The sequence below is a fragment of the Gorilla gorilla genome, chromosome 13 (genome assembly GCF_029281585.2).
Source record: "Gorilla gorilla gorilla isolate KB3781 chromosome 13, NHGRI_mGorGor1-v2.1_pri, whole genome shotgun sequence".
Taxonomy (NCBI): domain Eukaryota; kingdom Metazoa; phylum Chordata; class Mammalia; order Primates; family Hominidae; genus Gorilla; species Gorilla gorilla.
The window spans coordinates 19,875,828-20,020,006 of NC_073237.2; positions in this window are offsets into that span (position 1 = coordinate 19,875,828).

Below are 144,179 nucleotides of genomic sequence, written 5' to 3' on the forward strand. Positions count from 1 at the left end.
AATCATCACAGTTATCCAAATATCCACTTACATATTCTACAAAAAGAGTGTTTCCAAACTGCTCTATCCAAAGAAAGGTTCAACTCTGTTAGTTGAGGACACACATCACAAAGAAGTTTCTGAGAATGCTTCTGTCTAGATTTTAAATGAAGATATTCCCATTTCCAATGAAATCCTCATAGCAAACCAATTATAAACTTACAGATTCTACAAAAAGAGTGATTCCAAATTGCTGTATCAAAAGAAAGGTTGAACTCTGTTAGTTCAGGACACACATCACAAAGAAGTTTCTGAGAATGCTTCTGTCTAGATTTTACATGAAGACATTCCCGTTTCCTACGAAATCTTCACAACTTTCCAAATATCCTCTTGCAGATTCTACAAAAAGAGTGTTTCCAAACTGCTGTATCAAAAGAAAGGTTCAGCTCTCTTAGTTGACGACACACATCCCAAATAAGATTCTGAGAAAGCCTCTGTCTCGTTTTTATGGGAAGATACTTCCTTTTTCACCTTAGGCCTGAAAGCGCTCGAAATGTCCACTTCCAGATACTGCAGAAAGAGTTATTCAAACCTGCTCTATGAAACGGAATGTTCAGCTCTGAGGCTTGAATGCAGATATCACAAAGTAGTTTCTGACAGTGCTTCTGTCTAGATTTTAGAAGAAGATATTCCCGTTTCCAATGAAATCGTTAGAACTATCTTGATATCCACATACAGATTCTACAAAAAGAGTTTTTCCAAACTGCTCTATAAAAAAAAAGGTTCAACTCTGTTAGTTGAGGACACTCATCACAAAGAAGTTTCTGAGAATGCTTCTGTCTAGATTTTATATGAAGATTTTCCCGTTTCCAATGAAATCTTCACAGTTATCCAAACATCGACTTGCAGATTCTACAAAAAGAGTGTTTCCAAACTGCTCTATCAAAAGAAAGTATCAACTCTGTTAGTTGAGGACACACATGCCAAATAAGTTTCGGAGAATGCTTCTGTGTAGATTTAATGGGGAGATATTTCGTTTTTCACCATAGGCCCGAATGCGCTCGAAATGTCCACTTCCAGACACTACAGAAAGAGGGTTTCCAACCTGCTCAATGAAAGGGAATGTTCAGCTCCGTGAGTTGAATGTAGATATCACAAAGTAGTTTCTGACAGTGCTTCTGTCTAGATTTCAGATGAAGATATTCCCGTTTCCAATGAAATCGTTAGAACTATCTAGATATCCACTTACAGATTCTACAAAAAGAGTGTTTCGAAAGTGCTCTGTCAAAAGAAAGGTTCAACTCTGTTAGTTGAGGACACTCATCACGAAGAAGTTTCTGAGAATGCTTTTGTCAAGATTTTATATGAAGGTATTCCCGTTTCCAACGAAATCTTCACAGTTATCCAAATATCCACTTGAAGATTCTACAAAAAGAGTGTTTCCAAACTGCTGTAGCAAAAGAAATGTTGAACTCTGTTAGTTGAGGACAAACATCACAAAGAGGTTTCTGAGAAAGCTTCTGTCAAGATTTTATATGAAGATATTACCGTTTCCAACGAAATCTTTACAGTTATCCAAATATCCACTTGCAGATTCTACAAAAAGAGTGTTTCCAAACTGCCATATCAAAAGAAATGATCAAGTCTGTTAGTGGAGTAAACTCATCCTAAATAAGTTTCTTAGAATGCTTTTGTCTAGATTTTATGGGATGATAATTCCTTTTTCACCATAGGCCTGAAAGCGCTCGAAATGTCCACTTCCAGATACTACAGAAAGACTGTTTCAAACCTACTCTATGAAAGGGAATGTTCAGCTCTGTGACTTGAATGCAGATATCACAAAGTAGTTTCTGACAGCCCTTCTGTCTAGATTTTAGATGAAGATATTCCCGTTTCCAACGAAATCATGACAGTTATCCAAATATCCACTTACAGATTCTACAAAAACAGTGTTTCCAAACTGCTGAATCCAAAGAAAGGTTCAACTCTGTTAGTTGAGGACACACATCACAAAGAAGTTTCTGAGAATGCTTCTGTCTAGATTTTATATGAAGATATTCCCGTTTCCAATGAAATCTTCACAGTTATGCAAATATCCACTTGAAGATTCTACAAAAAGAGTGTTTCCAAACTGCTGTAGCAAAAGAAATGTTGAACTCTGTTAGTTGAGGACAAACATCACAAAGAAGTTTCTGAGAATGCTTCTGTCTAGATTTTAGATGAAGATATTCCCGTTTCCAACAAAATCATCACAGTTAAACAAATATCCACTTACAGATTCTACAAAAAGAGTGTTTCCAAACTGCTCTATCCAAAGAAAGGTTCAACTCTGTTAGTTGAGGACACACATCAGAAAGAAGTTTCTGAGAATGCTTCTGTCTAGATTTTCCATGAAGATATTCCCGTTTCCAACGAAATCCTCAGAGCTCTCCCAATATCCACTTACAGATTCTACAAAAAGAGTGTTTCCAAACTGCTGTATCAAAAGAAAGGTTCAACTCTGTTAGTTGAGGACACACATCACAAAGAAGTTTCTGAGAATGCTTCTGTCTAGATTTTACATGAAGATATTCCCGTTTCCTATGAAATCTTCACATCTTTCCAAATATCCACTTGCAGATTCTACAAAAAGAGTGTTTCCAAACTGCTGTATCAAAAGAAAGGTTCAACTCTCTTAGTTGAGGACACACATCCCAAATAAGTTTCTGAGAAATCCTCTGTCTCGTTTTTATGGGAAGATACTTCCTTTTTCACCGTAGGCCTGAAAGCGCTCGAAATGTCCACTTGCAGATACTGCAGAAAGAGTGTTTCAAACCTGCTCTATGAAACGGAATGTTCAGCTCTGAGGCTTGAATGCAGATATCACAAAGTAGTTTCTGACAGTGCTTCTGTCTAGATTTTAGAAGATATTCAGGTTTCCAATGAAATCGTTAGAACTATCTTGATATCCACATACAGATTCTACAAAAAGAGTGTTTCCAAACTGCTCTATAAAAAGAAAGTTTCATCTCTATTAGTTGAGGACACTCATCACAAAGAAGTTTCTGAGAATGCTTCTGTCTAGATTTTATATGAAGATATTCCCGTTTCCAACGAAATCTTCACAGTTATCCAAATATCGACTTGCAGATTCTACAAAAAGAGTGTTTCCAAACTGCTCTATCAAAAGAAAGTTTCAACTCTGTTAGTTGAGGACACACATGACAAATAAGTTTCGGAGAATGCTTCTGTGTAGATTTAATGGGGAGATATTTCGTTTTTCACCATAGGCCCGAATGCGCTCGAAATGTCCACTTCCAGACACTACAGAAAGAGGGTTGCCAACCTGCTCTATGAAAGGGAATGTTCAGCTCCGTGAATTGAATGCAGATTTCACAAAGTAGTTTCTGACAGTGCTTCTGTCTAGATTTCAGATGAAGATATTCCCGTTTCCCATGAAATCGTTAGAACTATCTAGATATCCACTTACAGATTCTACAAAAAGAGTGTTTCGAAAGTGCTCTGTCAAAAGAAAGGTTCAACTCTGTTAGTTGAGGACACTCGTCACGAAGAAGTTTCTGAGAATCCTTTTGTCAAGATTTTATATGAAGATATTCCCGTTTCCTATGAAATCTTCACAGTTATCCAAATATCCACTTAAAGATTCTACAAAAAGAGTGTTTCCAAACTGCTGTAGCAAAAGAAATGTAGAACTCTGTTAGTTGAGGACAAACATCACAAAGAAGTTTCTGAGAATGCTTCTGTCAAGATTTTATATGAAGATATTACCGTTTCCAACGAAATCTTCACAGTTATCCAAATATCCACTTGCAGATTCTACAAAAAGAGTGTTTCCAAACTGCTATATCAAAAGAAATGATCAAGTCTGTTATTGGAGTAAACTCATCCTAAATAAGTTTCTTAGAATGCTTCTGTCTAGATTTTATGGGATGATACTTCCTTTTTCACCATAGGCCTGAAAGCGCTCGAAATGTCCACTTCCAGATACTACAGAAAGACTGTTTCAAACCTACTCTATGAAAGGGAATGTTCAGCTCTGTGACTTGAATGCAGATATCACAAAGTAGTTTCTGACAGCCCTTCTGTCTAGATTTTAGATGAAGATAATCCCGTTTCCAACGAAATCATCACAGTTATCCAAATATCCACTTACAGATTCTACAAAAACAGTTTCCAAACTGATGTATCCAAAGAAAGGTTCAACTCTGTTAGTTGAGGACACACATCACAAAGAAGTTTCTGAGACTGCTTCTGTCTAGATTTTATATGAAGATATTCCCGTTTCCAATGAAATCTTCACAGTTATGCAAATATCCACTTGAAGATTCTACAAAAAGAGTGTTTCCAAACTGCTGTAGCAAAAGAAATGTTGAACTCTGTTAGTTGAGGACAAACATCACAAAGAAGTTTCTGAGAATGCTTCTGTCTAGATTTTAGATGAAGATATTCCCGTTTCCAACGAAATCATCACAGTTAAACAAATATCCACTTGCAGATTCTACAAAAAGAGTGTTTCCAAACTGCTCTATCCAAAGAAAGGTTCAACTCTGTTAGTTGAGGACACACATCACAAAGAAGTTTCTGAGAATGCTTCCGTCTAGATTTTAAATGAAGATATTCCCGTTTCCAACGAAATCCTCAGAGCTCTCCCAATATCCACTTACAGATTCTACAAAAAGAGTGTTTCCAAACTGCTGTAGCAAAAGAAAGGTTCAACTCTGTTAGTTGAGGACACACATCACAAAGAAGTTTCTGAGAATGCTTCTGTCTAGATTTTACATGAAGATATTCCCGTTTCCTATGAAATCTTCACAGCTTTCCAAATATCCAATTGCAGATTCTACAAAAAGAGTGTTTCCAAACTGCTGTATCAAAAGAAAGGTTCAACTCTCTTAGTTGAGGACACACATCCCAAATAAGTTTCTGAGAAATCTTCTGTCTCGTTTTTATGGGAGGATACTTCCTTTTTCACCGTAGGCCTGAAAGCGCTCGAAATGTCCACTTGCAGATACTGCATAAAGAGTGTTTCAAACCTGCTCTATGAAACGGAATGTTCAGCTCTGAGGCTTGAATGCAGATATCACAAAGTAGTTTCTGACAGTGCTTCTGTCTAGATTTCAGAAGAAGATATTCCCGTTTCCAATGAAATCGTTAGAACTATCTTGATATCCACATACAGATTCTACAAAAAGAGTGTTTCCAAACTGCTCTAGAAAAAGAAAGGTTCAACTCTGTTAGTTGAGGACACTCATCACAAAGAAGTTTCTGAGAATGCTTCTGTCTAGATTTTATATGAAGATATTCCCGTTTCCAACGAAATCTTCACAGTTATCCAAACATCGACTTGCAGATTCTACAAAAAGAGTGTTTCCAAACTGCTCTATCAAAAGAAAGTTTCAACTCTGTTAGTTGAGGACACACATCCCAAATAAGTTTCTGAGAACGCTTCTGTGTAGATTTAAAGGGGAGATATTTCGTTTTTCACCATAGGCCCGAATGCGCTCGAAATGTCCACTTCCAGACACTACAGAAAGAGGGTTTCCAACCTGCTCTATGAAAGGGAATGTTCACCTCTGTGACTTGAATGCAGATATCACAAAGTAGTTTCTGACAGTGCTTCTGTCTAGAATTTAGATGAAGATATTCCCGTTTCCAACGAAATCCTTAGGACTATCTAGATATCCAATTACAGATTCCACAAAAAGAGTGTTTCCAAACTGCTCTATTCAAAGAAAGGTTCAACTCTGTAAGTTGAGGACACTCATCACAAAGAAGTTTCTGAGAATGCTTTTGTAAAGGTTTTATATGAAGATATTCCCGTTTCCTATGAAATCTTCACAGTTATCCAAATATCCACTTGAAGATTCTACCAAAAGACTGTTTCCAAACTGCTGTAGCAAAAGAAATGTTGAACTCTGTTAGTTGAGGACAAACATCACAAAGAAGTTTCTGAGAATGCTTCTGTCAAGATTTTATATGAAGATATTACCGTTTCCAACGAAATCTTTACAGTTATCCAAATATCCACTTGCAGATTCTACAAAAAGAGTGTTTCCAAACTGCTATATCAAAAGAAATGATCAAGTCTGTTAGTGGAGTAAACTCATCCCAAATATGTTTCTTAGAATGCTTTTGTCTAGATTTTATGGGATGATATTTCCTTTTTCACCATAGGCCTGAAAGCGCTCGAAAAGTCCACTTCCAGATACTACAAAAAGACTGTTTCAAACCTACTCTATGAAAGGGAATGTTCAGCTCTGTGACTTGAATGCAGATATCACAAAGTAGTTTCTGACAGCCCTTCTGTCTAGATTTTAGATGAAGATATTCCCGTTTCCAACGAAATCATCACAGTTATCCAAATATCCACTTATAGATTCTACAAAAACAGTGTTTCCACACTGCTGTATCCAAAGAAAGGTTCAACTCTGTTAGTTGAGGACACACATCACAAAGAAGTTTCTGAGAATGCTTCTGTCTAGATTTTATATGAAGATATTCCCGTTTCCAATGAAATCTTCACAGTTATGCAAATATCCACTTGAAGATTCTACAAAAAGAGTGTTTCCAAACTGCTGTAGCAAAAGAAATGTTGAACTCTGTTAGTTGAGGACAAACATCACAAAGAAGTTTCTGAGAATGCTTCTGTCTAGATTTTAGATGGAGATATTCCCGTTTCCAACGAAATCATCACAGTTAAACAAATATCCACTTGCAGATTCTACAAAAAGAGTGTTTCCAAACTGCTCTATCCAAAGAAAGGTTCAACTCTGTTAGTTGAGGACACACATCACAAAGAAGTTTCTGAGAATGCTTCTGTCTAGATTTTAAATGAAGATATTCCCATTTCCAATGAAATCCTCATAGCAAACCCATTATAAACTTACAGATTCTACAAAAAGAGTGATTCCAAATTGCTGTATCAAAAGAAAGGTTGAACTCTGTTAGTTCAGGACACACATCACAAAGAAGTTTCTGAGAATGCTTCTGTCTAGATTTTACATGAAGACATTCCCGTTTCCTACGAAATCTTCACAACTTTCCAAATATCCTCTTGCAGATTCTACAAAAAGAGTGTTTCCAAACTGCTGTATCAAAAGAAAGGTTCAGCTCTCTTAGTTGACGACACACATCCCAAATAAGATTCTGAGAAAGCCTCTGTCTCGTTTTTATGGGAAGATACTTCCTTTTTCACCGTAGGCCTGAAAGCGCTCGAAATGTCCACTTCCAGATACTGCAGAAAGAGTTTTTCAAACCTGCTCTATGAAACGGAATGTTCAGCTCTGAGGCTTGAATGCAGATATCACAAAGTAGTTTCTGACAGTGCTTCTGTCTAGATTTTAGAAGAAGATATTCCCGTTTCCAATGAAATCGTTAGAACTATCTTGATATCCACATACAGATTCTACAAAAAGAGTTTTTCCAAACTGCTCTATAAAAAAAAAGGTTCAACTCTGTTAGTTGAGGTCACTCATCACAAAGAAGTTTCTGAGAATGCTTCTGTCTAGATTTTATATGAAGATTTTCCCGTTTCCAATGAAATCTTCACAGTTATCCAAACATCGACTTGCAGATTCTACAAAAAGAGTGTTTCCAAACTGCTGTATCAAAAGAAAGTATCAACTCTGTTAGTTGAGGACACACATGCCAAATAAGTTTCGGAGAATGCTTCTGTGTAGATTTAATGGGGAGATATTTCGTTTTTCACCATAGGCCCGAATGCGCTCGAAATGTCCACTTCCAGACACTACAGAAAGAGGGTTTCCAACCTGCTCAATGAAAGGGAATGTTCAGCTCCGTGAGTTGAATGTAGATATCACAAAGTAGTTTCTGACAGTGCTTCTGTCTAGATTTCAGATGAAGATATTCCCGTTTCCAATGAAATCGTTAGAACTATCTAGATATCCACTTACAGATTCTACAAAAAGAGTGTTTCGAAAGTGCTCTGTCAAAAGAAAGGTTCAACTCTGTTAGTTGAGGACACTCATCATGAAGAAGTTTCTGAGAATGCTTTTGTCAAGATTTTATATGAAGGTATTCCCGTTTCCAACGAAATCTTCACAGTTATCCAAATATCCACTTGAAGATTCTACAAAAAGAGTGTTTCCAAACTGCTGTAGCAAAAGAAATGTTGAACTCTGTTAGTTGAGGACAAACATCACAAAGAGGTTTCTGAGAAAGCTTCTGTCAAGATTTTATATGAAGATATTACCGTTTCCAACGAAATCTTTACAGTTATCCAAATATCCACTTGCAGATTCTACAAAAAGAGTGTTTCCAAACTGCCATATCAAAAGAAATGATCAAGTCTGTTAGTGGAGTAAACTCATCCTAAATAAGTTTCTTAGAATGCTTTTGTCTAGATTTTATGGGATGATAATTCCTTTTTCACCATAGGCCTGAAAGCGCTCGAAATGTCCACTTCCAGATACTACAGAAAGACTGTTTCAAACCTACTCTATGAAAGGGAATGTTCAGCTCTGTGACTTGAATGCAGATATCACAAAGTAGTTTCTGACAGCCCTTCTGTCTAGATTTTAGATGAAGATATTCCCGTTTCCAACGAAATCATCACAGTTATCCAAATATCCACTTACAGATTCTACAAAAACAGTGTTTCCAAACTGCTGTATCCAAAGAAAGGTTCAACTCTGTTAGTTGAGGACACACATCACAAAGAAGTTTCTGAGAATGCTTCTGTCTAGATTTTATATGAAGATATTCCCGTTTCCAATGAAATCTTCACAGTTATGCAAATATCCACTTGAAGATTCTACAAAAAGAGTGTTTCCAAACTGCTGTAGCAAAAGAAATGTTGAACTCTGTTAGTTGAGGACAAACATCACAAAGAAGTTTCTGAGAATGCTTCTGTCTAGATTTTAGATGAAGATATTCCGGTTTCCAACAAAATCATCACAGTTAAACAAATATCCACTTACAGATTCTACAAAAAGAGTGTTTCCAAACTGCTCTATCCAAAGAAAGGTTCAACTCCGTTAGTTGAGGACACACATCAGAAAGAAGTTTCTGAGAATGCTTCTGTCTAGATTTTACATGAAGATATTCCCGTTTCCAACGAAATCCTCAGAGCTGTCCCAATATCCACTTACAGATTCTACAAAAAGAGTGTTTCCAAACTGCTGTAGCAAAAGAAAGGTTCAACTCTGTTAGTTGAGGACACACATCACAAAGAAGTTTCTGAGAATGCTTCTGTCTAGATTTTACATGAAGATATTCCCGTTTCCTATGAAATCTTCACATCTTTCCAAATATCCACTTGCAGATTCTACAAAAAGAGTGTTTCCAAACTGCTGTATCAAAAGAAAGGTTCAACTCTCTTAGTTGAGGACACACATCCCAAATAAGTTTCTGAGAAATCCTCTGTCTCGTTTTTATGGGAAGATACTTCCTTTTTCACCGTAGGCCTGAAAGCGCTCGAAATGTCCACTTGCAGATACTGCAGAAAGAGTGTTTCAAACCTGCTCTATGAAACGGAATGTTCAGCTCTGAGGCTTGAATGCAGATATCACAAAGTAGTTTCTGACAGTGCTTCTGTCTAGATTTTAGAAGATATTCAGGTTTCCAATGAAATCGTTAGAACTATCTTGATATCCACATACAGATTCTACAAAAAGAGTGTTTCCAAACTGCTCTATAAAAAGAAAGTTTCATCTCTATTAGTTGAGGACACTCATCACAAAGAAGTTTCTGAGAATGCTTCTGTCTAGATTTTATATGAAGATATTCCCGTTTCCAACTAAATCTTCACAGTTATCCAAATATCGACTTGCAGATTCTACAAAAAGAGTGTTTCCAAACTGCTCTATCAAAAGAAAGTTTCAACTCTGTTAGTTGAGGACACACATGACAAATAAGTTTCGGAGAATGCTTCTGTGTAGATTTAATGGGGAGATATTTCGTTTTTCACCATAGGCCCGAATGCGCTCGAAATGTCCACTTCCAGACACTACAGAAAGAGGGTTGACAACCTGCTCTATGAAAGGGAATGTTCAGCTCCGTGAATTGAATGCAGATTTCTCAAAGTAGTTTCTGACAGTGCTTCTGTCTAGATTTCAGATGAAGATATTCCCGTTTCCCATGAAATCGTTAGAACTATCTAGATATCCACTTACAGATTCTACAAAAAGAGTGTTTCGAAAGTGCTCTGTCAAAAGAAAGGTTCAACTCTGTTAGTTGAGGACACTCGTCACGAAGAAGTTTCTGAGAATGCTTTTGTCAAGATTTTATATGAAGATATTCCCGTTTCCTATGAAATCTTCACAGTTATCCAAATATCCACTTGAAGATTCTACAAAAAGAGTGTTTCCAAACTGCTGTAGCAAAAGAAATGTTGAACTCTGTTAGTTGAGGACAAACATCACAAAGAAGTTTCTGAGAATGCTTCTGTCAAGATTTTATATGAAGATATTACCGTTTCCAACGAAATCTTCACAGTTATCCAAATATCCACTTGCAGATTCTACAAAAAGAGTGTTTCCAAACTGCTATATCAAAAGAAATGATCAAGTCTGTTAGTGGAGTAAACTCATCCTAAATATGTTTCTTAGAATGCTTCTGTCTAGATTTTATGGGATGATACTTCCTTTTTCACCATAGGCCTGAAAGCGCTCGAAATGTCCACTTCCAGATACTACAGAAAGACTGTTTCAAACCTACTCTATGAAAGGGAATGTTCAGCTCTGTGACTTGAATGCAGATATCACAAAGTAGTTTCTGACAGCCCTTCTGTCTAGATTTTAGATGAAGATATTCCCGTTTCCAACGAAATCATCACAGTTATCCAAATATCCACTTACAGATTCTACAAAAACAGTTTCCAAACTGCTGTATCCAAAGAAAGGTTCAACTCTGTTAGTTGAGGAAACACATCAAAAAGAAGTTTCTGAGAATGCTTCTGTCTAGATTTTATATGAAGATATTCCCGTTTCCAATGAAATCTTCACAGTTAGGCAAATATCCACTTGAAGATTGTACAAAAAGAGTGTTTCCAAACTGCTGTAGCAAAAGAAATGTTGAACTCTGTTAGTTGAGGACAAACATCACAAAGAAGTTTCTGAGAATGCTTCTGTCTAGATTTTAGATGAAGATATTCCCGTTTCCAACGAAATCCTCAGAGCTCTCCCAATATCCACTTACAGATTCTACAAAAAGAGTGTTTCCAAACTGCTGTAGCAAAAGAAAGGTTCAACTCTGTTAGTTGAGGACACACATCACAAAGAAGTTTCTGAGAATGCTTCTGTCTAGATTTTACATGAAGATATTCCCGTTTCCTATGAAATCTTCACAGCTTTCCAAATATCCACTTGCAGATTCTACAAAAAGAGTGTTTCCAAACTGCTGTATCAAAAGAAAGGTTCAACTCTCTTAGTTGAGGACACACATCCCAAATAAGTTTCTGAGAAATCTTCTGTCTCGTTTTTATGGGAGGATACTTCCTTTTTCACCGTAGGCCTGAAAGCGCTCGAAATGTCCACTTGCAGATACTGCAGAAAGAGTGTTTCAAACCTGCTCTATGAAACGGAATGTTCAGCTCTGAGGCTTGAATGCAGATATCACAAAGTAGTTTCTGACAGTGCTTCTGTCTAGATTTCAGAAGAAGATATTCCCGTTTCCAATGAAATCGTTAGAACTATCTTGATATCCACATACAGATTCTACAAAAAGAGTGTTTCCAAACTGCTCTAGAAAAAGAAAGGTTCAACTCTGTTAGTTGAGGACACTCATCACAAAGAAGTTTCTGAGAATGCTTCTGTCTGGATTTTATATGAAGATATTCCCGTTTCCAACGAAATCTTCACAGTTATCCAAACATCGACTTGCAGATTCTACAAAAAGAGTGTTTCCAAACTGCTCTATCAAAAGAAAGTTTCAACTCTGTTAGTTGAGGACACACATCCCAAATAAGTTTCTGAGAACGCTTCTGTGTAGATTTAAAGGGGAGATATTTCGTTTTTCACCATAGGCCCGAATGCGCTCGAAATGTCCACTTCCAGACACTACAGAAAGAGGGTTTCCAACCTGCTCTATGAAAGGGAATGTTCACCTCTGTGACTTGAATGCAGATATCACAAAGTAGTTTCTGACAGTGCTTCTGTCTAGAATTTAGATGAAGATATTCCCGTTTCCAACGAAATCCTTAGGACTATCTAGATATCCAATTACAGATTCCACAAAAAGAGTGTTTCCAAACTGCTCTATTAAAAGAAAGGTTCAACTCTGTAAGTTGAGGACACTCATCACAAAGAAGTTTCTGAGAATGCTTTTGTAAAGGTTTTATATGAAGATATTCCCGTTTCCTATGAAATCTTCACAGTTATCCAAATATCCACTTGAAGATTCTACCAAAAGAGTGTTTCCAAACTGCTGTAGCAAAAGAAATGTTGAACTCTGTTAGTTGAGGACAAACATCACAAAGAAGTTTCTGAGAATGCTTCTGTCAAGATTTTATATGAAGATATTACCGTTTCCAACGAAATCTTTACAGTTATCCAAATATCCACTTGCAGATTCTACAAAAAGAGTGTTTCCAAACTGCTATATCAAAAGAAATGATCAAGTCTGTTAGTGGAGTAAACTCATCCCAAATATGTTTCTTAGAATGCTTTTGTCTAGATTTTATGGGATGATATTTCCTTTTTCACCATAGGCCTGAAAGCGCTCGAAAAGTCCACTTCCAGATACTACAAAAAGACTGTTTCAAACCTACTCTATGAAAGGGAATGTTCAGCTCTGTGACTTGAATGCAGATATCACAAAGTAGTTTCTGACAGCCCTTCTGTCTAGATTTTAGATGAAGATATTCCCGTTTCCAACGAAATCATCACAGTTATCCAAATATCCACTTATAGATTCTACAAAAACAGTGTTTCCACACTGCTGTATCCAAAGAAAGGTTCAACTCTGTTAGTTGAGGACACACATCACAAAGAAGTTTCTGAGAATGCTTCTGTCTAGATTTTATATGAAGATATTCCCGTTTCCAATGAAATCTTCACAGTTATGCAAATATCCACTTGAAGATTCTACAAAAAGAGTGTTTCCAAACTGCTGTAGCAAAAGAAATGTTGAACTCTGTTAGTTGAGGACAAACATCACAAAGAAGTTTCTGAGAATGCTTCTGTCTAGATTTTAGATGGAGATATTCCCGTTTCCAATGAAATCATCACAGTTAAACAAATATCCACTTGCAGATTCTACAAAAAGAGTGTTTCCAAACTGCTCTATCCAAAGAAAGGTTCAACTCTGTTAGTTGAGGACACACATCACAAAGAAGTTTCTGAGAATGCTTCTGTCTAGATTTTAAATGAAGATATTCCCATTTCCAACGAAATCCTCAGAGCTGTCCCAATATCCACTTACAGATTCTACAAAAAGAGTGTTTCCAAACTGCTGTATCAAAAGAAATGTTCAACTCTGTTTGTGGAGGACACACATCACAAAGAAGTTTCTGAGAATGCTTCTGTCTAGATTTTACATGAAGATATTCCCGTTTCCTATGAAATCTTCACAGCTTTCCAAATATCCACTTGCAGATTCTACAAAAAGAGTGTTTCCAAACTGCTGTATCCAAAGAAAGGTTCATCTCTGTTAGTTGAGGACACACATCACAAAGAAGTTTCTGAGAATGCTTCTGTCTAGATTTTAAACGAAGATATTGCCATTTCCAACGAAATCGTTAGGACTATCTAGATATCCAATTACACATTCCACAAAAAGAGTGTTTCCAAACTGCTCTATCAAAAGAAAGGTGCAACTCTGTTAGTTGAGGACACTCATCACAAAGACGTTTCTGAGAATGCTTCTGTCTAGATTTTATATGAAGATATTCCCGTTTCCAACGAAATCTTCATGGTTATCCAAACATCGACTTCCAGATTATACAAAAAGATTGTTTCCAAACTGCTCTATCAAAAGAAAGGTATAATTCTGTTAGTTGAGGACACACATCCCAAATAAGTTTCTGAGGATGCTTCTGTCTAGATTTTATGGGAAGATATTTCGTTTTTTACCATAGGCCCGAAAGCGCTCGAAATGTCCACTTCCAGACACTACAGAAAGAGGGTTTCAAACCTGCTATATGAAAGGGAATGTTCAGCTCTGTGACTTAAATGCAGATATCACAAAGTAGTTTCTGAAAGTGCTTCTGTCTAGATTTCAGATGAAGATATTCCCGTTTCCAATGAAATCATTAGAACTATCCAGATATCCACTTACAGATTCTACAAAAAGAGTGTTTCCAAAGTGCTCTGTCAAAAGAAAGGTTCAACTCTGTTAGTTGAGGACACTCCTCACAAAGAAGTTTCTGAGAATGCTTCTGTCTAGATTTTATATGAAGATATTCCCGTTTCCAACGAAATCTTCACAGTTATCCAAATATCCACTTGAAGATTCTACAAAAAGAGTGTTTCCAAACTGCTGTAGCAAGAGTAATTTTGCGCTCTGTTAGTTGAGGACACACATCACAAAGAAGTTTCTGAGAATGCTTCTGTCTAGGTTTTATATGAAGATATTACCGTTTCCAACGAAATCTTCACAGTTATCCAAATATCCACTTGCAGAATCTACAAAAAGAGTGTTTCCAAACTGCTATATCAAAAGAAAGGATCAACTCTGTTAGTTGAGGAAACACATCCCAAATAAGTTTCTGAGAATGCTTCTGTCTAGATTTTATGGGATGATATTTCCTTTTTCACCATAGGCCTGAAATCGCTCGAAATGTCCACTTCCAGATACTACAGAAAGACTGTTTCAAACCTACTCTATGAATGGAAATGTTCAGCTCTGTGACTTGAATGCAGATATCGCAAAGTAGTTTCAGACAGCCCTTCTGTCTAGATTTTAGATGAAGGTATTCCCGTTTCCAACGAAATCATCACAGTTATCCAAATATCCACTTACATATTCTACAAAAAGAGTGTTTCCAAACTGCTCTATCCAAAGAAAGGTTCAACTCTGTTAGTTGAGGACACACATCACAAAGAAGTTTCTGAGAATGCTTCTGTCTAGATTTTAAATGAAGATATTCCCATTTCCAATGAAATCCTCATAGCAAACCCATTATAAACTTACAGATTCTACAAAAAGAGTGATTCCAAATTGCTGTATCAAAAGAAAGGTTGAACTCTGTTAGTTCAGGACACACATCACAAAGAAGTTTCTGAGAATGCTTCTGTCTAGATTTTACATGAAGACATTCCCGTTTCCTACGAAATCTTCACAACTTTCCAAATATCCTCTTGCAGATTCTACAAAAAGAGTGTTTCCAAACTGCTGTATCAAAAGAAAGGTTCAGCTCTCTTAGTTGACGACACACATCCCAAATAAGATTCTGAGAAAGCCTCTGTCTCGTTTTTATGGGAAGATACTTCCTTTTTCACCGTAGGCCTGAAAGCGCTCGAAATGTCCACTTCCAGATACTGCAGAAAGAGTTTTTCAAACCTGCTCTATGAAACGGAATGTTCAGCTCTGAGGCTTGAATGCAGATATCACAAAGTAGTTTCTGACAGTGCTTCTGTCTAGATTTTAGAAGAAGATATTCCCGTTTCCAATGAAATCGTTAGAACTATCTTGATATCCACATACAGATTCTACAAAAAGAGTTTTTCCAAACTGCTCTATAAAAAAAAAGGTTCAACTCTGTTAGTTGAGGACACTCATCACAAAGAAGTTTCTGAGAATGCTTCTGTCTAGATTTTATATGAAGATTTTCCCGTTTCCAATGAAATCTTCACAGTTATCCAAACATCGACTTGCAGATTCTACAAAAAGAGTGTTTCCAAACTGCTCTATCAAAAGAAAGTATCAACTCTGTTAGTTGAGGACACACATGCCAAATAAGTTTCGGAGAATGCTTCTGTGTAGATTTAATGGGGAGATATTTCGTTTTTCACCATAGGCCCGAATGCGCTCGAAATGTCCACTTCCAGACACTACAGAAAGAGGGTTTCCAACCTGCTCAATGAAAGGGAATGTTCAGCTCCGTGAGTTGAATGTAGATATCACAAAGTAGTTTCTGACAGTGCTTCTGTCTAGATTTCAGATGAAGATATTCCCGTTTCCAATGAAATCGTTAGAACTATCTAGATATCCACTTACAGATTCTACAAAAAGAGTGTTTCGAAAGTGCTCTGTCAAAAGAAAGGTTCAACTCTGTTAGTTGAGGACACTCATCACGAAGAAGTTTCTGAGAATGCTTTTGTCAAGATTTTATATGAAGGTATTCCCGTTTCCAACGAAATCTTCACAGTTATCCAAATATCCACTTGAAGATTCTACAAAAAGAGTGTTTCCAAACTGCTGTAGCAAAAGAAATGTTGAACTCTGTTAGTTGAGGACAAACATCACAAAGAGGTTTCTGAGAAAGCTTCTGTCAAGATTTTATATGAAGATATTACCGTTTCCAACGAAATCTTTACAGTTATCCAAATATCCACTTGCAGATTCTACAAAAAGAGTGTTTCCAAACTGCCATATCAAAAGAAATGATCAAGTCTGTTAGTGGAGTAAACTCATCCTAAATAAGTTTCTTAGAATGCTTTTGTCTAGATTTTATGGGATGATAATTCCTTTTTCACCATAGGCCTGAAAGCGCTCGAAATGTCCACTTCCAGATACTACAGAAAGACTGTTTCAAACCTACTCTATGAAAGGGAATGTTCAGCTCTGTGACTTGAATGCAGATATCACAAAGTAGTTTCTGACAGCCCTTCTGTCTAGATTTTAGATGAAGATATTCCCGTTTCCAACGAAATCATCACAGTTATCCAAATATCCACTTACAGATTCTACAAAAACAGTGTTTCCAAACTGCTGTATCCAAAGAAAGGTTCAACTCTGTTAGTTGAGGACACACATCACAAAGAAGTTTCTGAGAATGCTTCTGTCTAGATTTTATATGAAGATATTCCCGTTTCCAATGAAATCTTCACAGTTATGCAAATATCCACTTGAAGATTCTACAAAAAGAGTGTTTCCAAACTGCTGTAGCAAAAGAAATGTTGAACTCTGTTAGTTGAGGACAAACATCACAAAGAAGTTTCTGAGAATGCTTCTGTCTAGATTTTAGATGAAGATATTCCCGTTTCCAACAAAATCATCACAGTTAAACAAATATCCACTTACAGATTCTACAAAAAGAGTGTTTCCAAACTGCTCTATCCAAAGAAAGGTTCAACTCTGTTAGTTGAGGACACACATCAGAAAGAAGTTTCTGAGAATGCTTCTGTCTAGATTTTAAATGAAGATATTCCCGTTTCCAACGAAATCCTCAGAGCTGTCCCAATATCCACTTACAGATTCTACAAAAAGAGTGTTTCCAAACTGCTGTATCAAAAGAAAGGTTCAACTCTGTTAGTTGAGGACACACATCACAAAGAAGTTTCTGAGAATGCTTCTGTCTAGATTTTACATGAAGATATTCCCGTTTCCTATGAAATCTTCACATCTTTCCAAATATCCACTTGCAGATTCTACAAAAAGAGTGTTTCCAAACTGCTGTATCAAAAGAAAGGTTCAACTCTCTTAGTTGAGGACACACATCCCAAATAAGTTTCTGAGAAATCCTCTGTCTCGTTTTTATGGGAAGATACTTCCTTTTTCACCGTAGGCCTGAAAGCGCTCGAAATGTCCACTTGCAGATACTGCAGAAAGAGTGTTTCAAACCTGCTCTATGAAACGGAATGTTCAGCTCTGAGGCTTGAATGCAGATATCACAAAGTAGTTTCTGACAGTGCTTCTGTCTAGATTTTAGAAGATATTCAGGTTTCCAATGAAATCGTTAGAACTATCTTGATATCCACATACAGATTCTACAAAAAGAGTGTTTCCAAACTGCTCTATAAAAAGAAAGTTTCATCTCTATTAGTTGAGGACACTCATCACAAAGAAGTTTCTGAGAATGCTTCTGTCTAGATTTTATATGAAGATATTCCCGTTTCCAACGAAATCTTCACAGTTATCCAAATATCGACTTGCAGATTCTACAAAAAGAGTGTTTCCAAACTGCTCTATCAAAAGAAAGTTTCAACTCTGTTAGTTGAGGACACACATGACAAATAAGTTTCGGAGAATGCTTCTGTGTAGATTTAATGGGGAGATATTTCGTTTTTCACCATAGGCCCGAATGCGCTCGAAATGTCCACTTCCAGACACTACAGAAAGAGGGTTGCCAACCTGCTCTATGAAAGGGAATGTTCAGCTCCGTGAATTGAATGCAGATTTCACAAAGTAGTTTCTGACAGTGCTTCTGTCTAGATTTCAGATGAAGGTATTCCCGTTTCCCATGAAATCGTTAGAACTATCTAGATATCCACTTACAGATTCTACAAAAACAGTGTTTCGAAAGTGCTCTGTCAAAAGAAAGGTTCAACTCTGTTAGTTGAGGACACTCGTCACGAAGAAGTTTCTGAGAATACTTTTGTCAAGATTTTATATGAAGATATTCCCGTTTCCTATGAAATCTTCACAGTTATCCAAATATCCACTTGAAGATTCTACAAAAAGAGTGTTTCCAAACTGCTGTAGCAAAAGAAATGTTGAACTCTGTTAGTTGAGGACAAACATCACAAAGAAGTTTCTGAGAATGCTTCTGTCAAGATTTTATATGAAGATATTACCGTTTCCAACGAAATCTTCACAGTTATCCAAATATCCACTTGCAGATTCTACAAAAAGAGTGTTTCCAAACTGCTATATCAAAAGAAATGATCAAGTCTGTTAGTGGAGTAAACTCATCCTACATATGTTTCTTAGAATGCTTCTGTCTAGATTTTATGGGATGATACTTCCTTTTTCACCATAGGCCTGAAAGCGCTCGAAATGTCCACTTCCAGATACTACAGAAAGACTGTTTCAAACCTACTCTATGAAAGGGAATGTTCAGCTCTGTGACTTGAATGCAGATATCACAAAGTAGTTTCTGACAGCCCTTCTGTCTAGATTTTAGATGATGATATTCCCGTTTCCAACGAAATCATCACAGTTATACAAATATCCACTTACAGATTCTACAAAAACAGTTTCCAAACTGCTGTATCCAAAGAAAGGTTCAACTCTGTTAGTTGAGGACACACATCACAAAGAAGTTTCTGAGAATGCTTCTGTCTAGATTTTATATGAAGATATTCCCGTTTCCAATGAAATCTTCACAGTTAGGCAAATATCCACTTGAAGATTCTACAAAAAGAGTGTTTCCAAACTGCTGTAGCAAAAGAAATGTTGAACTCTGTTAGTTGAGGACAAACATCACAAAGAAGTTTCTGAGAATGCTTCTGTCTAGATTTTAGATGAAGATATTCCCGTTTCCAACGAAATCCTCAGAGCTCTCCCAATATCCACTTACAGATTCTACAAAAAGAGTGTTTCGAAACTGCTGTAGCAAAAGAAAGGTTCAACTCTGTTAGTTGAGGACACACATCACAAAGAAGTTTCTGAGAATGCTTCTGTCTAGATTTTACATGAAGATATTCCCGTTTCCTATGAAATCTTCACAGCTTTCCAAATATCCACTTGCAGATTCTACAAAAAGAGTGTTTCCAAACTGCTGTATCAAAAGAAAGGTTCAACTCTCTTAGTTGAGGACACACATCCCAAATAAGTTTCTGAGAAATCTTCTGTCTCGTTTTTATGGGAGGATACTTCCTTTTTCACCGTAGGCCTGAAAGCGCTCGAAATGTCCACTTGCAGATACTGCAGAAAGAGTGTTTCAAACCTGCTCTATGAAACGGAATGTTCAGCTCTGAGGCTTGAATGCAGATATCACAAAGTAGTTTCTGACAGTGCTTCTGTCTAGATTTCAGAAGAAGATATTCCCGTTTCCAATGAAATCGTTAGAACTATCTTGATATCCACATACAGATTCTACAAAAAGAGTGTTTCCAAACTGCTCTAGAAAAAGAAAGGTTCAACTCTGTTAGTTGAGGACACTCATCACAAAGAAGTTTCTGAGAATGCTTCTGTCTGGATTTTATATGAAGATATTCCCGTTTCCAACGAAATCTTCACAGTTATCCAAACATCGACTTGCAGATTCTACAAAAAGAGTGTTTCCAAACTGCTCTATCAAAAGAAAGTTTCAACTCTGTTAGTTGAGGACACACATCCCAAATAAGTTTCTGAGAACGCTTCTGTGTAGATTTAAAGGGGAGATATTTCGTTTTTCACCATAGGCCCGAATGCGCTCGAAATGTCCACTTCCAGACACTACAGAAAGAGGGTTTCCAACCTGCTCTATGAAAGGGAATGTTCACCTCTGTGACTTGAATGCAGATATCACAAAGTAGTTTCTGACAGTGCTTCTGTCTAGAATTTAGATGAAGATATTCCCGTTTCCAACGAAATCCTTAGGACTATCTAGATATCCAATTACAGATTCCACAAAAAGAGTGTTTCCAAACTGCTCTATTAAAAGAAAGGTTCAACTCTGTAAGTTGAGGACACTCATCACAAAGAAGTTTCTGAGAATGCTTTTGTAAAGGTTTTATATGAAGATATTCCCGTTTCCTATGAAATCTTCACAGTTATCCAAATATCCACTTGAAGATTTTACCAAAAGAGTGTTTCCAAACTGCTGTAGCAAAAGAAATGTTGAACTCTGTTAGTTGAGGACAAACATCACAAAGAAGTTTCTGAGAATGCTTCTGTCAAGATTTTATATGAAGATATTACCGTTTCCAACGAAATCTTTACAGTTATCCAAATATCCACTTGCAGATTCTACAAAAAGAGTGTTTCCAAACTGCTATATCAAAAGAAATGATCAAGTCTGTTAGTGGAGTAAACTCATCCCAAATATGTTTCTTAGAATGCTTTTGTCTAGATTTTATGGGATGATATTTCCTTTTTCACCATAGGCCTGAAAGCGCTCGAAAAGTCCACTTCCAGATACTACAAAAAGACTGTTTCAAACCTACTCTATGAAAGGGAATGTTCAGCTCTGTGACTTGAATGCAGATATCACAAAGTAGTTTCTGACAGCCCTTCTGTCTAGATTTTAGATGAAGATATTCCCGTTTCCAACGAAATCATCACAGTTATCCAAATATCCACTTATAGATTCTACAAAAACAGTGTTTCCACACTGCTGTATCCAAAGAAAGGTTCAACTCTGTTAGTTGAGGACACACATCACAAAGAAGTTTCTGAGAATGCTTCTGTCTAGATTTTATATGAAGATATTCCCGTTTCCAATGAAATCTTCACAGTTATGCAAATATCCACTTGAAGATTCTACAAAAAGAGTGTTTCCAAACTGCTGTAGCAAAAGAAATGTTGAACTCTGTTAGTTGAGGACAAACATCACAAAGAAGTTTCTGAGAATGCTTCTGTCTAGATTTTAGATGGAGATATTCCCGTTTCCAACGAAATCATCACAGTTAAACAAATATCCACTTGCAGATTCTACAAAAAGAGTGTTTCCAAACTGCTCTATCCAAAGAAAGGTTCAACTCTGTTAGTTGAGGACACACATCACAAAGAAGTTTCTGAGAATGCTTCTGTCTAGATTTTAAATGAAGATATTCCCATTTCCAATGAAATCCTCATAGCAAACCCATTATAAACTTACAGATTCTACAAAAAGAGTGATTCCAAATTGCTGTATCAAAAGAAAGGTTGAACTCTGTTAGTTCAGGACACACATCACAAAGAAGTTTCTGAGAATGCTTCTGTCTAGATTTTACATGAAGACATTCCCGTTTCCTACGAAATCTTCACAACTTTCCAAATATCCTCTTGCAGATTCTACAAAAAGAGTGTTTCCAAACTGCTGTATCAAAAGAAAGGTTCAGCTCTCTTAGTTGACGACACACATCCCAAATAAGATTCTGAGAAAGCCTCTGTCTCGTTTTTATTTGAAGATACTTCCTTTTTCACCGTAGGCCTGAAAGCGCTCGAAATGTCCACTTCCAGATACTGCAGAAAGAGTTTTTCAAACCTGCTCTATCAAACGGAATGTTCAGCTCTGAGGCTTGAATGCAGATATCACAAAGTAGTTTCTGACAGTGCTTCTGTCTAGATTTTAGAAGAAGATATTCCCGTTTCCAATGAAATCGTTAGAACTCTCTTGATATCCACATACAGATTCTACAAAAAGAGTTTTTCCAAACTGCTCTATAAAAAAAAAGGTTCAACTCTGTTAGTTGAGGACACTCATCACAAAGAAGTTTCTGAGAATGCTTCTGTCTAGATTTTATAGGAAGATTTTCCCGTTTCCAATGAAATCTTCACAGTTATCCAAACATCGACTTGCAGATTCTACAAAAAGAGTGTTTCCAAACTGCTCTATCAAAAGAAAGTATCAACTCTGTTAGTTGAGGACACACATGCCAAATAAGTTTCGGAGAATGCTTCTGTGTAGATTTAATGGGGAGATATTTCGTTTTTCACCATAGGCCCGAATGCGCTCGAAATGTCCACTTCCAGACACTACAGAAAGAGGGTTTCCAACCTGCTCAATGAAAGGGAATGTTCAGCTCCGTGAGTTGAATGTAGATATCACAAAGTAGTTTCTGACAGTGCTTCTGTCTAGATTTCAGATGAAGATATTCCCGTTTCCAATGAAATCGTTAGAACTATCTAGATATCCACTTACAGATTCTACAAAAAGAGTGTTTCGAAAGTGCTCTGTCAAAAGAAAGGTTCAACTCTGTTAGTTGAGGACACTCATCACGAAGAAGTTTCTGAGAATGCTTTTGTCAAGATTTTATATGAAGGTATTCCCGTTTCCAACGAAATCTTCACAGTTATCCAAATATCCACTTGAAGATTCTACAAAAAGAGTGTTTCCAAACTGCTGTAGCAAAAGAAATGTTGAACTCTGTTAGTTGAGGACAAACATCACAAAGAGGTTTCTGAGAAAGCTTCTATCAAGATTTTATATGAAGATATTACCGTTTCCAACGAAATCTTTACAGTTATCCAAATATCCACTTGCAGATTCTACAAAAAGAGTGTTTCCAAACTGCCATATCAAAAGAAATGATCAAGTCTGTTAGTGGAGTAAACTCATCCTAAATAAGTTTCTTAGAATGCATTTGTCTAGATTTTATGGGATGATAATTCCTTTTTCACCATAGGCCTGAAAGCGCTCGAAATGTCCACTTCCAGATACTACAGAAAGACTGTTTCAAACCTACTCTATGAAAGGGAATGTTCAGCTCTGTGACTTGAATGCAGATATCACAAAGTAGTTTCTCACAGCCCTTCTGTCTAGATTTTAGATGAAGATATTCCCGTTTCCAGCGAAATCATGACAGTTATCCAAATATCCACTTACAGATTCTACAAAAACAGTGTTTCCAAACTGCTGTATCCAAAGAAAGGTTCAACTCTGTTAGTTGAGGACACACATCACAAAGAAGTTTCTGAGAATGCTTCTGTCTAGATTTTATATGAAGATATTCCCGTTTCCAATGAAATCTTCACAGTTATGCAAATATCCACTTGAAGATTCTACAAAAAGAGTGTTTCCAAACTGCTGTAGCAAAAGAAATGTTGAACTCTGTTAGTTGAGGACAAACATCACAAAGAAGTTTCTGAGAATGCTTCTGTCTAGATTTTAAATGAAGATATTCCCGTTTCCAACGAAATCCTCAGAGCTGTCCCAATATCCACTTACAGATTCTACAAAAACAGTGTTTCCAAACTGCTGTATCAAAAGAAAGGTTCAACTCTGTTAGTTGAGGACACACATCACAAAGAAGTTTCTGAGAATGCTTCTGTCTAGATTTTACATGAAGATATTCCCGTTTCCTATGAAATCTTCACATCTTTCCAAATATCCACTTGCAGATTCTACAAAAAGAGTGTTTCCAAACTGCTGTATCAAAAGAAAGGTTCAACTCTCTTAGTTGAGGACACACATCCCAAATAAGTTTCTGAGAAATCCTCTGTCTCGTTTTTATGGGAAGATACTTCCTTTTTCACCGTAGGCCTGAAAGCGCTCGAAATGTCCACTTGCAGATACTGCAGAAAGAGTGTTTCAAACCTGCTCTATGAAACGGAATGTTCAGCTCTGAGGCTTGAATGCAGATATCACAAAGTAGTTTCTGACAGTGCTTCTGTCTAGATTTTAGAAGATATTCAGGTTTCCAATGAAATCGTTAGAACTATCTTGATATCCACATACAGATTCTACAAAAAGAGTGTTTCCAAACTGCTCTATAAAAAGAAAGTTTCATCTCTATTAGTTGAGGACACTCATCACAAAGAAGTTTCTGAGAATGCTTCTGTCTAGATTTTATATGAAGATATTCCCGTTTCCAACGAAATCTTCACAGTTATCCAAATATCGACTTGCAGATTCTACAAAAAGAGTGTTTCCAAACTGCTCTATCAAAAGAAAGTTTCAACTCTGTTAGTTGAGGACACACATGACAAATAAGTTTCGGAGAATGCTTCTGTGTAGATTTAATGGGGAGATATTTCGTTTTTCACCATAGGCCCGAATGCGCTCGAAATGTCCACTTCCAGACACTACAGAAAGAGGGTTGACAACCTGCTCTATGAAAGGGAATGTTCAGCTCCGTGAATTGAATGCAGATTTCACAAAGTAGTTTCTGACAGTGCTTCTGTCTAGATTTCAGATGAAGATATTCCCGTTTCCCATGAAATCGTTAGAACTATCTAGATATCCACTTACAGATTCTACAAAAAGAGTGTTTCGAAAGTGCTCTGTCAAAAGAAAGGTTCAACTCTGTTAGTTGAGGACACTCGTCACGAAGAAGTTTCTGAGAATGCTTTTGTCAAGATTTTATATGAAGATATTCCCGTTTCCTATGAAATTTTCACAGTTATCCAAATATCCACTTGAAGATTCTACAAAAAGAGTGTTTCCAAACTGCTGTAGCAAAAGAAATGTTGAACTCTGTTAGTTGAGGACAAACATCACAAAGAAGTTTCTGAGAATGCTTCTGTCAAGATTTTATATGAAGATATTACCGTTTCCAACGAAATCTTCACAGTTATCCAAATATCCACTTGCAGATTCTACAAAAAGAGTGTTTCCAAACTGCTATATCAAAAGAAATGATCAAGTCTGTTAGTGGAGTAAACTCATCCTAAATATGTTTCTTAGAATGCTTCTGTCTAGATTTTATGGGATGATACTTCCTTTTTCACCATAGGCCTGAAAGCGCTCGAAATGTCCACTTCCAGATACTACAGAAAGACTGTTTCAAACCTACTCTATGAAAGGGAATGTTCAGCTCTGTGACTTGAATGCAGATATCACAAAGTAGTTTCTGACAGCCCTTCTGTCTAGATTTTAGATGAAGATATTCCCGTTTCCAACGAAATCATCACAGTTATCCAAATATCCACTTACAGATTCTACAAAAACAGTTTCCAAACTGCTGTATCCAAAGAAAGGTTCAACTCTGTTAGTTGAGGAAACACATCACAAAGAAGTTTCTGAGAATGCTTCTGTCTAGATTTTATATGAAGATATTCCCGTTTCCAATGAAATCTTCACAGTTAGGCAAATATCCACTTGAAGATTCTACAAAAAGAGTGTTTCCAAACTGCTGTAGCAAAAGAAATGTTGAACTCTGTTAGTTGAGGACAAACATCACAAAGAAGTTTCTGAGAATGCTTCTGTCTAGATTTTAGATGAAGATATTCCCGTTTCTAACGAAATCCTCAGAGCTCTCCCAATATCCACTTACAGATTCTACAAAAAGAGTGTTTCCAAACTGCTGTAGCAAAATAAAGGTTCAACTCTGTTAGTTGAGGACACACATCACAAAGAAGTTTCTGAGAATGCTTCTGTCTAGATTTTACATGAAGATATTCCCGTTTCCTATGAAATCTTCACAGCTTTCCAAATATCCACTTGCAGATTCTACAAAAAGAGTGTTTCCAAACTGCTGTATCAAAAGAAAGGTTCAACTCTCTTAGTTGAGGACACACATCCCAAATAAGTTTCTGAGAAATCTTCTGTCTCGTTTTTATGGGAGGATACTTCCTTTTTCACCGTAGGCCTGAAAGCGCTCGAAATGTCCACTTGCAGATACTGCAGAAAGAGTGTTTCAAACCTGCTCTATGAAACGGAATGTTCAGCTCTGAGGCTTGAATGCAGATATCACAAAGTAGTTTCTGACAGTGCTTCTGTCTAGATTTCAGAAGAAGATATTCCCGTTTCCAATGAAATCGTTAGAACTATCTTGATATCCACATACAGATTCTACAAAAAGAGTGTTTCCAAACTGCTCTAGAAAAAGAAAGGTTCAACTCTGTTAGTTGAGGACACTCATCACAAAGAAGTTTCTGAGAATGCTTCTGTCTAGATTTTATATGAAGATATTCCCGTTTCCAACGAAATCTTCACAGTTATCCAAACATCGACTTGCAGATTCTACAAAAAGAGTGTTTCCAAACTGCTCTATCAAAAGAAAGTTTCAACTCTGTTTGTTGAGGACACACATCCCAAATAAGTTTCTGAGAACGCTTCTGTGTAGATTTAAAGGGGAGATATTTCGTTTTTCACCATAGGCCCGAATGCGCTCGAAATGTCCACTTCCAGACACTACAGAAAGAGGGTTTCCAACCTGCTCTATGAAAGGGAATGTTCACCTCTGTGACTTGAATGCAGATATCACAAAGTAGTTTCTGACAGTGCTTCTGTCTAGAATTTAGATGAAGATATTCCCGTTTCCAACGAAATCCTTAGGACTATCTAGATATCCAATTACAGATTCCACAAAAAGAGTGTTTCCAAACTGCTCTATAAAAAGAAAGGTTCACTCTGTAAGTTGAGGACACTCATCACAAAGAAGTTTCTGAGAATGCTTTTGTAAAGGTTTTATATGAAGATATTCCCGTTTCCTATGAAATCTTCACAGTTATCCAAATATCCACTTGAAGATTCTACCAAAAGAGTGTTTCCAAACTGCTGTAGCAAAAGAAATGTTGAACTCTGTTAGTTGAGGACAAACATCACAAAGAAGTTTCTGAGAATGCTTCTGTCAAGATTTTATATGAAGATATTACCGTTTCCAACGAAATCTTTACAGTTATCCAAATATCCACTTGCAGATTCTACAAAAAGAGTGTTTCCAAACTGCTATATCAAAAGAAATGATCAAGTCTGTTAGTGGAGTAAACTCATCCCAAATATGTTTCTTAGAATGCTTTTGTCTAGATTTTATGGGATGATATTTCCTTTTTCACCATAGGCCTGAAAGCGCTCGAAAAGTCCACTTCCAGATACTACAAAAAGACTGTTTCAAACCTACTCTATGAAAGGGAATGTTCAGCTCTGTGACTTGAATGCAGATATCACAAAGTAGTTTCTGACAGCCCTTCTGTCTAGATTTTAGATGAAGATATTCCCGTTTCCAACGAAATCATCACAGTTATCCAAATATCCACTTATAGATTCTACAAAAACAGTGTTTCCACACTGCTGTATCCAAAGAAAGGTTCAACTCTGTTAGTTGAGGACACACATCACAAAGAAGTTTCTGAGAATGCTTCTGTCTAGATTTTATATGAAGATATTCCCGTTTCCAATGAAATCTTCACAGTTATGCAAATATCCACTTGAAGATTCTACAAAAAGAGTGTTTCCAAACTGCTGTAGCAAAAGAAATGTTGAACTCTGTTAGTTGAGGACAAACATCACAAAGAAGTTTCTGAGAATGCTTCTGTCTAGATTTTAGATGGAGATATTCCCGTTTCCAACGAAATCATCACAGTTAAACAAATATCCACTTGCAGATTCTACAAAAAGAGTGTTTCCAAACTGCTCTATCCAAAGAAAGGTTCAACTCTGTTAGTTGAGGACACACATCACAAAGAAGTTTCTGAGAATGCTTCTGTCTAGATTTTAAATGAAGATATTCCCATTTCCAATGAAATCCTCATAGCAAACCCATTATAAACTTACAGATTCTACAAAAAGAGTGATTCCAAATTGCTGTATCAAAAGAAAGGTTGAACTCTGTTAGTTCAGGACACACATCACAAAGAAGTTTCTGAGAATGCTTCTGTCTAGATTTTACATGAAGACATTCCCGTTTCCTACGAAATCTTCACAACTTTCCAAATATCCTCTTGCAGATTCTACAAAAAGAGTGTTTCCAAACTGCTGTATCAAAAGAAAGGTTCAGCTCTCTTAGTTGACGACACACATCCCAAATAAGATTCTGAGAAAGCCTCTATCTCGTTTTTATGGGAAGATACTTCCTTTTTCACCGTAGGCCTGAAAGCGCTCGAAATGTCCACTTCCAGATACTGCAGAAAGAGTTTTTCAAACCTGCTCTATGAAACGGAATGTTCAGCTCTGAGGCTTGAATGCAGATATCACAAAGTAGTTTCTGACAGTGCTTCTGTCTAGATTTTAGAAGAAGATATTCCCGTTTCCAATGAAATCGTTAGAACTATCTTGATATCCACATACAGATTCTACAAAAAGAGTTTTTTCAAACTGCTCTATAAAAAAAAAGGTTCAACTCTGTTAGTTGAGGACACTCATCACAAAGAAGTTTCTGAGAATGCTTCTGTCTAGATTTTATATGAAGATATTCCCGTTTCCAATGAAATCTTCACAGTTATCCAAACATCGACTTGCAGATTCTACAAAAAGAGTGTTTCCAAGCTGCTCTATCAAAAGAAAGTATCAACTCTGTTAGTTGAGGACACACATGCCAAATAAGTTTCGGAGAATGCTTCTGTGTAGATTTAATGGGGAGATATTTCGTTTTTCACCATAGGCCCGAATGCGCTCGAAATGTCCACTTCCAGACACTACAGAAAGAGGGTTTCCAACCTGCTCAATGAAAGGGAATGTTCAGCTCCGTGAGTTGAATGTAGATATCACAAAGTAGTTTCTGACAGTGCTTCTGTCTAGATTTCAGATGAAGATATTCCCGTTTCCAATGAAATCGTTAGAACTATCTAGATATCCACTTACAGATTCTACAAAAAGAGTGTTTCGAAAGTGCTCTGTCAAAAGAAAGGTTCAACTCTGTTAGTTGAGGACACTCATCACGAAGAAGTTTCTGAGAATGCTTTTGTCAAGATTTTATATGAAGGTATTCCCGTTTCCAACGAAATCTTCACAGTTATCCAAATATCCACTTGAAGATTCTACAAAAAGAGTGTTTCCAAACTGCTGTAGCAAAAGAAATGTTGAACTCTGTTAGTTGAGGACAAACATCACAAAGAGGTTTCTGAGAAAGCTTCTATCAAGATTTTATATGAAGATATTACCGTTTCCAACGAAATCTTTACAGTTATCCAAATATCCACTTGCAGATTATACAAAAAGAGTGTTTCCAAACTGCCATATCAAAAGAAATGATCAAGTCTGTTAGTGGAGTAAACTCATCCTAAATAAGTTTCTTAGAATGCTTTTCTCTAGATTTTATGGGATGATAATTCCTTTTTCACCATAGGCCTGAAAGCGCTCGAAATGTCCACTTCCAGATACTACAGAAAGACTGTTTCAAACCTACTCTATGAAAGGAAATGTTCAGCTCTGTGACTTGAATGCAGATATCACAAAGTAGTTTCTGACAGCCCTTCTGTCTAGATTTTAGATGAAGATATTCCCGTTTCCAACGAAATCATCACAGTTATCCAAATATCCACTTACAGATTCTACAAAAACAGTGTTTCCAAACTGCTGTATCCAAAGAAAGGTTCAACTCTGTTAGTTGAGGACACACATCACAAAGAAGTTTCTGAGAATGCTTCTGTGTAGATTTAATGGGGAGATATTTCGTTTTTCACCATAGGCCCGAATGCGCTCGAAATGTCCACTTCCAGACACTACAGAAAGAGGGTTGCCAACCTGCTCTATGAAAGGGAATGTTCAGCTCCGTGAATTGAATGCAGATTTCACAAAGTAGTTTCTGACAGTGCTTCTGTCTAGATTTCAGATGAAGATATTCCCGTTTCCCATGAAAACGTTAGAACTATCTAGATATCCACTTACAGATTCTACAAAAAGAGTGTTTTGAAAGTGGTCTGTCAAAAGAAAGGTTCAACTCTGTTAGTTGAGGACACTCATCACGAAGAAGTTTCTGAGAATGCTTTTGTCAAGATTTTATATGAAGGTATTCCCGTTTCCAACGAAATCTTCACAGTTATCCAAACATCGACTTGCAGATTCTACAAAAAGAGTGTTTCCAAACTGCTCTATCAAAAGAAAGTTTCAACTCTGTTAGTTGAGGACACACATCCCAAATAAGTTTCTGAGAACGCTTCTGTGTAGATTTAAAGGGGAGATATTTCGTTTTTCACCATAGGCCCGAATGCGCTCGAAATGTCCACTTCCAGACACTACAGAAAGAGGGTTTCCAACCTGCTCTATGAAAGGGAATGTTCACCTCTGTGACTTGAATGCAGATATCACAAAGTAGTTTCTGACAGTGCTTCTGTCTAGAATTTAGATGAAGATATTCCCGTTTCCAACGAAATCCTTAGGACTATCTAGATATCCAATTACAGATTCCACAAAAAGAGTGTTTCCAAACTGCTCTATAAAAAGAAAGGTTCAACTCTGTAAGTTGAGGACACTCATCACAAAGAAGTTTCTGAGAATGCTTTTGTAAAGGTTTTATATGAAGATATTCCCGTTTCCTATGAAATCTTCACAGTTATCCAAATATCCACTTGAAGATTCTACCAAAAGAGTGTTTCCAAACTGCTGTAGCAAAAGAAATGTTGAACTCTGTTAGTTGAGGACAAACATCACAAAGAAGTTTCTGAGAATGCTTCTGTCAAGATTTTATATGAAGATATTACCGTTTCCAACGAAATCTTTACAGTTATCCAAATATCCACTTGCAGATTCTACAAAAAGAGTGTTTCCAAACTGCTATATCAAAAGAAATGATCAAGTCTGTTAGTGGAGTAAACTCATCCCAAATATGTTTCTTAGAATGCTTTTGTCTAGATTTTATGGGATGATATTTCCTTTTTCACCATAGGCCTGAAAGCGCTCGAAAAGTCCACTTCCAGATACTACAAAAAGACTGTTTCAAACCTACTCTATGAAAGGGAATGTTCAGCTCTGTGACTTGAATGCAGATATCACAAAGTAGTTTCTGACAGCCCTTCTGTCTAGATTTTAGATGAAGATATTCCCGTTTCCAACGAAATCATCACAGTTATCCAAATATCCACTTATAGATTCTACAAAAACAGTGTTTCCACACTGCTGTATCCAAAGAAAGGTTCAACTCTGTTAGTTGAGGACACACATCACAAAGAAGTTTCTGAGAATGCTTCTGTCTAGATTTTATATGAAGATATTCCCGTTTCCAATGAAATCTTCACAGTTATGCAAATATCCACTTGAAGATTCTACAAAATGAGTGTTTCCAAACTGCTGTAGCAAAAGAAATGTTGAACTCTGTTAGTTGAGGACAAACATCACAAAGAAGTTTCTGAGAATGCTTCTGTCTAGATTTTAGATGGAGATATTCCCGTTTCCAACGAAATCATCACAGTTAAACAAATATCCACTTGCAGATTCTACAAAAAGAGTGTTTCCAAACTGCTCTATCCAAAGAAAGGTTCAACTCTGTTAGTTGAGGACACACATCACAAAGAAGTTTCTGAGAATGCTTCTGTCTAGATTTTAAATGAAGATATTCCCATTTCCAACGAAATCCTCAGAGCTGTCCCAATATCCACTTACAGATTCTACAAAAAGAGTGTTTCCAAACTGCTGTATCAAAAGAAATGTTCAACTCTGTTTGTGGAGGACACACATCACAAAGAAGTTTCTGAGAATGCTTCTGTCTAGATTTTACATGAAGATATTCCCGTTTCCTATGAAATCTTCACAGCTTTCCAAATATCCACTTGCAGATTCTACAAAAAGAGTGTTTCCAAACTGCTGTATCCAAAGAAAGGTTCATCTCTCTTAGTTGAGGACACACATCACAAAGAAGTTTCTGAGAATGCTTCTGTCTAGAATTTAAACGAAGATATTGCCGTTTCCAACGAAATCGTTAGGACTATCTAGATATCCAATTACACATTCCACAAAAAGAGTGTTTCCAAACTGCTCTATCAAAAGAAAGGTGCAACTCTGTTAGTTGAGGACACTCATCACAAAGACGTTTCTGAGAATGCTTCTGTCTAGATTTTATATGAAGATATTCCCGTTTCCAACGAAATCTTCATGGTTATCCAAACATCGACTTCCAGATTATACAAAAAGATTGTTTCCAAACTGCTCTATCAAAAGAAAGGTATAATTCTGTTAGTTGAGGACACACATCCCAAATAAGTTTCTGAGGATGCTTCTGTCTAGATTTTATGGGAAGATATTTCGTTTTTTACCATAGGCCCGAAAGCGCTCGAAATGTCCACTTCCAGACACTACAGAAAGAGGGTTTCAAACCTGCTATATGAAAGGGAATGTTCAGCTCTGTGACTTAAATGCAGATATCACAAAGTAGTTTCTGAAAGTGCTTCTGTCTAGATTTCAGATGAAGATATTCCCGTTTCCAATGAAATCATTAGAACTATCTAGATATCCACTTACAGATTCTACAAAAAGAGTGTTTCCAAAGTGCTCTGTCAAAAGAAAGGTTCAACTCTGTTAGTTGAGGACACTCCTCACAAAGAAGTTTCTGAGAATGCTTCTGTCTAGATTTTATATGAAGATATTCCCGTTTCCAACGAAATCTTCACAGTTATCCAAATATCCACTTGCAGATTCTACAAAAAGAGTGTTTCCAAACTGCTGTAGCAAGAGTAATTTTGCGCTCTGTTAGTTGAGGACACACATCACAAAGAAGTTTCTGAGAATGCTTCTGTCTAGGTTTTATACGAAGATATTACCGTTTCCAATGAAATCTTCACAGTTATCCAAATATCCACTTGCAGAATCTACAAAAAGAGTGTTTCCAAACTGCTATATCAAAAGAAAGGATCAACTCTGTTAGTTGAGGAAACACATCCCAAATAAGTTTCTGAGAATGCTTCTGTCTAGATTTTATGGGATGATATTTCCTTTTTCACCATAGGCCTGAAATCGCTCGAAATGTCCACTTCCAGATACTACAGAAAGACTGTTTCAAACCTACTCTATGAATGGAAATGTTCAGCTCTGTGACTTGAATGCAGATATCGCAAAGTAGTTTCAGACAGCGCTTCTGTCTAGATTTTAGATGAAGGTATTCCCGTTTCCAACGAAATCATCACAGTTATCCAAATATCCACTTACATATTCTACAAAAAGAGTGTTTCCAAACTGCTCTATCCAAAGAAAGGTTCAACTCTGTTAGTTGAGGACACACATCACAAAGAAGTTTCTGAGAATGCTTCTGTCTAGATTTTAAATGAAGATATTCCCATTTCCAATGAAATCCTCATAGCAAACCCATTATAAACTTACAGATTCTACAAAAAGAGTGATTCCAAATTGCTGTATCAAAAGAAAGGTTGAACTCTGTTAGTTCAGGACACACATCACAAAGAAGTTTCTGAGAATGCTTCTGTCTAGATTTTACATGAAGACATTCCCGTTTCCTACGAAATCTTCACAACTTTCCAAATATCCTCTTGCAGATTCTACAAAAAGAGTGTTTCCAAACTGCTGTATCAAAAGAAAGGTTCAGCTCTCTTAGTTGACGACACACATCCCAAATAAGATTCTGAGAAAGCCTATGTCTCGTTTTTATGGGAAGATACTTCCTTTTTCACCGTAGGCCTGAAAGCGCTCGAAATGTCCACTTCCAGATACTGCAGAAAGAGTTTTTCAAACCTGCTCTATGAAACGGAATGTTCAGCTCTGAGGCTTGAATGCAGATATCACAAAGTAGTTTCTGACAGTGCTTCTGTCTAGATTTCAGATGAAGATATTCCCGTTTCCCATGAAAACGTTAGAACTATCTAGATATCCACTTACAGATTCTACAAAAAGAGTGTTTTGAAAGTGGTCTGTCAAAAGAAAGGTTCAACTCTGTTAGTTGAGGACACTCATCACGAAGAAGTTTCTGAGAATGCTTTTGTCAAGATTTTATATGAAGGTATTCCCGTTTCCAACGAAATCTTCACAGTTATCCAAACATCGACTTGCAGATTCTACAAAAAGAGTGTTTCCAAACTGCTCTATCAAAAGAAAGTTTCAACTCTGTTAGTTGAGGACACACATGCCAAATAAGTTTCGGAGAATGCTTCTGTGTAGATTTAAAGGGGAGATATTTCGTTTTTCACCATAGGCCCGAATGCGCTCGAAATGTCCACTTCCAGACACTACAGAAAGAGGGTTTCCAACCTGCTCTATGAAAGGGAATGTTCACCTCTGTGACTTGAATGCAGATATCACAAAGTAGTTTCTGACAGTGCTTCTGTCTAGAATTTAGATGAAGATATTCCCGTTTCCAACGAAATCCTTAGGACTATCTAGATATCCAATTACAGATTCCACAAAAAGAGTGTTTCCAAACTGCTCTGTCAAAAGGAAGGTTCAACTCTGTTAGTTGAGGACACTCATCACGAAGAAGTTTCTGAGAATGCTTTTGTCAAGATTTTATATGAAGATATTCCCGTTTCCTATGAAATCTTCACAGTTATCCAAATATCCACTTGAAGATTCTACAAAAAGAGTGTTTCCAAACTGCTGTAGCAAAAGAAATGTTGAACTCTGTTAGTTGAGGACAAACATCACAAAGAGGTTTCTGAGAAAGCTTCTGTCAAGATTTTATATGAAGATATTACCGTTTCCAACGAAATCTTTACAGTTATCCAAATATCCACTTGCAGATTCTACAAAAAGAGTGTTTCCAAACTGCCATATCAAAAGAAATGATCAAGTCTGTTAGTGGAGTAAACTCATCCTAAATAAGTTTCTTAGAATGCTTTTGTCTAGATTTTATGGGATGATAATTCCTTTTTCACCATAGGCCTGAAAGCGCTCGAAATGTCCACTTCCAGATACTACAAAAAGACTGTTTCAAACCTACTCTATGAAAGGGAATGTTCAGCTCTGTGACTTGAATGCAGATATCACAAAGTAGTTTCTGACAGCCCTTCTGTCTAGATTTTAGATGAAGATATTCCCGTTTCCAACGAAATCATCACAGTTATCCAAATATCCACTTACAGATTCTACAAAAACAGTGTTTCCACACTGCTGTATCCAAAGAAAGGTTCAACTCTGTTAGTTGAGGACACACATCACAAAGAAGTTTCTGAGAATGCTTCTGTCTAGATTTTATATGAAGATATTCCCGTTTCCAATGAAATCTTCACAGTTATGCAAATATCCACTTGAAGATTCTACAAAATGAGTGTTTCCAAACTGCTGTAGCAAAAGAAATGTTGAACTCTGTTAGTTGAGGACAAACATCACAAAGAAGTTTCTGAGAATGCTTCTGTCTAGATTTTAGATGGAGATATTCCCGTTTCCAACGAAATCATCACAGTTAAACAAATATCCACTTGCAGATTCTACAAAAAGAGTGTTTCCAAACTGCTCTATCCAAAGAAAGGTTCAACTCTGTTAGTTGAGGACACACATCACAAAGAAGTTTCTGAGAATGCTTCTGTCTAGATTTTAAATGAAGATATTCCCATTTCCAACGAAATCCTCAGAGCTGTCCCAATATCCACTTACAGATTCTACAAAAAGAGTGTTTCCAAACTGCTGTATCAAAAGAAATGTTCAACTCTGTTTGTGGAGGACACACATCACAAAGAAGTTTCTGAGAATGCTTCTGTCTAGATTTTACATGAAGATATTCCCGTTTCCTATGAAATCTTCACAGCTTTCCAAATATCCACTTGCAGATTCTACAAAAAGAGTGTTTCCAAACTGCTGTATCCAAAGAAAGGTTCATCTCTGTTAGTTGAGGACACACATCACAAAGAAGTTTCTGAGAATGCTTCTGTCTAGAATTTAAACGAAGATATTGCCGTTTCCAACGAAATCGTTAGGACTATCTAGATATCCAATTACACATTCCACAAAAAGAGTGTTTCCAAACTGCTCTATCAAAAGAAAGGTGCAACTCTGTTAGTTGAGGACACTCATCACAAAGACGTTTCTGAGAATGCTTCTGTCTAGATTTTATATGAAGATATTCCCGTTTCCAACGAAATCTTCATGGTTATCCAAACATCGACTTCCAGATTATACAAAAAGATTGTTTCCAAACTGCTCTATCAAAAGAAAGGTATAATTCTGTTAGTTGAGGACACACATCCCAAATAAGTTTCTGAGGATGCTTCTGTCTAGATTTTATGGGAAGATATTTCGTTTTTTACCATAGGCCCGAAAGCGCTCGAAATGTCCACTTCCAGACACTACAGAAAGAGGGTTTCAAACCTGCTATATGAAAGGGAATGTTCAGCTCTGTGACTTAAATGCAGATATCACAAAGTAGTTTCTGAAAGTGCTTCTGTCTAGATTTCAGATGAAGATATTCCCGTTTCCAATGAAATCATTAGAACTATCTAGATATCCACTTACAGATTCTACAAAAAGAGTGTTTCCAAAGTGCTCTGTCAAAAGAAAGGTTCAACTCTGTTAGTTGAGGACACTCCTCACAAAGAAGTTTCTGAGAATGCTTCTGTCTAGATTTTATATGAAGATATTCCCGTTTCCAACGAAATCTTCACAGTTATCCAAATATCCACTTGCAGATTCTACAAAAAGAGTGTTTCCAAACTGCTGTAGCAAGAGTAATTTTGCGCTCTGTTAGTTGAGGACACACATCACAAAGAAGTTTCTGAGAATGCTTCTGTCTAGGTTTTATACGAAGATATTACCGTTTCCAATGAAATCTTCACAGTTATCCAAATATCCACTTGCAGAATCTACAAAAAGAGTGTTTCCAAACTGCTATATCAAAAGAAAGGATCAACTCTGTTAGTTGAGGAAACACATCCCAAATAAGTTTCTGAGAATGCTTCTGTCTAGATTTTATGGGATGATATTTCCTTTTTCACCATAGGCCTGAAATCGCTCGAAATGTCCACTTCCAGATACTACAGAAAGACTGTTTCAAACCTACTCTATGAATGGAAATGTTCAGCTCTGTGACTTGAATGCAGATATCGCAAAGTAGTTTCAGACAGCGCTTCTGTCTAGATTTTAGATGAAGGTATTCCCGTTTCCAACGAAATCATCACAGTTATCCAAATATCCACTTACATATTCTACAAAAAGAGTGTTTCCAAACTGCTCTATCCAAAGAAAGGTTCAACTCTGTTAGTTGAGGACACACATCACAAAGAAGTTTCTGAGAATGCTTCTGTCTAGATTTTAAATGAAGATATTCCCATTTCCAATGAAATCCTCATAGCAAACCCATTATAAACTTACAGATTCTACAAAAAGAGTGATTCCAAATTGCTGTATCAAAAGAAAGGTTGAACTCTGTTAGTTCAGGACACACATCACAAAGAAGTTTCTGAGAATGCTTCTGTCTAGATTTTACATGAAGACATTCCCGTTTCCTACGAAATCTTCACAACTTTCCAAATATCCTCTTGCAGATTCTACAAAAAGAGTGTTTCCAAACTGCTGTATCAAAAGAAAGGTTCAGCTCTCTTAGTTGACGACACACATCCCAAATAAGATTCTGAGAAAGCCTATGTCTCGTTTTTATGGGAAGATACTTCCTTTTTCACCGTAGGCCTGAAAGCGCTCGAAATGTCCACTTCCAGATACTGCAGAAAGAGTTTTTCAAACCTGCTCTATGAAACGGAATGTTCAGCTCTGAGGCTTGAATGCAGATATCACAAAGTAGTTTCTGACAGTGCTTCTGTCTAGATTTTAGAAGAAGATATTCCCGTTTCCAATGAAATCGTTAGAACTATCTTGATATCCACATACAGATTCTACAAAAAGAGTTTTTCCAAACTGCTCTATAAAAAAAAAGGTTCAACTCTGTTAGTTGAGGACACTCATCACAAAGAAGTTTCTGAGAATGTTTCTGTCTAGATTTTATATGAAGATTTTCCCGTTTCCAATGAAATCTTCACAGTTATCCAAACATCGACTTGCAGATTCTACAAAAAGAGTGTTTCCAAACTGCTCTATCAAAAGAAAGTATCAACTCTGTTAGTTGAGGACACACATGCCAAATAAGTTTCGGAGAATGCTTCTGTGTAGATTTAATGGGGAGATATTTCGTTTTTCACCATAGGCCCGAATGCGCTCGAAATGTCCACTTCCAGACACTACAGAAAGAGGGTTTCCAACCTGCTCAATGAAAGGGAATGTTCAGCTCCGTGAGTTGAATGTAGATATCACAAAGTAGTTTCTGACAGTGCTTCTGTCTAGATTTCAGATGAAGATATTCCCGTTTCCAATGAAATCGTTAGAACTATCTAGATATCCACTTACAGATTCTACAAAAAGAGTGTTTCGAAAGTGCTCTGTCAAAAGAAAGGTTCAACTCTGTTAGTTGAGGACACTCATCACGAAGAAGTTTCTGAGAATGCTTTTGTCAAGATTTTATATGAAGGTATTCCCGTTTCCAACGAAATCTTCACAGTTATCCAAATATCCACTTGAAGATTCTACAAAAAGAGTGTTTCCAAACTGCTGTAGCAAAAGAAATGTTGAACTCTGTTAGTTGAGGACAAACATCACAAAGAGGTTTCTGAGAAAGCTTCTGTCAAGATTTTATATGAAGATATTACCGTTTCCAACGAAATCTTTACAGTTATCCAAATATCCACTTGCAGATTCTACAAAAAGAGTGTTTCCAAACTGCCATATCAAAAGAAATGATCAAGTCTGTTAGTGGAGTAAACTCATCCTAAATAAGTTTCTTAGAATGCTTTTGTCTAGATTTTATGGGATGATAATTCCTTTTTCACCATAGGCCTGAAAGCGCTCGAAATGTCCACTTCCAGATACTACAGAAAGACTGTTTCAAACCTACTCTATGAAAGGGAATGTTCAGCTCTGTGACTTGAATGCAGATATCACAAAGTAGTTTCTGACAGCCCTTCTGTCTAGATTTTAGATGAAGATATTCCCGTTTCCAACGAAATCATCACAGTTATCCAAATATCCACTTACAGATTCTACAAAAACAGTGTTTCCAAACTGCTGTATCCAAAGAAAGGTTCAACTCTGTTAGTTGAGGACACACATCACAAAGAAGTTTCTGAGAATGCTTCTGTCTAGATTTTATATGAAGATATTCCCGTTTCCAATGAAATCTTCACAGTTATGCAAATATCCACTTGAAGATTCTACAAAAAGAGTGTTTCCAAACTGCTGTAGCAAAAGAAATGTTGAACTCTGTTAGTTGAGGACAAACATCACAAAGAAGTTTCTGAGAATGCTTCTGTCTAGATTTTAGATGAAGATATTCCCGTTTCCCACAAAATCATCACAGTTAAACAAATATCCACTTACAGATTCTACAAAAAGAGTGTTTCCAAACTGCTCTATCCAAAGAAAGGTTCAACTCTGTTAGTTGAGGACACACATCAGAAAGAAGTTTCTGAGAATGCTTCTGTCTAGATTTTACATGAAGATATTCCCGTTTCCAACGAAATCCTCAGAGCTGTCCCAATATCCACTTACAGATTCTACAAAAACAGTGTTTCCAAACTGCTGTATCAAAAGAAAGGTTCAACTCTGTTAGTTGAGGACACACATCACAAAGAAGTTTCTGAGAATGCTTCTGTCTAGATTTTACATGAAGATATTCCCGTTTCCTATGAAATCTTCGCATCTTTCCAAATATCCACTTGCAGATTCTACAAAAAGAGTGTTTCCAAACTGCTGTATCAAAAGAAAGGTTCAACTCTCTTAGTTGAGGACACACATCCCAAATAAGTTTCTGAGAAATCCTCTGTCTCGTTTTTATGGGAAGATACTTCCTTTTTCACCGTAGGCCTGAAAGCGCTCGAAATGTCCACTTCCAGATACTGCAGAAAGAGTTTTTCAAACGTGCTCTATGAAACGGAATGTTCAGCTCTGAGGCTTGAATGCAGATATCACAAAGTAGTTTCTGACAGTGCTTCTGTCTAGATTTTAGAAGAAGATATTCCCGTTTCCAATGAAATCGTTAGAACTATCTTGATATCCACATACAGATTCTACAAAAAGAGTTTTTCCAAACTGCTCTATAAAAAAAAAGGTTCAACTCTGTTAGTTGAGGACACTCATCACAAAGAAGTTTCTGAGAATGCTTCTGTCTAGATTTTATATGAAGATTTTCCCGTTTCCAATGAAATCTTCACAGTTATCCAAACATCGACTTGCAGATTCTACAAAAAGAGTGTTTCCAAACTGCTCTATCAAAAGAAAGTATCAACTCTGTTAGTTGAGGACACACATGCCAAATAAGTTTCGGAGAATGCTTCTGTGTAGATTTAATGGGGAGATATTTCGTTTTTCACCATAGGCCCGAATGCGCTCGAAATGTCCACTTCCAGACACTACAGAAAGAGGGTTTCCAACCTGCTCAATGAAAGGGAATGTTCAGCTCCGTGAGTTGAATGTAGATATCACAAAGTAGTTTCTGACAGTGCTTCTGTCTAGATTTCAGATGAAGATATTCCCGTTTCCAATGAAATCGTTAGAACTATCTAGATATCCACTTACAGATTCTACAAAAAGAGTGTTTCGAAAGTGCTCTGTCAAAAGAAAGGTTCAACTCTGTTAGTTGAGGACACTCATCACGAAGAAGTTTCTGAGAATGCTTCTGTCAAGATTTTATATGAAGGTATTCCCGTTTCCAACGAAATCTTCACAGTTATCCAAATATCCACTTGAAGATTCTACAAAAAGAGTGTTTCCAAACTGCTGTAGCAAAAGAAATGTTGAACTCTGTTAGTTGAGGACAAACATCACAAAGAGGTTTCTGAGAAAGCTTCTGTCAAGATTTTATATGAAGATATTACCGTTTCCAACGAAATCTTTACAGTTATCCAAATATCCACTTGCAGATTCTACAAAAAGAGTGTTTCCAAACTGCCATATCAAAAGAAATGATCAAGTCTGTTAGAGGAGTAAACTCATCCTAAATAAGTTTCTTAGAATGCTTTTGTCTAGATTTTATGCGATGATAATTCCTTTTTCACCATAGGCTTGAAAGCGCTCGAAATGTCCACTTCCAGATACTACAGAAAGACTGTTTCAAACCTACTCTATGAAAGGGAATGTTCAGCTCTGTGACTTGAATGCAGATATCACAAAGTAGTTTCTGACAGCCCTTCTGTCTAGATTTTAGATGAAGATATTCCCGTTTCCAACGAAATCATGACAGTTATCCAAATATCCACTTACAGATTCTACAAAAACAGTGTTTCCAAACTGCTGTATCCAAAGAAAGGTTCAACTCTGTTAGTTGAGGACACACATCACAAAGAAGTTTCTGAGAATGCTTCTGTCTAGATTTTATATGAAGATATTCCCGTTTCCAATGAAATCTTCACAGTTATGCAAATATCCACTTGAAGATTCTACAAAAAGAGTGTTTCCAAACTGCTGTAGCAAAAGAAATGTTGAACTCTGTTAGTTGAGGACAAACATCACAAAGAAGTTTCTGAGAATGCTTCTGTCTAGATTTTAGATGAAGATATTCCCGTTTCCCACAAAATCATCACAGTTAAACAAATATCCACTTACAGATTCTACAAAAAGAGTGTTTCCAAACTGCTCTATCCAAAGAAAGGTTCAACTCTGTTAGTTGAGGACACACATCAGAAAGAAGTTTCTGAGAATGCTTCTGTCTAGATTTTACATGAAGATATTCCCGTTTCCAACGAAATCCTCAGAGCTGTCCCAATATCCACTTACAGATTCTACAAAAAGAGTGTTTCCAAACTGCTGTATCAAAAGAAAGGTTCAACTCTGTTAGTTGAGGACACACATCACAAAGAAGTTTCTGAGAATGCTTCTGTCTAGATTTTACATGAAGATATTCCCGTTTCCTATGAAATCTTCACATCTTTCCAAATATCCACTTGCAGATTCTACAAAAAGAGTGTTTCCAAACTGCTGTATCAAAAGAAAGGTTCAACTCTCTTAGTTGAGGACACACATCCCAAATAAGTTTCTGAGAAATCCTCTGTCTCGTTTTTATGGGAAGATACTTCCTTTTTCACCGTAGGCCTGAAAGCGCTCGAAATGTCCACTTGCAGATACTGCAGAAAGAGTGTTTCATACCTGCTCTATGAAACGGAATGTTCAGCTCTGAGGCTTGAATGCAGATATCACAAAGTAGTTTCTGACAGTGCTTCTGTCTAGATTTTAGAAGATATTCAGGTTTCCAATGAAATCGTTAGAACTATCTTGATATCCACATACAGATTCTACAAAAAGAGTGTTTCCAAACTGCTCTATAAAAAGAAAGTTTCATCTCTATTAGTTGAGGACACTCATCACAAAGAAGTTTCTGAGAATGCTTCTGTCTAGATTTTATATGAAGATATTCCCGTTTCCAACGAAATCTTCACAGTTATCCAAATATCGACTTGCAGATTCTACAAAAAGAGTGTTTCCAAACTGCTCTATCAAAAGAAAGTTTCAACTCTGTTAGTTGAGGACACACATGACAAATAAGTTTCGGAGAATGCTTCTGTGTAGATTTAATGGGGAGATATTTCGTTTTTCACCATAGGCCCGAATGCGCTCGAAATGTCCACTTCCAGACACTACAGAAAGAGGGTTGCCAACCTGCTCTATGAAAGGGAATGTTCAGCTCCGTGAATTGAATGCAGATTTCACAAAGTAGTTTCTGACAGTGCTTCTGTCTAGATTTCAGATGAAGATATTCCCGTTTCCCATGAAATCGTTAGAACTATCTAGATATCCACTTACAGATTCTACAAAAAGAGTGTTTCGAAAGTGCTCTGTCAAAAGAAAGGTTCAACTCTGTTAGTTGAGGACACTCGTCACGAAGAAGTTTCTGAGAATGCTTTTGTCAAGATTTTATATGAAGATATTCCCGTTTCCTATGAAATCTTCACAGTTATCCAAATATCCACTTGAAGATTCTACAAAAAGAGTGTTTCCAAACTGCTGTAGCAAAAGAAATGTTGAACTCTGTTAGTTGAGGACAAACATCACAAAGAAGTTTCTGAGAATGCTTCTGTCAAGATTTTATATGAAGATATTACCGTTTCCAACGAAATCTTCAGTTATCCAAATATCCACTTGCAGATTCTACAAAAAGAGTGTTTCCAAACTGCTATATCAAAAGAAATGATCAAGTCTGTTATTGGAGTAAACTCATCCTAAATAAGTTTCTTAGAATGCTTCTGTCTAGATTTTATGGGATGATACTTCCTTTTTCACCATAGGCCTGAAAGCGCTCGAAATGTCCACTTCCAGATACTACAGAAAGACTGTTTCAAACCTACTCTATGAAAGGGAATGTTCAGCTCTGTGACTTGAATGCAGATATCACAAAGCAGTTTCTGACAGCCCTTCTGTCTAGATTTTAGATGAAGATATTCCCGTTTCCAACGAAATCATCACAGTTATCCAAATATCCACTTACAGATTCTACAAAAACAGTTTCCAAACTGATGTATCAAAAGAAAGGTTCAACTCTGTTAGTTGAGGACACACGTCACAAAGAAGTTTCTGAGAATGCTTCTGTCTAGATTTTATATGAAGATATTCCCGTTTCCAATGAAATCTTCACAGTTATGCAAATATCCACTTGAAGATTCTACAAAAAGAGTGTTTCCAAACTGCTGTAGCAAAAGAAATGTTGAACTCTGTTAGTTGAGGACAAACATCACAAAGAAGTTTCTGAGAATGCTTCTGTCTAGATTTTAGATGAAGACATTCCCGTTTCCAACGAAATCATCACAGTTAAACAAATATCCACTTGCAGATTCTACAAAAAGAGTGTTTCCAAACTGCTCTATCCAAAGAAAGGATCAACTCTGTTAGTTGAGGACACACATCACAAAGAAGTTTCTGAGAATGCTTCTGTCTAGATTTTACATGAAGATATTCCCGTTTCCTATGAAATCTTCACAGCTTTCCAAATATCCACTTGCAGATTCTACAAAAAGAGTGTTTCCAAACTGCTGTATCAAAAGAAAGGTTCAACTCTCTTAGTTGAGGACACACATCCCAAATAAGTTTCTGAGAAATCTTCTGTCTCGTTTTTATGGGAGGATACTTCCTTTTTCACCGTAGGCCTGAAAGCGCTCGAAATGTCCACTTGCAGATACTGCAGAAAGAGTGTTTCAAACCTGCTCTATGAAACGGAATGTTCAGCTCTGAGGCTTGAATGCAGATATCACAAAGTAGTTTCTGACAGTGCTTCTGTCTACATTTCAGAAGAAGATATTCCCGTTTCCAATGAAATCTTTAGAACTATCTTGATATCCACATACAGATTCTACAAAAAGAGTGTTTCCAAACTGCTCTAGAAAAAGAAAGGTTCAACTCTGTTAGTTGAGGACACTCATCACAAAGAAGTTTCTGAGAATGCTTCTGTCTAGATTTTATATGAAGATATTCCCGTTTCCAACGAAATCTTCACAGTTATCCAAACATCGTCTTGCAGATTCTACAAAAAGAGTGTTTCCAAACTGCTCTATCAAAAGAAAGTTTCAACTCTGTTAGTTGAGGACACACATCCCAAATAAGTTTCTGAGAACGCTTCTGTGTAGATTTAAAGGGGAGATATTTCGTTTTTCACCATAGGCCCCAATGCGCTCGAAATGTCCACTTCCAGACACTACAGAAAGAGGGTTTCCAACCTGCTCTATGAAAGGGAATGTTCAACTCTGTGACTTGAATGCAGATATCACAAAGTAGTTTCTGACAGTGCTTCTGTCTAGAATTTAGATGAAGATATTCCCGTTTCCAACGAAATCCTTAGGACTATCTAGATATCCAATTACAGATTCCACAAAAAGAGTGTTTCCAAACTGCTCTATAAAAAGAAAGGTTCAACTCTGTAAGTTGAGGACACTCATCACAAAGAAGTTTCTGAGAATGCTTTTGTAAAGGTTTTATATGAAGATATTCCCGTTTCCTATGAAATCTTCACAGTTATCCAAATATCCACTTGAAGATTCTACCAAAAGAGTGTTTCCAAACTGCTGTAGCAAAAGAAATGTTGAACTCTGTTAGTTGAGGACAAACATCACAAAGAAGTTTCTGAGAATGCTTCTGTCAAGATTTTATATGAAGATATTACCGTTTCCAACGAAATCTTTACAGTTATCCAAATATCCACTTGCAGATTCTACAAAAAGAGTGTTTCCAAACTGCTATATCAAAAGAAATGATCAAGTCTGTTAGTGGAGTAAACTCATCCCAAATATGTTTCTTAGAATGCTTTTGTCTAGATTTTATGGGATGATATTTCCTTTTTCACCATAGGCCTGAAAGCGCTCGAAAAGTCCACTTCCAGATACTACAAAAAGACTGTTTCAAACCTACTCTATGAAAGGGAATGTTCAGCTCTGTGACTTGAATGCAGATATCACAAAGTAGTTTCTGACAGCCCTTCTGTCTAGATTTTAGATGAAGATATTCCCGTTTCCAACGAAATCATCACAGTTATCCAAATATCCACTTATAGATTCTACAAAAACAGTGTTTCCACACTGCTGTATCCAAAGAAAGGTTCAACTCTGTTAGTTGAGGACACACATCACAAAGAAGTTTCTGAGAATGCTTCTGTCTAGATTTTATATGAAGATATTCCCGTTTCCAATGAAATCTTCACAGTTATGCAAATATCCACTTGAAGATTCTACAAAAAGAGTGTTTCCAAACTGCTGTAGCAAAAGAAATGTTGAACTCTGTTAGTTGAGGACAAACATCACAAAGAAGTTTCTGAGAATGCTTCTGTCAGGATTTTAGATGGAGATATTCCCGTTTCCAACGAAATCATCACAGTTAAACAAATATCCACTTGCAGATTCTACAAAAAGAGTGTTTCCAAACTGCTCTATCCAAAGAAAGGTTCAACTCTGTTAGTTGAGGACACACATCACAAAGAAGTTTCTGAGAATGCTTCTGTCTAGATTTTAAATGAAGATATTCCCATTTCCAATGAAATCCTCATAGCAAACCCATTATAAACTTACAGATTCTACAAAAAGAGTGATTCCAAATTGCTGTATCAAAAGAAAGGTTGAACTCTGTTAGTTCAGGACACACATCACAAAGAAGTTTCTGAGAATGCTTCTGTCTAGATTTTACATGAAGACATTCCCGTTTCCTACGAAATCTTCACAACTTTCCAAATATCCTCTTGCAGATTCTACAAAAAGAGTGTTTCCAAACTGCTGTATCAAAAGAAAGGTTCAGCTCTCTTAGTTGACGACACACATCCCAAATAAGATTCTGAGAAAGCCTCTGTCTCGTTTTTATGGGAAGATACTTCCTTTTTCACCGTAGGCCTGAAAGCGCTCGAAATGTCCACTTCCAGATACTGCAGAAAGAGTTTTTCAAACCTGCTCTATGAAACGGAATGTTCAGCTCTGAGGCTTGAATGCAGATATCACAAAGTAGTTTCTGACAGTGCTTCTGTCTAGATTTTAGAAGAAGATATTCCCGTTTCCAATGAAATCGTTAGAACTATCTTGATATCCACATACAGATTCTACAAAAAGAGTTTTTCCAAACTGCTCTATAAAAAAAAAGGTTCAACTCTGTTAGTTGAGGACACTCATCACAAAGAAGTTTCTGAGAATGCTTCTGTCTAGATTTTATATGAAGATTTTCCCGTTTCCAATGAAATCTTCACAGTTATCCAAACATCGACTTGCAGATTCTACAAAAAGAGTGTTTCCAAACTGCTCTATCAAAAGAAAGTATCAACCCTGTTAGTTGAGGACACACATGCCAAATAAGTTTCGGAGAATGCTTCTGTGTAGATTTAATGGGGAGATATTTCGTTTTTCACCATAGGCCCGAATGCGCTCGAAATGTCCACTTCCAGACACTACAGAAAGAGGGTTTCCAACCTGCTCAATGAAAGGGAATGTTCAGCTCCGTGAGTTGAATGTAGATATCACAAAGTAGTTTCTGACAGTGCTTCTGTCTAGATTTCAGATGAAGATATTCCCGTTTCCAATGAAATCGTTAGAACTATCTAGATATCCACTTACAGATTCTACAAAAAGAGTGTTTCGAAAGTGCTCTGTCAAAAGAAAGGTTCAACTCTGTTAGTTGAGGACACTCATCACGAAGAAGTTTCTGAGAATGCTTTTGTCAAGATTTTATATGAAGGTATTCCCGTTTCCAACGAAATCTTCACAGTTATCCAAATATCCACTTGAAGATTCTACAAAAAGAGTGTTTCCAAACTGCTGTAGCAAAAGAAATGTTGAACTCTGTTAGTTGAGGACAAACATCACAAAGAGGTTTCTGAGAAAGCTTCTATCAAGATTTTATATGAAGATATTACCGTTTCCAACGAAATCTTTACAGTTATCCAAATATCCACTTGCAGATTCTACAAAAAGAGTGTTTCCAAACTGCCATATCAAAAGAAATGATCAAGTCTGTTAGTGGAGTAAACTCATCCTAAATAAGTTTCTTAGAATGCTTTTGTCTAGATTTTATGGGATGATAATTCCTTTTTCACCATAGGCCTGAAAGCGCTCGAAATGTCCACTTCCAGATACTACAGAAAGACTGTTTCAAACCTACTCTATGAAAGGGAATGTTCAGCTCTGTGACTTGAATGCAGATATCACAAAGTAGTTTCTCACAGCCCTTCTGTCTAGATTTTAGATGAAGATATTCCCGTTTCCAGCGAAATCATGACAGTTATCCAAATATCCACTTACAGATTCTACAAAAACAGTGTTTCCAAACTGCTGTATCCAAAGAAAGGTTCAACTCTGTTAGTTGAGGACACACATCACAAAGAAGTTTCTGAGAATGCTTCTGTCTAGATTTTATATGAAGATATTCCCGTTTCCAACGAAATCTTCACAGTTATGCAAATATCCACTTGAAGATTCTACAAAAAGAGTGTTTCCAAACTGCTGTAGCAAAAGAAATGTTGAACTCTGTTAGTTGAGGACAAACATCACAAAGAAGTTTCTGAGAATGCTTCTGTCTAGATTTTAAATGAAGATATTCCCGTTTCCAACGAAATCCTCAGAGCTGTCCCAATATCCACTTACAGATTCTACAAAAAGAGTGTTTCCAAACTGCTGTATCAAAAGAAAGGTTCAACTCTGTTAGTTGAGGACACACATCACAAAGAAGTTTCTGAGAATGCTTCTGTCTAGATTTTACATGAAGATATTCCCGTTTCCTATGAAATCTTCACATCTTTCCAAATATCCACTTGCAGATTCTACAAAAAGAGTGTTTCCAAACTGCTGTATCAAAAGAAAGGTTCAACTCTCTTAGTTGAGGACACACATCCCAAATAAGTTTCTGAGAAATCCTCTGTCTCGTTTTTATGGGAAGATACTTCCTTTTTCACCGTAGGCCTGAAAGCGCTCGAAATGTCCACTTGCAGATACTGCAGAAAGAGTGTTTCAAACCTGCTCTATGAAACGGAATGTTCAGCTCTGAGGCTTGAATGCAGATATCACAAAGTAGTTTCTGACAGTGCTTCTGTCTAGATTTTAGAAGATATTCAGGTTTCCAATGAAATCGTTAGAACTATCTTGATATCCACATACAGATTCTAAAAAAGAGTGTTTCCAAACTGCTCTATAAAAAGAAAGTTTCATCTCTATTAGTTGAGGACACTCATCACAAAGAAGTTTCTGAGAATGCTTCTGTCTAGATTTTATATGAAGATATTCCCGTTTCCAACGAAATCTTCACAGTTATCCAAATATCGACTTGCAGATTCTACAAAAAGAGTGTTTCCAAACTGCTCTATCAAAAGAAAGTTTCAACTCTGTTAGTTGAGGACACACATGACAAATAAGTTTCGGAGAATGCTTCTGTGTAGATTTAATGGGGAGATATTTCGTTTTTCACCATAGGCCCGAATGCGCTCGAAATGTCCACTTCCAGACACTACAGAAAGAGGGTTGACAACCTGCTCTATGAAAGGGAATGTTCAGCTCCGTGAATTGAATGCAGATTTCACAAAGTAGTTTCTGACAGTGCTTCTGTCTAGATTTCAGATGAAGATATTCCCGTTTCCCATGAAATCGTTAGAACTATCTAGATATCCACTTACAGATTCTACAAAAAGAGTGTTTCGAAAGTGCTCTGTCAAAAGAAAGGTTCAACTCTGTTAGTTGAGGACACTCGTCACGAAGAAGTTTCTGAGAATGCTTTTGTCAAGATTTTATATGAAGATATTCCCGTTTCCTATGAAATCTTCACAGTTATCCAAATATCCACTTGAAGATTCTACAAAAAGAGTGTTTCCAAACTGCTGTAGCAAAAGAAATGTTGAACTCTGTTAGTTGAGGACAAACATCACAAAGAAGTTTCTGAGAATGCTTCTGTCAAGATTTTATATGAAGATATTACCGTTTCCAACGAAATCTTCACAGTTATCCAAATATCCACTTGCAGATTCTACAAAAAGAGTGTTTCCAAACTGCTATATCAAAAGAAATGATCAAGTCTGTTAGTGGAGTAAACTCATCCTAAATATGTTTCTTAGAATGCTTCTGTCTAGATTTTATGGGATGATACTTCCTTTTTCACCATAGGCCTGAAAGCGCTCGAAATGTCCACTTCCAGATACTACAGAAAGACTGTTTCAAACCTACTCTATGAAAGGGAATGTTCAGCTCTGTGACTTGAATGCAGATATCACAAAGTAGTTTCTGACAACCCTTCTGTCTAGATTTTAGATGAAGATATTCCCGTTTCCAACGAAATCATCACAGTTATCCAAATATCCACTTACAGATTCTACAAAAACAGTTTCCAAACTGCTGTATCCAAAGAAAGGTTCAACTCTGTTAGTTGAGGAAACACATCACAAAGAAGTTTCTGAGAATGCTTCTGTCTAGATTTTATATGAAGATATTCCCGTTTCCAATGAAATCTTCACAGTTAGGCAAATATCCACTTGAAGACTCAACAAAAAGAGTGTTTCCAAACTGCTGTAGCAAAAGAAATGTTGAACTCTGTTAGTTGAGGACAAACATCACAAAGAAGTTTCTGAGAATGCTTCTGTCTAGATTTTAGATGAAGATATTCCCGTTTCCAACGAAATCCTCAGAGCTCTCCCAATATCCACTTACAGATTCTACAAAAAGAGTGTTTCCAAACTGCTGTAGCAAAAGAAAGGTTCAACTCTGTTAGTTGAGGACACACATCACAAAGAAGTTTCTGAGAATGCTTCTGTCTAGATTTTACATGAAGGTATTCCCGTTTCCTATGAAATCTTCACAGCTTTCCAAATATCCACTTGCAGATTCTACAAAAAGAGTGTTTCCAAACTGCTGTATCAAAAGAAAGGTTCAACTCTCTTAGTTGAGGACACACATCCCAAATAAGTTTCTGAGAAATCTTCTGTCTCGTTTTTATGGGAGGATACTTCCTTTTTCACCGTAGGCCTGAAAGCGCTCGAAATGTCCACTTGCAGATACTGCAGAAAGAGTGTTTCAAACCTGCTCTATGAAACGGAATGTTCAGCTCTGAGGCTTGAATGCAGATATCACAAAGTAGTTTCTGACAGTGCTTCTGTCTAGATTTCAGAAGAAGATATTCCCGTTTCCAATGAAATCGTTAGAACTATCTTGATATCCACATACAGATTCCACAAAAAGAGTGTTTCCAAACTGCTCTAGAAAAAGAAAGGTTCAACTCTGTTAGTTGAGGACACTCATCACAAAGAAGTTTCTGAGAATGCTTCTGTCTAGATTTTATATGAAGATATTCCCGTTTCCAACGAAATCTTCACAGTTATCCAAACATCGACTTGCAGATTCTACAAAAAGAGTGTTTCCAAACTGCTCTATCAAAAGAAAGTTTCAACTCTGTTACTTGAGGACACACATCCCAAATAAGTTTCTGAGAACGCTTCTGTGTAGATTTAAAGGGGAGATATTTCGTTTTTCACCATAGGCCCGAATGCGCTCGAAATGTCCACTTCCAGACACTACAGAAAGAGGGTTTCCAACCTGCTCTATGAAAGGGAATGTTCACCTCTGTGACTTGAATGCAGATATCACAAAGTAGTTTCTGACAGTGCTTCTGTCTAGAATTTAGATGAAGATATTCCCGTTTCCAACGAAATCCTTAGGACTATCTAGATATCCAATTACAGATTCCACAAAAAGAGTGTTTCCAAACTGCTCTATAAAAAGAAAGGTTCACTCTGTAAGTTGAGGACACTCATCACAAAGAAGTTTCTGAGAATGCTTTTGTAAAGGTTTTATATGAAGATATTCCCGTTTCCTATGAAATCTTCACAGTTATCCAAATATCCACTTGAAGATTCTACCAAAAGAGTGTTTCCAAACTGCTGTAGCAAAAGAAATGTTGAACTCTGTTAGTTGAGGACAAACATCACAAAGAAGTTTCTGAGAATGCTTCTGTCAAGATTTTATATGAAGATATTACCGTTTCCAACGAAATCTTTACAGTTATCCAAATATCCACTTGCAGATTCTACAAAAAGAGTGTTTCCAAACTGCTATATCAAAAGAAATGATCAAGTCTGTTAGTGGAGTAAACTCATCCCAAATATGTTTCTTAGAATGCTTTTGTCTAGATTTTATGGGATGATATTTCCTTTTTCACCATAGGCCTGAAAGTGCTCGAAAAGTCCACTTCCAGATACTACAAAAAGACTGTTTCAAACCTACTCTATGAAAGGGAATGTTCAGCTCTGTGACTTGAATGCAGATATCACAAAGTAGTTTCTGACAGCCCTTCTGTCTAGATTTTAGATGAAGATATTCCCGTTTCCAACGAAATCATCACAGTTATCCAAATATCCACTTATAGATTCTACAAAAACAGTGTTTCCACACTGCTGTATCCAAAGAAAGGTTCAACTCTGTTAGTTGAGGACACACATCACAAAGAAGTTTCTGAGAATGCTTCTGTCTAGATTTTATATGAAGATATTCCCGTTTCCAATGAAATCTTCACAGTTATGCAAATATCCACTTGAAGATTCTACAAAAAGAGTGTTTCCAAACTGCTGTAGCAAAAGAAATGTTGAACTCTGTTAGTTGAGGACAAACATCACAAAGAAGTTTCTGAGAATGCTTCTGTCTAGATTTTAGATGGAGATATTCCCGTTTCCAACGAAATCATCACAGTTAAACAAATATCCACTTGCAGATTCTACAAAAAGAGTGTTTCCAAACTGCTCTATCCAAAGAAAGGTTCAACTCTGTTAGTTGAGGACACACATCACAAAGAAGTTTCTGAGAATGCTTCTGTCTAGATTTTAAATGAAGATATTCCCATTTCCAATGAAATCCTCATAGCAAACCCATTATAAACTTACAGATTCTACAAAAAGAGTGATTCCAAATTGCTGTATCAAAAGAAAGGTTGAACTCTGTTAGTTCAGGACACACATCACAAAGAAGTTTCTGAGAATGCTTCTGTCTAGATTTTTACATGAAGACATTCCCGTTTCCTACGAAATCTTCACAACTTTCCAAATATCCTCTTGCAGATTCTACAAAAAGAGTGTTTCCAAACTGCTGTATCAAAAGAAAGGTTCAGCTCTCTTAGTTGACGACACACATCCCAAATAAGATTCTGAGAAAGCCTCTATCTCGTTTTTATGGGAAGATACTTCCTTTTTCACCGTAGGCCTGAAAGCGCTCGAAATGTCCACTTCCAGATACTGCAGAAAGAGTTTTTCAAACCTGCTCTATGAAACGGAATGTTCAGCTCTGAGGCTTGAATGCAGATATCACAAAGTAGTTTCTGACAGTGCTTCTGTCTAGATTTTAGAAGAAGATATTCCCGTTTCCAATGAAATCGTTAGAACTATCTTGATATCCACATACAGATTCTACAAAAAGAGTTTTTCCAAACTGCTCTATAAAAAAAAAGGTTCAACTCTGTTAGTTGAGGACACTCATCACAAAGAAGTTTCTGAGAATGTTTCTGTCTAGATTTTATATGAAGATATTCCCGTTTCCAATGAAATCTTCACAGTTATCCAAACATCGACTTGCAGATTCTACAAAAAGAGTGTTTCCAAACTGCTCTATCAAAAGAAAGTATCAACTCTGTTAGTTGAGGACACACATGCCAAATAAGTTTCGGAGAATGCTTCTGTGTAGATTTAATGGGGAGATATTTCGTTTTTCACCATAGGCCCGAATGCGCTCGAAATGTCCACTTCCAGACACTACAGAAAGAGGGTTTCCAACCTGCTCAATGAAAGGGAATGTTCAGCTCCGTGAGTTGAATGTAGATATCACAAAGTAGTTTCTGACAGTGCTTCTGTCTAGATTTCAGATGAAGATATTCCCGTTTCCAATGAAATCGTTAGAACTATCTAGATATCCACTTACAGATTCTACAAAAAGAGTGTTTCGAAAGTGCTCTGTCAAAAGAAAGGTTCAACTCTGTTAGTTGAGGACACTCATCACGAAGAAGTTTCTGAGAATGCTTTTGTCAAGATTTTATATGAAGGTATTCCCGTTTCCAACGAAATCTTCACAGTTATCCAAATATCCACTTGAAGATTCTACAAAAAGAGTGTTTCCAAACTGCTGTAGCAAAAGAAATGTTGAACTCTGTTAGTTGAGGACAAACATCACAAAGAGGTTTCTGAGAAAGCTTCTATCAAGATTTTATATGAAGATATTACCGTTTCCAACGAAATCTTTACAGTTATCCAAATATCCACTTGCAGATTCTACAAAAAGAGTGTTTCCAAACTGCCATATCAAAAGAAATGATCAAGTCTGTTAGTGGAGTAAACTCATCCTAAATAAGTTTCTTAGAATGCTTTTCTCTAGATTTTATGGGATGATAATTCCTTTTTCACCATAGGCCTGAAAGCGCTCGAAATGTCCACTTCCAGATACTACAGAAAGACTGTTTCAAACCTACTCTATGAAAGGGAATGTTCAGCTCTGTGACTTGAATGCAGATATCACAAAGTAGTTTCTGACAGCCCTTCTGTCTAGATTTTAGATGATGATATTCCCGTTTCCAACGAAATCATGACAGTTATCCAAATATCCACTTACAGATTCTACAAAAACAGTGTTTCCAAACTGCTGTATCCAAAGAAAGGTTCAACTCTGTTAGTTGAGGACACACATCACAAAGAAGTTTCTGAGAATGCTTCTGTCTAGATTTTATATGAAGATATTCCCGTTTCCAATGAAATCTTCACAGTTATGCAAATATCCACTTGAAGATTCTACAAAAAGAGTGTTTCCAAACTGCTGTAGCAAAAGAAATGTTGAACTCTGTTAGTTGAGGACAAACATCACAAAGAAGTTTCTGAGAATGCTTCTGTCTAGATTTTAGATGGAGATATTCCCGTTTCCAACGAAATCATCACAGTTAAACAAATATCCACTTGCAGATTCTACAAAAAGAGTGCTTCCAAACTGCTCTATCCAAAGAAAGGTTCAACTCTGTTAGTTGAGGACACACATCAGAAAGAAGTTTCTGAGAATGCTTCTGTCTAGATTTTAAATGAAGATATTCCCGTTTCCAACGAAATCCTCAGAGCTGTCCCAATATCCACTTACAGATTCTACAAAAAGAGTGTTTCCAAACTGCTGTATCAAAAGAAAGGTTCAACTCTGTTAGTTGAGGACACACATCACAAAGAAGTTTCTGAGAATGCTTCTGTCTAGATTTTACATGAAGATATTCCCGTTTCCTATGAAATCTTCACATCTTTCCAAATATCCACTTGCAGATTCTACAAAAAGAGTGTTTCCAAACTGCTGTATCAAAAGAAAGGTTCAACTCTCTTAGTTGAGGACACACATCCCAAATAAGTTTCTGAGAAATCCTCTGTCTCGTTTTTAAGGGAAGATACTTCCTTTTTCACCGTAGGCCTGAAAGCGCTCGAAATGTCCACTTGCAGATACTGCAGAAAGAGTGTTTCAAACCTGCTCTATGAAACGGAATGTTCAGCTCTGAGGCTTGAATGCAGATATCACAAAGTAGTTTCTGACAGTGCTTCTGTCTAGATTTTAGAAGATATTCAGGTTTCCAATGAAATCGTTAGAACTATCTTGATATCCACATACAGATTCTACAAAAAGAGTGTTTCCAAACTGCTCTATAAAAAGAAAGTTTCATCTCTATTAGTTGAGGACACTCATCACAAAGAAGTTTCTGAGAATGCTTCTGTCTAGATTTTATATGAAGATATTCCCGTTTCCAACGAAATCTTCACAGTTATCCAAATATCGACTTGCAGATTCTACAAAAAGAGTGTTTCCAAACTGCTCTATCAAAAGAAAGTTTCAACTCTGTTAGTTGAGGACACACATGACAAATAAGTTTCGGAGAATGCTTCTGTGTAGATTTAATGGGGAGATATTTCGTTTTTCACCATAGGCCCGAATGCGCTCGAAATGTCCACTTCCAGACACTACAGAAAGAGGGTTGCCAACCTGCTCTATGAAAGGGAATGTTCAGCTCCGTGAATTGAATGCAGATTTCACAAAGTAGTTTCTGACAGTGCTTCTGTCTAGATTTCAGATGAAGATATTCCCGTTTCCCATGAAAACGTTAGAACTATCTAGATATCCACTTACAGATTCTACAAAAAGAGTGTTTTGAAAGTGCTCTGTCAAAAGAAAGGTTCAACTCTGTTAGTTGAGGACACTCATCACGAAGAAGTTTCTGAGAATGCTTTTGTCAAGATTTTATATGAAGGTATTCCCGTTTCCAACGAAATCTTCACAGTTATCCAAACATCGACTTGCAGATTCTACAAAAAGAGTGTTTCCAAACTGCTCTATCAAAAGAAAGTTTCAACTCTGTTAGTTGAGGACACACATCCCAAATAAGTTTCTGAGAACGCTTCTGTGTAGATTTAAAGGGGAGATATTTCGTTTTTCACCATAGGCCCGAATGCGCTCGAAATGTCCACTTCCAGACACTACAGAAAGAGGGTTTCCAACCTGCTCTATGAAAGGGAATGTTCACCTCTGTGACTTGAATGCAGATATCACAAAGTAGTTTCTGACAGTGCTTCTGTCTAGAATTTAGATGAAGATATTCCCGTTTCCAACGAAATCCTTAGGACTATCTAGATATCCAATTACAGATTCCACAAAAAGAGTGTTTCCAAACTGCTCTATAAAAAGAAAGGTTCAACTCTGTAAGTTGAGGACACTCATCACAAAGAAGTTTCTGAGAATGCTTTTGTAAAGGTTTTATATGAAGATATTCCCGTTTCCTATGAAATCTTCACAGTTATCCAAATATCCACTTGAAGATTCTACCAAAAGAGTGTTTCCAAACTGCTGTAGCAAAAGAAATGTTGAACTCTGTTAGTTGAGGACAAACATCACAAAGAAGTTTCTGAGAATGCTTCTGTCAAGATTTTATATGAAGATATTACCGTTTCCAACGAAATCTTTACAGTTATCCAAATATCCACTTGCAGATTCTACAAAAAGAGTGTTTCCAAACTGCTATATCAAAAGAAATGATCAAGTCTGTTAGTGGAGTAAACTCATCCCAAATATGTTTCTTAGAATGCTTTTGTCTAGATTTTATGGGATGATATTTCCTTTTTCACCATAGGCCTGAAAGCGCTCGAAAAGTCCACTTCCAGATACTACAAAAAGACTGTTTCAAACCTACTCTATGAAAGGGAATGTTCAGCTCTGTGACTTGAATGCAGATATCACAAAGTAGTTTCTGACAGCCCTTCTGTCTAGATTTTAGATGAAGATATTCCCGTTTCCAACGAAATCATCACAGTTATCCAAATATCCACTTATAGATTCTACAAAAACAGTGTTTCCACACTGCTGTATCCAAAGAAAGGTTCAACTCTGTTAGTTGAGGACACACATCACAAAGAAGTTTCTGAGAATGCTTCTGTCTAGATTTTATATGAAGATATTCCCGTTTCCAATGAAATCTTCACAGTTATGCAAATATCCACTTGAAGATTCTACAAAAAGAGTGTTTCCAAACTGCTGTAGCAAAAGAAATGTTGAACTCTGTTAGTTGAGGACAAACATCACAAAGAAGTTTCTGAGAATGCTTCTGTCTAGATTTTAGATGGAGATATTCCCGTTTCCAACGAAATCATCACAGTTAAACAAATATCCACTTGCAGATTCTACAAAAAGAGTGTTTCCAAACTGCTCTATCCAAAGAAAGGTTCAACTCTGTTAGTTGAGGACACACATCACAAAGAAGTTTCTGAGAATGCTTCTGTCTAGATTTTAAATGAAGATATTCCCATTTCCAACGAAATCCTCAGAGCTGTCCCAATATCCACTTACAGATTCTACAAAAAGAGTGTTTCCAAACTGCTGTATCAAAAGAAATGTTCAACTCTGTTTGTGGAGGACACACATCACAAAGAAGTTTCTGAGAATGCTTCTGTCTAGATTTTACATGAAGATATTCCCGTTTCCTATGAAATCTTCACAGCTTTCCAAATATCCACTTGCAGATTCTACAAAAAGAGTGTTTCCAAACTGCTGTATCCAAAGAAAGGTTCATCTCTGTTAGTTGAGGACACACATCACAAAGAAGTTTCTGAGAATGCTTCTGTCTAGATTTTAAACGAAGATATTGCCGTTTCCAACGAAATCGTTAGGACTATCTAGATATCCAATTACACATTCCACAAAAAGAGTGTTTCCAAACTGCTCTATCAAAAGAAAGGTGCAACTCTGTTAGTTGAGGACACTCATCACAAAGACGTTTCTGAGAATGCTTCTGTCTAGATTTTATATGAAGATATTCCCGTTTCCAACGAAATCTTCATGGTTATCCAAACATCGACTTCCAGATTATACAAAAAGATTGTTTCCAAACTGCTCTATCAAAAGAAAGGTATAATTCTGTTAGTTGAGGACACACATCCCAAATAAGTTTCTGAGGATGCTTCTGTCTAGATTTTATGGGAAGATATTTCGTTTTTTACCATAGGCCCGAAAGCGCTCGAAATGTCCACTTCCAGACACTACAGAAAGAGGGTTTCAAACCTGCTATATGAAAGGGAATGTTCAGCTCTGTGACTTAAATGCAGATATCACAAAGTAGTTTCTGAAAGTGCTTCTGTCTAGATTTCAGATGAAGATATTCCCGTTTCCAATGAAATCATTAGAACTATCTAGATATCCACTTACAGATTCTACAAAAAGAGTGTTTCCAAAGTGCTCTGTCAAAAGAAAGGTTCAACTCTGTTAGTTGAGGACACTCCTCACAAAGAAGTTTCTGAGAATGCTTCTGTCTAGATTTTATATGAAGATATTCCAGTTTCCAACGAAATCTTCACAGTTATCCAAATATCCATTTGCAGATTCTACAAAAAGAGTGTTTCCAAACTGCTCTATCCAAAGAAAGGTTCAACTCTGTTAGTTGAGGACACACATCACAAAGAAGTTTCTGAGAATGCTTCTGTCTAGATTTTAAATGAAGATATTCCCATTTCCAACGAAATCCTCAGAGCTGTCCCAATATCCACTTACAGATTCTACAAAAAGAGTGTTTCCAAACTGCTGTATCAAAAGAAATGTTCAACTCTGTTTGTGGAGGACACACATCACAAAGAAGTTTCTGAGAATGCTTCTGTCTAGATTTTACATGAAGATATTCCCGTTTCCTATGAAATCTTCACAGCTTTCCAAATATCCACTTGCAGATTCTACAAAAAGAGTGTTTCCAAACTGCTGTATCCAAAGAAAGGTTCATCTCTGTTAGTTGAGGACACACATCACAAAGAAGTTTCTGAGAATGCTTCTGTCTAGATTTTAAACGAAGATATTGCCGTTTCCAACGAAATCGTTAGGACTATCTAGATATCCAATTACACATTCCACAAAAAGAGTGTTTCCAAACTGCTCTATCAAAAGAAAGGTGCAACTCTGTTAGTTGAGGACACTCATCACAAAGACGTTTCTGAGAATGCTTCTGTCTAGATTTTATAAGAAGATATTCCCGTTTCCAACGAAATCTTCATGGTTATCCAAACATCGACTTCCAGATTATACAAAAAGATTGTTTCCAAACTGCTCTATCAAAAGAAAGGTATAATTCTGTTAGTTGAGGACACACATCCCAAATAAGTTTCTGAGGATGCTTCTGTCTAGATTTTATATGAAGATATTCCCGTTTCCAATGAAATCTTCACAGTTATGCAAATATCCACTTGAAGATTCTACAAAAAGAGTGTTTCCAAACTGCTGTAGCAAAAGAAATGTTGAACTCTGTTAGTTGAGGGCAAACATCACAAAGAAGTTTCTGAGAATGCTTCTGTCTAGATTTTAGATGAAGATATTCCCGTTTCCCACAAAATCATCACAGTTAAACAAATATCCACTTACAGATTCTACAAAAAGAGTGTTTCCAAACTGCTCTATCCAAAGAAAGGTTCAACTCTGTTAGTTGAGGACACACATCAGAAAGAAGTTTCTGAGAATGCTTCTGTCTAGATTTTACATGAAGATATTCCCGTTTCCAACGAAATCCTCAGAGCTGTCCCAATATCCACTTACAGATTCTACAAAAAGAGTGTTTCCAAACTGCTGTATCAAAAGAAAGGTTCAACTCTGTTAGTTGAGGACACACATCACAAAGAAGTTTCTGAGAATGCTTCTGTCTAGATTTTACATGAAGATATTCCCGTTTCCAATGAAATCTTCACAGCTTTCCAAATATCCACTTGCAGATTCTACAAAAAGAGTGTTTCCAAACTGCTGTATCAAAAGAAAGGTTCAACTCTCTTAGTTGAGGACACACATCCCAAATAAGTTTCTGAGAAATCCTCTGTCTCGTTTTTATGGGAAGATACTTCCTTTTTCACCGTAGGCCTTAAAGCGCTCGAAATGTCCACTTCCAGATACTGCAGAAAGAGTTTTTCAAACGTGCTCTATGAAACGGAATGTTCAGCTCTGAGGCTTGAATGCAGATATCACAAAGTAGTTTCTGACAGTGCTTCTGTCTAGATTTTAGAAGAAGATATTCCCGTTTCCAATGAAATCGTTAGAACTATCTTGATATCCACATACAGATTCTACAAAAAGAGTTTTTCCAAACTGCTCTATAAAAAAAAAGGTTCAACTCTGTTAGTTGAGGACACTCATCACAAAGAAGTTTCTGAGAATGCTTCTGTCTAGATTTTATATGAAGATTTTCCCGTTTCCAATGAAATCTTCACAGTTATCCAAACATCGACTTGCAGATTCTACAAAAAGAGTGTTTCCAAACTGCTCTATCAAAAGAAAGTATCAACTCTGTTAGTTGAGGACACACATGCCAAATAAGTTTCGGAGAATGCTTCTGTGTAGATTTAATGGGGAGATATTTCGTTTTTCACCATAGGCCCGAATGCGCTCGAAATGTCCACTTCCAGACACTACAGAAAGAGGGTTTCCAACCTGCTCAATGAAAGGGAATGTTCAGCTCCGTGAGTTGAATGTAGATATCACAAAGTAGTTTCTGACAGTGCTTCTGTCTAGATTTCAGATGAAGATATTCCCGTTTCCAATGAAATCGTTAGAACTATCTAGATATCCACTTACAGATTCTACAAAAAGAGTGTTTCGAAAGTGCTCTGTCAAAAGAAAGGTTCAACTCTGTTAGTTGAGGACACTCATCACGAAGAAGTTTCTGAGAATGCTTTTGTCAAGATTTTATATGAAGGTATTCCCGTTTCCAACGAAATCTTCACAGTTATCCAAATATCCACTTGAAGATTCTACAAAAAGAGTGTTTCCAAACTGCTGTAGCAAAAGAAATGTTGAACTCTGTTAGTTGAGGACAAACATCACAAAGAGGTTTCTGAGAAAGCTTCTGTCAAGATTTTATATGAAGATATTACCGTTTCCAACGAAATCTTTACAGTTATCCAAATATCCACTTGCAGATTCTACAAAAAGAGTGTTTCCAAACTGCCATATCAAAAGAAATGATCAAGTCTGTTAGTGGAGTAAACTCATCCTAAATAAGTTTCTTAGAATGCTTTTGTCTAGATTTTATGGGATGATAATTCCTTTTTCACCATAGGCCTGAAAGCGCTCGAAATGTCCACTTCCAGATACTACAGAAAGACTGTTTCAAACCTACTCTATGAAAGGGAATGTTCAGCTCTGTGACTTGAATGCAGATATCACAAAGTAGTTTCTGACAGCCCTTCTGTCTAGATTTTAGATGAAGATATTCCCGTTTCCAACGAAATCATGACAGTTATCCAAATATCCACTTACAGATTCTACGAAAACAGTGTTTCCAAACTGCTGTATCCAAAGAAAGGTTCAACTCTGTTAGTTGAGGACACACATCACAAAGAAGTTTCTGAGAATGCTTCTGTCTAGATTTTATATGAAGATATTCCCGTTTCCAATGAAATCTTCACAGTTATGCAAATATCCACTTGAAGATTCTACAAAAAGAGTGTTTCCAAACTGCTGTAGCAAAAGAAATGTTGAACTCTGTTAGTTGAGGACAAACATCACAAAGAAGTTTCTGAGAATGCTTCTGTCTAGATTTTAGATGAAGATATTCCCGTTTCCAACAAAATCATCACAGTTAAACAAATATCCACTTACAGATTCTACAAAAAGAGTGTTTCCAAACTGCTCTATCCAAAGAAAGGTTCAACTCTGTTAGTTGAGGACACACATCAGAAAGAAGTTTCTGAGAATGCTTCTGTCTAGATTTTAAATGAAGATATTCCCGTTTCCAACGAAATCCTCAGAGCTGTCCCAATATCCACTTACAGATTCTACAAAAAGAGTGTTTCCAAACTGCTGTATCAAAAGAAAGGTTCAACTCTGTTAGTTGAGGACACACATCACAAAGAAGTTTCTGAGAATGCTTCTGTCTAGATTTTACATGAAGATATTCCCGTTTCCTATGAAATCTTCACATCTTTCCAAATATCCACTTGCAGATTCTACAAAAAGAGTGTTTCCAAACTGCTGTATCAAAAGAAAGGTTCAACTCTCTTAGTTGAGGGCACACATCCCAAATAAGTTTCTGAGAAATCCTCTGTCTCGTTTTTATGGGAAGATACTTCCTTTTTCACCGTAGGCCTGAAAGCGCTCGAAATGTCCACTTGCAGATACTGCAGAAAGAGTGTTTCAAACCTGCTCTATGAAACGGAATGTTCAGCTCTGAGGCTTGAATGCAGATATCACAAAGTAGTTTCTGACAGTGCTTCTGTCTAGATTTTAGAAGATATTCAGGTTTCCAATGAAATCGTTAGAACTATCTTGATATCCACATACAGATTCTACAAAAAGAGTGTTTCCAAACTGCTCTATAAAAAGAAAGTTTCATCTCTATTAGTTGAGGACACTCATCACAAAGAAGTTTCTGAGAATGCTTCTGTCTAGATTTTATATGAAGATATTCCCGTTTCCAACGAAATTTTCACAGTTATCCAAATATCGACTTGCAGATTCTACAAAAAGAGTGTTTCCAAACTGCTCTATCAAAAGAAAGTTTCAACTCTGTTAGTTGAGGACACACATGACAAATAAGTTTCGGAGAATGCTTCTGTGTAGGTTTAATGGGGAGATATTTCGTTTTTCACCATAGGCCCGAATGCGCTCGAAATGTCCACTTCCAGACACTACAGAAAGAGGGTTGCCAACCTGCTCTATGAAAGGGAATGTTCAGCTCCGTGAATTGAATGCAGATTTCACAAAGTAGTTTCTGACAGTGCTTCTGTCTAGATTTCAGATGAAGATATTCCCGTTTCCCATGAAATCGTTAGAACTATCTAGATATCCACTTACAGATTCTACAAAAAGAGTGTTTCCAAAGTGCTCTGTCAAAAGAAAGGTTCAACTCTGTTAGTTGAGGACACTCGTCACGAAGAAGTTTCTGAGAATGCTTTTGTCAAGATTTTATATGAAGATATTCCCGTTTCCTATGAAATCTTCACAGTTATCCAAATATCCACTTGAAGATTCTACAAAAAGAGTGTTTCCAAACTGCTGTAGCAAAAGAAATGTTGAACTCTGTTAGTTGAGGACAAACATCACAAAGAAGTTTCTGAGAATGCTTCTGTCAAGATTTTATATGAAGATATTACCGTTTCCAACGAAATCTTCAGTTATCCAAATATCCACTTGCAGATTCTACAAAAAGAGTGTTTCCAAACTGCTATATCAAAAGAAATGATCAAGTCTGTTATTGGAGTAAACTCATCCTAAATAAGTTTCTTAGAATGCTTCTGTCTAGATTTTATGGGATGATACTTCCTTTTTCACCATAGGCCTGAAAGCGCTCGAAATGTCCACTTCCAGATACTACAGAAAGACTGTTTCAAACCTACTCTATGAAAGGGAATGTTCAGCTCTGTGACTTGAATGCAGATATCACAAAGCAGTTTCTGACAGCCCTTCTGTCTAGATTTTAGATGAAGATATTCCCGTTTCCAACGAAATCATCACAGTTATCCAAATATCCACTTACAGATTCTACAAAAACAGTTTCCAAACTGATGTATCAAAAGAAAGGTTCAACTCTGTTAGTTGAGGACACACGTCACAAAGAAGTTTCTGAGAATGCTTCTGTCTAGATTTTATATGAAGATATTCCCGTTTCCAATGAAATCTTCACAGTTATGCAAATATCCACTTGAAGATTCTACAAAAAGAGTGTTTCCAAACTGCTGTAGCAAAAGAAATGTTGAACTCTGTTAGTTGAGGACAAACATCACAAAGAAGTTTCTGAGAATGCTTCTGTCTAGATTTTAGATGAAGACATTCCCGTTTCCAACGAAATCATCACAGTTAAACAAATATCCACTTGCAGATTCTACAAAAAGAGTGTTTCCAAACTGCTCTATCCAAAGAAAGGTTCAACTCTGTTAGTTGAGGACACACATCACAAAGAAGTTTCTGAGAATGCTTCCGTCTAGATTTTAAATGAAGATATTCCCGTTTCCAACGAAATCCTCAGAGCTCTCCCAATATCCACTTACAGATTCTACAAAAAGAATGTTTCCAAACTGCTGTAGCAAAAGAAAGGTTCAACTCTGTTAGTTGAGGACACACATCACAAAGAAGTTTCTGAGAATGCTTCTGTCTAGATTTTACATGAAGATATTCCCGTTTCCTATGAAATCTTCACAGCTTTCCAAATATCCACTTGCAGATTCTACAAAAAGAGTGTTTCCAAACTGCTGTATCAAAAGAAAGGTTCAACTCTCTTAGTTGAGGACACACATCCCAAATAAGTTTCTGAGAAATCTTCTGTCTCGTTTTTATGGGAGGATACTTCCTTTTTCACCGTAGGCCTGAAAGCGCTCGAAATGTCCACTTGCAGATACTGCAGAAAGAGTGTTTCAAACCTGCTCTATGAAACGGAATGTTCAGCTCTGAGGCTTGAATGCAGATATCACAAAGTAGTTTCTGACAGTGCTTCTGTCTAGATTTCAGAAGAAGATATTCCCGTTTCCAATGAAATCGTTAGAACTATCTTGATATCCACATACAGATTCTACAAAAAGAGTGTTTCCAAACTGCTCTAGAAAAAGAAAGGTTCAACTCTGTTAGTTGAGGACACTCATCACAAAGAAGTTTCTGAGAATGCTTCTGTCTAGATTTTATATGAAGATATTCCCGTTTCCAACGAAATCTTCACAGTTATCCAAACATCGACTTGCAGATTCTACAAAAAGAGTGTTTCCAAACTGCTCTATCAAAAGAAAGTTTCAACTCTGTTAGTTGAGGACACACATCCCAAATAAGTTTCTGAGAACGCTTCTGTGTAGATTTAAAGGGGAGATATTTCGTTTTTCACCATAGGCCCGAATGCGCTCGAAATGTCCACTTCCAGACACTACAGAAAGAGGGTTTCCAACCTGCTCTATGAAAGGGAATGTTCACCTCTGTGACTTGAATGCAGATATCACAAAGTAGTTTCTGACAGTGCTTCTGTCTAGAATTTAGATGAAGATATTCCCGTTTCCAACGAAATCCTTAGGACTATCTAGATATCCAATTACAGATTCCACAAAAAGAGTGTTTCCAAACTGCTCTATAAAAAGAAAGGTTCAACTCTGTAAGTTGAGGACACTCATCACAAAGAAGTTTCTGAGAATGCTTTTGTCAAGATTTTATATGAAGATATTCCCGTTTCCTATGAAATCTTCACAGTTATCCAAATATCCACTTGAAGATTCTACCAAAAGAGTGTTTCCAAACTGCTGTAGCAAAAGAAATGTTGAACTCTGTTAGTTGAGGACAAACATCACAAAGAAGTTTCTGAGAATGCTTCTGTCAAGATTTTATATGAAGATATTACCGTTTCCAACGAAATCTTTACAGTTATCCAAATATCCACTTGCAGATTCTACAAAAAGAGTGTTTCCAAACTGCTATATCAAAAGAAATGATCAAGTCTGTTAGTGGAGTAAACTCATCCCAAATATGTTTCTTAGAATGCTTTTGTCTAGATTTTATGGGATGATATTTCCTTTTTCACCATAGGCCTGAAAGCGCTCGAAAAGTCCACTTCCAGATACTACAAAAAGACTGTTTCAAACCTACTCTATGAAAGGGAATGTTCAGCTCTGTGACTTGAATGCAGATATCACAAAGTAGTTTCTGACAGCCCTTCTGTCTAGATTTTAGATGAAGATATTCCCGTTTCCAACGAAATCATCACAGTTATCCAAATATCCACTTATAGATTCTACAAAAACAGTGTTTCCACACTGCTGTATCCAAAGAAAGGTTCAACTCTGTTAGTTGAGGACACACATCACAAAGAAGTTTCTGAGAATGCTTCTGTCTAGATTTTAAATGAAGATATTCCCATTTCCAACAAAATCCTCAGAGCTGTCCCAATATCCACTTACAGATTCTACAAAAAGAGTGTTTCCAAACTGCTGTATCAAAAGAAATGTTCAACTCTGTTTGTGGAGGACACACATCACAAAGAAGTTTCTGAGAATGCTTCTGTCTAGATTTTACATGAAGATATTCCCGTTTCCTATGAAATCTTCACAGCTTTCCAAATATCCACTTGCAGATTCTACAAAAAGAGTGTTTCCAAACTGCTGTATCCAAAGAAAGGTTCATCTCTGTTAGTTGAGGACACACATCACAAAGAAGTTTCTGAGAATGCTTCTGTCTAGATTTTAAACGAAGATATTGCCGTTTCCAACGAAATCGTTAGGACTATCTAGATATCCAATTACACATTCCACAAAAAGAGTGTTTCCAAACTGCTCTATCAAAAGAAAGGTGCAACTCTGTTAGTTGAGGACACTCATCACAAAGACGTTTCTGAGAATGCTTCTGTCTAGATTTTATATGAAGATATTCCCGTTTCCAACGAAATCTTCATGGTTATCCAAACATCGACTTCCAGATTATACAAAAAGATTGTTTCCAAACTGCTCTATCAAAAGAAAGGTATAATTCTGTTAGTTGAGGACACACATCCCAAATAAGTTTCTGAGGATGCTTCTGTCTAGATTTTATGGGAAGATATTTCGTTTTTTACCATAGGCCCGAAAGCGCTCGAAATGTCCACTTCCAGACACTACAGAAAGAGGGTTTCAAACCTGCTATATGAAAGGGAATGTTCAGCTCTGTGACTTAAATGCAGATATCACAAAGTAGTTTCTGAAAGTGCTTCTGTCTAGATTTCAGATGAAGATATTCCCGTTTCCAATGAAATCATTAGAACTATCTAGATATCCACTTACAGATTCTACAAAAAGAGTGTTTCCAAAGTGCTCTGTCAAAAGAAAGGTTCAACTCTGTTAGTTGAGGACACTCCTCACAAAGAAGTTTCTGAGAATGCTTCTGTCTAGATTTTATATGAAGATATTCCCGTTTCCAACGAAATCTTCACAGTTATCCAAATATCCACTTGCAGATTCTACAAAAAGAGTGTTTCCAAACTGCTCTATCCAAAGAAAGGTTCAACTCTGTTAGTTGAGGACACACATCACAAAGAAGTTTCTGAGAATGCTTCTGTCTAGATTTTAAATGAAGATATTCCCATTTCCAACGAAATCCTCAGAGCTGTCCCAATATCCACTTACAGATTCTACAAAAAGAGTGTTTCCAAACTGCTGTATCAAAAGAAATGTTCAACTCTGTTTGTGGAGGACACACATCACAAAGAAGTTTCTGAGAATGCTTCTGTCTAGATTTTACATGAAGATATTCCCGTTTCCTATGAAATCTTCACAGCTTTCCAAATATCCACTTGCAGATTCTACAAAAAGAGTGTTTCCAAACTGCTGTATCCAAAGAAAGGTTCATCTCTGTTAGTTGAGGACACACATCACAAAGAAGTTTCTGAGAATGCTTCTGTCTAGATTTTAAACGAAGATATTGCCGTTTCCAACGAAATCGTTAGGACTATCTAGATATCCAATTACACATTCCACAAAAAGTGTGTTTCCAAACTGCTCTATCAAAAGAAAGGTGCAACTCTGTTAGTTGAGGACACTCATCACAAAGACGTTTCTGAGAATGCTTCTGTCTAGATTTTATATGAAGATATTCCCGTTTCCAACGAAATCTTCATGGTTATCCAAACATCGACTTCCAGATTATACAAAAAGATTGTTTCCAAACTGCTCTATCAAAAGAAAGGTATAATTCTGTTAGTTGAGGACACACATCCCAAATAAGTTTCTGAGGATGCTTCTGTCTAGATTTTATGGGAAGATATTTCGTTTTTTACCATAGGCCCGAAAGCGCTCGAAATGTCCACTTCCAGACACTACAGAAAGAGGGTTTCAAACCTGCTATATGAAAGGGAATGTTCAGCTCTGTGACTTAAATGCAGATATCACAAAGTAGTTTCTGAAAGTGCTTCTGTCTAGATTTCAGATGAAGATATTCCCGTTTCCAATGAAATCATTAGAACTATCTAGATATCCACTTACAGATTCTACAAAAAGAGTGTTTCCAAAGTGCTCTGTCAAAAGAAAGGTTCAACTCTGTTAGTTGAGGACACTCCTCACAAAGAAGTTTCTGAGAATGCTTCTGTCTAGATTTTATATGAAGATATTCCCGTTTCCAACGAAATCTTCACAGTTATCCAAATATCCACTTGAAGATTCTACAAAAAGAGTGTTTCCAAACTGCTGTAGCAAGAGTAATTTTGCGCTCTGTTAGTTGAGGACACACATCACAAAGAAGTTTCTGAGAATGCTTCTGTCTAGGTTTTATACGAAGATATTACCGTTTCCAACGAAATCTTCACAGTTATCCAAATATCCACTTGCAGAATCTACAAAAAGAGTGTTTCCAAACTGGTATATCAAAAGAAAGGATCAACTCTGTTAGTTGAGGAAACACATCCCAAATAAGTTTCTGAGAATGCTTCTGTCTAGATTTTATGGGATGATATTTCCTTTTTCACCATAGGCCTGAAATCGCTCGAAATGTCCACTTCCAGATACTACAGAAAGACTGTTTCAAACCTACTCTATGAATGGAAATGTTCAGCTCTGTGACTTGAATGCAGATATCGCAAAGTAGTTTCAGACAGCGCTTCTGTCTAGATTTTAGATGAAGGTATTCCCGTTTCCAACGAAATCATCACAGTTATCCAAATATCCACTTACATATTCTACAAAAAGAGTGTTTCCAAACTGCTCTATCCAAAGAAAGGTTCAACTCTGTTAGTTGAGGACACACATCACAAAGAAGTTTCTGAGAATGCTTCTGTCTAGATTTTAAATGAAGATATTCCCATTTCCAATGAAATCCTCATAGCAAACCCATTATAAACTTACAGATTCTACAAAAAGAGTGATTCCAAATTGCTGTATCAAAAGAAAGGTTGAACTCTGTTAGTTCAGGACACACATCACAAAGAAGTTTCTGAGAATGCTTCTGTCTAGATTTTACATGAAGACATTCCCGTTTCCTACGAAATCTTCACAACTTTCCAAATATCCTCTTGCAGATTCTACAAAAAGAGTGTTTCCACACTGCTGTATCAAAAGAAAGGTTCAGCTCTCTTAGTTGACGACACACATCCCAAATAAGATTCTGAGAAAGCCTCTGTCTCGTTTTTATGGGAAGATACTTCCTTTTTCACCGTAGGCCTGAAAGCGCTCGAAATGTCCACTTCCAGATACTGCAGAAAGAGTTTTTCAAACCTGCTCTATGAAACGGAATGTTCAGCTCTGAGGCTTGAATGCAGATATCACAAAGTAGTTTCTGACAGTGCTTCTGTCTAGATTTTAGAAGAAGATATTCCCGTTTCCAATGAAATCGTTAGAACTATCTTGATATCCACATACAGATTCTACAAAAAGAGTTTTTCCAAACTGCTCTATAAAAAAAAAGGTTCAACTCTGTTAGTTGAGGACACTCATCACAAAGAAGTTTCTGAGAATGCTTCTGTCTAGATTTTATATGAAGATTTTCCCGTTTCCAATGAAATCTTCACAGTTATCCAAACATCGACTTGCAGATTCTACAAAAAGAGTGTTTCCAAACTGCTCTATCAAAAGAAAGTATCAACTCTGTTAGTTGAGGACACACATGCCAAATAAGTTTCGGAGAATGCTTCTGTGTAGATTTAATGGGGAGATATTTCGTTATTCACCATAGGCCCGAATGCGCTCGAAATGTCCACTTCCAGACACTACAGAAAGAGGGTTTCCAACCTGCTCAATGAAAGGGAATGTTCAGCTCCGTGAGTTGAATGTAGATATCACAAAGTAGTTTCTGACAGTGCTTCTGTCTAGATTTCAGATGAAGATATTCCCGTTTCCAATGAAATCGTTAGAACTATCTAGATATCCACTTACAGATTCTACAAAAAGAGTGTTTCGAAAGTGCTCTGTCAAAAGAAAGGTTCAACTCTGTTAGTTGAGGACACTCATCACGAAGAAGTTTCTGAGAATGCTTTTGTCAAGATTTTATATGAAGGTATTCCCGTTTCCAACGAAATCTTCACAGTTATCCAAATATCCACTTGAAGATTCTACAAAAAGAGTGTTTCCAAACTGCTGTAGCAAAAGAAATGTTGAACTCTGTTAGTTGAGGACAAACATCACAAAGAGGTTTCTGAGAAAGCTTCTGTCAAGATTTTATATGAAGATATTACCGTTTCCAACGAAATCTTTACAGTTATCCAAATATCCACTTGCAGATTCTACAAAAAGAGTGTTTCCAAACTGCCATATCAAAAGAAATGATCAAGTCTGTTAGTGGAGTAAACTCATCCTAAATAAGTTTCTTAGAATGCTTTTGTCTAGATTTTATGGGATGATAATTCCTTTTTCACCATAGGCCTGAAAGCGCTCGAAATGTCCACTTCCAGATACTACAGAAAGACTGTTTCAAACCTACTCTATGAAAGGGAATGTTCAGCTCTGTGACTTGAATGCAGATATCACAAAGTAGTTTCTGACAGCCCTTCTGTCTAGATTTTAGATGAAGATATTCCCGTTTCCAACGAAATCATGACAGTTATCCAAATATCCACTTACAGATTCTACAAAAACAGTGTTTCCAAACTGCTGTATCCAAAGAAAGGTTCAACTCTGTTAGTTGAGGACACACATCACAAAGAAGTTTCTGAGAATGCTTCTGTCTAGATTTTATATGAAGATATTCCCGTTTCCAATGAAATCTTCACAGTTATGCAAATATCCACTTGAAGATTCTACAAAAAGAGTGTTTCCAAACTGCTATAGCAAAAGAAATGTTGAACTCTGTTAGTTGAGGACAAACATCACAAAGAAGTTTCTGAGAATGCTTCTGTCTAGATTTTAGATGAAGATATTCCCGTTTCCCACAAAATCATCACAGTTAAACAAATATCCACTTACAGATTCTACAAAAAGAGTGTTTCCAAACTGCTCTATCCAAAGAAAGGTTCAACTCTGTTAGTTGAGGACACACATCAGAAAGAAGTTTCTGAGAATGCTTCTGTCTAGATTTTACATGAAGATATTCCCGTTTCCAACGAAATCCTCAGAGCTGTCCCAATATCCACTTACAGATTCTACAAAAAGAGTGTTTCCAAACTGCTGTATCAAAAGAAAGGTTCAACTCTGTTAGTTGAGGACACACATCACAAAGAAGTTTCTGAGAATGCTTCTGTCTAGATTTTACATGAAGATATTCCCGTTTCCTATGAAATCTTCACATCTTTCCAAATATCCACTTGCAGATTCTACAAAAAGAGTGTTTCCAAACTGCTGTATCAAAAGAAAGGTTCAACTCTCTTAGTTGAGGACACACATCCCAAATAAGTTTCTGAGAAATCCTCTGTCTCCTTTTTATGGGAAGATACTTCCTTTTTCACCGTAGGCCTGAAAGCGCTCGAAATGTCCACTTGCAGATACTGCAGAAAGAGTGTTTCAAACCTGCTCTATGAAACGGAATGTTCAGCTCTGAGGCTTGAATGCAGATATCACAAAGTAGTTTCTGACAGTGCTTCTGTCTAGATTTTAGAAGATATTCAGGTTTCCAATGAAATCGTTAGAACTATCTTGATATCCACATACAGATTCTACAAAAAGAGTGTTTCCAAACTGCTCTATAAAAAGAAAGTTTCATCTCTATTAGTTGAGGACACTCATCACAAAGAAGTTTCTGAGAATGCTTCTGTCTAGATTTTATATGAAGATATTCCCGTTTCCAACGAAATCTTCACAGTTATCCAAATATCGACTTGCAGATTCTACAAAAAGAGTGTTTCCAAACTGCTCTATCAAAAGAAACTTTCAACTCTGTTAGTTGAGGACACACATGACAAATAAGTTTCGGAGAATGCTTCTGTGTAGATTTAATGGGGAGATATTTCGTTTTTCACCATAGGCCCGAATGCGCTCGAAATGTCCACTTCCAGACACTACAGAAAGAGGGTTGCCAACCTGCTCTATGAAAGGGAATGTTCAGCTCCGTGAATTGAATGCAGATTTCACAAAGTAGTTTCTGACAGTGCTTCTGTCTAGATTTCAGATGAAGATATTCCCGTTTCCCATGAAATCGTTAGAACTATCTAGATATCCACTTACAGATTCTACAAAAAGAGTGTTTCGAAAGTGCTCTGTCAAAAGAAAGGTTCAACTCTGTTAGTTGAGGACACTCGTCACGAAGAAGTTTCTGAGAATGCTTTTGTCAAGATTTTATATGAAGATATTCCCGTTTCCTATGAAATCTTCACAGTTATGCAAATATCCACTTGAAGATTCTACAAAAAGAGTGTTTCCAAACTGCTGTAGCAAAAGAAATGTTGAACTCTGTTAGTTGAGGACAAACATCACAAAGAAGTTTCTGAGAATGCTTCTGTCTAGATTTTAGATGAAGATATTCCCGTTTCCAACGAAATCATAACAGTTCAACAAATATCCACTTGCAGATTCTACAAAAAGAGTGTTTCCAAACTGCTCTATCCAAAGAAAGGTTCAACTCTGTTAGTTGAGGACACACATCAGAAAGAAGTTTCTGAGAATGCTTCTGTCTAGATTTTAAATGAAGATATTCCCGTTTCCAACGAAATCCTCAGAGCTGTCCCAATATCCACTTACAGATTCTACAAAAAGAGTGTTTCCAAACTGCTGTATCAAAAGAAAGTTTCATCTCTGTTAGTTAAGGACACACATCACAAAGAAGTTTCTGAGAATGCTTCTGTCTAGATTTTACATGAAGTTATTCCCGTTTCCTATGAAATCTTCACAGCTTTCCAAATATCCACTTGCAGATTCTACAAAAAGAGTGTTTCCAAACTGCTGTATCAAAAGAATGGTTCAACTCTCTTCGTTGAGGATACACATCCCAAATAAGTTTCTGAGAAATCCTCTGTCTCGTTTTTATGGGAAGATACTTCCTTTTTCACCGTAGGCCTGAAAGAGCTCGAAATGTCCACTTGCAGATACTTCAGAAAGAGTGTTTCAAACCTGCTCTATGAAACGGAATGTTCAGCTCTGAGGCTTGAATGCAGATATCACAAAGTAGTTTCTGACAGTGCTTCTGTCTAGATTTCAGAAGAAGATATTCCCGTTTCCAATGAAATCGTTAGAACTATCTTGATATCCACATACAGATTCTACAAAAAGAGTGTTTCCAAACTGCTCTAGAAAAAGAAAGGTTCAACTCTGTTAGTTGAGGACACTCATCACAAAGAAGTTTCTGAGAATGCTTCTGTCTAGATTTTATATGAAGATATTCCCGTTTCCAACGAAATCTTCACAGTTATCCAAACATCGACTTGCAGATTCTACAAAAAGAGTGTTTCCAAACTGCTCTATCAAAAGAAAGTTTCAACTCTGTTAGTTGAGGACACACATCCCAAATAAGTTTCTGAGAACGCTTCTGTGTAGATTTAAAGGGGAGATATTTCGTTTTTCACCATAGGCCCGAATGCGCTCGAAATGTCCACTTCCAGACACTACAGAAAGAGGGTTTCCAACCTGCTCTATGAAAGGGAATGTTCACCTCTGTGACTTGAATGCAGATATCACAAAGTAGTTTCTGACAGTGCTTCTGTCTAGAATTTAGATGAAGATATTCCCGTTTCCAACGAAATCCTTAGGACTATCTAGATATCCAATTACAGATTCCACAAAAAGAGTGTTTCCAAACTGCTCTATAAAAAGAAAGGTTCAACTCCGTAAGTTGAGGACACTCATCACAAAGAAGTTTCTGAGAATGCTTTTGTAAAGGTTTTATATGAAGATATTCCCGTTTCCTATGAAATCTTCACAGTTATCCAAATATCCACTTGAAGATTCTACCAAAAGAGTGTTTCCAAACTGCTGTAGCAAAAGAAATGTTGAACTCTGTTAGTTGAGGACAAACATCACAAAGAAGTTTCTGAGAATGCTTCTGTCAAGATTTTATATGAAGATATTACCGTTTCCAACGAAATCTTTACAGTTATCCAAATATCCACTTGCAGATTCTACAAAAAGAGTGTTTCCAAACTGCTATATCAAAAGAAATGATCAAGTCTGTTAGTGGAGTAAACTCGTCCCAAATATGTTTCTTAGAATGCTTTTGTCTAGATTTTATGGGATGATATTTCCTTTTTCACCATAGGCCTGAAAGCGCTCGAAAAGTCCACTTCCAGATACTACAAAAAGACTGTTTCAAACCTACTCTATGAAAGGGAATGTTCAGCTCTGTGACTTGAATGCAGATATCACAAAGTAGTTTCTGACAGCCCTTCTGTCTAGATTTTAGATGAAGATATTCCCGTTTCCAACGAAATCATCACAGTTATCCAAATATCCACTTATAGATTCTACAAAAACAGTGTTTCCACACTGCTGTATCCAAAGAAAGGTTCAACTCTGTTAGTTGAGGACACACATCACAAAGAAGTTTCTGAGAATGCTTCTGTCTAGATTTTATATGAAGATATTCCCGTTTCCAATGAAATCTTTACAGTTATGCAAATATCCATTTGAAGATTCTACAAAAAGAGTGTTTCCAAACTGCTGTAGCAAAAGAAATGTTGAACTCTGTTAGTTGAGGACAAACATCACAAAGAAGTTTCTGAGAATGCTTCTGTCTAGATTTTAGATGGAGATATTCCAGTTTCCAACGAAATCATCACAGTTAAACAAATATCCACTTGCAGATTCTACAAAAAGAGTGTTTCCAAACTGCTCTATCCAAAGAAAGGTTCAACTCTGTTAGTTGAGGACACACATCACAAAGAAGTTTCTGAGAATGCTTCTGTCTAGATTTTAAATGAAGATATTCCCATTTCCAACGAAATCCTCAGAGCTGTCCCAATATCCACTTACAGATTCTACAAAAAGAGTGTTTCCAAACTGCTGTATCAAAAGAAATGTTCAACTCTGTTTGTGGAGGACACACATCACAAAGAAGTTTCTGAGAATGCTTCTGTCTAGATTTTACATGAAGATATTCCCGTTTCCTATGAAATCTTCACAGCTTTCCAAATATCCACTTGCAGATTCTACAAAAAGAGTGTTTCCAAACTGCTGTATCCAAAGAAAGGTTCATCTCTGTTAGTTGAGGACACACATCACAAAGAAGTTTCTGAGAATGCTTCTGTCTAGATTTTAAACGAAGATATTGCCGTTTCCAACGAAATCGTTAGGACTATCTAGATATCCAATTACACATTCCACAAAAAGAGTGTTTCCAAACTGCTCTATCAAAAGAAAGGTGCAACTCTGTTAGTTGAGGACACTCATCACAAAGACGTTTCTGAGAATGCTTCTGTCTAGATTTTATATGAAGATATTCCCGTTTCCAACGAAATCTTCATGGTTATCCAAACATCGACTTCCAGATTATACAAAAAGATTGTTTCCAAACTGCTCTATCAAAAGAAAGGTATAATTCTGTTAGTTGAGGACACACATCCCAAATAAGTTTCTGAGGATGCTTCTGTCTAGATTTTATGGGAAGATATTTCGTTTTTTACCATAGGCCCGAAAGCGCTCGAAATGTCCACTTCCAGACACTACAGAAAGAGGGTTTCAAACCTGCTATATGAAAGGGAATGTTCAGCTCTGTGACTTAAATGCAGATATCACAAAGTAGTTTCTGAAAGTGCTTCTGTCTAGATTTCAGATGAAGATATTCCCGTTTCCAATGAAATCATTAGAACTATCTAGATATCCACTTACAGATTCTACAAAAAGAGTGTTTCGAAAGTGCTCTGTCAAAAGAAAGGTTCAACTCTGTTAGTTGAGGACACTCCTCACAAAGAAGTTTCTGAGAATGCTTCTGTCTAGATTTTATATGAAGATATTCCCGTTTCCAACGAAATCTTCACAGTTATCCAAATATCCACTTGAAGATTCTACAAAAAGAGTGTTTCCAAACTGCTGTAGCAAGAGTAATTTTGCGCTCTGTTAGTTGAGGACACACATCACAAAGAAGTTTCTGAGAATGCTTCTGTCTAGGTTTTATACGAAGATATTACCGTTTCCAACGAAATCTTCACAGTTATCCAAATATCCACTTGCAGAATCTACAAAAAGAGTGTTTCCAAACTGCTATATCAAAAGAAAGGATCAACTCTGTTAGTTGAGGAAACACATCCCAAATAAGTTTCTGAGAATGCTTCTGTCTAGATTTTATGGGATGATATTTCCTTTTTCACCATAGGCCTGAAATCGCTCGAAATGTCCACTTCCAGATACTACAGAAAGACTGTTTCAAACCTACTCTATGAATGGAAATGTTCAGCTCTGTGACTTGAATGCAGATATCGCAAAGTAGTTTCAGACAGCGCTTCTGTCTAGATTTTAGATGAAGGTATTCCCGTTTCCAACGAAATCATCACAGTTATCCAAATATCCACTTACATATTCTACAAAAAGAGTGTTTCCAAACTGCTCTATCCAAAGAAAGGTTCAACTCTGTTAGTTGAGGACACACATCACAAAGAAGTTTCTGAGAATGCTTCTGTCTAGATTTTAAATGAAGATATTCCCATTTCCAATGAAATCCTCATAGCAAACCCATTATAAACTTACAGATTCTACAAAAAGAGTGATTCCAAATTGCTGTATCAAAAGAAAGGTTGAACTCTGTTAGTTCAGGACACACATCACAAAGAAGTTTCTGAGAATGCTTCTGTCTAGATTTTACATGAAGACATTCCCGTTTCCTACGAAATCTTCACAACTTTCCAAATATCCTCTTGCAGATTCTACAAAAAGAGTGTTTCCAAACTGCTGTATCAAAAGAAAGGTTCAGCTCTCTTAGTTGACGACACACATCCCAAATAAGATTCTGAGAAAGCCTCTGTCTCGTTTTTATGGGAAGATACTTCCTTTTTCACCGTAGGCCTGAAAGCGCTCGAAATGTCCACTTCCAGATACTGCAGAAAGAGTTTTTCAAACCTGCTCTATGAAACGGAATGTTCAGCTCTGAGGCTTGAATGCAGATATCACAAAGTAGTTTCTGACAGTGCTTCTGTCTAGATTTTAGAAGAAGATATTCCCGTTTCCAATGAAATCGTTAGAACTATCTTGATATCCACATACAGATTCTACAAAAAGAGTTTTTCCAAACTGCTCTATAAAAAAAAAGGTTCAACTCTGTTAGTTGAGGACACTCATCACAAAGAAGTTTCTGAGAATGCTTCTGTCTAGATTTTATATGAAGATTTTCCCGTTTCCAATGAAATCTTCACAGTTATCCAAACATCGACTTGCAGATTCTACAAAAAGAGTGTTTCCAAACTGCTCTATCAAAAGAAAGTATCAACTCTGTTAGTAGAGGACACACATGCCAAATAAGTTTCGGAGAATGCTTCTGTGTAGATTTAATGGGGAGATATTTCGTTTTTCACCATAGGCCCGAATGCGCTCGAAATGTCCACTTCCAGACACTACAGAAAGAGGGTTTCCAACCTGCTCAATGAAAGGGAATGTTCAGCTCCGTGAGTTGAATGTAGATATCACAAAGTAGTTTCTGACAGTGCTTCTGTCTAGATTTCAGATGAAGATATTCCCGTTTCCAATGAAATCGTTAGAACTATCTAGATATCCACTTACAGATTCTACAAAAAGAGTGTTTCGAAAGTGCTCTGTCAAAAGAAAGGTTCAACTCTGTTAGTTGAGGACACTCATCACGAAGAAGTTTCTGAGAATGCTTTTGTCAAGATTTTATATGAAGGTATTCCCGTTTCCAACGAAATCTTCACAGTTATCCAAATATCCACTTGAAGATTCTACAAAAAGAGTGTTTCCAAACTGCTGTAGCAAAAGAAATGTTGAACTCTGTTAGTTGAGGACAAACATCACAAAGAGGTTTCTGAGAAAGCTTCTGTCAAGATTTTATATGAAGATATTACCGTTTCCAACGAAATCTTTACAGTTATCCAAATATCCACTTGCAGATTCTACAAAAAGAGTGTTTCCAAACTGCCATATCAAAAGAAATGATCAAGTCTGTTAGTGGAGTAAACTCATCCTAAATAAGTTTCTTAGAATGCTTTTGTCTAGATTTTATGGGATGATAATTCCTTTTTCACCATAGGCCTGAAAGCGCTCGAAATGTCCACTTCCAGATACTACAGAAAGACTGTTTCAAACCTACTCTATGAAAGGGAATGTTCAGCTCTGTGACTTGAATGCAGATATCACAAAGTAGTTTCTGACAGCCCTTCTGTCTAGATTTTAGATGAAGATATTCCCGTTTCCAACGAAATCATCACAGTTATCCAAATATCCACTTATAGATTCTACAAAAACAGTGTTTCCACACTGCTGTATCCAAAGAAAGGTTCAACTCTGTTAGTTGAGGACACACATCACAAAGAAGTTTCTGAGAATGCTTCTGTCTAGATTTTATATGAAGATATTCCCGTTTCCAATGAAATCTTTACAGTTATGCAAATATCCACTTGAAGATTCTACAAAAAGAGTGTTTCCAAACTGCTGTAGCAAAAGAAATGTTGAACTCTGTTAGTTGAGGACAAACATCACAAAGAAGTTTCTGAGAATGCTTCTGTCTAGATTTTAGATGGAGATATTCCCGTTTCCAACGAAATCATCACAGTTAAACAAATATCCACTTGCAGATTCTACAAAAAGAGTGTTTCCAAACTGCTCTATCCAAAGAAAGGTTCAACTCTGTTAGTTGAGGACACACATCACAAAGAAGTTTCTGAGAATGCTTCTGTCTAGATTTTAAATGAAGATATTCCCATTTCCAACGAAATCCTCAGAGCTGTCCCAATATCCACTTACAGATTCTACAAAAAGAGTGTTTCCAAACTGCTGTATCAAAAGAAATGTTCAACTCTGTTTGTGGAGGACACACATCACAAAGAAGTTTCTGAGAATGCTTCTGTCTAGATTTTACATGAAGATATTCCCGTTTCCTATGAAATCTTCACAGCTTTCCAAATATCCACTTGCAGATTCTACAAAAAGAGTGTTTCCAAACTGCTGTATCCAAAGAAAGGTTCATCTCTGTTAGTTGAGGACACACATCACAAAGAAGTTTCTGAGAATGCTTCTGTCTAGATTTTAAATGAAGATATTGCCGTTTCCAACGAAATCGTTAGGACTATCTAGATATCCAATTACACATTCCACAAAAAGAGTGTTTCCAAACTGCTCTATCAAAAGAAAGGTGCAACTCTGTTAGTTGAGGACACTCATCACAAAGACGTTTCTGAGAATGCTTCTGTCTAGATTTTATATGAAGATATTCCCGTTTCCAACGAAATCTTCATGGTTATCCAACATCGACTTCCAGATTATACAAAAAGATTGTTTCCAAACTGCTCTATCAAAAGAAAGGTATAATTCTGTTAGTTGAGGACACACATCCCAAATAAGTTTCTGAGGATGCTTCTGTCTAGATTTTATGGGAAGATATTTCGTTTTTTACCATAGGCCCGAAAGCGCTCGAAATGTCCACTTCCAGACACTACAGAAAGAGGGTTTCAAACCTGCTATATGAAAGGGAATGTTCAGCTCTGTGACTTAAATGCAGATATCACAAAGTAGTTTCTGAAAGTGCTTCTGTCTAGATTTCAGATGAAGATATTCCCGTTTCCAATGAAATCATTAGAACTATCTAGATATCCACTTACAGATACTACAAAAAGAGTGTTTCGAAAGTGCTCTGTCAAAAGAAAGGTTCAACTCTGTTAGTTGAGGACACTCCTCACAAAGAAGTTTCTGAGAATGCTTCTGTCTAGATTTTATATGAAGATATTCCCGTTTCCAACGAAATCTTCACAGTTATCCAAATATCCCCTTGAAGATTCTACAAAAAGAGTGTTTCCAAACTGCTGTAGCAAGAGTAATTTTGCGCTCTGTTAGTTGAGGACACACATCACAAAGAAGTTTCTGAGAATGCTTCTGTCTAGGTTTTATACGAAGATATTACCGTTTCCAACGAAATCTTAACAGTTATCCAAATATCCACTTGCAGAATCTACAAAAAGAGTGTTTCCAAACTGCTATATCAAAAGAAAGGATCAACTCTGTTAGTTGAGGAAACACATCCCAAATAAGTTTCTGAGAATGCTTCTGTCTAGATTTTATGGGATGATATTTCCTTTTTCACCATAGGCCTGAAATCGCTCGAAATGTCCACTTCCAGATACTACAGAAAGACTGTTTCAAACCTACTCTATGAATGGAAATGTTCAGCTCTGTGACTTGAATGCAGATATCGCAAAGTAGTTTCAGACAGCGCTTCTGTCTAGATTTTAGATGAAGGTATTCCCGTTTCCAACGAAATCATCACAGTTATCCAAATATCCACTTACATATTCTACAAAAAGAGTGTTTCCAAACTGCTCTATCCAAAGAAAGGTTCAACTCTGTTAGTTGAGGACACACATCACAAAGAAGTTTCTGAGAATGCTTCTGTCTAGATTTTAAATGAAGATATTCCCATTTCCAATGAAATCCTCATAGCAAACCCATTATAAACTTACAGATTCTACAAAAAGAGTGATTCCAAATTGCTGTATCAAAAGAAAGGTTGAACTCTGTTAGTTCAGGACACACATCACAAAGAAGTTTCTGAGAATGCTTCTGTCTAGATTTTACATGAAGACATTCCCGTTTCCTACGAAATCTTCACAACTTTCCAAATATCCTCTTGCAGATTCTACAAAAAGAGTGTTTCCAAACTGCTGTATCAAAAGAAAGGTTCAGCTCTCTTAGTTGACGACACACATCCCAAATAAGATTCTGAGAAAGCCTCTGTCTCGTTTTTATGGGAAGATACTTCCTTTTTCACCGTAGGCCTGAAAGCGCTCGAAATGTCCACTTCCAGATACTGCAGAAAGAGTTTTTCAAACCTGCTCTATGAAACGGAATGTTCAGCTCTGAGGCTTGAATGCAGATATCACAAAGTAGTTTCTGACAGTGCTTCTGTCTAGATTTTAGAAGAAGATATTCCCGTTTCCAATGAAATCGTTAGAACTATCTTGATATCCACATACAGATTCTACAAAAAGAGTGTTTCCAAACTGCTCTATCAAAAGAAAGTATCAACTCTGTTAGTAGAGGACACAAATGCCAAATAAGTTTCGGAGAATGCTTCTGTGTAGATTTAATGGGGAGATATTTCGTTTTTCACCATAGGCCCGAATGCGCTCGAAATGTCCACTTCCAGACACTACAGAAAGAGGGTTTCCAACCTGCTCAATGAAAGGGAATGTTCAGCTCCGTCAGTTGAATGTAGATATCACAAAGTAGTTTCTGACAGTGCTTCTGTCTAGATTTCAGATGAAGATATTCCCGTTTCCAATGAAATCGTTAGAACTATCTAGATATCCACTTACAGATTCTACAAAAAGAGTGTTTCGAAAGTGCTCTGTCAAAAGAAAGGTTCAACTCTGTTAGTTGAGGACACTCATCACGAAGAAGTTTCTGAGAATGCTTTTGTCAAGATTTTATATGAAGGTATTCCCGTTTCCAACGAAATCTTCACAGTTATCCAAATATCCACTTGAAGATTCTACAAAAAGAGTGTTTCCAAACTGCTGTAGCAAAAGAAATGTTGAACTCTGTTAGTTGAGGACAAACATCACAAAGAGGTTTCTGAGAAAGCTTCTGTCAAGATTTTATATGAAGATATTACCGTTTCCAACGAAATCTTTACAGTTATCCAAATATCCACTTGCAGATTCTACAAAAAGAGTGTTTCCAAACTGCCATATCAAAAGAAATGATCAAGTCTGTTAGTGGAGTAAACTCATCCTAAATAAGTTTCTTAGAATGCTTTTGTCTAGATTTTATGGGATGATAATTCCTTTTTCACCATAGGCCTGAAAGCGCTGGAAATGTCCACTTCCAGATACTACAGAAAGACTGTTTCAAACCTACTCTATGAAAGGGAATGTTCAGCTCTGTGACTTGAATGCAGATATCACAAAGTAGTTTCTGACAGCCCTTCTGTCTAGATTTTAGATGAAGATATTCCCGTTTCCAACGAAATCATGACAGTTATCCAAATATCCACTTACAGATTCTACAAAAACAGTGTTTCCAAACTGCTGTATCCAAAGAAAGGTTCAACTCTGTTAGTTGAGGACACACATCACAAAGAAGTTTCTGAGAATGCTTCTGTCTAGATTTTATATGAAGATATTCCCGTTTCCAATGAAATCTTCACAGTTATGCAAATATCCACTTGAAGATTCTACAAAAAGAGTGTTTCCAAACTGCTGTAGCAAAAGAAATGTTGAACTCTGTTAGTTGAGGACAAACATCACAAAGAAGTTTCTGAGAATGCTTCTGTCTAGATTTTAGATGAAGATATTCCCGTTTCCAACAAAATCATCACAGTTAAACAAATATCCACTTACAGATTCTACAAAAAGAGTGTTTCCAAACTGCTCTATCCAAAGAAAGGTTCAACTCTGTTAGTTGAGGACACACATCAGAAAGAAGTTTCTGAGAATGCTTCTGTCTAGATTTTAGATGAAGATATTCCCGTTTCCAACGAAATCCTCAGAGCTGTCCCAATATCCACTTACAGATTCTACAAAAAGAGTGTTTCCAAACTGCTGTATCAAAAGAAAGGTTCAACTCTGTTAGTTGAGGACACACATCACAAAGAAGTTTCTGAGAATGCTTCTGTCTAGATTTTACATGAAGATATTCCCGTTTCCTATGAAATCTTCACATCTTTCCAAATATCCACTTGCAGATTCTACAAAAAGAGTGTTTCCAAACTGCTGTATCAAAAGAAAGGTTCAACTCTCTTAGTTGAGGACACACATCCCAAATAAGTTTCTGAGAAATCCTCTGTCTCGTTTTTATGGGAAGATACTTCCTTTTTCACCGTAGGCCTGAAAGCGCTCGAAATGTCCACTTCCAGATACTGCAGAAAGAGTTTTTCAAACGTGCTCTATGAAACGGAATGTTCAGCTCTGAGGCTTGAATGCAGATATCACAAAGTAGTTTCTGACAGTGCTTCTGTCTAGATTTTAGAAGAAGATATTCCCGTTTCCAATGAAATCGTTAGAACTATCTTGATATCCACATACAGATTCTACAAAAAGAGTTTTTCCAAACTGCTCTATAAAAAAAAAGGTTCAACTCTGTTAGTTGAGGACACTCATCACAAAGAAGTTTCTGAGAATGCTTCTGTCTAGATTTTATATGAAGATTTTCCCGTTTCCAATGAAATCTTCACAGTTATCCAAACATCGACTTGCAGATTCTACAAAAAGAGTGTTTCCAAACTGCTCTATCAAAAGAAAGTATCAACTCTGTTAGTTGAGGACACACATGCCAAATAAGTTTCGGAGAATGCTTCTGTGTAGATTTAATGGGGAGATATTTCGTTTTTCACCATAGGCCCGAATGCGCTCGAAATGTCCACTTCCAGACACTACAGAAAGAGGGTTTCCAACCTGCTCAATGAAAGGGAATGTTCAGCTCCGTGAGTTGAATGTAGATATCACAAAGTAGTTTCTGACAGTGCTTCTGTCTAGATTTCAGATGAAGATATTCCCGTTTCCAATGAAATCGTTAGAACTATCTAGATATCCACTTACAGATTCTACAAAAAGAGTGTTTCGAAAGTGCTCTGTCAAAAGAAAGGTTCAACTCTGTTAGTTGAGGACACTCATCACGAAGAAGTTTCTGAGAATGCTTTTGTCAAGATTTTATATGAAGGTATTCCCGTTTCCAACGAAATCTTCACAGTTATCCAAATATCCACTTGAAGATTCTACAAAAAGAGTGTTTCCAAACTGCTGTAGCAAAAGAAATGTTGAACTCTGTTAGTTGAGGACAAACATCACAAAGAGGTTTCTGAGAAAGCTTCTGTCAAGATTTTATATGAAGATATTACCGTTTCCAACGAAATCTTTACAGTTATCCAAATATCCACTTGCAGATTCTACAAAAAGAGTGTTTCCAAACTGCCATATCAAAAGAAATGATCAAGTCTGTTAGTGGAGTAAACTCATCCTAAATAAGTTTCTTAGAATGCTTTTGTCTAGATTTTATGGGATGATAATTCCTTTTTCACCATAGGCCTGAAAGCGCTCGAAATGTCCACTTCCAGATACTACAGAAAGACTGTTTCAAACCTACTCTATGAAAGGGAATGTTCAGCTCTGTGACTTGAATGCAGATATCACAAAGTAGTTTCTGACAGCCCTTCTGTCTAGATTTTAGATGAAGATATTCCCGTTTCCAACGAAATCATGACAGTTATCCAAATATCCACTTACAGATTCTACAAAAACAGTGTTTCCAAACTGCTGTATCCAAAGAAAGGTTCAACTCTGTTAGTTGAGGACACACATCACAAAGAAGTTTCTGAGAATGCTTCTGTCTAGATTTTATATGAAGATATTCCCGTTTCCAATGAAATCTTCACAGTTATGCAAATATCCACTTGAAGATTCTACAAAAAGAGTGTTTCCAAACTGCTGTAGCAAAAGAAATGTTGAACTCTGTTAGTTGAGGACAAACATCACAAAGAAGTTTCTGAGAATGCTTCTGTCTAGATTTTAGATGAAGATATTCCCGTTTCCAACGAAATCATCACAGTTAAACAAATATCCACTTACAGATTCTACAAAAAGAGTGTTTCCAAACTGCTCTATCCAAAGAAAGGTTCAACTCTGTTAGTTGAGGACACACATCAGAAAGAAGTTTCTGAGAATGCTTCTGTCTAGATTTTAGATGAAGATATTCCCGTTTCCAACGAAATCCTCAGAGCTGTCCCAATATCCACTTACAGATTCTACAAAAAGAGTGTTTCCAAACTGCTGTATCAAAAGAAAGGTTCAACTCTGTTAGTTGAGGACACACATCACAAAGAAGTTTCTGAGAATGCTTCTGTCTAGATTTTACATGAAGATATTCCCGTTTCCTATGAAATCTTCACATCTTTCCAAATATCCACTTGCAGATTCTACAAAAAGAGTGTTTCCAAACTGCTGTATCAAAAGAAAGGTTCAACTCTCTTAGTTGAGGACACACATCCCAAATAAGTTTCTGAGAAATCCTCTGTCTCGTTTTTATGGGAAGATACTTCCTTTTTCACCGTAGGCCTGAAAGCGCTCGAAATGTCCACTTGCAGATACTGCAGAAAGAGTGTTTCAAACCTGCTCTATGAAACGGAATGTTCAGCTCTGAGGCTTGAATGCAGATATCACAAAGTAGTTTCTGACAGTGCTTCTGTCTAGATTTTAGAAGATATTCAGGTTTCCAATGAAATCGTTAGAACTATCTTGATATCCACATACAGATTCTACAAAAAGAGTGTTTCCAAACTGCTCTATAAAAAGAAAGTTTCATCTCTATTAGTTGAGGACACTCATCACAAAGAAGTTTCTGAGAATGCTTCTGTCTAGATTTTATATGAAGATATTCCCGTTTCCAACGAAATCTTCACAGTTATCCAAATATCGACTTGCAGATTCTACAAAAAGAGTGTTTCCAAACTGCTCTATCAAAAGAAAGTTTCAACTCTGTTAGTTGAGGACACACATGACAAATAAGTTTCGGAGAATGCTTCTGTGTAGATTTAATGGGGAGATATTTCGTTTTTCACCATAGGCCCGAATGCGCTCGAAATGTCCACTTCCAGACACTACAGAAAGTGGGTTGCCAACCTGCTCTATGAAAGGGAATGTTCAGCTCCGTGAATTGAATGCAGATTTCACAAAGTAGTTTCTGACAGTGCTTCTGTCTAGATTTCAGATGAAGATATTCCCGTTTCCCATGAAATCGTTAGAACTATCTAGATATCCACTTACAGATTCTACAAAAAGAGTGTTTCGAAAGTGCTCTGTCAAAAGAAAGGTTCAACTCTGTTAGTTGAGGACACTCGTCACGAAGAAGTTTCTGAGAATGCTTTTGTCAAGATTTTATATGAAGATATTCCCGTTTCCTATGAAATCTTCACAGTTATTCAAATATCCACTTGAAGATTCTACAAAAAGAGTGTTTCCAAACTGCTGTAGCAAAAGAAATGTTGAACTCTGTTAGTTGAGGACAAACATCACAAAGAAGTTTCTGAGAATGCTTCTGTCAAGATTTTATATGAAGATATTACCGTTTCCAACGAAATCTTCACAGTTATCCAAATATCCACTTGCAGATTCTACAAAAAGAGTGTTTCCAAACTGCTATATCAAAAGAAATGATCAAGTCTGTTATTGGAGTAAACTCATCCTAAATAAGTTTCTTAGAATGCTTCTGTCTAGATTTTATGGGATGATACTTCCTTTTTCACCATAGGCCTGAAAGCGCTCGAAATGTCCACTTCCAGATACTACAGAAAGACTGTTTCAAACCTACTCTATGAAAGGGAATGTTCAGCTCTGTGACTTGAATGCAGATATCACAAAGTAGTTTCTGACAGCCCTTCTGTCTAGATTTTAGATGAAGATATTCCCGTTTCCAACGAAATCATCACAGTTATCCAAATATCCACTTACAGATTCTACAAAAACAGTTTCCAAACTGATGTATCAAAAGAAAGGTTCAACTCTGTTAGTTGAGGACACACGTCACAAAGAAGTTTCTGAGAATGCTTCTGTCTAGATTTTATATGAAGATATTCCCGTTTCCAATGAAATCTTCACAGTTATGCAATTATCCACTTGAAGATTCTACAAAAAGAGTGTTTCCAAACTGCTGTAGCAAAAGAAATGTTGAACTCTGTTAGTTGAGGACAAACATCACAAAGAAGTTTCTGAGAATGCTTCTGTCTAGATTTTAGATGAAGATATTCCCGTTTCCAACGAAATCATCACAGTTAAACAAATATCCACTTGCAGATTCTACAAAAAGAGTGTTTCCAAACTGCTCTATCCAAAGAAAGGTTCAACTCTGTTAGTTGAGGACACACGTCACAAAGAAGTTTCTGAGAATGCTTCTGTCTAGATTTTAGATGAAGATATTCCCGTTTCCAACGAAATCCTCAGAGCTCTCCCAATATCCACTTACAGATTCTACAAAAAGAGTGTTTCCAAACTGCTGTAGCAAAAGAAAGGTTCAACTCTGTTAGTTGAGGACACACATCACAAAGAAGTTTCTGAGAATGCTTCTGTCTAGATTTTACATGAAGATATTCCCGTTTCCTATGAAATCTTCACAGCTTTCCAAATATCCACTTGCAGATTCTACAAAAAGAGTGTTTCCAAACTGCTGTATCAAAAGAAAGGTTCAACTCTCTTAGTTGAGGACACACATCCCAAATAAGTTTCTGAGAAATCTTCTGTCTCGTTTTTATGGGAGGATACTTCCTTTTTCACCGTAGGCCTGAAAGCGCTCGAAATGTCCACTTGCAGATACTGCAGAAAGAGTGTTTCAAACCTGCTCTATGAAACGGAATGTTCAGCTCTGAGGCTTGAATGCAGATATCACAAAGTAGTTTCTGACAGTGCTTCTGTCTAGATTTCAGAAGAAGATATTCCCGTTTCCAATGAAATCGTTAGAACTATCTTGATATCCACATACAGATTCTACAAAAAGAGTGTTTCCAAACTGCTCTAGAAAAAGAAAGGTTCAACTCTGTTAGTTGAGGACACTCATCACAAAGAAGTTTCTGAGAATGCTTCTGTCTAGATTTTATATGAAGATATTCCCGTTTCCAACGAAATCTTCACAGTTATCCAAACATCGACTTGCAGATTCTACAAAAAGAGTGTTTCCAAACTGCTCTATCAAAAGAAAGTTTCAACTCTGTTAGTTGAGGACACACATCCCAAATAAGTTTCTGAGAACGCTTCTGTGTAGATTTAAAGGGGAGATATTTCGTTTTTCACCATAGGCCCGAATGCGCTCGAAATGTCCACTTCCAGACACTACAGAAAGAGGGTTTCCAACCTGCTCTATGAAAGGGAATGTTCACCTCTGTGACTTCAATGCAGATATCACAAAGTAGTTTCTGACAGTGCTTCTGTCTAGAATTTAGATGAAGATATTCCTGTTTCCAACGAAATCCTTAGGACTATCTAGATATCCAATTACAGATTCCACAAAAAGAGTGTTTCCAAACTGCTCTATTAAAAGAAAGGTTCAACTCTGTAAGTTGAGGACACTCATCACAAAGAAGTTTCTGAGAATGCTTTTGTAAAGGTTTTATATGAAGATATTCCCGTTTCCTATGAAATCTTCACAGTTATCCAAATATCCACTTGAAGATTCTACCAAAAGAGTGTTTCCAAACTGCTGTAGCAAAAGAAATGTTGAACTCTGTTAGTTGAGGACAAACATCACAAAGAAGTTTCTGAGAATGCTTCTGTAAAGATTTTATATGAAGATATTACCGTTTCCAACGAAACCTTTACAGTTATCCAAATATCCACTTGCAGATTCTACAAAAAGAGTGTTTCCAAACTGCTATATCAAAAGAAATGATCAAGTCTGTTAGTGGAGTAAACTCATCCCAAATATGTTTCTTAGAATGCTTTTGTCTAGATTTTATGGGATGATATTTCCTTTTTCACCATAGGCCTGAAAGCGCTCGAAAAGTCCACTTCCAGATACTACAAAAAGACTGTTTCAAACCTACTCTATGAAAGGGAATGTTCAGCTCTGTGACTTGAATGCAGATATCACAAAGTAGTTTCTGACAGCCCTTCTGTCTAGATTTTAGATGAAGATATTCCCGTTTCCAACGAAATCATCACAGTTATCCAAATATCCACTTATAGATTCTACAAAAACAGTGTTTCCACACTGCTGTATCCAAAGAAAGGTTCAACTCTGTTAGTTGAGGACACACATCACAAAGAAGTTTCTGAGAATGCTTCTGTCTAGATTTTATATGAAGATATTCCCGTTTCCAATGAAATCTTCACAGTTATGCAAATATCCACTTGAAGATTCTACAAAAAGAGTGTTTCCAAACTGCTGTAGCAAAAGAAATGTTGAACTCTGTTAGTTGAGGACAAACATCACAAAGAAGTTTCTGAGAATGCTTCTGTCTAGATTTTAGATGGAGATATTCCCGTTTCCAACGAAATCATCACAGTTAAACAAATATCCACTTGCAGATTCTACAAAAAGAGTGTTTCCAAACTGCTCTATCCAAAGAAAGGTTCAACTCTGTTAGTTGAGGACACACATCACAAAGAAGTTTCTGAGAATGCTTCTGTCTAGATTTTAAATGAAGATATTCCCATTTCCAACGAAATCCTCAGAGCTGTCCCAATATCCACTTACAGATTCTACAAAAAGAGTGTTTCCAAACTGCTGTATCAAAAGAAATGTTCAACTCTGTTTGTGGAGGACACACATCACAAAGAAGTTTCTGAGAATGCTTCTGTCTAGATTTTACATGAAGATATTCCCGTTTCCTATGAAATCTTCACAGCTTTCCAAATATCCACTTGCAGATTCTACAAAAAGAGTGTTTCCAAACTGCTGTATCCAAAGAAAGGTTCATCTCTGTTAGTTGAGGACACACATCACAAAGAAGTTTCTGAGAATGCTTCTGTCTAGATTTTAAATGAAGATATTCCCATTTCCAACGAAATCCTCAGAGCTGTCCCAATATCCACTTACAGATTCTACAAAAAGAGTGTTTCCAAACTGCTGTATCAAAAGAAATGTTCAACTCTGTTTGTGGAGGACACACATCACAAAGAAGTTTCTGAGAATGCTTCTGTCTAGATTTTACATGAAGATATTCCCGTTTCCTATGAAATCTTCACAGCTTTCCAAATATCCACTTGCAGATTCTACAAAAAGAGTGTTTCCAAACTGCTGTATCCAAAGAAAGGTTCATCTCTGTTAGTTGAGGACACACATCACAAAGAAGTTTCTGAGAATGCTTCTGTCTAGGTTTTATACGAAGATATTACCGTTTCCAACGAAATCTTCACAGTTATCCAAATATCCACTTGCAGAATCTACAAAAAGAGTGTTTCCAAACTGCTATATCAAAAGAAAGGATCAACTCTGTTAGTTGAGGAAACACATCCCTAATAAGTTTCTGAGAATGCTTCTGTCTAGATTTTATGGGATGATATTTCCTTTTTCACCATAGGCCTGAAATCGCTCGAAATGTCCACTTCCAGATACTACAGAAAGACTGTTTCAAACCTACTCTATGAATGGAAATGTTCAGCTCTGTGACTTGAATGCAGATATCGCAAAGTAGTTTCAGACAGCGCTTCTGTCTAGATTTTAGATGAAGGTATTCCCGTTTCCAACGAAATCATCACAGTTATCCAAATATCCACTTACATATTCTACAAAAAGAGTGTTTCCAAACTGCTCTATCCAAAGAAAGGTTCAACTCTGTTAGTTGAGGACACACATCACAAAGAAGTTTCTGAGAATGCTTCTGTCTAGATTTTAAATGAAGATATTCCCATTTCCAATGAAATCCTCATAGCAAACCCATTATAAACTTACAGATTCTACAAAAAGAGTGATTCCAAATTGCTGTATCAAAAGAAAGGTTGAACTCTGTTAGTTCAGGACACACATCACAAAGAAGTTTCTGAGAATGCTTCTGTCTAGATTTTACATGAAGACATTCCCGTTTCCTACGAAATCTTCACAACTTTCCAAATATCCTCTTGCAGATTCTACAAAAAGAGTGTTTCCAAACTGCTGTATCAAAAGAAAGGTTCAGCTCTCTTAGTTGACGACACACATCCCAAATAAGATTCTGAGAAAGCCTCTGTCTCGTTTTTATGGGAAGATACTTCCTTTTTCACCGTAGGCCTGAAAGCGCACGAAATGTCCACTTCCAGATACTGCAGAAAGAGTTTTTCAAACCTGCTCTATGAAACGGAATGTTCAGCTCTGAGGCTTGAATGCAGATATCACAAAGTAGTTTCTGACAGTGCTTCTGTCTAGATTTTAGAAGAAGATATTCCCGTTTCCAATGAAATCGTTAGAACTATCTTGATATCCACATACAGATTCTACAAAAAGAGTTTTTCCAAACTGCTCTATAAAAAAAAAGGTTCAACTCTGTTAGTTGAGGACACTCATCACAAAGAAGTTTCTGAGAATGCTTCTGTCTAGATTTTATATGAAGATTTTCCCGTTTCCAATGAAATCTTCACAGTTATCCAAACATCGACTTGCAGATTCTACAAAAAGAGTGTTTCCAAACTGCTCTATCAAAAGAAAGTATCAACTCTGTTAGTTGAGGACACACATGCCAAATAAGTTTCGGAGAATGCTTCTGTGTAGATTTAATGGGGAGATATTTCGTTTTTCACCATAGGCCCGAATGCGCTCGAAATGTCCACTTCCAGACACTACAGAAAGAGGGTTTCCAACCTGCTCAATGAAAGGGAATGTTCAGCTCCGTGAGTTGAATGTAGATATCACAAAGTAGTTTCTGACAGTGCTTCTGTCTAGATTTCAGATGAAGATATTCCCGTTTCCAATGAAATCGTTAGAACTATCTAGATATCCACTTACAGATTCTACAAAAAGAGTGTTTCGAAAGTGCTCTGTCAAAAGAAAGGTTCAACTCTGTTAGTTGAGGACACTCATCACGAAGAAGTTTCTGAGAATGCTTTTGTCAAGATTTTATATGAAGGTATTCCCGTTTCCAACGAAATCTTCACAGTTATCCAAATATCCACTTGAAGATTCTACAAAAAGAGTGTTTCCAAACTGCTGTAGCAAAAGAAATGTTGAACTCTGTTAGTTGAGGACAAACATCACAAAGAGGTTTCTGAGAAAGCTTCTGTCAAGATTTTATATGAAGATATTACCGTTTCCAACGAAATCTTTACAGTTATCCAAATATCCACTTGAAGATTCTACAAAAAGAGTGTTTCCAAACTGCCATATCAAAAGAAATGATCAAGTCTGTTAGTGGAGTAAACTCATCCTAAATAAGTTTCTTAGAATGCTTTTGTCTAGATTTTATGGGATGATAATTCCTTTTTCACCATAGGCCTGAAAGCGCTCGAAATGTCCACTTCCAGATACTACAGAAAGACTGTTTCAAACCTACTCTATGAAAGGGAATGTTCAGCTCTGTGACTTGAATGCAGATATCACAAAGTAGTTTCTGACAGCCCTTCTGTCTAGATTTTAGATGAAGATATTCCCGTTTCCAACGAAATCATCACAGTTATCCAAATATCCACTTACAGATTCTACAAAAACAGTGTTTCCAAACTGCTGTATCCAAAGAAAGGTTCAACTCTGTTAGTTGAGGACACACATCACAAAGAAGTTTCTGAGAATGCTTCTGTCTAGATTTTATATGAAGATATTCCCGTTTCCAATGAAATCTTCACAGTTATGCAAATATCCACTTGAAGATTCTACAAAAAGAGTGTTTCCAAACTGCTGTAGCAAAAGAAATGTTGAACTCTGTTAGTTGAGGACAAACATCACAAAGAAGTTTCTGAGAATGCTTCTGTCTAGATTTTAGATGAAGATATTCCCGTTTCCAACAAAATCATCACAGTTAAACAAATATCCACTTGCAGATTCTACAAAAAGAGTGTTTCCAAACTGCTCTATCCAAAGAAAGGTTCAACTCTGTTAGTTGAGGACACACATCAGAAAGAAGTTTCTGAGAATGCTTCTGTCTAGATTTTACATGAAGATATTCCCGTTTCCAACGAAATCCTCAGAGCTGTCCCAATATCCACTTACAGATTCTACAAAAAGAGTGTTTCCAAACTGCTGTATCAAAAGAAAGGTTCAACTCTGTTAGTTGAGGACACACATCCCAAATAAGTTTCTGAGAAATCCTCTGTCTCGTTTTTATGGGAAGATACTTCCTTTTTCACCGTAGGCCTGAAAGCGCTCGAAATGTCCACTTGCAGATACTGCAGAAAGAGTGTTTCAAACCTGCTCTATGAAACGGAATGTTCAGCTCTGAGGCTTGAATGCAGATATCACAAAGTAGTTTCTGACAGTGCTTCTGTCTAGATTTTAGAAGATATTCAGGTTTCCAATGAAATCGTTAGAACTATCTTGATATCCACATACAGATTCTACAAAAAGAGTGTTTCCAAACTGCTCTATAAAAAGAAAGTTTCATCTCTATTAGTTGAGGACACTCATCACAAAGAAGTTTCTGAGAATGCTTCTGTCTAGATTTTATATGAAGATATTCCCGTTTCCAACGAAATCTTCACAGTTATCCAAATATCGACTTGCAGATTCTACAAAAAGAGTGTTTCCAAACTGCTCTATCAAAAGAAAGTTTCAACTCTGTTAGTTGAGGACACACATGACAAATAAGTTTCGGAGAATGCTTCTGTGTAGATTTAAAGGGGAGATATTTCGTTTTTCACCATAGGCCCGAATGCGCTCGAAATGTCCACTTCCAGACACTACAGAAAGAGGGTTGCCAACCTGCTCTATGAAAGGGAATGTTCAGCTCCATGAATTGAATGCAGATTTCACAAAGTAGTTTCTGACAGTGCTTCTGTCTAGATTTCAGATGAAGATATTCCCGTTTCCCATGAAATCGTTAGAACTATCTAGATATCCACTTACAGATTCTACAAAAAGAGTGTGTCGAAAGTGCTCTGTCAAAAGAAAGGTTCAACTCTGTTAGTTGAGGACACTCGTCACGAAGAAGTTTCTGAGAATGCTTTTGTCAAGATTTTATATGAAGATATTCCCGTTTCCTATGAAATCTTCACAGTTATCCAAATATCCACTTGAAGATTCTACAAAAAGAGTGTTTCCAAACTGCTGTAGCAAAAGAAATGTTGAACTCTGTTAGTTGAGGACAAACATCACAAAGAAGTTTCTGAGAATGCTTCTGTCAAGATTTTATATGAAGATATTACCGTTTCCAACGAAATCTTCACAGTTATCCAAATATCCACTTGCAGATTCTACAAAAAGAGTGTTTCCAAACTGCTATATCAAAAGAAATGATCAAGTCTGTTAGTGGAGTAAACTCATCCTAAATATGTTTCTTAGAATGTTTCTGTCTAGATTTTATGGGATGATACTTCCTTTTTCACCATAGGCCTGAAAGCGCTCGAAATGTCCACTTCCAGATACTACAGAAAGACTGTTTCAAACCTACTCTATGAAAGGGAATGTTCAGCTCTGTGACTTGAATGCAGATATCACAAAGTAGTTTCTGACAGCCCTTCTGTCTAGATTTTAGATGAAGATATTCCCGTTTCCAACGAAATCATCACAGTTATCCAAATATCCACTTACAGATTCTACAAAAACAGTTTCCAAACTGCTGTATCCAAAGAAAGGTTCAACTCTGTTAGTTGAGGAAACACATCACAAAGAAGTTTCTGAGAATGCTTCTGTCTAGATTTTATATGAAGATATTCCCGTTTCCAATGAAATCTTCACAGTTATGCAAATATCCACTTGAAGATTCTACAAAAAGAGTGTTTCCAAACTGCTGTAGCAAAAGAAATGTTGAACTCTGTTAGTTGAGGACAAACATCACAAAGAAGTTTCTGAGAATGCTTCTGTCTAGATTTTAGATGAAGATATTCCCGTTTCCAACGAAATCCTCAGAGCTCTCCCAATATCCACTTACAGATTCTACAAAAAGAGTGTTTCCAAACTGCTGTAGCAAAAGAAAGGTTCAACTCTGTTAGTTGAGGACACACATCACAAAGAAGTTTCTGAGAATGCTTCTGTCTAGATTTTACATGAAGATATTCCCGTTTCCTATGAAATCTTCACAGCTTTCCAAATATCCACTTGCAGATTCTACAAAAAGAGTGTTTCCAAACTGCTGTATCAAAAGAAAGGTTCAACTCTCTTAGTTGAGGACACACATCCCAAATAAGTTTCTGAGAAATCTTCTGTCTCGTTTTTATGGGAGGATACTTCCTTTTTCACCGTAGGCCTGAAAGCGCTCGAAATGTCCACTTGCAGATACTGCAGAAAGAGTGTTTCAAACCTGCTCTATGAAACGGAATGTTCAGCTCTGAGGCTTGAATGCAGATATCACAAAGTAGTTTCTGACAGTGCTTCTGTCTAGATTTCAGAAGAAGATATTCCCGTTTCCAATGAAATCGTTAGAACTATCTTGATATCCACATACAGATTCTACAAAAAGAGTGTTTCCAAACTGCTCTAGAAAAAGAAAGGTTCAACTCTGTTAGTTGAGGACACTCATCACAAAGAAGTTTCTGAGAATGCTTCTGTCTGGATTTTATATGAAGATATTCCCGTTTCCAACGAAATCTTCACATTTATCCAAACATCGACTTGCAGATTCTACAAAAAGAGTGTTTCCAAACTGCTCTATCAAAAGAAAGTATCAACTCTGTTAGTTGAGGACACACATCCCAAATAAGTTTCTGAGAACGCTTCTGTGTAGATTTAAAGGGGAGATATTTCGTTTTTCACCATTGGCCCGAATGCGCTCGAAATGTCCACTTCCAGACACTACAGAAAGAGGGTTTCCAACCTGCTCTATGAAAGGGAATGTTCACCTCTGTGACTTCAATGCAGATATCACAAAGTAGTTTCTGACAGTGCTTCTGTCTAGAATTTAGATGAAGATATTCCCGTTTCCAACGAAATCCTTAGGACTATCTAGATATCCAATTACAGATTCCACAAAAAGAGTGTTTCCAAACTGCTCTATAAAAAGAAAGGTTCAACTCTGTAAGTTGAGGACACTCATCACAAAGAAGTTTCTGAGAATGCTTTTGTAAAGGTTTTATATGAAGATATTCCCGTTTCCTATGAAATCTTCACAGTTATCCAAATATCCACTTGAAGATTCTACCAAAAGAGTGTTTCCAAACTGCTGTAGCAAAAGAAATGTTGAACTCTGTTAGTTGAGGACAAACATCACAAAGAGGTTTCTGAGAAAGCTTCTGTCAAGATTTTATATGAAGATATTACCGTTTCCAACGAAATCTTTACAGTTATCCAAATATCCACTTGCAGATTCTACAAAAAGAGTGTTTCCAAACTGCCATATCAAAAGAAATGATCAAGTCTGTTAGTGGAGTAAACTCATCCCAAATATGTTTCTTAGAATGCTTTTGTCTAGATTTTATGGGATGATATTTCCTTTTTCACCATAGGCCTGAAAGCGCTCGAAAAGTCCACTTCCAGATACTACAAAAAGACTGTTTCAAACCTACTCTATGAAAGGGAATGTTCAGCTCTGTGACTTGAATGCAGATATCACAAAGTAGTTTCTGACAGCCCTTCTGTCTAGATTTTAGATGAAGATATTCCCGTTTCCAACGAAATCATCACAGTTATCCAAATATCCACTTATAGATCCTACAAAAACAGTGTTTCCACACTGCTGTATCCAAAGAAAGGTTCAACTCTGTTAGTTGAGGACACACATCACAAAGAAGTTTCTGAGAATGCTTCTGTCTAGATTTTATATGAAGATATTCCCGTTTCCAATGAAATCTTCACAGTTATGCAAATATCCACTTGAAGATTCTACAAAAAGAGTGTTTCCAAACTGCTGTAGCAAAAGAAATGTTGAACTCTGTTAGTTGAGGACAAACATCACAAAGAAGTTTCTGAGAATGCTTCTGTCTAGATTTTAGATGGAGATATTCCCGTTTCCAACGAAATCATCACAGTTAAACAAATATCCACTTGCAGATTCTACAAAAAGAGTGTTTCCAAACTGCTCTATCCAAAGAAAGGTTCAACTCTGTTAGTTGAGGACACACATCACAAAGAAGTTTCTGAGAATGCTTCTGTCTAGATTTTAAATGAAGATATTCCCATTTCCAACGAAATCCTCAGAGCTGTCCCAATATCCACTTACAGATTCTACAAAAAGAGTGTTTCCAAACTGCTGTATCAAAAGAAATGTTCAACTCTGTTTGTGGAGGACACACATCACAAAGAAGTTTCTGAGAATGCTTCTGTCTAGATTTTACATGAAGATATTCCCGTTTCCTATGAAATCTTCACAGCTTTCCAAATATCCACTTGCAGATTCTACAAAAAGAGTGTTTCCAAACTGCTGTATCCAAAGAAAGGTTCATCTCTGTTAGTTGAGGACACACATCACAAAGAAGTTTCTGAGAATGCTTCTGTCTAGATTTCAAACGAAGATATTGCCGTTTCCAACGAAATCGTTAGGACTATCTAGATATCCAATTACACATTCCACAAAAAGAGTGTTTCCAAACTGCTCTATCAAAAGAAAGGTGCAACTCTGTTAGTTGAGGACACTCATCACAAAGACGTTTCTGAGAATGCTTCTGTCTAGATTTTATATGAAGATATTCCCGTTTCCAACGAAATCTTCATGGTTATCCAAACATCGACTTCCAGATTATACAAAAAGATTGTTTCCAAACTGCTCTATCAAAAGAAAGGTATAATTCTGTTAGTTGAGGACACACATCCCAAATAAGTTTCTGAGGATGCTTCTGTCTAGATTTTATGGGAAGATATTTCGTTTTTTACCATAGGCCCGAAAGCGCTCGAAATGTCCACTTCCAGACACTACAGAAAGAGGGTTTCAAACCTGCTATATGAAAGGGAATGTTCAGCTCTGTGACTTAAATGCAGATATCACAAAGTAGTTTCTGAAAGTGCTTCTGTCTAGATTTCAGATGAAGATATTCCCGTTTCCAATGAAATCATTAGAACTATCTAGATATCCACTTACAGATTCTACAAAAAGAGTGTTTCCAAAGTGCTCTGTCAAAAGAAAGGTTCAACTCTGTTAGTTGAGGACACTCCTCACAAAGAAGTTTCTGAGAATGCTTCTGTCTAGATTTTATATGAAGATATTCCCGTTTCCAACGAAATCTTCACAGTTATCCAAATATCCACTTGAAGATTCTACAAAAAGAGTGTTTCCAAACTGCTGTAGCAAGAGTAATTTTGCGCTCTGTTAGTTGAGGACACACATCACAAAGAAGTTTCTGAGAATGCTTCTGTCTAGGTTTTATACGAAGATATTACCGTTTCCAACGAAATCTTCACAGTTATCCAAATATCCACTTGCAGAATCTACAAAAAGAGTGTTTCCAAACTGCTATATCAAAAGAAAGGATCAACTCTGTTAGTTGAGGAAACACATCCCTAATAAGTTTCTGAGAATGCTTCTGTCTAGATTTTATGGGATGATATTTCCTTTTTCACCATAGGCCTGAAATCGCTCGAAATGTCCACTTCCAGATACTACAGAAAGACTGTTTCAAACCTACTCTATGAATGGAAATGTTCAGCTCTGTGACTTGAATGCAGATATCGCAAAGTAGTTTCAGACAGCGCTTCTGTCTAGATTTTAGATGAAGGTATTCCCGTTTCCAACGAAATCATCACAGTTATCCAAATATCCACTTACATATTCTACAAAAAGAGTGTTTCCAAACTGCTCTATCCAAAGAAAGGTTCAACTCTGTTAGTTGAGGACACACATCACAAAGAAGTTTCTGAGAATGCTTCTGTCTAGATTTTAAATGAAGATATTCCCATTTCCAATGAAATCCTCATAGCAAACCCATTATAAACTTACAGATTCTACAAAAAGAGTGATTCCAAATTGCTGTATCAAAAGAAAGGTTGAACTCTGTTAGTTCAGGACACACATCACAAAGAAGTTTCTGAGAATGCTTCTGTCTAGATTTTACATGAAGACATTCCCGTTTCCTACGAAATCTTCACAACTTTCCAAATATCCTCTTGCAGATTCTACAAAAAGAGTGTTTCCAAACTGCTGTATCAAAAGAAAGGTTCAGCTCTCTTAGTTGACGACACACATCCCAAATAAGATTCTGAGAAAGCCTCTGTCTCGTTTTTATGGGAAGATACTTCCTTTTTCACCGTAGGCCTGAAAGCGCTCGAAATGTCCACTTCCAGATACTGCAGAAAGAGTTTTTCAAACCTGCTCTATGAAACGGAATGTTCAGCTCTGAGGCTTGAATGCAGATATCACAAAGTAGTTTCTGACAGTGCTTCTGTCTAGATTTTAGAAGAAGATATTCCCGTTTCCAATGAAATCGTTAGAACTATCTTGATATCCACATACAGATTCTACAAAAAGAGTTTTTCCAAACTGCTCTATAAAAAAAAAGGTTCAACTCTGTTAGTTGAGGACACTCATCACAAAGAAGTTTCTGAGAATGCTTCTGTCTAGATTTTATATGAAGATTTTCCCGTTTCCAATGAAATCTTCACAGTTATCCAAACATCGACTTGCAGATTCTACAAAAAGAGTGTTTCCAAACTGCTCTATCAAAAGAAAGTATCAACTCTGTTAGTTGAGGACACACATGCCAAATAAGTTTCGGAGAATGCTTCTGTGTAGATTTAATGGGGAGGTATTTCGTTTTTCACCATAGGCCCGAATGCGCTCGAAATGTCCACTTCCAGACACTACAGAAAGAGGGTTTCCAACCTGCTCAATGAAAGGGAATGTTCAGCTCCGTGAGTTGAATGTAGATATCACAAAGTAGTTTCTGACAGTGCTTCTGTCTAGATTTTATATGAAGATATTCCCGTTTCCAATGAAATCTTCACAGTTATGCAAATATCCACTTGAAGATTCTACAAAAAGAGTGTTTCCAAACTGCTGTAGCAAAAGAAATGTTGAACTCTGTTAGTTGAGGACAAACATCACAAAGAAGTTTCTGAGAATGCTTCTGTCTAGATTTTAGATGAAGATATTCCCGTTTCCAACGAAATCCTCAGAGCTCTCCCAATATCCACTTACAGATTCTACAAAAAGAGTGTTTCCAAACTGCTGTAGCAAAAGAAAGGTTCAACTCTGTTAGTTGAGGACACACATCACAAAGAAGTTTCTGAGAATGCTTCTGTCTAGATTTTACATGAAGATATTCCCGTTTCCTATGAAATCTTCACAGCTTTCCAAATATCCACTTGCAGATTCTACAAAAAGAGTGTTTCCAAACTGCTGTATCAAAAGAAAGGTTCAACTCTCTTAGTTGAGGACACACATCCCAAATAAGTTTCTGAGAAATCTTCTGTCTCGTTTTTATGGGAGGATACTTCCTTTTTCACCGTAGGCCTGAAAGCGCTCGAAATGTCCACTTGCAGATACTGCAGAAAGAGTGTTTCAAACCTGCTCTATGAAACGGAATGTTCAGCTCTGAGGCTTGAATGCAGATATCACAAAGTAGTTTCTGACAGTGCTTCTGTCTAGATTTCAGAAGAAGATATTCCCGTTTCCAATGAAATCGTTAGAACTATCTTGATATCCACATACAGATTCTACAAAAAGAGTGTTTCCAAACTGCTCTAGAAAAAGAAAGGTTCAACTCTGTTAGTTGAGGACACTCATCACAAAGAAGTTTCTGAGAATGCTTCTGTCTGGATTTTATATGAAGATATTCCCGTTTCCAACGAAATCTTCACATTTATCCAAACATCGACTTGCAGATTCTACAAAAAGAGTGTTTCCAAACTGCTCTATCAAAAGAAAGTATCAACTCTGTTAGTTGAGGACACACATCCCAAATAAGTTTCTGAGAACGCTTCTGTGTAGATTTAAAGGGGAGATATTTCGTTTTTCACCATTGGCCCGAATGCGCTCGAAATGTCCACTTCCAGACACTACAGAAAGAGGGTTTCCAACCTGCTCTATGAAAGGGAATGTTCACCTCTGTGACTTCAATGCAGATATCACAAAGTAGTTTCTGACAGTGCTTCTGTCTAGAATTTAGATGAAGATATTCCCGTTTCCAACGAAATCCTTAGGACTATCTAGATATCCAATTACAGATTCCACAAAAAGAGTGTTTCCAAACTGCTCTATAAAAAGAAAGGTTCAACTCTGTAAGTTGAGGACACTCATCACAAAGAAGTTTCTGAGAATGCTTTTGTAAAGGTTTTATATGAAGATATTCCCGTTTCCTATGAAATCTTCACAGTTATCCAAATATCCACTTGAAGATTCTACCAAAAGAGTGTTTCCAAACTGCTGTAGCAAAAGAAATGTTGAACTCTGTTAGTTGAGGACAAACATCACAAAGAGGTTTCTGAGAAAGCTTCTGTCAAGATTTTATATGAAGATATTACCGTTTCCAACGAAATCTTTACAGTTATCCAAATATCCACTTGCAGATTCTACAAAAAGAGTGTTTCCAAACTGCCATATCAAAAGAAATGATCAAGTCTGTTAGTGGAGTAAACTCATCCCAAATATGTTTCTTAGAATGCTTTTGTCTAGATTTTATGGGATGATATTTCCTTTTTCACCATAGGCCTGAAAGCGCTCGAAAAGTCCACTTCCAGATACTACAAAAAGACTGTTTCAAACCTACTCTATGAAAGGGAATGTTCAGCTCTGTGACTTGAATGCAGATATCACAAAGTAGTTTCTGACAGCCCTTCTGTCTAGATTTTAGATGAAGATATTCCCGTTTCCAACGAAATCATCACAGTTATCCAAATATCCACTTATAGATCCTACAAAAACAGTGTTTCCACACTGCTGTATCCAAAGAAAGGTTCAACTCTGTTAGTTGAGGACACACATCACAAAGAAGTTTCTGAGAATGCTTCTGTCTAGATTTTATATGAAGATATTCCCGTTTCCAATGAAATCTTCACAGTTATGCAAATATCCACTTGAAGATTCTACAAAAAGAGTGTTTCCAAACTGCTGTAGCAAAAGAAATGTTGAACTCTGTTAGTTGAGGACAAACATCACAAAGAAGTTTCTGAGAATGCTTCTGTCTAGATTTTAGATGGAGATATTCCCGTTTCCAACGAAATCATCACAGTTAAACAAATATCCACTTGCAGATTCTACAAAAAGAGTGTTTCCAAACTGCTCTATCCAAAGAAAGGTTCAACTCTGTTAGTTGAGGACACACATCACAAAGAAGTTTCTGAGAATGCTTCTGTCTAGATTTTAAATGAAGATATTCCCATTTCCAACGAAATCCTCAGAGCTGTCCCAATATCCACTTACAGATTCTACAAAAAGAGTGTTTCCAAACTGCTGTATCAAAAGAAATGTTCAACTCTGTTTGTGGAGGACACACATCACAAAGAAGTTTCTGAGAATGCTTCTGTCTAGATTTTACATGAAGATATTCCCGTTTCCTATGAAATCTTCACAGCTTTCCAAATATCCACTTGCAGATTCTACAAAAAGAGTGTTTCCAAACTGCTGTATCCAAAGAAAGGTTCATCTCTGTTAGTTGAGGACACACATCACAAAGAAGTTTCTGAGAATGCTTCTGTCTAGATTTCAAACGAAGATATTGCCGTTTCCAACGAAATCGTTAGGACTATCTAGATATCCAATTACACATTCCACAAAAAGAGTGTTTCCAAACTGCTCTATCAAAAGAAAGGTGCAACTCTGTTAGTTGAGGACACTCATCACAAAGACGTTTCTGAGAATGCTTCTGTCTAGATTTTATATGAAGATATTCCCGTTTCCAACGAAATCTTCATGGTTATCCAAACATCGACTTCCAGATTATACAAAAAGATTGTTTCCAAACTGCTCTATCAAAAGAAAGGTATAATTCTGTTAGTTGAGGACACACATCCCAAATAAGTTTCTGAGGATGCTTCTGTCTAGATTTTATGGGAAGATATTTCGTTTTTTACCATAGGCCCGAAAGCGCTCGAAATGTCCACTTCCAGACACTACAGAAAGAGGGTTTCAAACCTGCTATATGAAAGGGAATGTTCAGCTCTGTGACTTAAATGCAGATATCACAAAGTAGTTTCTGAAAGTGCTTCTGTCTAGATTTCAGATGAAGATATTCCCGTTTCCAATGAAATCATTAGAACTATCTAGATATCCACTTACAGATTCTACAAAAAGAGTGTTTCCAAAGTGCTCTGTCAAAAGAAAGGTTCAACTCTGTTAGTTGAGGACACTCCTCACAAAGAAGTTTCTGAGAATGCTTCTGTCTAGATTTTATATGAAGATATTCCCGTTTCCAACGAAATCTTCACAGTTATCCAAATATCCACTTGAAGATTCTACAAAAAGAGTGTTTCCAAACTGCTGTAGCAAGAGTAATTTTGCGCTCTGTTAGTTGAGGACACACATCACAAAGAAGTTTCTGAGAATGCTTCTGTCTAGGTTTTATACGAAGATATTACCGTTTCCAACGAAATCTTCACAGTTATCCAAATATCCACTTGCAGAATCTACAAAAAGAGTGTTTCCAAACTGCTATATCAAAAGAAAGGATCAACTCTGTTAGTTGAGGAAACACATCCCTAATAAGTTTCTGAGAATGCTTCTGTCTAGATTTTATGGGATGATATTTCCTTTTTCACCATAGGCCTGAAATCGCTCGAAATGTCCACTTCCAGATACTACAGAAAGACTGTTTCAAACCTACTCTATGAATGGAAATGTTCAGCTCTGTGACTTGAATGCAGATATCGCAAAGTAGTTTCAGACAGCGCTTCTGTCTAGATTTTAGATGAAGGTATTCCCGTTTCCAACGAAATCATCACAGTTATCCAAATATCCACTTACATATTCTACAAAAAGAGTGTTTCCAAACTGCTCTATCCAAAGAAAGGTTCAACTCTGTTAGTTGAGGACACACATCACAAAGAAGTTTCTGAGAATGCTTCTGTCTAGATTTTAAATGAAGATATTCCCATTTCCAATGAAATCCTCATAGCAAACCCATTATAAACTTACAGATTCTACAAAAAGAGTGATTCCAAATTGCTGTATCAAAAGAAAGGTTGAACTCTGTTAGTTCAGGACACACATCACAAAGAAGTTTCTGAGAATGCTTCTGTCTAGATTTTACATGAAGACATTCCCGTTTCCTACGAAATCTTCACAACTTTCCAAATATCCTCTTGCAGATTCTACAAAAAGAGTGTTTCCAAACTGCTGTATCAAAAGAAAGGTTCAGCTCTCTTAGTTGACGACACACATCCCAAATAAGATTCTGAGAAAGCCTCTGTCTCGTTTTTATGGGAAGATACTTCCTTTTTCACCGTAGGCCTGAAAGCGCTCGAAATGTCCACTTCCAGATACTGCAGAAAGAGTTTTTCAAACCTGCTCTATGAAACGGAATGTTCAGCTCTGAGGCTTGAATGCAGATATCACAAAGTAGTTTCTGACAGTGCTTCTGTCTAGATTTTAGAAGAAGATATTCCCGTTTCCAATGAAATCGTTAGAACTATCTTGATATCCACATACAGATTCTACAAAAAGAGTTTTTCCAAACTGCTCTATAAAAAAAAAGGTTCAACTCTGTTAGTTGAGGACACTCATCACAAAGAAGTTTCTGAGAATGCTTCTGTCTAGATTTTATATGAAGATTTTCCCGTTTCCAATGAAATCTTCACAGTTATCCAAACATCGACTTGCAGATTCTACAAAAAGAGTGTTTCCAAACTGCTCTATCAAAAGAAAGTATCAACTCTGTTAGTTGAGGACACACATGCCAAATAAGTTTCGGAGAATGCTTCTGTGTAGATTTAATGGGGAGGTATTTCGTTTTTCACCATAGGCCCGAATGCGCTCGAAATGTCCACTTCCAGACACTACAGAAAGAGGGTTTCCAACCTGCTCAATGAAAGGGAATGTTCAGCTCCGTGAGTTGAATGTAGATATCACAAAGTAGTTTCTGACAGTGCTTCTGTCTAGATTTCAGATGAAGATATTCCCGTTTCCAATGAAATCGTTAGAACTATCTAGATATCCACTTACAGATTCTACAAAAAGAGTGTTTCGAAAGTGCTCTGTCAAAAGAAAGGTTCAACTCTGTTAGTTGAGGACACTCATCACGAAGAAGTTTCTGAGAATGCTTTTGTCAAGATTTTATATGAAGGTATTCCCGTTTCCAACGAAATCTTCACAGTTATCCAAATATCCACTTGAAGATTCTACAAAAAGAGTGTTTCCAAACTGCTGTAGCAAAAGAAATGTTAAACTCTGTTAGTTGAGGACAAACATCACAAAGAGGTTTCTGAGAAAGCTTCTGTCAAGATTTTATATGAAGATATTACCGTTTGCAACGAAATCTTTACAGTTATCCAAATATCCACTTGCAGATTCTACAAAAAGAGTGTTTCCAAACTGCCATATCAAAAGAAATGATCAAGTCTGTTAGTGGAGTAAACTCATCCTAAATAAGTTTCTTAGAATGCTTTTGTCTAGATTTTATGGGATGATAATTCCTTTTTCACCATAGGCCTGAAAGCGCTCGAAATGTCCACTTCCAGATACTACAGAAAGACTGTTTCAAACCTACTCTATGAAAGGGAATGTTCAGCTCTGTGACTTGAATGCAGATATCACAAAGTAGTTTCTGACAGCCCTTCTGTCTAGATTTTAGATGAAGATATTCCCGTTTCCAACGAAATCATCACAGTTATCCAAATATCCACTTACAGATTCTACAAAAACAGTGTTTCCAAACTGCTGTATCCAAAGAAAGGTTCAACTCTGTTAGTTGAGGACACACATCACAAAGAAGTTTCTGAGAATGCTTCTGTCTAGATTTTATATGAAGATATTCCCGATTCCAATGAAATCTTCACAGTTATGCAAATATCCACTTGAAGATTCTACAAAAAGAGTGTTTCCAAACTGCTGTAGCAAAAGAAATGTTGAACTCTGTTAGTTGAGGACAAACATCACAAAGAAGTTTCTGAGAATGCTTCTGTCTAGATTTTAGATGAAGATATTCCCGTTTCCAACAAAATCATCACAGTTAAACAAATATCCACTTACAGATTCTACAAAAAGAGTGTTTCCAAACTGCTGTAGCAAAAGAAATGTTGAACTCTGTTAGTTGAGGACAAACATCACAAAGAAGTTTCTGAGAATGCTTCTGTCTAGATTTTAGATGAAGATATTCCCGTTTCCAACGAAATCCTCAGAGCTCTCCCAATATCCACTTACAGATTCTACAAAAAGAGTGTTTCCAAACTGCTGTAGCAAAAGAAAGGTTCAACTCTGTTAGTTGAGGACACACATCACAAAGAAGTTTCTGAGAATGCTTCTGTCTAGATTTTACATGAAGATATTCCCGTTTCCTATGAAATCTTCACAGCTTTCCAAATATCCACTTGCAGATTCTACAAAAAGAGTGTTTCCAAACTGCTGTATCAAAAGAAAGGTTCAACTCTCTTAGTTGAGGACAGACATCCCAAATAAGTTTCTGAGAAATCCTCTGTCTCGTTTTTATGGGAAGATACTTCCTTTTTCACCGTAGGCCTGAAAGCGCTCGAAATGTCCACTTGCAGATACTGCAGAAAGAGTGTTTCAAACCTGCTCTATGAAACGGAATGTTCAGCTCTGAGGCTTGAATGCAGATATCACAAAGTAGTTTCTGACAGTGCTTCTGTCTAGATTTTAGAAGATATTCAGGTTTCCAATGAAATCGTTAGAACTATCTTGATATCCACATACAGATTCTACAAAAAGAGTGTTTCCAAACTGCTCTATAAAAAGAAAGTTTCATCTCTATTAGTTGAGGACACTCATCACAAAGAAGTTTCTGAGAATGCTTCTGTCTAGATTTTATATGAAGATATTCCCGTTTCCAACGAAATCTTCACAGTTATCCAAATATCGACTTGCAGATTCTACAAAAAGAGTGTTTCCAAACTGCTCTATCAAAAGAAAGTTTCAACTCTGTTAGTTGAGGACACACATGACAAATAAGTTTCGGAGAATGCTTCTGTGTAGATTTAATGGGGAGATATTTCGTTTTTCACCATAGGCCCGAATGCGCTCGAAATGTCCACTTCCAGACACTACAGAAAGAGGGTGGCCAACCTGCTCTATGAAAGGGAATGTTCAGCTCCGTGAATTGAATGCAGATTTCACAAAGTAGTTTCTGACAGTGCTTCTGTCTAGATTTCAGATGAAGATATTCCCGTTTCCCATGAAATCGTTAGAACTATCTAGATATCCACTTACAGATTCTACAAAAAGAGTGTTTTGAAAGTGGTCTGTCAAAAGAAAGGTTCAACTCTGTTAGTTGAGGACACTCATCACGAAGAAGTTTCTGAGAATGCTTTTGTCAAGATTTTATATGAAGATATTCCCGTTTCCAACGAAATCTTCACAGTTATCCAAATATCCACTTGAAGATTCTACAAAAAGAGTGTTTCCAAACTGCTGTAGCAAAAGAAATGTTGAACTCTGTTAGTTGAGGACAAACATCACAAAGAAGTTTCTGAGAATGCTTCTGTCAAGATTTTATATGAAGATATTACCGTTTCCAACGAAATCTTCACAGTTATCCAAATATCCACTTGCAGATTCTACAAAAAGAGTGTTTCCAAACTGCTATATCAAAAGAAATGATCAAGTCTGTTAGTGGAGTAAACTCATCCTAAATATGTTTCTTAGAATGCTTCTGTCTAGATTTTATGGGATGATACTTCCTTTTTCACCATAGGCCTGAAAGCGCTCGAAATGTCCACTTCCAGATACTACAGAAAGACTGTTTCAAACCTACTCTATGAAAGGGAATGTTCAGCTCTGTGACTTGAATGCAGATATCACAAAGTAGTTTCTGACAGCCCTTCTGTCTAGATTTTAGATGAAGATATTCCCGTTTCCAACGAAATCATCACAGTTATCCAAATATCCACTTACAGATTCTACAAAAACAGTTTCCAAACTGCTGTATCCAAAGAAAGGTTCAACTCTGTTAGTTGAGGAAACACATCACAAAGAAGTTTCTGAGAATGCTTCTGTCTAGATTTTATATGAAGATATTCCCGTTTCCAATGAAATCTTCACAGTTAGGCAAATATCCACTTGAAGATTCTACAAAAAGAGTGTTTCCAAACTGCTGTAGCAAAAGAAATGTTGAACTCTGTTAGTTGAGGACAAACATCACAAAGAAGTTTCTGAGAATGCTTCTGTCTAGATTTTAGATGAAGATATTCCCGTTTCCAACGAAATCCTCAGAGCTCTCCCAATATCCACTTACAGATTCTACAAAAAGAGTGTTTCCAAACTGCTGTAGCAAAAGAAAGGTTCAACTCTGTTAGTTGAGGACACACATCACAAAGAAGTTTCTGAGAATGCTTCTGTCTAGATTTTACATGAAGATATTCCCGTTTCCTATGAAATCTTCACAGCTTTCCAAATATCCACTTGCAGATTCTACAAAAAGAGTGTTTCCAAACTGCTGTATCAAAAGAAAGGTTCAACTCTCTTAGTTGAGGACACACATCCCAAATAAGTTTCTGAGAAATCCTCTGTCTCGTTTTTATGGGAAGATACTTCCTTTTTCACCGTAGGCCTGAAAGCGCTCGAAATGTCCACTTGCAGATACTGCAGAAAGAGTGTTTCAAACCTGCTCTATGAAACGGAATGTTCAGCTCTGAGGCTTGAATGCAGATATCACAAAGTAGTTTCTGACAGTGCTTCTGTCTAGATTTTAGAAGATATTCAGGTTTCCAATGAAATCGTTAGAACTATCTTGATATCCACATACAGATTCTACAAAAAGAGTGTTTCCAAACTGCTCTATAAAAAGAAAGTTTCATCTCTATTAGTTGAGGACACTCATCACAAAGAAGTTTCTGAGAATGCTTCTGTCTAGATTTTATATGAAGATATTCCCGTTTCCAACGAAATCTTCAGTTTTCCAAATATCGACTTGCAGATTCTACAAAAAGAGTGTTTCCAAACTGCTCTATCAAAAGAAAGTTTCAACTCTGTTAGTTGAGGACACACATGACAAATAAGTTTCGGAGAATGCTTCTGTGTAGATTTAATGGGGAGATATTTCGTTTTTCACCATAGGCCCGAATGCGCTCGAAATGTCCACTTCCAGACACTACAGAAAGAGGGTTGCCAACCTGCTCTATGAAAGGGAATGTTCAGCTCCGTGAATTGAATGCAGATTTCACAAAGTAGTTTCTGACAGTGCTTCTGCCTAGATTTCAGATGAAGATATTCCCGTTTCCCATGAAATCGTTAGAACTATCTAGATATCCACTTACAGATTCTACAAAAAGAGTGTTTCGAAAGTGCTCTGTCAAAAGAAAGGTTCAACTCTGTTAGTTGAGGACACTCGTCACGAAGAAGTTTCTGAGAATGCTTTTGTCAAGATTTTATATGAAGATATTCCCGTTTCCTATGAAATCTTCACAGTTATCCAAATATCCAATTGAAGATTCTACAAAAAGAGTGTTTCCAAACTGCTGTAGCAAAAGAAATGTTGAACTCTGTTAGTTGAGGACAAACATCACAAAGAAGTTTCTGAGAATGCTTCTGTCAAGATTTTATATGAAGATATTACCGTTTCCAACGAAATCTTCACAGTTATCCAAATATCCACTTGCAGATTCTACAAAAAGAGTGTTTCCAAACTGCTATATCAAAAGAAATGATCAAGTCTGTTAGTGGAGTAAACTCATCCTAAATATGTTTCTTAGAATGCTTCTGTCTAGATTTTATGGGATGATACTTCCTTTTTCACCATAGGCCTGAAAGCGCTCGAAATGTCCACTTCCAGATACTACAGAAAGACTGTTTCAAACCTACTCTATGAAAGGGAATGTTCAGCTCTGTGACTTGAATGCAGATATCACAAAGTAGTTTCTGACAGCCCTTCTGTCTAGATTTTAGATGAAGATATTCCCGTTTCCAACGAAATCATCACAGTTATCCAAATATCCACTTACAGATTCTACAAAAACAGTTTCCAAACTGCTGTATCCAAAGAAAGGTTCAACTCTGTTAGTTGAGGAAACACATCACAAAGAAGTTTCTGAGAATGCTTCTGTCTAGATTTTATATGAAGATATTCCCGTTTCCAATGAAATCTTCACAGTTATGCAAATATCCACTTGAAGATTCTACAAAAAGAGTGTTTCCAAACTGCTCTATCCAAAGAAAGGTTCAACTCTGTTAGTTGAGGACACACATCAGAAAGAAGTTTCTGAGAATGCTTCTGTCTAGATTTTAGATGAAGATATTCCCGTTTCCAACGAAATCCTCAGAGCTCTCCCAATATCCACTTACAGATTCTACAAAAAGAGTGTTTCCAAACTGCTGTAGCAAAAGAAAGGTTCAACTCTGTTAGTTGAGGACACACATCACAAAGAAGTTTCTGAGAATGCTTCTGTCTAGATTTTACATGAAGATATTCCCGTTTCCTATGAAATCTTCACAGCTTTCCAAATATCCACTTGCAGATTCTACAAAAAGAGTGTTTCCAAACTGCTGTATCAAAAGAAAGGTTCAACTCTCTTAGTTGAGGACACACATCCCAAATAAGTTTCTGAGAAATCTTCTGTCTCGTTTTTATGGGAGGATACTTCCTTTTTCACCGTAGGCCTGAAAGCGCTCGAAATGTCCACTTGCAGATACTGCAGAAAGAGTGTTTCAAACCTGCTCTATGAAACGGAATGTTCAGCTCTGAGGCTTGAATGCAGATATCACAAAGTAGTTTCTGACAGTGCTTCTGTCTAGATTTCAGAAGAAGATATTCCCGTTTCCAATGAAATCGTTAGAACTATCTTGATATCCACATACAGATTCTACAAAAAGAGTGTTTCCAAACTGCTCTAGAAAAAGAAAGGTTCAACTCTGTTAGTTGAGGACACTCATCACAAAGAAGTTTCTGAGAATGCTTCTGTCTGGATTTTATATGAAGATATTCCCGTTTCCAACGAAATCTTCACATTTATCCAAACATCGACTTGCAGATTCTACAAAAAGAGTGTTTCCAAACTGCTCTATCAAAAGAAAGTTTCAACTCTGTTAGTTGAGGACACACATCCCAAATAAGTTTCTGAGAACGCTTCTGTGTAGATTTAAAGGGGAGATATTTCGTTTTTCACCATAGGCCCGAATGCGCTCGAAATGTCCACTTCCAGACACTACAGAAAGAGGGTTTCCAACCTGCTCTATGAAAGGGAATGTTCACCTCTGTGACTTGAATGCAGATATCACAAAGTAGTTTCTGACAGTGCTTCTGTCTAGAATTTAGATGAAGATATTCCCGTTTCCAACGAAATCCTTAGGACTATCTAGATATCCAATTACAGATTCCACAAAAAGAGTGTTTCCAAACTGCTCTATTAAAAGAAAGGTTCAACTCTGTAAGTTGAGGACACTCATCACAAAGAAGTTTCTGAGAATGCTTTTGTAAAGGTTTTATATGAAGATATTCCCGTTTCCTATGAAATCTTCACAGTTATCCAAATATCCACTTGAAGATTCTACCAAAAGAGTGTTTCCAAACTGCTGTAGCAAAAGAAATGTTGAACTCTGTTAGTTGAGGACAAACGTCACAAAGAAGTTTCTGAGAATGCTTCTGTCAAGATTTTATATGAAGATATTACCGTTTCCAACGAAATCTTTACAGTTATCCAAATATCCACTTGCAGATTCTACAAAAAGAGTGTTTCCAAACTGCTATATCAAAAGAAATGATCAAGTCTGTTAGTGGAGTAAACTCATCCCAAATATGTTTCTTAGAATGCTTTTGTCTAGATTTTATGGGATGATATTTCCTTTTTCACCATAGGCCTGAAAGCGCTCGAAATGTCCACTTCCAGATACTACAAAAAGACTGTTTCAAACCTACTCTATGAAAGGGAATGTTCAGCTCTGTGACTTGAATGCAGATATCACAAAGTAGTTTCTGACAGCCCTTCTGTCTAGATTTTAGATGAAGATATTCCCGTTTCCAACGAAATCACAGTTATCCAAATATCCACTTATAGATTCTACAAAAACAGTGTTTCCACACTGCTGTATCCAAAGAAAGGTTCAACTCTGTTAGTTGAGGACACACATCACAAAGAAGTTTCTGAGAATGCTTCTGTCTAGATTTTATATGAAGATATTCCCGTTTCCAATGAAATCTTCACAGTTATGCAAATATCCACTTGAAGATTCTACAAAAAGAGTGTTTCCAAACTGCTGTAGCAAAAGAAATGCTGAACTCTGTTAGTTGAGGACAAACATCACAAAGAAGTTTCTGAGAATGCTTCTGTCTAGATTTTAGATGGAGATATTCCCGTTTCCAACGAAATCATCACAGTTAAACAAATATCCACTTGCAGATTCTACAAAAAGAGTGTTTCCAAACTGCTCTATCCAAAGAAAGGTTCAACTCTGTTAGTTGAGGACACACATCACAAAGAAGTTTCTGAGAATGCTTCTGTCTAGATTTTAAATGAAGATATTCCCATTTCCAATGAAATCCTCATAGCAAACCCATTATAAAATTACAGATTCTACAAAAAGAGTGATTCCAAATTGCTGTATCAAAAGAAAGGTTGAACTCTGTTAGTTCAGGACACTCATCACAAAGAAGTTTCTGAGAATGCTTCTGTCTAGATTTTATATGAAGATATTCCCGTTTCTAATGAAATCTTCACAGTTATCCAAACATCGACTTGCAGATTCTACAAAAAGAGTGTTTCCAAACTGCTCTATCAAAAGAAAGTATCAACTCTGTTAGTTGAGGACACACATGCCAAATAAGTTTCGGAGAATGCTTCTGTGTAGATTTAATGGGGAGATATTTCGTTTTTCACCATAGGCCCGAATGCGCTCGAAATGTCCACTTCCAGACACTACAGAAAGAGGGTTTCCAACCTGCTCAATGAAAGGGAATGTTCAGCTCCGTGAGTTGAATGTAGATATCACAAAGTAGTTTCTGACAGTGCTTCTGTCTAGATTTCAGATGAAGATATTCCCGTTTCCAATGAAATCGTTAGAACTATCTAGATATCCACTTACAGATTCTACAAAAAGAGTGTTTCGAAAGTGCTCTGTCAAAAGAAAGGTTCAACTCTGTTAGTTGAGGACACTCGTCACGAAGAAGTTTCTGAGAATGCTTTTGTCAAGATTTTATATGAAGGTATTCCCGTTTCCAACGAAATCTTCACAGTTATCCAAATATCCACTTGAAGATTCTACAAAAAGAGTGTTTCCAAACTGCTGTAGCAAAAGAAATGTTGAACTCTGTTAGTTGAGGACAAACATCACAAAGAGGTTTCTGAGGAAGCTTCTATCAAGATTTTATATGAAGATATTACCGTTTCCAACGAAATCTTCACAGTTATCCAAATATCCACTTGCAGATTCTACAAAAAGAGTGTTTCCAAACTGCCATATCAAAAGAAATGATCAAGTCTGTTAGTGGAGTAAACTCATCCTAAATAAGTTTCTTAGAATGCTTTTGTCTAGATTTTATGGGATGATAATTCCTTTTTCACCATAGGCCTGAAAGCGCTCGAAATGTCCACTTCCAGATACTAAAGAAAGACTGTTTCAAACCTACTCTATGAAAGGGAATGTTCAGCTCTGTGACTTGAATGCAGATATCACAAAGTAGTTTCTGACAGCCCTTCTGTCTAGATTTTAGATGAAGATATTCCCGTTTCCAACGAAATCATGACAGTTATCCAAATATCCCCTTACAGATTCTACAAAAACAGTGTTTCCAAACTGCTGTATCCAAAGAAAGGTTCAACTCTGTTAGTTGAGGACACACATCACAAAGAAGTTTCTGAGAATGCTTCTGTCTAGATTTTATATGAAGATATTCCCGTTTCCAATGAAATCTTCACAGTTATGCAAATATCCACTTGAAGATTCTACAAAAAGAGTGTTTCCAAACTGCTGTAGCAAAAGAAATGTTGAACTCTGTTAGTTGAGGACAAACATCACAAAGAAGTTTCTGAGAATGCTTCTGTCTAGATTTTAGATGAAGATATTCCCGTTTCCAACAAAATCATCACAGTTAAACAAATATCCACTTACAGATTCTACAAAAAGAGTGTTTCCAAACTGCTCTATCCAAAGAAAGGTTCAACTCTGTTAGTTGAGGACACACATCACAAAGAAGTTTCTGAGAATGCTTCTGTCTAGATTTTAAATGAAGATATTCCCGTTTCCAACGAAATCCTCAGAGCTGTCCCAATATCACTTACAGATTCTACAAAAAGAGTGATTCCAAACTGCTGTATCAAAAGAAAGGTTCAACTCTCTTAGTTGAGGACACACATCACAAAGAAGTTTCTGAGAATGCTTCTGTCTAGATTTTACATGAAGATATTCCCCTTTCCTATGAAATCTTCACATCTTTCCAAATATCCACTTGCAGATTCTACAAAAAGAGTGTTTCCAAACTGCTGTATCAAAAGAAAGTTTCAACTCTGTTAGTTGAGGACACACATCCCAAATAAGTTTCTGAGAACGCTTCTGTGTAGATTTAAAGGGGAGATATTTCGTTTTTCACCATAGGCCCGAATGCGCTCGAAATGTCCACTTCCAGACACTACAGAAAGAGGGTTTCCAACCTGCTCTATGAAAGGGAATGTTCACCTCTGAGACTTCAATGCAGATATCACAAAGTAGTTTCTGACAGTGCTTCTGTCTAGAATTTAGATGAAGATATTCCCGTTTCCAACGAAATCCTTAGGACTATCTAGATATCCAATTACAGATTCCACAAAAAGAGTGTTTCCAAACTGCTCTATAAAAAGAAAGGTTCAACTCTGTAAGTTGAGGACACTCATCACAAAGAAGTTTCTGAGAATGCTTTTGTAAAGGTTTTATATGAAGATATTCCCGTTTCCTATGAAATCTTCACAGTTATCCAAATATCCACTTGAAGATTCTACCAAAAGAGTGTTTCCAAACTGCTGTAGCAAAAGAAATGTTGAACTCTGTTAGTTGAGGACAAACATCACAAAGAAGTTTCTGAGAATGCTTCTGTCAAGATTTTATATGAAGATATTACCGTTTCCAACGAAATCTTTACAGTTATCCAAATATCCACTTGCAGATTCTACAAAAAGAGTGTTTCCAAACTGCTATATCAAAAGAAATGATCAAGTCTGTTAGTGGAGTAAACTCATCCCAAATATGTTTCTTAGAATGCTTTTGTCTAGATTTTATGGGATGATATTTCCTTTTTCACCATAGGCCTGAAAGCGCTCGAAAAGTCCACTTCCAGATACTACAAAAAGACTGTTTCAAACCTACTCTATGAAAGGGAATGTTCAGCTCTGTGACTTGAATGCAGATATCACAAAGTAGTTTCTGACAGCCCTTCTGTCTAGATTTTAGATGAAGATATTCCCGTTTCCAACGAAATCATCACAGTTATCCAAATATCCACTTATAGATTCTACAAAAACAGTGTTTCCACACTGCTGTATCCAAAGAAAGGTTCAACTCTGTTAGTTGAGGACACACATCACAAAGAAGTTTCTGAGAATGCTTCTGTCTAGATTTTATATGAAGATATTCCCGTTTCCAATGAAATCTTCACAGTTATGCAAATATCCACTTGAAGATTCTACAAAAAGAGTGTTTCCAAGCTGCTGTAGCAAAAGAAATGTTGAACTCTGTTAGTTGAGGACAAACATCACAAAGAAGTTTCTGAGAATGCTTCTGTCTAGATTTTAGATGAAGATATTCCCGTTTCCAACGAAATCATCACAGTTAAACAAATATCCACTTGCAGATTCTACAAAAAGAGTGTTTCCAAACTGCTCTATCCAAAGAAAGGTTCAACTCTGTTAGTTGAGGACACACATCACAAAGAAGTTTCTGAGAATGCTTCCGTCTAGATTTTAAATGAAGATATTCCCGTTTCCAACGAAATCCTCAGAGCTCTCCCAATATCCACTTACAGATTCTACAAAAAGAGTGTTTCCAAACTGCTGTAGCAAAAGAAAGGTTCAACTCTGTTAGTTGAGGACACACATCACAAAGAAGTTTCTGAGAATGCTTCTGTCTAGATTTTACATGAAGATATTCCCGTTTCCTATGAAATCTTCACAGCTTTCCAAATATCCACTTGCAGATTCTACAAAAAGAGTGTTTCCAAACTGCTGTATCAAAAGAAAGGTTCAACTCTCTTAGTTGAGGACACACATCCCAAATAAGTTTCTGAGAAATCTTCTGTCTCGTTTTTATGGGAGGATACTTCCTTTTTCACCGTAGGCCTGAAAGCGCTCGAAATGTCCACTTGCAGATACTGCAGAAAGAGTGTTTCAAACCTGCTCTATGAAACGGAATGTTCAGGTCTGAGGCTTGAATGCAGATATCACAAAGTAGTTTCTGACAGTGCTTCTGTCTAGATTTCAGAAGAAGATATTCCCGTTTCCAATGAAATCGTTAGAACTATCTTGATATCCACATACAGATTCTACAAAAAGAGTGTTTCCAAACTGCTCTAGAAAAAGAAAGGTTCAACTCTGTTAGTTGAGGACACTCATCACAAAGAAGTTTCTGAGAATGCTTCTGTCTGGATTTTATATGAAGATATTCCCGTTTCCAACGAAATCTTCACAGTTATCCAAACATCGACTTGCAGATTCTACAAAAAGAGTGTTTCCAAACTGCTCTATCAAAAGAAAGTTTCAACTCTGTTAGTTGAGGACACACATCCCAAATAAGTTTCTGAGAACGCTTCTGTGTAGATTTAAAGGGGAGATATTTCGTTTTTCACCATAGGCCCGAATGCACTCGAAATGTCCACTTCCAGACACTACAGAAAGAGGGTTTCCAACCTGCTCTATGAAAGGGAATGTTCACCTCTGTGACTTGAATGCAGATATCACAAAGTAGTTTCTGACAGTGCTTCTGTCTAGAATTTAGATGAAGATATTCCCGTTTCCAACGAAATCCTTAGGACTATCTAGATATCCAATTACAGATTCCACAAAAAGAGTGTTTCCAAACTGCTCTATTAAAAGAAAGGTTCAACTCTGTAAGTTGAGGACACTCATCACAAAGAAGTTTCTGAGAATGCTTTTGTAAAGGTTTTATATGAAGATATTCCCGTTTCCTATGAAATCTTCACAGTTATCCAAATATCCACTTGAAGATTCTACCAAAAGAGTGTTTCCAAACTGCTGTAGCAAAAGAAATGTTGAACTCTGTTAGTTGAGGACAAACATCACAAAGAAGTTTCTGAGAATGCTTCTGTCAAGATTTTATATGAAGATATTACCGTTTCCAACGAAATCTTTACAGTTATCCAAATATCCACTTGCAGATTCTACAAAAAGAGTGTTTCCAAACTGCTATATCAAAAGAAATGATCAAGTCTGTTAGTGGAGTAAACTCATCCCAAATATGTTTCTTAGAATGCTTTTGACTAGATTTTATGGGATGATATTTCCTTTTTCACCATAGGCCTGAAAGCGCTCGAAATGTCCACTTCCAGATACTACAAAAAGACTGTTTCAAACCTACTCTATGAAAGGGAATGTTCAGCTCTGTGACTTGAATGCAGATATCACAAAGTAGTTTCTGACAGCCCTTCTGTCTAGATTTTAGATGAAGATATTCCCGTTTCCAACGAAATCATCACAGTTATCCAAATATCCACTTATAGATTCTACAAAAACAGTGTTTCCACACTGCTGTATCCAAAAAAAGGTTCAACTCTGTTAGTTGAGGACACACATCACAAAGAAGTTTCTGAGAATGCTTCTGTCTAGATTTTATATGAAGATATTCCCGTTTCCAATGAAATCTTCACAGTTATGCAAATATCCACTTGAAGATTCTACAAAAAGAGTGTTTCCAAACTGCTGTAGCAAAAGAAATGCTGAACTCTGTTAGTTGAGGACAAACATCACAAAGAAGTTTCTGAGAATGCTTCTGTCTAGATTTTAGATGGAGATATTCCCGTTTCCAATGAAATCATCACAGTTAAACAAATATCCACTTGCAGATTCTACAAAAAGAGTGTTTCCAAACTGCTCTATCCAAAGAAAGGTTCAACTCCGTTAGTTGAGGACACACATCAAAAAGAAGTTTCTGAGAATGCTTCTGTCTAGATTTTAAATGAAGATATTCCCATTTCCAATGAAATCCTCATAGCAAACCAATTATAAAATTACATATTCTACAAAAAGAGTGATTCCAAATTGCTGTATCAAAAGAAAGGTTGAACTCTGTTAGTTCAGGACACTCATCACAAAGAAGTTTCTGAGAATGCTTCTGTCTAGATTTTATAGGAAGATTTTCCCGTTTCCAATGAAATCTTCACAGTTATCCAAACATCGACTTGCAGATTCTACAAAAAGAGTGTTTCCAAACTGCTCTATCAAAAGAAAGTATCAACTCTGTTAGTTGAGGACACACATGCCAAATAAGTTTCGGAGAATGCTTCTGTGTAGATTTAATGGGGAGATATTTCGTTTTTCACCATAGGCCCTAATGCGCTCGAAATGTCCACTTCCAGACACTACAGAAAGAGGGTTTCCAACCTGCTCAATGAAAGGGAATGTTCAGCTCCGTGAGTTGAATGTAGATATCACAAAGTAGTTTCTGACAGTGCTTCTGTCTAGATTTCAGATGAAGATATTCCCGTTTCCAATGAAATCGTTAGAACTATCTAGATATCCACTTACAGATTCTACAAAAAGAGTGTTTCGAAAGTGCTCTGTCAAAAGAAAGGTTCAACTCTGTTAGTTGAGGACACTCATCACGAAGAAGTTTCTGAGAATGCTTTTGTCAAGATTTTATATGAAGGTATTCCCGTTTCCAACGAAATCTTCACAGTTATCCAAATATCCACTTGAAGATTCTACAAAAAGAGTGTTTCCAAACTGCTGTAGCAAAAGAAATGTTGAACTCTGTTAGTTGAGGACAAACATCACAAAGAGGTTTCTGAGGAAGCTTCTATCAAGATTTTATATGAAGATATTACCGTTTCCAACGAAATCTTTACAGTTATCCAAATATCCACTTGCAGATTCTACAAAAAGAGTGTTTCCAAACTGCCATATCAAAAGAAATGATCAAGTCTGTTAGTGGAGTAAACTCATCCTAAATAAGTTTCTTAGAATGCTTTTGTCTAGATTTTATGGGATGATAATTCCTTTTTCACCATAGGCCTGAAAGCGCTCGAAATGTCCACTTCCAGATACTACAGAAAGACTGTTTCAAACCTACTCTATGAAAGGGAATGTTCAGCTCTGTGACTTGAATGCAGATATCACAAAGTAGTTTCTGACAGCCCTTCTGTCTAGATTTTAGATGAAGATATTCCCGTTTCCAACGAAATCATGACAGTTATCCAAATATCCACTTACAGATTCTACAAAAACAGTGTTTCCAAACTGCTGTATCCAAAGAAAGGTTCAACTCTGTTAGTTGAGGACACACATCACAAAGAAGTTTCTGAGAATGCTTCTGTCTAGATTTTATATGAAGATATTCCCGTTTCCAATGAAATCTTCACAGTTATGCAAATATCCACTTGAAGATTCTACAAAAAGAGTGTTTCCAAACTGCTGTAGCAAAAGAAATGTTGAACTCTGTTAGTTGAGGACAAACATCACAAAGAAGTTTCTGAGAATGCTTCTGTCTAGATTTTAGATGAAGATATTCCCGTTTCCAACAAAATCATCACAGTTAAACAAATATCCACTTACAGATTCTACAAAAAGAGTGTTTCCAAACTGCTCTATCCAAAGAAAGGTTCAACTCTGTTAGTTGAGGACACACATCACAAAGAAGTTTCTGAGAATGCTTCTGTCTAGATTTTAAATGAAGATATTCCCGTTTCCAACGAAATCCTCAGAGCTGTCCCAATATCACTTACAGATTCTACAAAAAGAGTGTTTCCAAACTGCTCTATCAAAAGAAAGTATCAACTCTGTTAGTTGAGGACACACATGCCAAATAAGTTTCGGAGAATGCTTCTGTGTAGATTTAATGGGGAGATATTTCGTTTTTCACCATAGGCCCTAATGCGCTCGAAATGTCCACTTCCAGACACTACAGAAAGAGGGTTTCCAACCTGCTCAATGAAAGGGAATGTTCAGCTCCGTGAGTTGAATGTAGATATCACAAAGTAGTTTCTGACAGTGCTTCTGTCTAGATTTCAGATGAAGATATTCCCGTTTCCAATGAAATCGTTAGAACTATCTAGATATCCACTTACAGATTCTACAAAAAGAGTGTTTCGAAAGTGCTCTGTCAAAAGAAAGGTTCAACTCTGTTAGTTGAGGACACTCATCACGAAGAAGTTTCTGAGAATGCTTTTGTCAAGATTTTATATGAAGGTATTCCCGTTTCCAACGAAATCTTCACAGTTATCCAAATATCCACTTGAAGATTCTACAAAAAGAGTGTTTCCAAACTGCTGTAGCAAAAGAAATGTTGAACTCTGTTAGTTGAGGACAAACATCACAAAGAGGTTTCTGAGGAAGCTTCTATCAAGATTTTATATGAAGATATTACCGTTTCCAACGAAATCTTTACAGTTATCCAAATATCCACTTGCAGATTCTACAAAAAGAGTGTTTCCAAACTGCCATATCAAAAGAAATGATCAAGTCTGTTAGTGGAGTAAACTCATCCTAAATAAGTTTCTTAGAATGCTTTTGTCTAGATTTTATGGGATGATAATTCCTTTTTCACCATAGGCCTGAAAGCGCTCGAAATGTCCACTTCCAGATACTACAGAAAGACTGTTTCAAACCTACTCTATGAAAGGGAATGTTCAGCTCTGTGACTTGAATGCAGATATCACAAAGTAGTTTCTGACAGCCCTTCTGTCTAGATTTTAGATGAAGATATTCCCGTTTCCAACGAAATCATCACAGTTATCCAAATATCCACTTACAGATTCTACAAAAACAGTGTTTCCAAACTGCTGTATCCAAAGAAAGGTTCAACTCTGTTAGTTGAGGACACACATCACAAAGAAGTTTCTGAGAATGCTTCTGTCTAGATTTTATATGAAGATATTCCCGTTTCCAATGAAATCTTCACAGTTATGCAAATATCCACTTGAAGATTCTACAAAAAGAGTGTTTCCAAACTGCTGTAGCAAAAGAAATGTTGAACTCTGTTAGTTGAGGACAAACATCACAAAGAAGTTTCTGAGAATGCTTCTGTCTAGATTTTAGATGAAGATATTCCCGTTTCCAACAAAATCATCACAGTTAAACAAATATCCACTTACAGATTCTACAAAAAGAGTGTTTCCAAACTGCTCTATCCAAAGAAAGGTTCAACTCTGTTAGTTGAGGACACACATCACAAAGAAGTTTCTGAGAATGCTTCTGTCTAGATTTTAAATGAAGATATTCCCGTTTCCAACGAAATCCTCAGAGCTGTCCCAATATCACTTACAGATTCTACAAAAAGAGTGTTTCCAAACTGCTGTATCAAAAGAAAGGTTCAACTCTGTTAGTTGAGGACACACATCACAAAGAAGTTTCTGAGAATGCTTCTGTCTAGATTTTACATGAAGATATTCCCCTTTCCTATGAAATCTTCACATCTTTCCAAATATCCACTTGCAGATTCTACAAAAAGAGTGTTTCCAAACTGCTGTATCAAAAGAAAGTTTCAACTCTGTTAGTTGAGGACACACATCCCAAATAAGTTTCTGAGAACGCTTCTGTGTAGATTTAAAGGGGAGATATTTCGTTTTTCACCATAGGCCCGAATGCGCTCGAAATGTCCACTTCCAGACACTACAGAAAGAGGGTTTCCAACCTGCTCTATGAAAGGGAATGTTCACCTCTGTGACTTCAATGCAGATATCACAAAGTAGTTTCTGACAGTGCTTCTGTCTAGAATTTACATGAAGATATTCCCGTTTCCAACGAAATCCTTAGGACTATCTAGATATCCAATTACAGATTCCACAAAAAGAGTGTTTCCAAACTGCTCTATAAAAAGAAAGGTTCAACTCTGTAAGCTGAGGACACTCATCACAAAGAAGTTTCTGAGAATGCTTTTGTAAAGGTTTTATATGAAGATATTCCCGTTTCCTATGAAATCTTCACAGTTATCCAAATATCCACTTGAAGATTCTACCAAAAGAGTGTTTCCAAACTGCTGTAGCAAAAGAAATGTTGAACTCTGTTAGTTGAGGACAAACATCACAAAGAAGTTTCTGAGAATGCTTCTGTCAAGATTTTATATGAAGATATTACCGTTTCCAACGAAATCTTTACAGTTATCCAAATATCCACTTGCAGATTCTACAAAAAGAGTGTTTCCAAACTGCTATATCAAAAGAAATGATCAAGTCTGTTAGTGGAGTAAACTCATCCCAAATATGTTTCTTAGAATGCTTTTGTCTAGATTTTATGGGATGATATTTCCTTTTTCACCATAGGCCTGAAAGCGCTCGAAAAGTCCACTTCCAGATACTACAAAAAGACTGTTTCAAACCTACTCTATGAAAGGGAATGTTCAGCTCTGTGACTTGAATGCAGATATCACAAAGTAGTTTCTGACAGCCCTTCTGTCTAGATTTTAGATGAAGATATTCCCGTTTCCAACGAAATCATCACAGTTATCCAAATATCCACTTATAGATTCTACAAAAACAGTGTTTCCACACTGCTGTATCCAAAGAAAGCTTCAACTCTGTTAGTTGAGGACACACATCACAAAGAAGTTTCTGAGAATGCTTCTGTCTAGATTTTATATGAAGATATTCCCGTTTCCAATGAAATCTTCACAGTTATGCAAATATCCACTTGAAGATTCTACAAAAAGAGTGTTTCCAAACTGCTGTAGCAAAAGAAATGTTGAACTCTGTTAGTTGAGGACAAACATCACAAAGAAGTTTCTGAGAATGCTTCTGTCTAGATTTTAGATGGAGATATTCCCGTTTCCAACGAAATCATCACAGTTAAACAAATATCCACTTGCAGATTCTACAAAAAGAGTGTTTCCAAACTGCTCTATCCAAAGAAAGGTTCAACTCTGTTAGTTGAGGACACACATCACAAAGAAGTTTCTGAGAATGCTTCTGTCTAGATTTTAAATGAAGATATTCCCATTTCCAACGAAATCCTCAGAGCTGTCCCAATATCCACTTACAGATTCTACAAAAAGAGTGTTTCCAAACTGCTGTATCAAAAGAAATGTTCAACTCTGTTTGTGGAGGACACACATCACAAAGAAGTTTCTGAGAATGCTTCTGTCTAGATTTTACATGAAGATATTCCCGTTTCCTATGAAATCTTCACAGCTTTCCAAATATCCACTTGCAGATTCTACAAAAAGAGTGTTTCCAAACTGCTGTATCCAAAGAAAGGTTCATCTCTGTTAGTTGAGGACACACATCACAAAGAAGTTTCTGAGAATGCTTCTGTCTAGATTTTAAACGAAGATATTGCCGTTTCCAACGAAATCGTTAGGACTATCTAGATATCCAATTACACATTCCACAAAAAGAGTGTTTCCAAACTGCTCTATCAAAAGAAAGGTGCAACTCTGTTAGTTGAGGACACTCATCACAAAGACGTTTCTGAGAATGCTTCAGTCTAGATTTTATATGAAGATATTCCCGTTTCCAACGAAATCTTCATGGTTATCCAAACATCGACTTCCAGATTATACAAAAAGATTGTTTCCAAACTGCTCTATCAAAAGAAAGGTATAATTCTGTTAGTTGAGGACACACATCCCAAATAAGTTTCTGAGGATGCTTCTGTCTAGATTTTATGGGAAGATATTTCGTTTTTTACCATAGGCCCGAAAGCGCTCGAAATGTCCACTTCCAGACACTACAGAAAGAGGGTTTCAAACCTGCTATATGAAAGGGAATGTTCAGCTCTGTGACTTAAATGCAGATATCACAAAGTAGTTTCTGAAAGTGCTTCTGTCTAGATTTCAGATGAAGATATTCCCGTTTCCAATGAAATCATTAGAACTATCTAGATATCCACTTACAGATTCTACAAAAAGAGTGTTTCCAAAGTGCTCTGTCAAAAGAAAGGTTCAACTCTGTTAGTTGAGGACACTCCTCACAAAGAAGTTTCTGAGAATGCTTCTGTCTAGATTTTATATGAAGATATTCCCGTTTCCAACGAAATCTTCACAGTTATCCAAATATCCACTTGAAGATTCTACAAAAAGAGTGTTTCCAAACTGCTGTAGCAAGAGTAATTTTGCGCTCTGTTAGTTGAGGACACACATCACAAAGAAGTTTCTGAGAATGCTTCTGTCTAGGTTTTATACGAAGATATTACCGTTTCCAACGAAATCTTCACAGTTATCCAAATATCCACTTGCAGAATCTACAAAAAGAGTGTTTCCAAACTGCTATATCAAAAGAAAGGATCAACTCTGTTAGTTGAGGAAACACATCCCTAATAAGTTTCTGAGAATGCTTCTGTCTAGATTTTATGGGATGATATTTCCTTTTTCACCATAGGCCTGAAATCGCTCGAAATGTCCACTTCCAGATACTACAGAAGGACTGTTTCAAACCTACTCTATGAATGGAAATGTTCAGCTCTGTGACTTGAATGCAGATATCGCAAAGTAGTTTCAGACAGCACTTCTGTCTAGATTTTAGATGAAGGTATTCCCGTTTCCAACGAAATCATCACAGTTATCCAAATATCCACTTACATATTCTACAAAAAGAGTGTTTCCAAACTGCTCTATCCAAAGAAAGGTTCAACTCTGTTAGTTGAGGACACACATCACAAAGAAGTTTCTGAGAATGCTTCTGTCTAGATTTTAAATGAAGATATTCCCATTTCCAATGAAATCCTCATAGCAAACCCATTATAAACTTACAGATTCTACAAAAAGAGTGATTCCAAATTGCTGTATCAAAAGAAAGGTTGAACTCTGTTAGTTCACGACACACATCACAAAGAAGTTTCTGAGAATGCTTCTGTCTAGATTTTACATGAAGACATTCCCGTTTCCTACGAAATCTTCACAACTTTCCAAATATCCTCTTGCAGATTCTACAAAAAGAGTGTTTCCAAACTGCTGTATCAAAAGAAAGGTTCAGCTCTCTTAGTTGACGACACACATCCCAAATAAGATTCTGAGAAAGCCTCTGTCTCGTTTTTATGGGAAGATACTTCCTTTTTCACCGTAGGCCTGAAAGCGCTCGAAATGTCCACTTCCAGATACTGCAGAAAGAGTTTTTCAAACCTGCTCTATGAAACGGAATGTTCAGCTCTGAGGCTTGAATGCAGATATCACAAAGTAGTTTCTGACAGTGCTTCTGTCTAGATTTTAGAAGAAGATATTCCCGTTTCCAATGAAATCGTTAGAACTATCTTGATATCCACATACAGATCCTACAAAAAGAGTTTTTCCAAACTGCTCTATAAAAAAAAAGGTTCAACTCTGTTAGTTGAGGACACTCATCACAAAGAAGTTTCTGAGAATGCTTCTGTCTAGATTTTATATGAAGATTTTCCCGTTTCCAATGAAATCTTCACAGTTATCCAAACATCGACTTGCAGATTCTACAAAAAGAGTGTTTCCAAACTGCTCTATCAAAAGAAAGTATCAACTCTGTTAGTTGAGGACACACATGCCAAATAAGTTTCGGAGAATGCTTCTGTGTAGATTTAATGGGGAGATATTTCGTTTTTCACCATAGGCCCGAATGCGCTCGAAATGTCCACTTCCAGACACTACAGAAAGAGGGTTTCCAACCTGCTCAATGAAAGGGAATGTTCAGCTCCGTGAGTTGAATGTAGATATCACAAAGTAGTTTCTGACAGTGCTTCTGTCTAGATTTCAGATGAAGATATTCCCGTTTCCAATGAAATCGTTAGAACTATCTAGATATCCACTTACAGATTCTACAAAAAGAGTGTTTCGAAAGTGCTCTGTCAAAAGAAAGGTTCAACTCTGTTAGTTGAGGACACTCATCACGAAGAAGTTTCTGAGAATGCTTTTGTCAAGATTTTATATGAAGGTATTCCCGTTTCCAACGAAATCTTCACAGTTATCCAAATATCCACTTGAAGATTCTACAAAAAGAGTGTTTCCAAACTGCTGTAGCAAAAGAAATGTTGAACTCTGTTAGTTGAGGACAAACATCACAAAGAGGTTTCTGAGAATGCTTCTGTCTAGGTTTTATACGAAGATATTACCGTTTCCAACGAAATCTTCACAGTTATCCAAATATCCACTTGCAGATTCTACAAAAAGAGTGTTTCCAAACTGCTATATCAAAAGAAATGATCAAGTCTGTTAGTGGAGTAAACTCATCCTAAATATGTTTCTTAGAATGCTTCTGTCTAGATTTTATGGGATGATACTTCCTTTTTCACCATAGGCCTGAAAGCGCTCGAAATGTCCACTTCCAGATACTACAGAAAGACTGTTTCAAACCTACTCTATGAAAGGGAATGTTCAGCTCTGTGACTTGAATGCAGATATCACAAAGTAGTTTCTGACAGCCCTTCTGTCTAGATTTTAGATGAAGATATTCCCGTTTCCAACGAAATCATCACAGTTATCCAAATATCCACTTACAGATTCTACAAAAACAGTTTCCAAACTGCTGTATCCAAAGAAAGGTTCAATTCTGTTAGTTGAGGAAACACATCACAAAGAAGTTTCTGAGAATGCTTCTGTCTAGATTTTATATGAAGATATTCCCGTTTCCAACTAAATCATCACAGTTATCCAAATATCCACTTACAGATTCTACAAAAACAGTTTCCAAACTGCTGTATCCAAAGAAAGTTTCAACTCTGTTAGTTGAGGAAACACATCACAAAGAAGTTTCTGAGAATGCTTCTGTCTAGATTTTATATTAAGATATTCCCGTTTCCAATGAAATCTTCACAGTTAGGCAAATATCCACTTGAAGATTCTACAAAAAGAGTGTTTCCAAACTGCTGTAGCAAAAGAAATGTTGAACTCTGTTAGTTGAGGACAAACATCACAAAGAAGTTTCTGAGAATGCTTCTGTCTAGATTTTAGATGAAGATATTCCCGTTTCCAACGAAATCCTCAGAGCTCTCCCAATAACCACTTACAGATTCTACAAAAAGAGTGTTTCCAAACTGCTGTAGCAAAAGAAAGGTTCAACTCTGTTAGTTGAGGACACACATCACAAAGAAGTTTCTGAGAATGCTTCTGTCTAGATTTTACATGAAGATATTCCCGTTTCCTATGAAATCTTCACATCTTTCCAAATATCCACTTGCAGATTCTACAAAAAGAGTGTTTCCAAACTGCTGTATCAAAAGAAAGGTTCAACTCTCTTAGTTGAGGACACACATCCCAAATAAGTTTCTGAGAAATCTTCTGTCTCGTTTTTATGGGAGGATACTTCCTTTTTCACCGTAGGCCTGAAAGCGCTCGAAATGTCCACTTGCAGATACTGCAGAAAGAGTGTTTCAAACCTGCTCTATGAAACGGAATGTTCAGCTCTGAGGCTTGAATGCAGATATCACAAAGTAGTTTCTGACAGTGCTTCTGTCTAGATTTCAGAAGAAGATATTCCCGTTTCCAATGAAATCGTTAGAACTATCTTGATATCCACATACAGATTCTACAAAAAGAGTGTTTCCAAACTGCTCTAGAAAAAGAAAGGTTCAACTCTGTTAGTTGAGGACACTCATCACAAAGAAGTTTCTGAGAATGCTTCTGTCTAGATTTTATATGAAGATTTTCCCGTTTCCAATGAAATCTTCACAGTTATCCAAACATCGACTTGCAGATTCTACAAAAAGAGTGTTTCCAAACTGCTCTATCAAAAGAAAGTATCAACTCTGTTAGTTGAGGACACACATGCCAAATAAGTTTCGGAGAATGCTTCTGTGTAGATTTAATGGGGAGATATTTCGTTTTTCACCATAGGCCCGAATGCGCTCGAAATGTCCACTTCCAGACACTACAGAAAGAGGGTTTCCAACCTGCTCAATGAAAGGGAATGTTCAGCTCCGTGAGTTGAATGTAGATATCACAAAGTAGTTTCTGACAGTGCTTCTGTCTAGATTTCAGATGAAGATATTCCCGTTTCCAATGAAATCGTTAGAACTATCTAGATATCCACTTACAGATTCTACAAAAAGAGTGTTTCGAAAGTGCTCTGTCAAAAGAAAGGTTCAACTCTGTTAGTTGAGGACACTCATCACGAAGAAGTTTCTGAGAATGCTTTTGTCAAGATTTTATATGAAGGTATTCCCGTTTCCAACGAAATCTTCACAGTTATCCAAATATCCACTTGAAGATTCTACAAAAAGAGTGTTTCCAAACTGCTGTAGCAAAAGAAATGTTGAACTCTGTTAGTTGAGGACAAACATCACAAAGAGGTTTCTGAGAAAGCTTCTGTCAAGATTTTATATGAAGATATTACCGTTTCCAACGAAATCTTTACAGTTATCCAAATATCCACTTGCAGATTCTACAAAAAGAGTGTTTCCAAACTGCCATATCAAAAGAAATGATCAAGTCTGTTAGTGGAGTAAACTCATCCTAAATAAGTTTCTTAGAATGCTTTTGTCTAGATTTTATGGGATGATAATTCCTTTTTCACCATAGGCCTGAAAGCGCTCGAAATGTCCACTTCCAGATACTACAGAAAGACTGTTTCAAACCTACTCTATGAAAGGGAATGTTCAGCTCTGTGACTTGAATGCAGATATCACAAAGTAGTTTCTGACAGCCCTTCTGTCTAGATTTTAGATGAAGATATTCCCGTTTCCAACGAAATCATCACAGTTATCCAAATATCCACTTACAGATTCTACAAAAACAGTGTTTCCAAACTGCTGTATCCAAAGAAAGGTTCAACTCTGTTAGTTGAGGACACACATCACAAAGAAGTTTCTGAGAATGCTTCTGTCTAGATTTTATATGAAGATATTCCCGTTTCCAATGAAATCTTCACAGTTATGCAAATATCCACTTGAAGATTCTACAAAAAGAGTGTTTCCAAACTGCTGTAGCAAAAGAAATGTTGAACTCTGTTAGTTGAGGACAAACATCACAAAGAAGTTTCTGAGAATGCTTCTGTCTAGATTTTAGATGAAGATATTCCCGTTTCCAACAAAATCATCACAGTTAAACAAATATCCACTTACAGATTCTACAAAAAGAGTGTTTCCAAACTGCTCTATCCAAAGAAAGGTTCAACTCTGTTAGTTGAGGACACACATCAGAAAGAAGTTTCTGAGAATGCTTCTGTCTAGATTTTACATGAAGATATTCCCGTTTCCAACGAAATCCTCAGAGCTGTCCCAATATCCACTTACAGATTCTACAAAAAGAGTGTTTCCAAACTGCTGTATCAAAAGAAAGGTTCAACTCTGTTAGTTGAGGACACACATCCCAAATAAGTTTCTGAGAAATCCTCTGTCTCGTTTTTATGGGAAGATACTTCCTTTTTCACCGTAGGCCTGAAAGCGCTCGAAATGTCCACTTGCAGATACTGCAGAAAGAGTGTTTCAAACCTGCTCTATGAAACGGAATGTTCAGCTCTGAGGCTTGAATGCAGATATCACAAAGTAGTTTCTGACAGTGCTTATGTCTAGATTTTAGAAGATATTCAGGTTTCCAATGAAATCGTTAGAACTATCTTGATATCCACATACAGATTCTACAAAAAGAGTGTTTCCAAACTGCTCTATAAAAAGAAAGTTTCATCTCTATTAGTTGAGGACACTCATCACAAAGAAGTTTCTGAGAATGCTTCTGTCTAGATTTTATATGAAGATATTCCCGTTTCCAACGAAATCTTCACAGTTATCCAAATATCGACTTGCAGATTCTACAAAAAGAGTGTTTCCAAACTGCTCTATCAAAAGAAAGTTTCAACTCTGTTAGTTGAGGACACACATGACAAATAAGTTTCGGAGAATGCTTCTGTGTAGATTTAAAGGGGAGATATTTCGTTTTTCACCATAGGCCCGAATGCGCTCGAAATGTCCACTTCCAGACACTACAGAAAGAGGGTTGCCAACCTGCTCTATGAAAGGGAATGTTCAGCTCCATGAATTGAATGCAGATTTCACAAAGTAGTTTCTGACAGTGCTTCTGTCTAGATTTCAGATGAAGATATTCCCGTTTCCCATGAAATCGTTAGAACTATCTAGATATCCACTTACAGATTCTACAAAAAGAGTGTTTCGAAAGTGCTCTGTCAAAAGAAAGGTTCAACTCTGTTAGTTGAGGACACTCGTCACGAAGAAGTTTCTGAGAATGCTTTTGTCAAGATTTTATATGAAGATATTCCCGTTTCCTATGAAATCTTCACAGTTATCCAAATATCCACTTGAAGATTCTACAAAAAGAGTGTTTCCAAACTGCTGTAGCAAAAGAAATGTTGAACTCTGTTAGTTGAGGACAAACATCACAAAGAAGTTTCTGAGAATGCTTCTGTCAAGATTTTATATGAAGATATTACCGTTTCCAACGAAATCTTCACAGTTATCCAAATATCCACTTGCAGATTCTACAAAAAGAGTGTTTCCAAACTGCTATATCAAAAGAAATGATCAAGTCTGTTAGTGGAGTAAACTCATCCTAAATATGTTTCTTAGAATGCTTCTGTCTAGATTTTATGGGATGATACTTCCTTTTTCACCATAGGCCTGAAAGCGCTCGAAATGTCCACTTCCAGATACTACAGAAAGACTGTTTCAAACCTACTCTATGAAAGGGAATGTTCAGCTCTGTGACTTGAATGCAGATATCACAAAGTAGTTTCTGACAGCCCTTCTGTCTAGATTTTAGATGAAGATATTCCCGTTTCCAACGAAATCATCACAGTTATCCAAATATCCACTTACAGATTCTACAAAAACAGTTTCCAAACTGCTGTATCCAAAGAAAGGTTCAACCCTGTTAGTTGAGGAAACACATCACAAAGAAGTTTCTGAGAATGCTTCTGTCTAGATTTTATATGAAGATATTCCCGTTTCCAACTAAATCATCACAGTTATCCAAATATCCACTTGAAGATTCTACAAAAAGAGTGTTTCCAAACTGCTGTAGCAAAAGAAATGTTGAACTCTGTTAGTTGAGGACAAACATCACAAAGAAGTTTCTGAGAATGCTTCTGTCTAGATTTTAGATGAAGATATTCCCGTTTCCAACGAAATCATCACAGTTAAACAAATATCCACTTGCAGATTCTACAAAAAGAGTGTTTCCAAACTGCTCTATCCAAAGAAAGGTTCAACTCTGTTAGTTGAGGACACACATCACAAAGAAGTTTCTGAGAATGCTTCCGTCTAGATTTTAAATGAAGATATTCCCGTTTCCAACGAAATCCTCAGAGCTCTCCCAATATCCACTTACAGATTCTACAAAAAGAGTGTTTCCAAACTGCTGTAGCAAAAGAAAGGTTCAACTCTGTTAGTTGAGGACACACATCACAAAGAAGTTTCTGAAAATGCTTCTGTCTAGATTTTACATGAAGATATTCCCGTTTCCTATGAAATCTTCACAGCTTTCCAAATATCCACTTGCAGATTCTACAAAAAGAGTGTTTCCAAACTGCTGTATCAAAAGAAAGGTTCAACTCTCTTAGTTGAGGACACACATCCCAAATAAGTTTCTGAGAAATCTTCTGTCTCGTTTTTATGGGAGGATACTTCCTTTTTCACCGTAGGCCTGAAAGCGCTCGAAATGTCCACTTGCAGATACTGCAGAAAGAGTGTTTCAAACCTGCTCTATGAAACGGAATGTTCAGCTCTGAGGCTTGAATGCAGATATCACAAAGTAGTTTCTGACAGTGCTTCTGTCTAGATTTCAGAAGAAGATATTCCCGTTTCCAATGAAATCGTTAGAACTATCTTGATATCCACATACAGATTCTACAAAAAGAGTGTTTCCAAACTGCTCTAGAAAAAGAAAGGTTCAACTCTGTTAGTTGAGGACACTCATCACAAAGAAGTTTCTGAGAATGCTTCTGTCTGGATTTTATATGAAGATATTCCCGTTTCCAACGAAATCTTCACATTTATCCAAACATCGACTTGCAGATTCTACAAAAAGAGTGTTTCCAAACTGCTGTATCAAAAGAAAGGTTCAACTCTGTTAGTTGAGGACACACATCACAAAGAAGTTTCTGAGAATGCTTCTGTCTAGATTTTACATGAAGATATTCCCGTTTCCTATGAAATCTTCACATCTTTCCAAATATCCACTTGCAGATTCTACAAAAAGAGTGTTTCCAAACTGCTGTATCAAAAGAAAGGTTCAACTCTCTTAGTTGAGGACACACATCCCAAATAAGTTTCTGAGAAATCCTCTGTCTCGTTTTTATGGGAAGATACTTCCTTTTTCACCATAGGCCTGAAAGCGCTCGAAATGTCCACTTGCAGATACTGCAGAAAGAGTGTTTCAAACCTGCTCTATGAAACGGAATGTTCAGCTCTGAGGCTTGAATGCAGATATCACAAAGTAGTTTCTGACAGTGCTTCTGTCTAGATTTTAGAAGATATTCAGGTTTCCAATGAAATCGTTAGAACTATCTTGATATCCACATACAGATTCTACAAAAAGAGTGTTTCCAAACTGCTCTATAAAAAGAAAGTTTCATCTCTATTAGTTGAGGACACTCATCACAAAGAAGTTTCTGAGAATGCTTCTGTCTAGATTTTATATGAAGATATTCCCGTTTCCAACGAAATCTTCACAGTTATCCAAATATCGACTTGCAGATTCTACAAAAAGAGTGTTTCCAAACTGCTCTATCAAAAGAAAGTTTCAACTCTGTTAGTTGAGGACACACATGACAAATAAGTTTCGGAGAATGCTTCTGTGTAGATTTAAAGGGGAGATATTTCGTTTTTCACCATAGGCCCGAATGCGCTCGAAATGTCCACTTCCAGACACTACAGAAAGAGGGTTGCCAACCTGCTCTATGAAAGGGAATGTTCAGCTCCATGAATTGAATGCAGATTTCACAAAGTAGTTTCTGACAGTGCTTCTGTCTAGATTTCAGATGAAGATATTCCCGTTTCCCATGAAATAGTTAGAACTATCTAGATATCCACTTACAGATTCTACAAAAAGAGTGTTTCGAAAGTGCTCTGTCAAAAGAAAGGTTCAACTCTGTTAGTTGAGGACACTCGTCACGAAGAAGTTTCTGAGAATGCTTTTGTCAAGATTTTATATGAAGATATTCCCGTTTCCTATGAAATCTTCACAGTTATCCAAATATCCACTTGAAGATTCTACAAAAAGAGTGTTTCCAAACTGCTGTAGCAAAAGAAATGTTGAACTCTGTTAGTTGAGGACAAACATCACAAAGAAGTTTCTGAGAATGCTTCTGTCAAGATTTTATATGAAGATATTACCGTTTCCAACGAAATCTTCACAGTTATCCAAATATCCACTTGCAGATTCTACAAAAAGAGTGTTTCCAAACTGCTATATCAAAAGAAATGATCAAGTCTGTTAGTGGAGTAAACTCATCCTAAATATGTTTCTTAGAATGCTTCTGTCTAGATTTTATGGGATGATACTTCCTTTTTCACCATAGGCCTGAAAGCGCTCGAAATGTCCACTTCCAGATACTACAGAAAGACTGTTTCAAACCTACTCTATGAAAGGGAATGTTCAGCTCTGTGACTTGAATGCAGATATCACAAAGTAGTTTCTGACAGCCCTTCTGTCTAGATTTTAGATGAAGATATTCCCGTTTCCAACGAAATCATCACAGTTATCCAAATATCCACTTACAGATTCTACAAAAACAGTTTCCAAACTGCTGTATCCAAAGAAAGGTTCAACTCTGTTAGTTGAGGAAACACATCACAAAGAAGTTTCTGAGAATGCTTCTGTCTAGATTTTATATGAAGATATTCCCGTTTCCAATGAAATCTTCACAGTTATGCAAATATCCACTTGAAGATTCTACAAAAAGAGTGTTTCCAAACTGCTGTAGCAAAAGAAATGTTGAACTCTGTTAGTTGAGGACAAACATCACAAAGAAGTTTCTGAGAATGCTTCTGTCTAGATTTTAGATGAAGATATTCCCGTTTCCAACGAAATCATCACAGTTAAACAAATATCCACTTGCATATTCTACAAAAAGTGTGTTTCCAAACTGCTCTATCCAAAGAAAGGTTCAACTCTGTTAGTTGAGGACACACATCACAAAGAAGTTTCTGAGAATGCTTCCGTCTAGATTTTAAATGAAGATATTCCCGTTTCCAACGAAATCCTCAGAGCTCTCCCAATATCCACTTACAGATTCTACAAAAAGAGTGTTTCCAAACTGCTGTAGCAAAAGAAAGGTTCAACTCTGTTAGTTGAGGACACACATCACAAAGAAGTTTCTGAGAATGCTTCTGTCTAGATTTTACATGAAGATATTCCCGTTTCCTATGAAATCTTCACAGCTTTCCAAATATCCACTTGCAGATTCTACAAAAAGAGTGTTTCCAAACTGCTGTATCAAAAGAAAGGTTCAACTCTCTTAGTTGAGGACACACATCCCAAATAAGTTTCTGAGAAATCTTCTGTCTCGTTTTTATGGGAGGATACTTCCTTTTTCACCGTAGGCCTGAAAGCGCTCGAAATGTCCACTTGCAGATACTGCAGAAAGAGTGTTTCAAACCTGCTCTATGAAACGGAATGTTCAGCTCTGAGGCTTGAATGCAGATATCACAAAGTAGTTTCTGACAGTGCTTCTGTCTAGATTTCAGAAGAAGATATTCCCGTTTCCAATGAAATCGTTAGAACTATCTTGATATCCACATACAGATTCTACAAAAAGAGTGTTTCCAAACTGCTCTAGAAAAAGAAAGGTTCAACTCTGTTAGTTGAGGACACTCATCACAAAGAAGTTTCTGAGAATGCTTCTGTCTAGATTTTATATGAAGATATTCCCGTTTCCAACGAAATCTTCTCATTTATCCAAACATCGACTTGCAGATTCTACAAAAAGAGTGTTTCCAAACTGCTCTATCAAAAGAAAGTTTCAACTCTGTTAGTTGAGGACACACATCCCAAATAAGTTTCTGAGAACGCTTCTGTGTAGATTTAAAGGGGAGATATTTCGTTTTTCACCATAGGCCCGAATGCGCTCGAAATGTCAACTTCCAGACACTACAGAAAGAGGGTTTCCAACCTGCTCTATGAAAGGGAATGTTCACCTCTGTGACTTGAATGCAGATATCACAAAGTAGTTTCTGACAGTGCTTCTGTCTAGAATTTAGATGAAGATATTCCCGTTTCCAACGAAATCCTTAGGACTATCTAGATATCCAATTACAGATTCCACAAAAAGAGTGTTTCCAAACTGCTCTATAAAAAGAAAGGTTCAACTCTGTAAGTTGAGGACACTCATCACAAAGAAGTTTCTGAGAATGCTTTTGTAAAGGTTTTATATGAAGATATTCCCGTTTCCTATGAAATCTTCACAGTTATCCAAATATCCACTTGAAGATTCTACCAAAAGAGTGTTTCCAAACTGCTGTAGCAAAAGAAATGTTGAACTCTGTTAGTTGAGGACAAACATCACAAAGAGGTTTCTGAGAAAGCTTCTGTCAAGATTTTATATGAAGATATTACCGTTTCCAACGAAATCTTTACAGTTATCCAAATATCCACTTGCAGATTCTACAAAAAGAGTGTTTCCAAACTGCCATATCAAAAGAAATGATCAAGTCTGTTAGTGGAGTAAACTCATCCTAAATAAGTTTCTTAGAATGCTTTTGTCTAGATTTTATGGGATGATAATTCCTTTTTCACCATAGGCCTGAAAGCGCTCGAAATGTCCACTTCCAGATACTACAGAAAGACTGTTTCAAACCTACTCTATGAAAGGGAATGTTCAGCTCTGTGACTTGAATGCAGATATCACAAAGTAGTTTCTGACAGCCCTTCTGTCTAGATTTTAGATGAAGATATTCCCGTTTCCAACGAAATCATCACAGTTATCCAAATATCCACTTACAGATTCTACAAAAACAGTGTTTCCAAACTGCTGTATCCAAAGAAAGGTTCAACTCTGTTAGTTGAGGACACACATCACAAAGAAGTTTCTGAGAATGCTTCTGTCTAGATTTTATATGAAGATATTCCCGTTTCCAATGAAATCTTCACAGTTATGCAAATATCCACTTGAAGATTCTACAAAAAGAGTGTTTCCAAACTGCTGTAGCAAAAGAAATGTTGAACTCTGTTAGTTGAGGACAAACATCACAAAGAAGTTTCTGAGAATGCTTCTGTCTAGATTTTAGATGAAGATATTCCCGTTTCCAACAAAATCATCACAGTTAAACAAATATCCACTTACAGATTCTACAAAAAGAGTGTTTCCAAACTGCTCTATCCAAAGAAAGGTTCAACTCTGTTAGTTGAGGACACACATCAGAAAGAAGTTTCTGAGAATGCTTCTGTCTAGATTTTAAATGAAGATATTCCCGTTTCCAACGAAATCCTCAGAGCTGTCCCAATATCCACTTACAGATTCTACAAAAAGAGTGTTTCCAAACTGCTGTATCAAAAGAAAGGTTCAACTCTGTTAGTTGAGGACACACATCACAAAGAAGTTTCTGAGAATGCTTCTGTCTAGATTTTACATGAAGATATTCCCGTTTCCTATGAAATCTTCACATCTTTCCAAATATCCACTTGCAGATTCTACAAAAAGAGTGTTTCCAAACTGCTGTATCAAAAGAAAGGTTCAACTCTCTTAGTTGAGGACACACATCCCAAATAAGTTTCTGAGAAATCCTCTGTCTCGTTTTTATGGGAAGATACTTCCTTTTTCACCGTAGGCCTGAAAGCGCTCGAAATGTCCACTTGCAGATACTGCAGAAAGAGTGTTTCAAACCTGCTCTATGAAACGGAATGTTCAGCTCTGAGGCTTGAATGCAGATATCACAAAGTAGTTTCTGACAGTGCTTCTGTCTAGATTTTAGAAGATATTCAGGTTTCCAATGAAATCGTTAGAACTATCTTGATATCCACATACAGATTCTACAAAAAGAGTGTTTCCAAACTGCTCTATAAAAAGAAAGTTTCATCTCTATTAGTTGAGGACACTCATCACAAAGAAGTTTCTGAGAATGCTTCTGTCTGGATTTTATATGAAGATATTCCCGTTTCCAACGAAATCTTCACAGTTATCCAAACATCGACTTGCAGATTCTACAAAAAGAGTGTTTCCAAACTGCTCTATCAAAAGAAAGTTTCAACTCTGTTAGTTGAGGACACACATCCCAAATAAGTTTCTGAGAACGCTTCTGTGTAGATTTAAAGGGGAGATATTTCGTTTTTCACCATAGGCCCGAATGCGCTCGAAATGTCCACTTCCAGACACTACAGAAAGAGGGTTTCCAACCTGCTCTATGAAAGGGAATGTTCACCTCTGTGACTTGAATGCAGATATCACAAAGTAGTTTCTGACAGTGCTTCTGTCTAGAATTTAGATGAAGATATTCCCGTTTCCAATGAAATCCTTAGGACTATCTAGATATCCAATTACAGATTCCACAAAAAGAGTGTTTCCAAACTGCTCTATTAAAAGAAAGGTTCAACTCTGTAAGTTGAGGACACTCATCACAAAGAAGTTTCTGAGAATGCTTTTGTAAAGGTTTTATATGAAGATATTCCCGTTTCCTATGAAATCTTCACAGTTATCCAAATATCCACTTGAAGATTCTACCAAAAGAGTGTTTCCAAACTGCTGTAGCAAAAGAAATGTTGAACTCTGTTAGTTGAGGACAAACATCACAAAGAAGTTTCTGAGAATGCTTCTGTCAAGATTTTATATGAAGATATTACCGTTTCCAATGAAATCTTTACAGTTATCCAAATATCCACTTGCAGATTCTACAAAAAGAGTGTTTCCAAACTGCTCTATCAAAAGAAAGTTTCAACTCTGTTAGTTGAGGACACACATGACAAATAAGTTTCGGAGAATGCTTCTGTGTAGATTTAATGGGGAGATATTTCGTTTTTCACCATAGGCCCGAATGCGCTCGAAATGTCCACTTCCAGACACTACAGAAAGAGGCTTACCAACCTGCTCTATGAAAGGGAATGTTCAGCTCCGTGAATTGAATGCAGATTTCACAAAGTAGTTTCTGACAGTGCTTCTGTCTAGATTTCAGATGAAGATATTCCCGTTTCCCATGAAATCGTTAGAACTATCTAGATATCCACTTACAGATTCTACAAAAAGAGTGTTTCGAAAGTTCTCTGTCAAAAGAAAGGTTCAACTCTGTTAGTTGAGGACACTCGTCACGAAGAAGTTTCTGAGAATGCTTTTGTCAAGATTTTATATGAAGATATTCCCGTTTCCTATGAAATCTTCACAGTTATCAAAATATCCACTTGAAGATTCTACAAAAAGAGTGTTTCCAAACTGCTGTAGCAAAAGAAATGTTGAACTCTGTTAGTTGAGGACAAACATCACAAAGAAGTTTCTGAGAATGCTTCTGTCAAGATTTTATATGAAGATATTACCGTTTCCAACGAAATCTTCACAGTTATCCAAATATCCACTTGCAGATTCTACAAAAAGAGTGTTTCCAAACTGCTATATCAAAAGAAATGATCAAGTCTGTTAGTGGAGTAAACTCATCCTAAATATGTTTCTTAGAATGCTTCTGTCTAGATTTTATGGGATGATACTTCCTTTTTCACCATAGGCCTGAAAGCGCTCGAAATGTCCACTTCCAGATACTACAGAAAGACTGTTTCAAACCTACTCTATGAAAGGGAATGTTCAGCTCTGTGACTTGAATGCAGATATCACAAAGTAGTTTCTGACAGCCCTTCTGTCTAGATTTTAGATGAAGATATTCCCGTTTCCAACGAAATCATCACAGTTATCCAAATATCCACTTACAGATTCTACAAAAACAGTTTCCAAACTGCTGTATCCAAAGAAAGGTTCAACTCTGTTAGTTGAGGAAACACATCACAAAGAAGTTTCTGAGAATGCTTCTGTCTAGATTTTATATGAAGATATTCCCGTTTCCAATGAAATCTTCACAGTTAGGCAAATATCCACTTGAAGATTCTACAAAAAGAGTGTTTCCAAACTGCTGTAGCAAAAGAAATGTTGAACTCTGTTAGTTGAGGACAAACATCACAAAGAAGTTTCTGAGAATGCTTCTGTCTAGATTTTAGATGAAGATATTCCCGTTTCCAACGAAATCCTCAGAGCTCTCCCAATATCCACTTACAGATTCTACAAAAAGAGTGTTTCCAAACTGCTGTAGCAAAAGAAAGGTTCAACTCTGTTAGTTGAGGACACACATCACAAAGAAGTTTCTGAGAATGCTTCTGTCTAGATTTTACATGAAGATATTCCCGTTTCCTATGAAATCTTCACAGCTTTCCAAATATCCACTTGCAGATTCTACAAAAAGAGTGTTTCCAAACTGCTGTATCAAAAGAAAGGTTCAACTCTCTTAGTTGAGGACACACATCCCAAATAAGTTTCTGAGAAATCTTCTGTCTCGTTTTTATGGGAGGATACTTCCTTTTTCACCGTAGGCCTGAAAGCGCTCGAAATGTCCACTTGCAGATACTGCAGAAAGAGTGTTTCAAACCTGCTCTATGAAACGGAATGTTCAGCTCTGAGGCTTGAATGCAGATATCACAAAGTAGTTTCTGACAGTGCTTCTGTCTAGATTTCAGAAGAAGATATTCCCGTTTCCAATGAAATCGTTAGAACTATCTTGATATCCACATACAGATTCTACAAAAAGAGTGTTTCCAAACTGCTCTAGAAAAAGAAAGGTTCAACTCTGTTAGTTGAGGACACTCATCACAAAGAAGTTTCTGAGAATGCTTCTGTCTGGATTTTATATGAAGATATTCCCGTTTCCAACGAAATCTTCACAGTTATCCAAACATCGACTTGCAGATTCTACAAAAAGAGTGTTTCCAAACTGCTCTATCAAAAGAAAGTTTCAACTCTGTTAGTTGAGGACACACATCCCAAATAAGTTTCTGAGAACGCTTCTGTGTAGATTTAAAGGGGAGATATTTCGTTTTTCACCATAGGCCCGAATGCGCTCGAAATGTCCACTTCCAGACACTACAGAAAGAGGGTTTCCAACCTGCTCTATGAAAGGGAATGTTCACCTCTGTGACTTGAATGCAGATATCACAAAGTAGTTTCTGACAGTGCTTCTGTCTAGAATTTAGATGAAGATATTCCCGTTTCCAACGAAATCCTTAGGACTATCTAGATATCCAATTACAGATTCCACAAAAAGAGTGTTTCCAAACTGCTCTATTAAAAGAAAGGTTCAACTCTGTAAGTTGAGGACACTCATCACAAAGAAGTTTCTGAGAATGCTTTTGTAAAGGTTTTATATGAAGATATTCCCGTTTCCTATGAAATCTTCACAGTTATCCAAATATCCACTTGAAGATTCTACCAAAAGAGTGTTTCCAAACTGCTGTAGCAAAAGAAATGTTGAACTCTGTTAGTTGAGGACAAACATCACAAAGAAGTTTCTGAGAATGCTTCTGTCAAGATTTTATATGAAGATATTACCGTTTCCAACGAAATCTTTACAGTTATCCAAATATCCACTTGCAGATTCTACAAAAAGAGTGTTTCCAAACTGGTATATCAAAAGAAATGATCAAGTCTGTTAGTGGAGTAAACTCATCCCAAATATGTTTCTTAGAATGCTTTTGTCTAGATTTTATGGGATGATATTTCCTTTTTCACCATAGGCCTGAAAGCGCTCGAAAAGTCCACTTCCGGATACTACAAAAAGACTGTTTCAAACCTACTCTATGAAAGGGAATGTTCAGCTCTGTGACTTGAATGCAGATATCACAAAGTAGTTTCTGACAGCCCTTCTGTCTAGATTTTAGATGAAGATATTCCCGTTTCCAACGAAATCATCACAGTTATCCAAATATCCACTTATAGATTCTACAAAAACAGTGTTTCCACACTGCTGTATCCAAAGAAAGGTTCAACTCTGTTAGTTGAGGACACACATCACAAAGAAGTTTCTGAGAATGCTTCTGTCTAGATTTTAGATGAAGATATTCCCGTTTCCAACGAAATCATCACAGTTAAACAAATATCCACTTGCAGATTCTACAAAAAGGGTGTTTCCAAACTGCTCTATCCAAAGAAAGGTTCAACTCTGTTAGTTGAGGACACACATCACAAAGAAGTTTCTGAGAATGCTTCCGTCTAGATTTTAAATGAAGATATTCCCGTTTCCAACGAAATCCTCAGAGCTCTCCCAATATCCACTTACAGATTCTACAAAAAGAGTGTTTCCAAACTGCTGTAGCAAAAGAAAGGTTCAACTCTGTTAGTTGAGGACACACATCACAAAGAAGTTTCTGAGAATGCTTCTGTCTAGATTTTACATGAAGATATTCCCGTTTCCTATGAAATCTTCACAGCTTTCCAAATATCCACTTGCAGATTCTACAAAAAGAGTGTTTCCAAACTGCTGTATCAAAAGAAAGGTTCAACTCTCTTAGTTGAGGACACACATCCCAAATAAGTTTCTGAGAAATCTTCTGTCTCGTTTTTATGGGAGGATACTTCCTTTTTCACCGTAGGCCTGAAAGCGCTCGAAATGTCCACTTGCAGATACTGCAGAAAGAGTGTTTCAAACCTGCTCTATGAAACGGAATGTTCAGCTCTGAGGCTTGAATGCAGATATCACAAAGTAGTTTCTGACAGTGCTTCTGTCTAGATTTCAGAAGAAGATATTCCCGTTTCCAATGAAATCGTTAGAACTATCTTGATATCCACATACAGATTCTACAAAAAGAGTGTTTCCAAACTGCTCTAGAAAAAGAAAGGTTCAACTCTGTTAGTTGAGGACACTCATCACAAAGAAGTTTCTGAGAATGCTTCTGTCTGGATTTTATATGAAGATATTCCCGTTTCCAACGAAATCTTCACAGTTATCCAAACATCGACTTGCAGATTCTACAAAAAGAGTGTTTCCAAACTGCTCTATCAAAAGAAAGTTTCAACTCTGTTAGTTGAGGACACACATCCCAAATAAGTTTCTGAGAACGCTTCTGTGTAGATTTAAAGGGGAGATATTTCGTTTTTCACCATAGGCCCGAATGCGCTCGAAATGTCCACTTCCAGACACTACAGAAAGAGGGTTTCCAACCTGCTCTATGAAAGGGAATGTTCACCTCTGTGACTTGAATGCAGATATCACAAAGTAGTTTCTGACAGTGCTTCTGTCTAGAATTTAGATGAAGATATTCCCGTTTCCAACGAAATCCTTAGGACTATCTAGATATCCAATTACAGATTCCACAAAAAGAGTGTTTCCAAACTGCTCTATTAAAAGAAAGGTTCAACTCTGTAAGTTGAGGACACTCATCACAAAGAAGTTTCTGAGAATGCTTTTGTAAAGGTTTTATATGAAGATATTCCCGTTTCCTATGAAATCTTCACAGTTATCCAAATATCCACTTGAAGATTCTACCAAAAGAGTGTTTCCAAACTGCTGTAGCAAAAGAAATGTTGAACTCTGTTAGTTGAGGACAAACATCACAAAGAAGTTTCTGAGAATGCTTCTGTCAAGATTTTATATGAAGATATTACCGTTTCCAACGAAATCTTTACAGTTATCCAAATATCCACTTGCAGATTCTACAAAAAGTGTGTTTCCAAACTGCTCTATCAAAAGAAAGTTTCAACTCTGTTAGTTGAGGACACACATGACAAATAAGTTTTGGAGAATGCTTCTGTGTAGATTTAATGGGGAGATATTTCGTTTTTCACCATAGGCCCGAATGCGCTCGAAATGTCCACTTCCAGACACTACAGAAAGAGGCTTACCAACCTGCTCTATGAAAGGGAATGTTCAGCTCCGTGAATTGAATGCAGATTTCACAAAGTAGTTTCTGACAGTGCTTCTGTCTAGATTTCAGATGAAGATATTCCCGTTTCCCATGAAATCGTTAGAACTATCTAGATATCCACTTACAGATTCTACAAAAAGAGTGTTTCGAAAGTTCTCTGTCAAAAGAAAGGTTCAACTCTGTTAGTTGAGGACACTCGTCACGAAGAAGTTTCTGAGAATGCTTTTGTCAAGATTTTATATGAAGATATTCCCGTTTCCTATGAAATCTTCACAGTTATCCAAATATCCACTTGAAGATTCTACAAAAAGAGTGTTTCCAAACTGCTGTAGCAAAAGAAATGTTGAACTCTGTTAGTTGAGGACAAACATCACAAAGAAGTTTCTGAGAATGCTTCTGTCAAGATTTTATATGAAGATATTACCGTTTCCAACGAAATCTTCACAGTTATCCAAATATCCACTTGCAGATTCTACAAAAAGAGTGTTTCCAAACTGCTATATCAAAAGAAATGATCAAGTCTGTTAGTGGAGTAAACTCATCCTAAATATGTTTCTTAGAATGCTTCTGTCTAGATTTTATGGGATGATACTTCCTTTTTCACCATAGGCCTGAAAGCGCTCGAAATGTCCACTTCCAGATACTACAGAAAGACTGTTTCAAACCTACTCTATGAAAGGGAATGTTCAGCTCTGTGACTTGAATGCAGATATCACAAAGTAGTTTCTGACAGCCCTTCTGTCTAGATTTTAGATGAAGATATTCCCGTTTCCAACGAAATCATCACAGTTATCCAAATATCCACTTACAGATTCTACAAAAACAGTTTCCAAACTGCTGTATCCAAAGAAAGGTTCAACTCTGTTAGTTGAGGAAACACATCACAAAGAAGTTTCTGAGAATGCTTCTGTCTAGATTTTATATGAAGATATTCCCGTTTCCAATGAAATCTTCACAGTTAGGCAAATATCCACTTGAAGATTCTACAAAAAGAGTGTTTCCAAACTGCTGTAGCAAAAGAAATGTTGAACTCTGTTAGTTGAGGACAAACATCACAAAGAAGTTTCTGAGAATGCTTCTGTCTAGATTTTAGATGAAGATATTCCCGTTTCCAACGAAATCCTCAGAGCTCTCCCAATATCCACTTACAGATTCTACAAAAAGAGTGTTTCCAAACTGCTCTATCCAAAGAAAGGTTCAACTCTGTTAGTTGAGGACACACATCACAAAGAAGTTTCTGAGAATGCTTCTGTCTAGATTTTACATGAAGATATTCCCGTTTCCTATGAAATCTTCACAGCTTTCCAAATATCCACTTGCAGATTCTACAAAAAGAGTGTTTCCAAACTGCTGTATCAAAAGAAAGGTTCAACTCTCTTAGTTGAGGACACACATCCCAAATAAGTTTCTGAGAAATCTTCTGTCTCGTTTTTATGGGAGGATACTTCCTTTTTCACCGTAGGCCTGAAAGCGCTCGAAATGTCCACTTGCAGATACTGCAGAAAGAGTGTTTCAAACCTGCTCTATGAAACGGAATGTTCAGCTCTGAGGCTTGAATGCAGATATCACAAAGTAGTTTCTGACAGTGCTTCTGTCTAGATTTCAGAAGAAGATATTCCCGTTTCCAATGAAATCGTTAGAACTATCTTGATATCCACATACAGATTCTACAAAAAGAGTGTTTCCAAACTGCTCTAGAAAAAGAAAGGTTCAACTCTGTTAGTTGAGGACACTCATCACAAAGAAGTTTCTGAGAATGCTTCTGTCTGGATTTTATATGAAGATATTCCCGTTTCCAACGAAATCTTCACAGTTATCCAAACATCGACTTGCAGATTCTACAAAAAGAGTGTTTCCAAACTGCTCTATCAAAAGAAAGTTTCAACTCTGTTAGTTGAGGACACACATCCCAAATAAGTTTCTGA